General features: G+C 38.4%; 14 protein-coding genes, 2 long non-coding RNA genes and 1 other non-coding gene across 18 annotated transcripts; 7 read left to right on the plus strand and 10 right to left on the minus strand.

Annotated features, from left to right (window-relative positions):
* The first annotated feature begins 6,269 nt into the window (after positions 1-6,269).
* On the plus strand, positions 6,270-6,525 carry MIR156AC (microRNA MIR156ac). The gene has a single exon (NR_120865.1). It is a non-coding gene; the product is annotated as a microRNA MIR156ac (primary transcript).
* An 11,495-nt stretch (positions 6,526-18,020) lies between these two features.
* Positions 18,021-21,650, minus strand: LOC103430739 (uncharacterized). Its single transcript, XM_070812287.1, has 3 exons — positions 21,345-21,650; positions 19,545-20,098; positions 18,021-18,467 (listed from the first exon to the last, which is right to left on the minus strand). The coding sequence occupies exons 1-3, from the start codon at positions 21,510-21,512 to the stop codon at positions 18,392-18,394; spliced, it is 798 nt and encodes a 265-aa protein (XP_070668388.1). The 5' UTR covers positions 21,513-21,650; the 3' UTR covers positions 18,021-18,391.
* A 13,394-nt stretch (positions 21,651-35,044) lies between these two features.
* On the minus strand, positions 35,045-40,648 carry LOC103438038 (nuclear poly(A) polymerase 1). Its single transcript, XM_008376571.4, has 12 exons — positions 39,912-40,648; positions 39,733-39,810; positions 39,447-39,554; positions 38,738-38,800; positions 38,471-38,632; positions 38,229-38,342; positions 38,064-38,126; positions 37,645-37,974; positions 36,985-37,149; positions 35,799-36,836; positions 35,430-35,503; positions 35,045-35,271 (listed from the first exon to the last, which is right to left on the minus strand). The coding sequence occupies exons 1-12, from the start codon at positions 40,026-40,028 to the stop codon at positions 35,226-35,228; spliced, it is 2,358 nt and encodes a 785-aa protein (XP_008374793.2). The 5' UTR covers positions 40,029-40,648; the 3' UTR covers positions 35,045-35,225.
* A 652-nt stretch (positions 40,649-41,300) lies between these two features.
* Positions 41,301-44,783, minus strand: LOC103424876 (2-oxoglutarate and iron-dependent oxygenase domain-containing protein CP2). The gene is made up of 9 exons (XM_029092876.2): positions 44,253-44,783; positions 43,618-43,665; positions 43,347-43,523; positions 43,076-43,226; positions 42,871-42,957; positions 42,549-42,673; positions 42,123-42,241; positions 41,821-41,932; positions 41,301-41,579 (listed from the first exon to the last, which is right to left on the minus strand). The coding sequence occupies exons 1-9, from the start codon at positions 44,532-44,534 to the stop codon at positions 41,544-41,546; spliced, it is 1,137 nt and encodes a 378-aa protein (XP_028948709.1). The 5' UTR covers positions 44,535-44,783; the 3' UTR covers positions 41,301-41,543.
* A 1,382-nt stretch (positions 44,784-46,165) lies between these two features.
* On the minus strand, positions 46,166-48,226 carry LOC103424774 (T-complex protein 1 subunit delta). Its single transcript, NM_001398335.1, has one exon. It carries the CDS (start codon positions 48,049-48,051, stop codon positions 46,447-46,449), a length of 1,605 nt encoding a protein of 534 aa, NP_001385264.1. The 5' UTR covers positions 48,052-48,226; the 3' UTR covers positions 46,166-46,446.
* A 3,988-nt stretch (positions 48,227-52,214) lies between these two features.
* On the plus strand, positions 52,215-60,321 carry LOC103424773 (DExH-box ATP-dependent RNA helicase DExH3-like). Of its 2 annotated transcripts, none has more exons than XM_029092656.2 (19): positions 52,215-52,843; positions 53,185-53,339; positions 53,417-53,504; positions 53,714-53,959; positions 54,199-54,294; positions 54,435-54,578; positions 54,722-54,881; positions 54,962-55,092; positions 55,449-55,622; positions 55,703-55,975; positions 56,314-56,508; positions 56,737-56,940; positions 57,142-57,211; positions 57,296-57,444; positions 57,771-58,079; positions 58,442-58,501; positions 58,622-58,774; positions 58,862-58,972; positions 59,185-60,321. In XM_029092656.2, the coding sequence occupies exons 1-19, from the start codon at positions 52,412-52,414 to the stop codon at positions 59,692-59,694; spliced, it is 3,660 nt and encodes a 1,219-aa protein (XP_028948489.1). In that variant the 5' UTR covers positions 52,215-52,411; the 3' UTR covers positions 59,695-60,321. The 2 variants fall into 2 exon arrangements, with proteins under 2 accessions (XP_028948489.1, XP_017184882.2); XM_017329393.3 differs by having other exon boundaries at positions 52,219-52,843; positions 54,390-54,578.
* A 7,387-nt stretch (positions 60,322-67,708) lies between these two features.
* LOC139191281 (uncharacterized) lies at positions 67,709-68,939 on the plus strand. Its single transcript, XM_070811861.1, has 2 exons — positions 67,709-68,443; positions 68,634-68,939. Exons 1-2 carry the CDS (start codon positions 67,709-67,711, stop codon positions 68,937-68,939), a joined length of 1,041 nt encoding a protein of 346 aa, XP_070667962.1.
* Positions 68,940-70,733: 1,794 nt separating this feature from the next.
* On the plus strand, positions 70,734-71,802 carry LOC114820954 (uncharacterized). Its single transcript, XR_011575666.1, has 3 exons — positions 70,734-71,289; positions 71,396-71,452; positions 71,600-71,802. It is a non-coding gene; the product is annotated as an uncharacterized lncRNA (long non-coding RNA).
* A 115-nt stretch (positions 71,803-71,917) lies between these two features.
* On the plus strand, positions 71,918-75,670 carry LOC103424875 (putative disease resistance protein RGA3). The gene is made up of 2 exons (XM_008362961.3): positions 71,918-72,061; positions 72,178-75,670. The coding sequence occupies exon 2, from the start codon at positions 72,916-72,918 to the stop codon at positions 75,535-75,537; it is 2,622 nt and encodes an 873-aa protein (XP_008361183.2). The 5' UTR covers positions 71,918-72,061; positions 72,178-72,915; the 3' UTR covers positions 75,538-75,670.
* Positions 75,671-76,708: 1,038 nt separating this feature from the next.
* LOC103415531 (cyclin-dependent kinase D-3-like) lies at positions 76,709-81,508 on the minus strand. Its single transcript, XM_008353854.4, has 8 exons — positions 80,367-81,508; positions 79,483-79,781; positions 79,277-79,385; positions 78,644-78,769; positions 77,784-78,019; positions 77,385-77,696; positions 77,096-77,226; positions 76,709-76,989 (listed from the first exon to the last, which is right to left on the minus strand). The coding sequence occupies exons 1-7, from the start codon at positions 80,469-80,471 to the stop codon at positions 77,169-77,171; spliced, it is 1,245 nt and encodes a 414-aa protein (XP_008352076.3). The 5' UTR covers positions 80,472-81,508; the 3' UTR covers positions 76,709-76,989; positions 77,096-77,168.
* Positions 81,509-81,604: 96 nt separating this feature from the next.
* LOC103427104 (glutathione S-transferase U8-like) lies at positions 81,605-82,623 on the plus strand. The gene is made up of 2 exons (XM_008365179.4): positions 81,605-81,954; positions 82,149-82,623. The coding sequence occupies exons 1-2, from the start codon at positions 81,646-81,648 to the stop codon at positions 82,512-82,514; spliced, it is 675 nt and encodes a 224-aa protein (XP_008363401.2). The 5' UTR covers positions 81,605-81,645; the 3' UTR covers positions 82,515-82,623.
* Positions 82,624-83,526: 903 nt separating this feature from the next.
* LOC103428553 (glutathione transferase GST 23-like) lies at positions 83,527-84,714 on the plus strand. Its single transcript, XM_008366668.4, has 2 exons — positions 83,527-84,057; positions 84,200-84,714. Exons 1-2 carry the CDS (start codon positions 83,749-83,751, stop codon positions 84,539-84,541), a joined length of 651 nt encoding a protein of 216 aa, XP_008364890.2. The 5' UTR covers positions 83,527-83,748; the 3' UTR covers positions 84,542-84,714.
* On the minus strand, positions 84,592-86,067 carry LOC103428552 (uncharacterized). The gene is made up of 4 exons (XM_008366667.4): positions 85,733-86,067; positions 85,362-85,544; positions 85,205-85,264; positions 84,592-84,989 (listed from the first exon to the last, which is right to left on the minus strand). Exons 1-4 carry the CDS (start codon positions 85,979-85,981, stop codon positions 84,702-84,704), a joined length of 780 nt encoding a protein of 259 aa, XP_008364889.2. The 5' UTR covers positions 85,982-86,067; the 3' UTR covers positions 84,592-84,701.
* Positions 86,068-89,565: 3,498 nt separating this feature from the next.
* LOC103427148 (loganic acid O-methyltransferase-like) lies at positions 89,566-91,711 on the minus strand. The gene is made up of 3 exons (XM_029092755.2): positions 91,315-91,711; positions 90,084-90,740; positions 89,566-89,994 (listed from the first exon to the last, which is right to left on the minus strand). Exons 1-3 carry the CDS (start codon positions 91,411-91,413, stop codon positions 89,653-89,655), a joined length of 1,098 nt encoding a protein of 365 aa, XP_028948588.1. The 5' UTR covers positions 91,414-91,711; the 3' UTR covers positions 89,566-89,652.
* Positions 91,712-102,252: 10,541 nt separating this feature from the next.
* Positions 102,253-103,936, minus strand: LOC103422675 (loganic acid O-methyltransferase-like). The gene is made up of 3 exons (XM_008360742.4): positions 103,693-103,936; positions 102,899-103,546; positions 102,253-102,810 (listed from the first exon to the last, which is right to left on the minus strand). Exons 1-3 carry the CDS (start codon positions 103,786-103,788, stop codon positions 102,793-102,795), a joined length of 762 nt encoding a protein of 253 aa, XP_008358964.2. The 5' UTR covers positions 103,789-103,936; the 3' UTR covers positions 102,253-102,792.
* A 5,159-nt stretch (positions 103,937-109,095) lies between these two features.
* LOC139191494 (uncharacterized) lies at positions 109,096-111,256 on the minus strand. The gene is made up of 3 exons (XR_011575573.1): positions 110,841-111,256; positions 110,075-110,134; positions 109,096-109,306 (listed from the first exon to the last, which is right to left on the minus strand). It is a non-coding gene; the product is annotated as an uncharacterized lncRNA (long non-coding RNA).
* Positions 111,257-125,504: 14,248 nt separating this feature from the next.
* LOC103408827 (uncharacterized) lies at positions 125,505-126,239 on the minus strand. Its single transcript, XM_008347643.1, has one exon. The coding sequence runs from the start codon at positions 126,237-126,239 to the stop codon at positions 125,505-125,507; it is 735 nt and encodes a 244-aa protein (XP_008345865.1).
* Between the last annotated feature and the right edge of the window lie 15,150 nt (positions 126,240-141,389).

The following is a 141,389-nucleotide window of genomic DNA, read 5'->3' on the forward strand; positions in this document are numbered from 1 at the left end:
GCTGTGTCATAAAGGGCAGAGAATATGGTATATCTCTCAAAGATTTCAGGTCATAATTGATTGCAGAAGAAGCTATAATTGGTCAGTTCTTTGACTCCTCATCCTCTTTGCCATTTGGGACTGCAATGGCTACTGGTACTCAGTCAAGCAAAGGGAAAACATTGGTTCTTGATCAAGAATCATGACAATATAATGAAGTTGGTTTTACTTCTGGAGTCTCTAGCCCACAATTTCCCAATCATGGAGGAATGTCAAATGTTCCAGGATATACCAACTCCTATCAGGGTTTTTATCATTATGGTGGTTACAAAGGGAATAATTTTCATGGCAAAGGACGAGGCAAATCGTTTAACTATGGTCCAAGATCTTACAATCCTCCACCAAATAGTAGTCCTGGAATTCTTGGTGCACCAAAACCCTATCAATATCTGTGCAGAGCATCATTCTGAAATCCTTATCTGTCAAATCTATAACAAGAAAGGACATGTTGCTACTGACTGTTTTCAAAGACACACTTCTAATTCTAGTGTCAATGTCCTAACTCAATGCCAAATTTGCTGGAAATTTGGACATTCAGCTCTGCAGTGCTATCACAAAGGCAACTTTGCATACCAAGACAAATCTCCTGCACCAAATCTGACGGCTATGCATGCTCATTCTCAACCTTCTGCGACTGAGCAACAATTTTGGATTGCAGACACTGGTGCCACTTCTCATATGACCTATGAGTTAACCAATCTGGAATTAGTTACTCCATATCAAGGGAATGACACTATAACTACAACAAGTGGTACAAGTTTGCATATTTCTCATATTGGCACATCAAAGTTATCTGTTTCCAATACCACACTTGCCTTGAAGAATGTTCTCCATGTTCCAAAAATTTCACAACACTTATTATCCATCTATCAATTGTGCAAGGATACTAGGTGTAGATTTATTTGTGATTATACTTTCTTCTGGGTTCAAGACAAATCTACAGGAACAATAATACTCAAGGGGTTGTGTAGAGAGGGCTACTATCCCATTCCTTTCAACATACCTGAGAAGCTGCCACCTGCATTATATCGTAAGCATACATGCTGCCTAGCAAAACATGTTAATACATATTTATGGCATAAAAGACTAGGACATACATCAAATGTGATTACCTTTGCAATTCTACATCAGAATAAAATTCTTGCATCACTTGATACATGTCACTCCATTTGTACACCTTGCTTAGAAAGAAAATTTACAAAGCTACAATTCAATTTTCTTGTCACTAAATCTGTACAACCTCTAGAGGTCTTACACGGTGATGTATGGGAACCTGCCCCCTTGTTATCTCATGAAAGATTTAGGTACTATGTAACCTTCATAGATGAATGTACCATATATACATGAGTTTTCCCTTTAAATAATAAATCAGAGGTTTTTACAACATTTGTGCAATTTTATGCTTATCTATGCTCAATTCTCTGCAAAACCAAAAGTTTTACAAAGTGATAGTGGGGGTGAGTATGTTAGCACAAAGTTTCAGCATTTTTTATCACACCAAGACATGTTACATCAAAGATCTTGTCCTTACACCCCAGAACAAAACGGGTTAGCAGAAAGAAAACATAGGCATGTTGTAGAAACTGCCATTACCTTACTTCAAACTGCACATTTACCATCTAAATTCTGGTTTCATGCATGTACTACAGCAATATAGTTGATTAACAGAATGCCATCAACTGTTTTAAAAATGAAATCCCCTTTTCAATTGTTATTTCATAAAATTCCATATATTAGTCATTTGAAAGTCTTTGGTTGTGCATGTTTTCCCCTAGTTACCCCATACAATAACTCCAAACTGCAACCAAAAACGAAAACTTGTGTCTTTCTGGGATATGTAGATCATTATAAAGGGTTCATTTGTCTAGACATGGTTACTCAAATAACTTACATATCTAAACATGTCTTGTTTCATGAAACCATTTTTCCATACTTTCATGCAGCATCAGTACCTTCTTTACCAGTGTCAACACCTGCAAATTCACATGAGCATTCTCTAAATCCTACACCAGCATCCATATCATTACAAAATTAAGTTGTGTCCTCTGCATCTCATACCTCTTCATCATCATCTACAACCACATATTCATTGAACTTGCATCCATCTAGTGCTTCAGATTCTTTGACTGCATCCAGAGCCTCAGAATCTTTGGATACACCTGCATCTAATGCCTCAGAGTTTATTCCTTCCCCTACATAGATCTTAAATGTTAATTTTGACTCTCTTACATAGTATCCCATTCCTATGGATCCTGATTTTCAACAAGTGAACCTGCAAGTTGTGATAAATATGCCTATGAACATTCACCCTATGCAAACAAGGTCCAAAAATGGTATATTCAAAAGAAAGTCTCTCTTTGCCTCTATAAGCTCCTCACATGCATCCATCACAGAACCAAAATCCTTCAAGGTAGCTTCCAATGTATTGGAATGGCAAGAGGCTATGAAAGAAGAAATTACTGCTTTGCATACACAGAAGACTTGGTCTCTGGTTCCGTTACCACCTGCCAAGAACTTAGTTGGCTGTAAATGGGTATATAGGATTAAAAGGGATGCAAATGGTTGTATTGCCCGATATAAGGCACGACTTGTTGCAAAAGGATATAACCAGGAAGAAGGAATTGACTACGGCCAAACTTTTAGTCCTGTGGTAAAACATACCACTATAAGGTTGATTCTTGCATTAGCTGCACAATTCAATTGGCCTCTCAGACAAATGGATGTAAAAAATGCCTTTTTACATGGCATTCTTCAAGAGGAGGTGTATATGGAACAACCTTCAGGATTTTAAAGTGCAGAACATCCTCTTCATTACGTTTGCAAATTACAAAAGTCTCTATACGATCTTAAACAGGCCCCAGAGTCTGGAATGATAGGTTTACAAATTTTTTACCTGGCTTAGGATTCAAAGCTTCCCAAGCTGATCCCTCTTTGTTTGTTCAACATTCATCCAAAGGCACTGTAGTCTTACTGCTATATGTTGATGATGTGATACTTACTGGTAGTAGTTCTGAGTTAATTTCAAGTGTGATTAAAGGCCTCACAGAAGAATTCGATATCAAAGACTTGGGCCAATTGAATTATTTCTTGGGGTTACAGATCAATTATACACCAGGAGGGCTATTTGTCTCATAAATAAATTATATTATTGAGTTGGTTGCCAAAGTTGACTTGAAGGATTGTAAACCGTGTGCTACACCTTGTTTACCATATCATCGATTACTTAAGAATGATGGCAAACCATATCATAATCCTGAGTAGTACAGAAACATTGTTGGTGCCCTTCAGTATCTCACCTTCACCAGACTAGATATAGCATTCTTAGTGAATCAAGCCTGTCAGTTTATGCACAACCCTATGGAATCTCATGTTATTGCAATTAAATGAATCATACGATATCTCAAAAGAACCTTAAGCATTGGTATTCAGTTCTAGCCATGACCAATACATTTACAGTCCTATAGTGATGCAAATTGGGCCGGGGATCCCAATGATCGTAGGTCTACTTCAGGTTTTGTTATATTTCTTGGTTCAAATCCAATTTCTTGGTCATCCAAGAAGCAGCACACAGTTTCTAGGTCTTCCACAGAGGCTAAGTATAGAGCCTTAGCCATTACAGCTGCAGAGTTGACTTGGATTCAACAGTTGTTCTGTGATTTACATGTTCATATTCAAATTCCACCATTGATCTATTGTGATAACATCTCAACAATTGCCCTTTCAACTAATCCAGTATTTCATGCCAAGTCTAAACACATTGAGATCGACTATTATTTTGTAAGGGAACGGGTCATTCGAGGAGATCTTCTGGTTCAACATGTCTCCTCTACTGAACAATCAGCCGACATACTTACAAAAGGGTTGTTAGCCCCTTTATTTCAACTTTATTTCAACAACACTATGGCAATCTCATGCTCAGTTCCCTTGAGCATCCGATTGAGGGGGGATATAAGGATCCAAGTGAAGAAAACAGCTATCCAAGTGAAGAGAAGATCAAGGTCAAACTAAATGACACTTGTCAATAGATTAAAGAGATGAGCTGTTAAAAGTAGTTAAAAGTTGTTAGAACTATGGCTGAGATAAGGAGGTGGAAGGTTAGCAGCTAAGAAAAGTGAGAATATATAACTGAAATTGTAATCATAACAAAATATAAAGGAATAAAAAAATCTCTCTCTCTTTCGATCTCTCTCTCTCTTCTTCCTCCATATTCTGTGTAGTTTCTCAAGAACATATTCATTGAAGCTTTCTTAATATTCACATATATTACTAGTGTGTGTATATATATATATATACATACACATATGAGAAATGATTTATGCATATTTTTTCATTTATTGTACACTCCTATTTGTTTATGTCTCTTGATTTTTCTTTTATTCAAACTAAAGGTCAAAAATACATAAAGATATGGAGAAAAAAACGAGCATGTGAAAATTACTTCCCATAACATGTAGAGTAAACTGCTGATTTGCCCCTTGAACTATCACCCAACTTTCGATTCCCCCCCCCCTGAACTTTTTAATTGGAAAATTAAGGACTTAAACTGATTTGCCCCCTGCTGTTAATTTTTCATTCATTCCATCCAAATTTCTGTTAAATGGAAGCATGTGCACAACATGCATGGGTAGTTCAGTCGCTTCATTCTTTAAAATAATTGAAAACCTTAGATTTCTATAATATAAACTTATGCAAATATGTGTGATTCTATAACTTTTGTGTCTGAATGTATAGTGAAGTAACGTTTTTGTTCACAAATGAGAGTTACGTGGTTTGCACATGATAAGAGTTAACGTTAATTTGGATGAAATCTATTAAAAACTAACGGTAGGGGGAAATCGGCCAAAAAAATTAGTTTAAGTCCTTAATTTTCCAATAAAAAAGTTCAGGGGAGAAATCGAAAGTTGGGTGATAGTTCAAGGGGTAAATTGGCAGTTTACTCTAACATGTATTATTCATTAATCAGAACCAAGATGTGAAAGATAACAACTAGAGTTAGCATGCATGGAAGAGTCACGATCATGACAACAACCATATGGGTTGTGACTTAACCATGATCTTCAAAGGATTATGGCAAATCCTTAATGCACATGGGAGCGTATCAAATAAATCTCCATGCATATATGCTGTTAGGATATATCAGTAGTACAAAGAGATATATATAGATCCTCTATATTTCTGACTCATTCAACCCTACCCAGTACCCGGTAACAAGACTATCCTTCCAAATATATATATATTTGCAGTATATTCTTCGTTCCTTCAATATTAATGCAGTGGGTTGGTTAAGACATCTGGTCACTATCACTGGCTAAAATGGTAATAATCTACATAGCCAGGGATATGCATGGTTTAGCCGTGTGGGGTTTGAAGTTACAAATATTGAACAATACTGCTGGTTGTCCTTTTGAGAAGATTTTATCTCGTGAGAAACGGTTGCAAGTATACAGTAGATGAGTGACAGTGAAACTGTCATTAATTATAGATGTACTATGAGAGAATTTTATGTGTACTTAAACTCATTGCTAGCACCCTATCCTCTTGGCTTGTACGATTTCTTTCTTATTAATGGATATTGTACTCATTTCAAAAAAAAAAAAAAAAAAAAAAACTTATCATGTGTTGCTACTTGGTATTATGATCTAGTTGTATTGTAAGTGTGAGATCTTAGGTTCGATTCTCGTCAAAAGTGAATTTAAACCACATTATTATTACTAGTCCATTATGAGGCTTATCTCACTTCCCAACGGTTTAGTTATATGTTAGACTTTCAGGATATATAAACAAAAAATAAATATACGTCCTATAAATCAAAGAGAATAATAACTTTGCGTGGTGGTGTTTATTTTCTTTTCTGCCACAAAGAGAAATTTTATTATCCTTTGCAAGGTATTTTTAATTTTTTTTAATACAATAATATATTACACTAAGGTATGAGATCTATAAATTGATATCGACTAATCTTTCACAAATTTCAAATCTAAAATTTTTTAATTTACAAATAAAAAAATATTATTAAATCGTGATACTAATTTGCAAATAACAATATCTTAGACCTATTGGAAAAATCACTCGTAGTACTATAGTAACCGTGTGACTGAGTTGAGAAACCCAGGAGTACTTGCATCTACCTTTTACCATTCTTTTTTCAGTGGGCGGGTGCTACTTTTTCTCCTATAAATAAGGACCATTGGTGGAGGTCTCTTAAAGTATCTGCTATAGCTGCAACTCTCCAATCTCTAATCATATTATAGTATTAAATTTAGGGTAAGGACTAGGGAACTGGGAGAGAGAAAGAGCAGGGAGTGGTGATACGTTGTTGACAGAAGATAGAGAGCACAGATGGATGACTTGCAATGGACTATGCATCTCACTCCTTTGTGCTCTCTATGCTTCTGTCATCACCTAGCTATATCCAGCTTCCCTGCCCCTCCCCCACACCCCTGCACCTCCCATATTAATCTAATTCATAAAATGATTATTTGATTGATTACTAATTAATCGATTATATATGCTTCCCTTGCTTGCATATATATATATGCTTCCTTTGCTTGCATATATATTGTTTTAACTTTGTAATTTCATATTTAGTCTCGAGTGATTTGGGTATATTCATAAATTTACTGATTTCTCATTTTTGGATCTGACTTGTATATATAATTGGATTTCCCTTTTTTCTCCTTTGTAGGATCTTATGTTTTACAGGTTTGATTGAAGTAGTAGTAGTACTGGAAAAGCAGATCTATCAGAGCCGCAGGAGTACTTTGCAATCATAGGTTCTTATAAATATTATAAATAATGTGTCTGTATTTTATGGGGTTTGTTCATGCGTAAGTTTGTTTATTTAGTTTTCAATTGTAGATGTGTAGTTCATGATCACAACAACATTTTCACATTATCTTGGTTGAAAATTTTCAGCGGCTAGCTAGGTCTGAAAACTACATATGGGATCCAATGAAAATTTTCAATGGCTAGCTAGGTTTTCTTTCACCTCTTTTCTTTTCTTAATTTCACATATATTATTTTGTTTTCTCCAAGAAGATCATGTATGACGACATTCTGATGCTATACGTACGTATGCCAGCCGCCTAGAGATATTTGAATCAAGCGTTTATTATATATATAAGAGGAGAAGGGTTTTACTTATTGTTCTGAGGGAGGGGAGTTTAAATTTTGCAATCTGCATATATGGATTTTGTAGATAATTCAAGGAGATTGACTAACTAAAAGAACCACTGCAATAGCTTTAGCTTGAGCTGTTTGAAAAGGGGCGTAATGAACTGTTGGACTGAGTGAGTTAAGTAAGGTGTAGTATGGCTATATGTTAGACCAGAGAGGGAAATCATTTTTTCTTAGTGCAAATATGTGAAGAGTGAGCAGCTTGTTCTTACTTTCATCTTTCATTTCTGGGAATTGATATGGAGTACTTGGAGGAAGACTTTGAAGGAGACTCTAGGAAAAGACATAGAGTACTTGGAGAGCTAATAGAAGACTTGGCCCACAACTGAGCTCAATAGCGTTCTAGGATTCATACTACTGACCACACTGAGTGGACAAGGCTTTGTTATTGTTGTATTTCTGGGATTTGATATCTTTATAGAGCTTGCTTGCTGTAAAAAAGATGGAGATCTGTAAGAAAGTCTGCAGATTCCTTTCATATATACTGGGCATAATATGCATTTTGTCATTGTGGTACTCCGTCACTGCATTCATTTTGCATACTGTATGCTACAGCAGCTTTGCGTTTAGCTCATATTAATTTTCTGAGTTAATGTCGATCCTTTGTTAATTAGGTATTCATTTATTAGTAGCTGATTCCAAGTTGAACATATCCATAGAGGTTATGACCTCTAATACTTTTCTGTTTTGTTTTTGTGGTTAATATGATTGAGTTGTAAGCTTGTAAATAACCAAACTAGTGCATGATTCTTGATATCTCTTGCATCTAGTGTCCGTATTCCTCATGAAACATTTTACATGAGAAATTAAACGCAAGAAATTGAGGAATGAACCTAATTCTAGTTTATGTTTGTGTGTGGTTTTCATGATATTGCATTTGCAAAAGTTTTCTAAGACGAAACTTGTAAGTCTGAGTTGATAGAGACTCTTTTTCAATTATTTCATCATGATTTATTTCTTATTCAGGTAATTAAACACGTTTCTCAGTATCTCACAAAAGAAATTAAATGTGTGTGTCTATATATACGCCTTTTATGTAAAGGGATCCTTATTTTTTTTTCAAAAAATGGGGATTAGGTGTGGGGCTCACTCCACATTGAACTTCAACAATTCGAACTGTTTATTTTGTAAATCTCATTTCATAGATCATCTTTACAAAAATTCAATTCAATCCGAAACCATTTGACTATTTAATTATCAAGATAAAATTTCATTGTTTCTTATATAACAAAGTATTCGTTAATTTCTTCGAACTCAATTAGATGTCTTAAACATTTTTTATTTGACTAATACTTTGCAAGGATGATCTATGAGGTGGAACTTGAAAAACAGACGGTTCGGATCGTTAAAATTTGATATATGGTGTGGACTCCACAATTAATCCTCATTTTTATAAAAAAAAAAATAAGGATCCCTTCCCTTAAAGGTTTCCTATATATATATATACACACACTTAAGTACAATTACTAATTAATTAGTAAGAAATTTCAAATGGTTGAGAGTATCAATCTCACGTCGGCGAAGTGAGAGACTTTGTATATGTGCTTATAAGTAATTGGGCTACTCTCTATATTGCCAATTGGTTTTATGGTGGAACCTCAACTTCTTCATGGCCATATGTACGTCACGTCACCTGATTTGTGTTGTCCACTTACTAGGCTTAAAAATTCATCACACGTGAGAAATCGTATTAAGAGTATCTACCTCACATCGAGAAAATGAGAGACCTTGCATATATATGTTTATAAGTAATTAAGTTACTCTTCATATTGCTAATTAGTTTTATATGGTGAAACCTCAACTTCTTCACAAACGTCCAAGTAGCTAACAATTGTGAGACCATATTTATAATTTACTAACATTTCAATGTACTTATGCTTCTTGTTACTAGTACTCTTTCCTTCTTCTAGAATAAAATCTTAGCAGGGAGATTGGATATCGACATATATATCCAAAATCTTCAGGTGAGAGAAGAGCAGATTTGATTTTATAATTAAGCTAGTAAGTGAGGAAAGGTTTTGATAATAATGATTGTATATATCAGATTCACCTTAAACTTAGTCAGACTGTAGTTAGTATTCTTAGTATTTGCAAACATCAAAACACGGCGGAGGATGAAACGACTTCTCATGATTTTATTTTGTAAGAAATTTATGTATGATGATTTTCATTTAAGAAAGTTGATGACTTGTGGTTGATGTGATTCGATAGTTCCATTTTTAAAATATTAATATGTAAAACATAAAAAAAGGAGTGACAAATTCATAATTCTCATCCACTTGTGTCATATATATAGCTAGCCCTAGCCAGTCAAAAGACAAAACCATCTTCCTTCCCTTCCCACCATGGAATCAAGAGTACTGAAGTGGAAAAAATTGATTACTTTTGTATGGACTAGAAATATATCACACCACCCAGCCTGACAAGAAACATAGCTAAAGTGCTTAGCTTAGGCAAGCATGCATTGGTATTTTCTTGTATAATCTGGAGTATTTTATATTCTTAAGTTTTTAACAGTCAAATTTGTAATTGAAAATATGATGATCAAGAATCTAACGGTAAAAATTTACATGCTATATAGGATTTCTCGAAACATAATTGAAATTTAAAAATTTCATGACTTGATATTGTTATGTCTAGCTAGTGCCTAGTGGGATGATCAATTCTTACATGGCTTGACTGATCATGTGGATGTGGTTAACGAATGACACGCTGTATTTGTGATATCTGAAATGAAAGAAGGAAAAAAGAAGAACACAAACTCCACTACACCAGCGCTATTATCTCTGTATCTATCCTCATTTATTCAATTGCTGTTATGATAGAACTGTACGTCTTCCGACTATGCAGATTAGATTTTGACGTGAGAGAAAAAGGAAAGAGAAAGTTGTGTCGATCGATCATCACAAAATGGAAGTGTCTGCAGTTTGATAGGCCCCAATTGGTCTCTGCGCACGGCTTCACTTTATCCGTGAATAATTATACATATTAATGTCACATTTACTTATATATACGTGTGTGCACCTCTTTTTTTTTTTTTTTACCTTTTATACACTTCTTGTTAATTTTTACCTTTCATGCATTTTTTGTTAATTTTTATTATTTGATATTTTTCAATCCATTCAATCTAAAGGGCCGAAAATGAAAAAGAATGTGTAACAAGGAAAAAAAATGTATGAATGGCACAACCCTATAAAGGACATGGGACTTAGGACTTATCCAAAAACAATCGAACGACCCTCTTGAAATCTTATGATGATCACTATCTCTTGAGAAAACAGAAAAAACTTGTCTGCAACATGCTGTGTAACATTGCATTTTTCTCTTCACACATATAAAGTCACGTGTCATACAACTTTAGCGGGCTATCCAATCTGCCTAAGGGTTTGCAACATGTTATATATATGAATCATTGCCTAGGCATGTGTATATGCACAAGTGTGTCTTCTCTCCCCTCGTGTATCATATACATAAGTGCAGGGCCGTCTCTGAGATTTCAAGGATCCTGTACGAAATTTATTAAAGGGCCATATTTTAAGATAGTTTTTATTTTTTAAAATGTAGGACAATATATGGTACGAGAAAATAATAATTTAAATCAAAACAACATTTAGGACTCACTGATTGTAAGTTTACAAATGTCATTAAATAAATAAAAGGGTTTTTTTTTATCACAAATGGTCCCTGAAATTGACCCATCCCATCAGGATGGTCCCTGAAATTGAAAATCGATCAATGTAGTCCCTGAAATTGGGTGTTGCAAATCTATGTAGTCTTTCCGTCATAACTCCGTTAAAAATTTTGTTATGTGCTGATGTGGCGTATAATTGGGTTTCACAATATAATAAAATATTGCTATGTGGATTAAAAGTAATAAAATAATAATTAAAAATAGTTTTTATAATCTAACCCTTGTTTTCAACAAATGCGAACCCTGGGAACTTCCTGGTACGCATATATATAGTTTTTCTAATCTAACCCTTGTTTTCAGTTCATCCGTCACATGCACAAATTCGATCTATTTCTATATATCCATAGTTTTGTAGTTTTTGCAATTAGCTTGTTAACCGTTAAAAGAACCCCAAATGAAACCTCCCTAATGTTGCTCGACCCGGAGGTGCAGGCCGTAGGGGAGTGCCACTAAGAATTTATTATGACGATTACATGTGCGACGGGGTGGGGTGGGGTGGGGTGGTTGCTCTGGTGAGAGTGGCAGTTGGGAACTGCATGTAAACGGGTGCTGCTGGGTAGGAGGAGAAGAAGAAGATGAACAATCATCTTCTTCTTTTTCTCTTTTTTTTTTTGGTTTTAAATTATATAAAATAGTTTTTAAATTATTATTTTATTACTTTTAATCTACATGGCAATATTTTATTATATTGTGGAACCCAATTATGTGTCACATCAGCACATAACAGAAATTTTAACGGAGTTATAACGGAAGGACTACATTGATTTGCAACACCCAATTTTTTGGACTATATTGATCGATTTTCAATTTCAGGGACCATCTTAATGGGGTGGGTCAATTTCATGGACCATTTGTGATAAAAACCCTAAATAAAAAGAGTTACAAACATAATCTTCACTAAATAATAAAAAACAGTTCAATTTTAAGCAACCAAATAAAGAAAAAAAAACCTTCAAAAACTCTAACTTTAAAGTTTCACTTGAATATATAGCATTATTATATAATAAAATTGAAAAGAAAATCATTTTTTACGGTGTTGTTATTGGCACTCCTACTATCTCATTGTGCACTCCAAATTTTTATGTTTAGAAAGAAAAAAAATTGCTAATAAAAGTATATTTTTAATATATAACATTATTACATATAAATATAAGATATTGGAGGCCCTTCAAATATGGGGGCCATGTGCAATTGCACATTTCGCTCCCCCTCAACGCTGCCTCTGCATAAGTGGTCTAGCTAGTTAGTATGCGCAACATGTTGTATGAAATATTGCTTAGGCGTGTAAAAAGACGTATGTAGGTAATTAGTAGTTGCTCATCTCACGTGTCATACAACATGACTGGGATAACTAGCTAGTCTGTATAGGTTCTTGAGATTTTTGAGGTTTATAGCAACGCTAGAAAATATGCCCTAACTTCATATAAAAAAATTATTTGTTTTCATATGTAAGATTTCGATAAAATTATACTTTAAAAAAAGCACAACCAATGATTTAGAAACATGAAAAAACAAATTTATTTTGTATTGAGAGAATAGAACAAAAAAAACCCAGACTTACAAATAGATAGATGATAAGTTTTGCTTCCCCACTATCTGAACTTTTAAATTATTTTTATATAAATCATGAGGTGTTTTTTCTTATTTACTAACCTTGTCAATATGGGACTAAAAATATAATCATATTTTTTAGTCTTTAATTGATATGTATAAGCAATGAATGAGCACCAAATTAAACCTATTGGTAAAGACATATATACATTAATTTATTAAAGGCTAATGTTAGGGAGACCAAAATTTTGAATCAGATTTTGGAAATCATATGATGTGATTATTGATGATTGAATTATTACTTAACTATTGATTAACGTACTTATTTTATAGGGAAGTTTAACGAAAAACTCTACGTACTGTTCACTTTAAGTAAAAGAATAGACAAACAGTTTTGAACTCGGGACCTCCTTAATTTTAAGGAGGAGAAACCACATATTTTTGTTAAAATTCTTGATTATTTAACCAAACTTTATAAATTTATACTCTTATGAAAACATATATGAATTTACCGTCCTAATATTATTGGTGCTCCCGATTTTTTGAGGCCCCAAAAGATCGGCCAGCTCACAATGGGCCATGGCCGGCCCTAGGCATATGCAATATGCATATGAAAAATTGTCTAGGGAGATACATAGATATATGCAGACAACTAATAGCATCTATCTCATCATGTGTTATATGCATGTTATAGAGTTGTATATTATATCAATGTCACACACGTGTACGGCTTCTATTCACTGGATATAATTAAGGGGTTGGGGTTAAGCTTATCCCAAAACAAGACAATAATCCTTAGCTGAAAACTTGAATGCAACATATTGTATTTGTCTCTCTCTTTTTTTTTCTCATGTATCGGCAAATCACCTACGTATGCGTGAAAATTTACGTATGTGTTTGGATAGATGTATGCATTCAAATCCTCATGTCATGTGTTCTATAGATATATGTGCTTAATCACATCGGAAGTGAGAGAAAATATAAAGTATGAATACGAATCCTGATGTCATATGTTCCATGAATGTTGCAAATTAATCGCATGACGAAAAAAAGAAAAGACAATGTTTCATTCAACATCTTACATAGACCTGTGTACATTAGCTAAGCCACTAATGATATAATGATCATGTTGTATGGTAAATTATTAGTTTGAAGAAGATTCTCTTAAAAGTAAGACTCTTAATGGATTATTTGGCACCTCAAGTTCACAATGTTTTATTATATTGACACGGAAATTGATGTTAAATTATGAGATAGCATAGAGTCCATAGAGAATCTCATTTTGAAAGAGTCTTCTTAACATTTCTCTTGTGTTGGATTGATGTCTCTATTTTAATCATCAGAGTGTACTCATATATATATAGGAGGCCTTCACAGGAAGGATCTCCATTTTTTTTAAATAGGAATTAGTTGTGGGGTTCACACCACATTCAACTTCAACAATTCGAACGGTCTATTTTTTCAAGTTGGACCTCATAGATCATCCTTACAAAATATTAGCCAAATCGAAAATATTTGAGACATCTAATTGAGTTCAAAGAACTTGATGAACATTTTGTTCTACAAGAAACAACGAAATTTCATCGTGATAATTAAATAAGCAAATTGTTTTGGATTAAATTAAATTTTTGCAAGGATGACTATGAATAGAGACTTACAAAATAGACAATTTAGATCGTTAAAGTTCGACGTGGACTAGATCCTACACAAAAACGGAGATCCCTTTATATATATATATATATATATATATATATATATGTGATGTATCAGTTTGGTTACAACCTATAGTCAGTCAAGATGCAAAATTGTAACGTTTTGTTTGGTAGGAAGTGGATGGATGCTTTCTGGAAAGATGATTTCATGGAATTAGCTCTTTCAGGCCAACTTGCCTAGCATATATATTTTTCCGAAAAGATGATTTCATGGAATTAGCTCTTTCAGGCCAACTTGCCTAGCATATATTTCTTTCTGGTCCTGTACCATTTATATTGTCGTTTTCTCAGTACTGTACAGGTTAGGGTGCACGTTGTGGCTACTAGCTTAGTACTGGTCCCTCGCGTCAGATATTATACGATTCATTATTGTAATGAGGAATGCCAAGGCTCCTGAGATTGAGGAGAAGTTTCTCCTCAATTTACTTCATGGACAATTAATATAATTTTGTTTTTATCCTTGAAATCGTTTATATTATCAGCTACTCTGTAAAGATTATCTCTACAAGAAATCAATTGAAACTAAAGTCGTTTAGTCAACCAACTATAGCAAATAAATAGACTATTCATAATGCTTTAACCGAATCCGTCCATATGTTTTTATATAGTTTGATGATAAATGATTTCATATTTCATTGGTCTTTTTACAGAGATGATCATTGCTAAGTGATTTATAATATTAACGGTTCTAATCACAAGTCCGAAGTTCAGTGAATCGGCCACGAAGTGAATTGAAGAAGAACTCCTCCTCATTCATTGATGAGCCAAGTTAATTCCTTTGTAAAGTATCATGGCCCATAGACATCAAGGGTTACTAGCTATTTGGTCCGTATGTATGTATGTAATATACATAAAACCAATTGCAGATTTCATCTCTTATATAACGTGAATAACGTGGACATGGAGCAAGAAGTTCAAATATTATAGGATCCGTGTGACCAGTCAAGTAGCTGAACAATTGTATGTGTACCTTATCCCATTACAGTACTGTGTAGGTTCCTGCTAATCTCACAGCACATTATTCTGAATATGAGATCAGATTCCATATATGACAAGCTATCACGATGTTATTGCAGATAAAGTTGTTGTTTTCTGATCCCATATACCACCTCAAGTCACTCTACTTTTCCACGTTTAAGATTAGACCCCCTTCATATTGCAAGAATTGCCGTTGAATGTGAACTTAAAAGTATAGATGGTTTTGATTATTGAAACTTAAAATACATTATGAAATAATTGTAGGAATGAAAGTTGACAACGTAATATTAATGTAGAAAATCTATATATATATATATATATATATATATATATATATGTATGTATGTATGTATGTATATGTATGTATGTATGTATATATAGAATACCTACTCTGAAGGTTAAAGACATTAGCCAATATTTCTCTTGTAGTGGAGTGCATGCCTGTCAATCATCAATCACGGTGAAGATTGAAGAAAAAGCCAACGCATGTCGGCTTCCCAACATTGTGTAACTGTGCACACATTTCCAAAAGGTCTGAATGTGTGCTTGTGGATATATATTTCTTCCACGGGATGAGGTCACATATTTCTTCCATGGAATATACGCATTATTGCAAATATGGTGGGACGACTAGTGCTCCATCATTCCACAATTATGCTGCTGCTGCTTGCTCCATCATCCTTTATTGTTCCAAAATTGTCCATGTTCAACTTCAAAGTAAAGCCACATCTTTTCACTCATCCTCTTGTATGACACAGTGGAGGAGCATGAGATGCCAAAACAATTCCTCTTACTAATAATTTATTTTAATTTTATTTCATACATCGGGTCTGGTGTAGGGAGTGTGTGAAGCATAGGTAAGCCGGTTTAATTAATTGGGGCTTGATAATCATTTTGTCAGTGTTGAAGTTTTTTAAAATATTGAAACTGAATACTCGTTTGCTAACGCTTTCAGTTTTCAGTTAACAAAAATAAAAGCTGAAACTGAAAATAAAAAGTGTACGCTATCTTTTTGAGTTTCCAAAATTTGGCTTTCATTTTTAGTTTTGGGTTTTCAGTTTTCATTCTCTTAAAAACTGAAAATTGAAGGTAATAACTAAACGAGTTTTGTTGTATAGCTTTCAAAAAGTTGAAAACTAAAAACTAAAAAAAAAGAAATACTGATCAAACATGCCCTAAGTAAAACCATTTTGAAATAAATACTCTGTATAGAAGTTTCATCCATGAGCCATCTTTTTACTTCTTTTACTACTAGGGATGCTTCATAACTTGGCTATAACACTATGAGTAATTACATTATTTTATTTGCATAGCTAAGTCCGCCAGAGTAGCGTGCTTCTTCATCTACAGTCAAATTTGAATCTTCTCCACGCAATTTAGATGAACTTAATGTAAATATCGCCTATATCAAAAAAGAAATTACATTGTTTCATTCTTGTACTCCAATTTTATTACTGTATCCACGTGTGGTAGATGCTAATTAAGCAAAAGCTAGATGTATTCGAATGTAAACAACGACCCCATTTCAAAATCAGCAATCTGAATTGTGTATCCCTCCAAGTTCATGCAGAAGTAAAATCTGTAGTAATACTAAACTCACACACACACACACACACACACATCTATATATATATATATTTTTTTTTTTTTTAAAGCACAAAGCCACTAGCAAAAGAATGAGGGAGCCCGTCCCATTGAAAATTTCTAGCTCGGCCCTTGCTCTAAGTCCATGACAGTTCATGGTCTAATGGCCAATTTCTCACAATTTGAGCAAATACCGCAGTCTTGTTTATGCAAATATCTTAGTATGACAATGTGAATCATGTTTGTGTAGACATCGAAATTTCGGTGAAATAAATGTTGATCAATAATTAAAATTTCAACGCTCACTTGTCACATAAATTTTACATGTAGCGTGTGACTCAATGAAAAATCAAAATAAATCAGAAAAATCATCAAATAAGACACGTGTCAACACCTGACAGAAATGATTTATTTCATTTGATTATTTAAATCCAAAAACCAAGTTTTGGAATTCTATAAATAGGAAGCCAAGACATTCATTTTCAAAGAAACCAATTCACATCACACCAAAACCTTGAAACTTTGAAACTCTAAAAGCTCCCCAAGCAAATCCCGAAAGATCAAGAAAGCTCTCTTCGTTCTTCGTCAAATCCTCTTTCAAGATCAAACCCCAATGGCCCTTGAAGAACTTCCACCAATTCAAGATTAAGCCCCGACGGCCCCTTGAAAAAATTGTTCATCGTTCATCATCCATTCATCCTAAGATCAAGCCCCAACGGCCCTTTGGATCAACAACATCAACAAATCCACACATCCATTCTTCAAGATCAAGCCCAAAAGCCTCTTGAAGATCCGTTCATCCCCGTTCTTCAAGATCAAGCCCAAAAGCCCTTGAAGATCCATTCATCCATCAACTTTCAAGATCAAGCCTCGAAGGCCCTTGAAGAAACTTCCCTCAACCTTCAAGATTAAGCCCCTAAGGCCCTTGAAGAAACTTCCAACCGTTCATCCAAGATCAAGCATCGGCGGCCCTTGGATCAACAAAATATCCACAAGTCTACATCTTACGGAGATCGAATTAGAGGATCAAACTATAAAGAGATTGTAACCCCAAATCATTAATACAAAATATTATTTTGTACATGTGTTTTTGTCTCGTGTTCGAGACTTGGGAGCAGCCTCTCCATAAATGGGGGTAAGACTAGCCGACATTCACCTCTCCCAGACCCTGCGTAAAGCGGGAGCCTTGTGCACTGGGTACGACCTTTTTTTGTTTTTGTCTCGTTTCATAGCAGAAATATTTATGTTTACAGTCTGTTAACTTTTTTCAATTAATTTATACAGTGATATGATCTCAAAACTCAAAAGTAGGAAATGTTTGCTTCCCACAGCCTTTTTTTTATTATTTCTGGCCAATCAGTGAACGATGATTCGCTGAATGAATTACAAGAAAATAAAATTCTCACTTGTTTGGAGTAAGGATGATTCGAGTAAGAAGCATAGTTTAGGATTCTCGACCTGGACGTACCAACTGATGAGTGGTTGAGATTTTGGAAATGAAATATAACCAGGACTCACTGTATTAGGGCAAGAAGATAGCACACTTTAGCCGAGCAAAAACATAAAGGCGAACCTTCAAGCCTACGCAATGCTCGCAGAGACGGGAGAGGGAAACACTTAGAACCAGCAACAGAAACATGTTGCAGACTATCCGGCGATATTAAGAGGCAGAAACTGAATTGGCAGTAAGTAGGGGGCAGCGGAGGTGATTAACGTCCTCAAAACTTGAGTTTTCCCTGAGAATTTGGAACAACATCTATGCAGAGTAAGCATTCTAAGAGTAACATATGTTTACATATGGAAAATCATACAAGGTTACAAACTTGTGCTCAAATGGAACCTACTAATAGCCTATACGGTATGAAACATCATACGATATCTCTACGTAGGCGCTTTCTTTGCTGCAGAATGTATGATCTGATATGAAACTTATTCAACATTTGGGCATTCGTACAAAGGAAATCAAGACTACTGCTTAAGAATTTAACAACAGAATTTGCATATTATAATGAATTCTTCATCCATATTGCTTTTAAGTTTCAACCATGCTCTTCATCCACCGTCTTAGACTAAGATTGTATAAACACCGAACGTAACAATATGCTGTAAAACCATTTTGTGAATGACGATAAATTATGCCGAGAATAATTGAGGGAATATTGACTTGGCAATCAAGTTACAGAAATCTCTAGGACTCTCGGTACCTTAAGGAAATAAACATATTGGAGTCTTAATTACATGCGATCAATTATGGACCTTTATTAAGTAAATACAAGGAATAAGAGTCATGATGGGACTCTAATTGATTAGATATGATTTGGGTTGATATCCTTTCCGATAATAGGGAGGAATTGGTTGAAACCCTAGCTATATTACTAAGGAACAGTCCCTGCTTCCATACCAATTGAAACTCACGAAAACTACAAGCCTATTTCGATAGTAGAGTTCATTGAGAGGTACTGGAAGTAGAAGACTATTTCTACTTTGTTTGCAAGAATCAATGGCTTCATCTTCAAAACCATGTGTTCCATATTTTACAGATAAATTTAATATAATTAGTCGATCTCTATTTTATATTAATTTGATTTATTCGTGATCCTCATGTCGTGTTGTTGTGATTTCAGATTATGTCTTACATAAGATAGAATTTCTACCAAAAAAAAGAAGCAACATATGAACAGACACCCAAACACATGCAGGGTAGGGTAAAGAAGCGCACACTTAATATTCAAAACAAAATAAATGGAACCTGTTATATTCTATATTGACTTAAGAATTACGAATTATAAAGGTTACTATCGAAGAGAACTTACGATGATTGAACAATTGATTCCACATCATTGGTTCTACCCCTTTCTTGTTTGAGTGAAGTGCTGAGAACAAGTTGTGTAAAACTGGTGGTAGTGTCCAAGAAATAGAGGGCACTTGACATAAGGCAGCAACAGACAAACATGGCAATTGGCCCGAAGATCCAAAGAAACATAGGAATGGAGAGGTAAAACGATCGCAACCCGAGGGACCAACAGTAACTCCCTCGATTCAAAGTTATCGAAACATAATTAAGGTAATCTGTTTTGTCCGTCCATACTGGCAGGGTAGCCAAGAAGCTGGTATGAGCAAAGTATCTAGTGGCCAGCACATTGCAGATAAATCCGATGAGAAAATACAGTAAAACGCAGAAGTACTTGATTGAAGAGAGAGGGAGAGAGGAGAGTATTTGTGTTGAAGTGCTTTCGGAGCTCGAACTGGTGCTCACGAATACGCTGATCACAGAAGAAAGAGTGATTGCTGCTGTTGCCAAAAGGGAAGATGCCATTATGTTGTTGCGCAATGTTTGTACCATCAAAACTCCATTCTTGGAGGGGTCCTGAAATTCATGGGCTCAACTTCTTAGCGTTTGGCAATACAAATAAAAGCACAGTTTGGAAATGCACTTCTACACGTAAGCGTTATTACCGGTAAAACATTTACTGAAAGTACATCAAATTTTTTAATATGATCCAAATTCTTCTTGAACTTCCAAGCAGTATTATAAAAATCGGCTTAGGCGGTGTCTAGGTGCTGAGAAGTGGGGTTCTGCGGCGATATTTTGACAAAACAGTCATTAAAATAGGAGAAATTTTTACTTGTGACAGGAACACGGATAGTACACCACGTGTTTTTATGCAAGTGGTGGAAAATTTTAATTTTTAAGTTATTAACCTTTTAACACACATAACCCACTATTTATATAAGGACATGTGATGTACCATCTCGTGTGACGGTCACACTGAAAAATCTCTCCTAAAATAGAGAAGAACTAGGCGGTTCAAAATTTTTTTCCCAATTAACTAATTAAGTTAAAGTGGGGCCTACTCAAAGGGATTTGCTAAATTAATTCAGTTGTGATAATCGTTCTTATATATATTTATTTTATTCCCAATATATACAAGCATAGTTTTTCTTAAGTGTAAATAAGCACTTATTTTAAATCCGTCCTAGTTCATCTAGACGCTAAATCCCAACTCTCTGCCCGATTAGCGCATAACGTCGTTTAGTTACTTGATTCCAAGTGATTTTCTAACCTATAAACACTTTTAACTTTTTCCTACTCAACATTCTGAAAAGCTCCTCTAAAACCACTTTGCTCATTCTAAAAGCATTTATATTTCACTTTTAGCTATTCTAAAAGTGCTTCTAAACAAAAGACATAATAAAGAGAGTAATGTTAGGGAGACTAAAATTATAGATAAAATTTTATAAACTATATAACATGAAAATTGATGATTGGATTATCATTAAGTGTTGATAAACGTGCTCATTGATATTGATGACACGTCATTTAATTTACAAATTTGTCTACAAATCTAGCCTTCCGAGCATTACTATAATAAAGAATAGGAATTAAAAAAATATAGAGAAAAAGTGTTTTATAAAGAAACACATGAACTTCTAAGTGCATTTCCAACCCAGAAGATCTTTAAACTTTTTTCGCCAACCATTGTTAGGAGATCCTGTGAGCTTAATCATTCAAAAAGCACTTTTAATTCTCTTTTAGCCTTTTAGAGCTTTTAAACAGAACATAAATAGAGAGAGAGAGAGAGAGAGAGAGAGAGAGAGAGAGAGAGACTAACAGTCATCATGGAGAAGATCCATTGCTTGCGAACCACAGCATTGAGGCCAATGACAGTTCGTGAGGGATTGCATAACACTGTGATGAGTAGCCAAGCGTGGTATATTCCCAGCACACAGAGACCCGCCGGCACCAGACAGTAGTCCAAGCTTAAGCTACCCAATCCCATATCCCTCCTCTGTCTTCAGTCTTGAGAGACTGAAAACAGTCCAAAAACAACCTGGAAACTAGCTATGTCAACATTGGCCAGCAATAATTTGTCCGGTCGGGATTGGATCTGTTGTCGATATAATTAATGGTGGTGGATTGTTTGCCCTCCCATTTCCATGCTTTTTCCATCTCATTCTGTTTGTATGGTCACGGTTAAACCACGTCAATATTTTATATTCATTTTTTTATAAAAATAATAAAACAAAAAGTAATAGGAATATAAAATGTTGATGTGACTTAACCGTGACCACACAAAACAGAAAGAGATGAAAAGAATATGAAAATAGGAGGGCAGACAATCTACATCCATAATTAATATATCTATTATGCTAGATTCTGACAAAACTAAAGGACAAATGAATCAAAACAAAAGACAAGTGGCACATTGGGTATACTAATTGATAAAAAAATCGGATAATATTAGGAAGACTATATTTAGAGACTAAATTTACAAATTAAATAATATGTTACCAATATGAATTGGCACGTTTATCAACGTTTAAGTAATAAACCAATCATAAACTAAAGGCCAAATATTAAGGGTAAAAATGTAATACAGTTAATAATATAGTTAGGTAGTTAGTATTTGGTTAAAGTGGTTAGGATTTCTATATAAACAGTATGTGTAATCTTCATTTGATTAGTTAATACAAATCCTATTTCTCTCTCTAAACTCTCTCTCTAATATCTCTGTGTTCATCCTTCTCTTCATCCATTGTTCTTGATTTTCTTTTCAATTCCAAAACACTACAATGTAGTTAACATGGTATCAGAGCCACCAGGCTTACGCCATGGATTCTGGTGGTTCCGCTTCTCATTAGTTTGGTCTATTTCTAGTTTTACTTCTTTTCTCCTTAGTTTTTTTTTCAGATTTTCTTGAATTTTCCGTCAAGGTATTCGGTGTTTCCTTCTTATCTCTGATCCCCGAATCGGAGAAGTAGAATCGCTTGGTGATTTAATATGGGTTCATCTTTTTCAAGAGAAATTGCAACCCAGATGATGACATCAACAACTTAGTCCACATAGAGGTCGAACTCTTTAGAATATTAGCAGAATGTGAAAAGCAGAAATTTCCTGGAGAGGCCATTTTGATGAAAGCGAAGGAGTTGTCCTGGTCAATTTTGGCAATGATTGCCTCTTGCTTTTCAGATGTGTCTCCAATATCTTGCCTAACAGAGAGATAGTAGAACTTTCCCAACTGGGTTTCGGAAGTTCTTGCTCGGAATCTGAGACTTTCCCAGAAATTGGTGCTTCAGTCGATGACATCTCCGCCGACGTTGCTTCGCCAGAATCGGTGCTGTCCTCAGAAACGTGTACTGCTTCGCTGGAATCGAGATTTTCCTCAGAATTTGGTGCTTCTTGTTCACCTGAATGAGAGACTTGCCCAGCAATTGGACGTTCTTGTTCACTGGAATTCAACATTTTCCCATAAAAATTTCTCTCTCAAAACTCGATCAAATGAAATGGTTGATTGCGCAATGCAAGAAGCATTAATTTCACAGAGACTTCTATGTGTTTTTCACCACCATCTTCGTTTACTTCTTCGTGTTTTCCGCTCCAAGAACGATGTTCGGGTACAGATTCAAGGGTCGCAGAATTGTCAGGTTCGTTCATATCTTGCACTCTATGTGTTTGATGAAGTGTCGCAGTAAAGTTCTTTGCTTCAAATTGCATAATTGTTAGAGGCCGATAGCCATAAGTGTTGAAATCATGGAATTTGTAAATAAATGAGGTGTTTGTTGAAGGAATACAAAGGCCGATAGCCATTCCTCCACAATTACTTTTGGTTGTCGTTTACAGGGCAATAGCCATTCCTTTCTGTTGCTTGATTAGTTCTTGGGTGTTTGAGTTTGTGCACTCGAAAAAGGCCGATTGCCAAGAGTGTGTTGAATGTAATTGGTTTCCTCCACAAGGCCGATAGTCGGAGTGAAAAGTTCTGTCTCAGATATTGTGTGTTACTCCTTAAAGGCCGATAGCCGGAGTACCTTTCTTGAAAAGTTTTGTTTGTTGTTATTGTGTGCAACTCCATTAAGGCCGATTGCCGGAGTGCAGTTCTTATTCCCTTTTCTTCATTGAAGGCCGATTGCCGAAGAGGGTTGTGTTTCTTGATTTCTATGATTGTAAAGCTTGTTGTTTGATGACTGTGGATGCTGCTGAAGCATAGATTGTGTTGACTGATGAATGGGAAATTGTTGATTCTGTTGAAGACTAGATGGATGTGATTTCACCATAGAAGGTTTGTTAAGATTTAATATGTGCTTAATAGATTTTTGAGAGGACTGCGACTGAGTTGGTTACTGTTGCTGCTATTTTAGTGGAGATTGGACAAGTTTTGGGATATATCCTTGCTGCTGCCACTGCTGTTGTGGAACTATCTGTTGCATTTGGCTTTGAGAATTAGAAATCATATCAAGGGTCTGTGAAGTTCCAGACATATTTTGCATGTTTGAAATAAGAGCCTGGGTTAAATCGGAAGAAGTAGGTAATGCAGATGAAAAGCCAGTAGAACTTTGAACCTGTGTACACTCTTGAAATGTGCATGATTGGTTTGGACAGGGGAATGGCTTATGTATTCTATAAATCTGAATAGAGCTCAGCCACAACAATGAATCTGATCCTATTAGAAGGCAGAGGAAAGATGTCACGATTGACGAATGAAGAAAGATCAACACCTTCACACTATCATACACGGCTCCAAATTGCAAGTGACAAAGCAATGAAGATTTATTTGTCCGTCTCAAGTTGAATGAGTTGATGAAATTGAAGACGGGTTGAATGCATCCTGAAATGAATCTGAGGTGGATGAAGTGGGATTGCAAGGTTGCAGATGATTCAACTCTGTGTTCTGTTTACTGGTTTTGTTCTTCCAATCTCAAACTGGGTTAACCCAGTTGAGATTGAGGGGGAGTATTAAAGGTAAAAATGTAATACAGTTAATAATATAGTTAGGTAGTTAGTATTTGGTTAAAGTGGTTAGGATTTCTATATAAACAGTATGTGTAATCTTCATTTGATTAGTTAATACAAATCCTATTTCTCTCTCTAAACTCTCTCTCTAATATCTCTGTGTTCATCCTTCTCTTCATCCATTGTTCTTGATTTTCTTTTCAATTCCAAAACACTACAATGTAGTTAACACCAAATTGGATTATTCATCCCCGTGGTCATAGGAAACTTGCATGATGACCCCCGTGGTGAAAAAACTAGGAATTAAACCCCTGTAGTCAAGATTGTTAGCAAATTTAGTCCAAAAGTAAGATTTCTGTTAAAAGACTGTTAAAATTATGGATAAAACTATATTTTCAGTTCCAATTGACATTTAAAATAAATAATTTTTTTATAACAATTAACAAAAAAAAAAGCTTAATTTTTTAAATTAAAAAAAACCCCAATTCAATGTCAATTGGAACTGAAAATACAGTTTTACCCCTACTTTTAACAGTCCTTTAACAGAAATCTTACTTTTGGACTAAATTTGCTAACATTCTAGACCACAGAGGTTTAATTCCTAATTTTTTCACCACAAGGGTCATCATGCAAGTGTCGTATGACCACAGGGATGAACAATCCAATTTGGCCTAAACTAAATATCCTTTAATTTCTAAAATTTACTCTCTAGCTTTACCCAAAAAAATAACTCCAATCTGCATATGATTTCGAGGTTCATCAAATGCATTCTACAATTGTTTTATTTAGTTAGTGAATAAAAAAAGCAAGACAATATTCTAAAATACTTTGACGAGATCTGTAATACTGAGAAAATTACAATATTATATATTTGAGGATTTAAATTTGAGTGGAATGACTCAAAGACACGTAAATTATCTGATTAATTGTGTTTTAGAAAGGTGAGATTTCATGCTAAAAAATAAACTACATTCAGATCTGCTGCATCTGCATGCATGACAAATATTTAACTAGCATAAAATATTCCTAAATAAAAAAAAGACATGAAAAATTCATTAATCTGCTGAAATTTTTAAAAATACTTGATAACAGATTAAATCAAATCCCCCAAACAATTTATATAACAAATGATCCCATAACTTCCAATAATTCTTAATAGTTAACTACACACCCAATTACACATAATAACATAATATACAGAGGATCCATCTATTAAGGATATAAACACCCTACAAATATTATACGGTGAAGTGCTGATTTAGTCTCTGAACTATCATCTCAATGAAAATTAGGTCCCTGAATTATTTTTCGGTAAAATAAGTCCCAAAATTCCTTAAAAATTGCTAATTTTATCTCTACTATTATATTCAAAGCTATTTTATCCAAATTTTCGTTAACTTAAGTCACTTGAAATACTTTAGAGTGTAATAGAGTTATTTTTTTGCCTATAAACCTTAACATTTCATATAGATTGCAAATCTAAAGTCTAATTTACCCTATGAAGTTAACTTACACTATTTCTTATGTAAAACTACCAATTTACCCTCCAAATTTGACTTCATACACTATTTCTTTATAATAAAAAAAATTAAAAAAAAACTACCAATCTATCTCTAATGTGTATTACATGCAAGTAACGTAACTTAAATTGACAGAAAATTGAATATAGTAGCTTCGATTATATTATTAGGGATGTAATTGGCAAATTTTTATAATTCAAGAACTGATTTTTCTGGAAAAATAGTTTAGAGACCTAATTTTCACTGAAGTGATAATTCAAGGACTAAATGGGCAGTTCACCCAATATTATAAGAACTCATTTGGAAGTGTTTTAAAATGATTGCAAACACTTTTGGTAAAAATAATTTTAAAACCAATCTTTCATAAAATTCTAAATGGATCTTGGAAAAGCACTTGAAGTGCCTCCTGCAAGAAGTACATATCTGGTGCTTCTTCTAAAAAACATTTGGATCTCAAAATGAATTTCACAAAAGTGCTTTCAGTCATGTTAAAAGCAATTTCCAAACAAACTAAATTTCTAATAAATCATAACAGTGTAAAAACTAAAATGAAGTAATTTTCGACACCTTATCACGACGATTATCCAACTGATTCCTCGGATGGAGTTAGTGTGAAGATGTCTGGTAAAGCTGGTGGTTGTGTCCAAGAAATATAGAACAAATGACATTATGCAACAGCACACGAACATGGGGATGGGACAAATATCCAGAGGAAGAGAGGGAACGAAAGGTAGAATGCTCGCAATCCAAGGGACCAAAAATGGCTTCCGTGATTCAAGCTCCGCGCAACGTGCTCGAGGTAATCCTTGTGGCCCTTCCATGTCGGCACAGTGGCTAAAAAGCTAAAATGTGTGTAGTATTTAATCGACTGCAAGTTCAAGAGAAAGGCAACGAGAAAGCAAAGCAAGATGGAAAAGGAAAAGTACTTGATAGAGGGGAGAAGCTGAGTCAGTGGACTCTTGTTCCCGTAAACTAATCTTGATGTTGTGTTGCCGAAGTTTGTCGTGCTGCTGACGAATACGCCGATGATAGAACTGAGTGATGGATATTGTTGCTAAAAGGGCAAATAGAGTCATAGACTTTTACGGGGTAATTTTTCCCTGTATTACTTTATTGAAATATATACATATACAATCCTTGTTCCATAAGGAAACAAATAAAGGATACAAATAATATCCTACCTAATAAAGGACTCTTAATATTTACAATATTTTACATTCCTTTTTTTTCCTAAATACCGACTCACGTTTTACACTTCCTCTCAAGTTGGTGCATAGATATCACACATGCCCAACTTGACAAGTGAGTCATCAAATTTCCGACTACACACAACATGAGTAAGGATATCTACAAGTTGCTCCTCTGAGTTCACAAACGGTATTGACACAATCTTCTTCTCGAGCTTCTCTTTAATAAAATGTCGATTAACCTCCACATGTTTTGTCCTATCATGTTGCACTGGATTATCAGCTATATCTCTCATGGACTTGTTATCACAATATAATTTCATGGTCTCTTTTGGCTTAAACCCAAGACCCCAAAGAAGTTTTCGAAGCCAAAGAACCTCACAAATGCCGTGAGCCATGCCCCTATACTCGGCCTCAGCTAAGGATCACGATACTACCTTCTGTTTCTTATTTCGCCATGTAACCAAATTTCCTCCTACAAATGTAAAATACCTAGAAGTAGGTCGCCTATCACTTACATTACCTGCCCAATCAGCATCTCTGAATCCCTCAATCTTCAAATGCCCGTGCTTCCCATACAAAACTCATCTTCCTGGCACAGACTTCAAATACGCTAGGATACGCATAACAGTAGCCATATGATCTACACTCGGTGAATGCATAAACTGTCTCACTACACTCACAGCATAGGCTATATCCGGATGTGTATGAGCCAAATAAATTAGTCTTCCTACAAGTCTCTGATATATACCTTTATCAACTGATTTCTTATTTGGATCCAAACATAGATGATGCTTTTCAACAATTGGAGTGTCTACCGGCTTACACCCTAGCATACCAGTTTCTTTTAATAAATGCAGGACATACTTACTTTGAGACAAGAAGATACCTTTAGAAGAGAAAGCAACTTCAACCCCAAGAAAGTACTTCAAATCCCTAGGTTCTTCATTTCAAACTCAGCTGCAAGATTTTCCTACAACTTCAAAATCTCATCAAAATCATCCCCGGTTATAATCATGCCATCTACATGGATGATTAAGGTTGTCACTTTATTTTGTCTCCATTTTACAAACAACGTGTGATCAGAATGACTTTGACAATACCCATTCTTTTTCATAACCTGAGTAAACCTATCAAACCACGCACGAGGCGATTGCTCAAGTCTATAGAGTGACTTACACAACAGACATAGTACTCCGGTATTCCCACCAACACTATACCCGAGAGGAAAATCCATATATACTTCTTCCTCCAAATTCCCATTGAGAAAAGCATTCTTCACATCAAACTATTTTAATGGCTAGTCCATATTTGCAACTAAAGACATCAAAACACGTACCGTATTCATCTTGGCAACTGGAGAGAACGTTTCTTGGTAATCTACACCATATGTCTGGGTGTATCCTTTAGCTACCAACCTTGCTTTGTACCTGTCTATCTATCCATCAACTTTTTATTTAACTGTAAACACCCACCGATCTCCAACTGTCTTTTTGCCTTTGGGTAAAACGATCACCTCCCATGTATTATTTTTCTGCAATGCCAACATTTCCTCATCCATTGCTTTTGCCCACTTTGGATGTTGGAAGTATGCCGACAAAGCCACTCATTTGATGTAATAGCTTTTGGAATACTTATTGTATTAAACCTTTATATGTTTAATGAAGGGCAAAACTTATTGTTAATCACTATTTATTGTATCATGTGTTTAAACAATAAGGGAATCCAAGGAATGTATTTGATCTAAGAGATAAGTGATTTAAGTAAGTTAGATTATCGAGACCTTTCTCTTATGTTCATTCCTAAAACGTTCCTAACCATAGGATTGCCAATTGGGCATTGACAATCCGCTAAGGTTAGTATGTGTTATGTTGACTCAAGCGTGAGTATGACTAGTCTCAAGTCATATAGTGTTGGACACTAAGGCAAACATATAGGTGCTCGAAAGAGTGATCGAGTACACTGAACAACGATTAAAAGAGAGTTCGAACATACATGTCATGTAAGAACTCGAGAGTTGCAATATGCAAAGTAGTCATTTGACCTGAGGCATCATAGATGTCTAATGGTTAGGTCCTTGACCTTTGATCATGTCAAAGGCATTCCATTGGAGTGTCCACGGCATTGTTGGGGTCAAGCTATCTAGTCATGTAGGCATATGAATGCACAACAAGGGATCTCTAACCTTCCATGGTGGAAGGAGAATACTCTAAGATGTGATTCGAGAGTCTTTGGCCAAAGCATATGAATATGACTTAGGAAGTTTGTTCCAAATCTTATTCAAAAGAATCATATGGAGATGTATCACATTGGATAGTAGACATGAAACAAACTATCACTTAAACAATGTGATTAAGAGTATTGTATTAGAGAATGACCGTATTGCATTGTAGTTGTAACTGGATAGGTTCTCCAACCAATTCTACTTAGCTTGGGTAACCATGACATGCTGCTAGGTGTCACTCATGGTTTGTGGAAGCCCTGATGATTAGCAAACACTAATTTTAAGGGAGAATTGAAATGTGGTTTCAATTCACAATCGATCTTTAAGAGTACCAATTGCCCACTACCTCGCTAAATGGAACCTAATGGATCGTACACCGAGTAAGGATGGAAGTGAACAAATTAAATGAAATGGATATGCAATTAAATGGCTTAATTGAAGAATGGTCAAGATTAATTAATTAGTTAATTAATTTTACGAAAGGTTCGTATTGGGCTTTTAAGTTGGTTTTGGGTTTCGGGGCCCAAAAGTGTTTTGGTCCACAAGGCCCATTATGTTTAAGTTGTATGACAACTAAAGCAAAATGGGCAATAAGCCCAATCACAACAAATAGGCCGGCCATGGTGAGGAGAGGGTGAAGGTTTGCTTAATTGCAAGTTTGCCACTCACCTAAGAAAAGTGTTATAAAAGCAACTTTATAGCTATTTTTCTCATTAGGGTTTTTCTTGTAGAAAAGAGGTGAAACCTATTCTCTATTTTTCAACAAGGATGCCAGCCACTTGGAGGAGATTTATCTAGCAATCTTTTCTTCTCTAAGTCATCCATTTCATCTTCACACCTCACCCTTGGTGTGGAGACTTAGAGACACCAAACCTTTGGTGTTTTGGAAATCCTTTCCTCACATCCTCAAGGACCAAAGGAGCACAAAAGGAGAAGGAAATCACAAGCAAGATCCAAGGAGCTTGGAGGTGATTTGAAGGCCCTCCACTTGGGTGAATCCCTTGTGTAAACAATGATGAGCTTCAAGGGTAAAGAATCTTTAAATTCTTCATTCTCTTTAATGTTGTTAAAGAGTCTTTTAGTTCACCATTCACTAGGCTTTGAAAGTCATGGGTTTTATGAATTGTTTTTTAATGCATGCCTACTTTAATGTGTTAATAGTTTGCATATGTATTCAAATGTTCTTACTTGTTCTTAGCTAGGACAAAAATTTTCCTTCATTGGATCCTTTAGAGTTTCCTCCACACAGGTTGGTACTTGAATTGACTCCATATTGTCCACCAAAGTTTGGCGCTTCTGTGCAAGACTATTGCATGAGACATAGTTGGCTATTAGATACTTCACATTCCCATCCGGAGAAAACCTGTCAGGTGGCACACCTCGATTTTGTCTCCGTGGTAACTTATATGCACTTACATTATTATTTAGATTAGTTACATAATCATCCACAATACTTACCTTAGGTATATTAAGAGAAGATGTATTGGGCGGCACTGGGGAACTAGAAAGATGTGGCATATCAACAGGTTTGGCAAGTGTCTACCATGACTATTCAGATGTTACTTCGGCATGCTCAAGCTCCTAAGCCCTATTGTCCTCGGCAGAGACCAACTGAAAACCCTCACTTGCTGCAGCAGAAGCTAGCCGAAGTTCTAAGTTCTTCTTGGCACTTGCTTCTCTATTGGCCAAGTTCGATCTCGGCAATGGTGTCTCCCCCTAGGTCAAACCACTCTAGATCACCAATAGTGCTCTCCCCCTGGTGATCTGAAGATGAATGTACTGGAGCGTAAAAATACTCCGATTCAGAGGTCACACCCATGGTGACATACATTTGCCAGGTCTCAGGGTGATAATATTTATATCCTTTTTGGTGAGATAAGAAACCCACAAACACATACCGTAGGGCACACAGATCCAACTTAGTGCGATGAATTTTCTAAATATGCACATAAGCCACACAACCAAATACTCGAGGAGTGAAAGTATTAGTAGACACCATTAGAGCATGTTGAGTGAGGACTTAGAGAGGTGTTCGAAATTCAACAACCCGAGATGGCATACGGTTAATCACATCTACTGCATAAGTGACACCTTCAGGCCAAAACACCTTAGGAACAGAGGCTCCAAGAAGTAAAGCACACGCCGTTTCTAAGATATAGCGGTTTTTCCTCTCAGTAACCCCATTTTGTTGCGGGTATGAGGACATGTCATTTTATGGAGAATGCCTCAATCACGAAGAAACTCCGACAATGCAAAATTAATATACTCACCACCAATATCGGAACGTAGAACTTTAACCATAGACGAATATTATGCTTGAATCATCTGAGAGAAAGATATAAATACCATACCAACATCACTTTTATTTTTCAACACATATAGCCAAGTCATACGAGTGCAATCATTAACAAACATAACAAACCATTTAATGCCAGAAGAAGTAACAACTGGAGAAGGCCCCCAAACATCAGAATGCATAAGTTCAAATGGCAAAGATCTTTTATTCATACTAGGAGGAAACGAAGCACGATGGCTTTTAGCAAGAATACATACTTCTTAATTTAAGTCTAATTCATTTATTCCACTAAATAGACTAGGCAACATATGCTATAAATACCCAAAAGATGCATGTCTTAATCGACGATGCAATTACCATACTTTTTGTAAATTACTAGAATGAGATGCTCGAATTGCATTAGCTCTACCAAGAACGCCGCCATACACATAGTACAACCCCTCTCTCTTAGTGCCACGCCCAATTATCTCATTAGTTTGAATATCTTGAAGTAGACAAAAGGACGGATACATTAGAGCAACACAATCCAATTGTTCAATAACTTGTTGTATTGATAATAAATGATGGGATAAAGAGGGAACAAGCAAGCAACGGTGTAAAGGGAGAGATGAGGTGAGATGCACGAAGCTCACGCCACACATTTGTGCAAGGGTACCATTGGTAGTTGCTATGCTTTTCATGTGAGATGTTGTCATATATTAAAACATATTTTTATCATATGTCATATGATCCATTGCACCAGAGCCCAGAATCCAACCTGTATGTTGCTCAGTTTCAGAGGCTAAAAGAACACGTCTCATAGTACATGTGTTGGAGGACGAGTCACCTTGAGCAGTATGAGTTAACAAGTTTGCCTAGGATCACTAGAGCTAGACTCGGCCCCCTTGGCTATCGGTGTAGCAGCGGCAAGGAAGGCACAACCTCCACTAGTTCCTGCTGTTCCACGTTCCTTGGCACGCAATCGTTTCTTTAATTCTGGAAACCACTCAAGCACCCCATGCTTGGCAAAACATGTATCTTTAGTATGACGGGTCTGACCATAAAAAGTACACTTCAAATCATCTTTATTTTCTCGGGTAAATGGACAAGAATTTAAAGATTGATTAGAAGAATTATTAAGATGGGGGGGGGAGGGGTTTGCAGGTGGCCGAGAGACCATGGCCACATACGGCAACCCTCCTTGGTTGTTACTCATACCCATCAAAGTGGCATGTCGTTGTGCTTCATGCCTAACAACAGAAAACACCTCATCGACAGATGGTAAGGGTTGAGTACGTAAAATATCACTACGTACTTTATCAAAGATGTCTTCCAAACCCCCCAAAAAAGCATACACACGATTGATTTGAATCTCTTCTCGAAGTGTCTTGAGATTTGTAGCACATTCCATCTTGATTGGCCTCTGCTAATCTAACTCTTGCCAAACGGACATGAGGTCAACATAATACACACTAACCGGGTAGCCCTCTTGACGAAGTCTAAACAATTTGACCTTTAATTCATAAATTAGAGAAATATCTTAACCATCATAATAGGTCCGAGCCACCTCTTCCCAAACTTCTTTAGCTGTATGCAAGTGAATAAAAAATCCCATGATAACAGGTTCCATGGAATTGATCAGCCACCCTTTCACTATTGCATTCCATGTCTCCCACCTCTCATACTCAGCATTATCCTCATCAGGTCCATTGGTACTCCCTGCCACGAAGCCCTTTCTACCATGTCCAACAATGTGCATCTCCAATACCTTGGACCAAAAAGGATAATTTGATCCATTCAGCTTCCCGATGTTCAGTACGGCAGACGCATCGTTCTGAATGACAACGAGATTCAATATCGGATTGTTGGTTGGTGTGTGGGAACCACCTTCCAACATCAAGGTTGAATCGTCCCCCATATTCACCATCTCAACTTACATAGAAGAAGAAAAAACATAGCACCCACAGTTGTGCAATAAAAACCTCACGGCAGCAGCAAGACAATGTGTTGCAATAAAGAAACTCACGGCAGTAGCAAGACAACGTGCTGCAATCCCAAGATACACGGTCTGACTGATTTCTGCAACAAACAGCGTAGGAACAAGTAGACAGAACACAACAGCAGAAGAAAATATTGTTTTACAGTTTCTAGGGTTACGACAACTTGGCTCTGATGCCAAATAGAATTTTACGGGGCAATTTTTCACTGTATTACTTCATTGAAATATATATATATATATATGTATGTATGTATATATTGTTCTATAAGGAAACAAATAAAGGACACAAACAATATCCTACCTAATAAAGGACTCCTAATATTTTCTATATTTTACATTCCTTTTTTTCCCTAAATACCGACTCACGTTTTACAGGGTAGACGCCATTATGTTGTTGCAGATTATTTGAACAGCCAAAACACCATTCTTCAAGGGGTTCTGATCAAATTAGAATTGATGGAGAGGAGTTAAGCTTTTATCCATCAAAGACAACAGGACTAAATTCTGCAAGACATAAATGATACAGAAACCATCTAACTTGAAACACCTTCGGGGGCTCGTTTGGTTTGTTGGATTGGGTTGGATAACTCAATATATTCAAGTTATTATGTTGCAGAAAAAAATGAAGAAAGTTCGTCCACTTGAAGGTAGAAACTAGATTCTCGTTCCGTCGTGTCTAATATTTTCTAATCCCCACATAATGAAAATTCATTCACCTCTATCTCCAGAATACCTTGGAAGTTTATGCTGTTATACAATTCAAGCCAATCTTAGCCACCAAAAGTCCCTAAATATCCGAACTTGAAGGAGAAACTTTCCCTATGGATTGAAGTATGCCATGAGCAAAGCAGACCTCTTTTCTTACAAGTAAAGGAGTCAATGTTAGAATCTCAATCGGCTAGCGATTTTCACTCCCAGTTTCTCCTTTAGCACTCATTTACTAGTTTTCGTCCGTCAATTCAAGAGAGGATCGCAGAAGGAGAAAAATGGTGTGCGAAAATGTAAAATCATATCATGTTATTCTTAATCGTAAAATCCCAAAAACCCAACAAGGGAATTGAATCTTAGAGAGGAGAGAGAGAGAGAGAGAGATATATGGGGAAGTGACAAGATCCATTGGCGGCGAGACCGAGCATTGAGGCCGACGACAGTTCGAATAGGATGGCGGGGTGCATACCACTGGTGGTGTACGGATGACATGATTGAGACACCCTTACACAGTTTTTCTAGCAATTGTGATGAGTAAAAAGTAAAAACTTCTTGACGTTAAACGTTTTTTTTGGTAATCCTAGCCTTATATCCAATCCACCAACCATTGCTGAAAGCCTGAAAGAAAATGAAAAACTCCAAGCGACCCATAAGCCCCCCAACTCAACATATAAAAAACATACTCAAGCTTTTATACATTTCCAACTGTAACTGTTATTACAAAAAGTCGAGGTAAAAAAAGAGAAGGTAGATACCAAAATTTATTGATGGTAACTATCATCACAAAAAGTCGGGGTTAAAAACTCTTATTATACATGAGATTTCGGCATTGAACATCCGTTTTATGAGCTTTTACGAGCTTTTACCAGCAGCTTTGGCCAATGAAGTGAAATTCAACCTGCAAATGAAAGGAAAAGAAAACGAGGTTCGAGAGACACAAACATTACTCAAACGAAGACTAATGCACCAGTTTTTCAGCGTATTTCTAGCATGCTGAATCAATCACTTATAACTGGAATGAAAGGGTATTAGAATTTGATTTGAGTCGTTGAATACCTGATGATCGGCTTTCTCTGAGCCACAGGCGGAGAAGGGGTTCCGTTTGAGAATGGCGCCGTAAGTTCAGCAGGCTTCAAGAATTAAAACATAAAAGAAAAAATAACTGTTAAAAGATTCAATGAATAAGCACATAGATGCGTTGGACAACCGAAAACACCAAGGCAGATAACAACACAGAATAAACTAGAAATGATCAGTTTTACCTTTCGATGTTCCAAAAATAATACCAAACAAAAACCTTAAGAAAAAAATATTTCACATGCAGCAGAATGTAGCACTCCACGAGGGAAGTAGAACTTAATTGAATGAAGAGATGAAAACATTGAAAGTTGAAAAATACGAGCACAAGTAATAGTTGTGTTTAACCTCAAGTTCCTCTGATCCTCCATTATATAAATCGGTGGAAGTGCCAGCTCCATTGCTATAACTTACTGGCGTTGCAACTGACACACTCTCCTCCGAAGCCTCCATTTGACTGACCTTCATATTTCCTGAAAGGTCCTTGACTTGATGTCTATATTCCAAATCATCTTCAAGCTCATCCACTTCTGGCAAAGCTTGGTGGGAAACACATGGACCGACCATAATCTTCTCTAGTACCTCTTCTTTAGAACTTGATGTATTCACAGCAGAAAATAGACTATTGACTGGTGGATTGCACCTTGACGATACTTCAGTCTGACCATTCTGATAAGGAATGTCTGCCGGGTTTTCTATCTTCCCTAAGCTAATTTTCACGTTATTATTGTCATTTTTGTTTGCATCGATACTGTCACATTTTGTGGAAAATGAACTGAAATTGCTGATAGGAGGGGTAGCCTCACAAACTTCATCACTGCAGAGATGTAAAGACTTGGCATGCCTTGAGTCAGTTTCTACATTATCATCCACCCGCTTTCTGTTCTGTCCACTGTCTGATCCATCTAAATCAGTTTTACCTTCCCCACTAAAGAGACGTAAAGACTTGGCATCCCTTGAGTCAGACTCTACATTATCATCCACCCGCTTTCTCTTCTGTCCACTGTCTGATCCATTTCCTTCACATGATTTTTCTGCTTGAGCATCACCAGAAGCCTTCAGTTCTGAACTACGCCTGCTGTCCCAAGTAACTTTTGATGGGCGCAATGGTCGAACACCACCAGGAAACACAAAATTAGGAATGTTTCTGCGTTTTACATGGGATACACGGATCTCCATTCCAGGCTTCAATAACGTGTAATGGTTGACAGCATTCTTAAATTCCTCAACAGTTCCCCTTATGTCAAACTGCTCGCCTTCAGTGACTGGAACTCCTTGTTTTCGTTGTAGGCCCATAAAGAACGAACTATGAAAAGGTCTCGTTCTGTCTGAAAAATCACCTGGATGCGGGTGACACTGCAGCATGTCATATGTGTACCTCTCAATCTGGAGATTTTCCAACGCAAACAGATGAATAAGGATCAGAGAGGCAGAGGTAAAAAGAGAGGGGAGAGGGAGAGAGGGAGAGAGGGAGTGAGGTGAGAAAAAGGGAGGGGGGTGGTTGGTGGAGAGAGAGAATAAGTAAAAGGTTCACCTTCAGGGTTAGTTGACGGAGACGAGACTCAACCCAGCCTTTCCATTTTCTAAAGTCATCAGCATTTTCTGCACTGATGTCTATCTGTAAATAATTCTTATATGCTTCAAAGAAAGCATAAGACTCAAAAAGGGTATCCCAATCAGCCTTATTTGCTTCCATAGCCTGCAAGAACTACCAAATATCAAACTCGGGAACACAGAGAGAGAGTGCATGTGTGTGTGCCAATGCCACAATATTCCCATTATGCAGATTTTTTTAAGGGATACAATTCCACTAAGAAACTCGTCCACAGATATCATTGACAAAGACCAACGTCCAGCCCAATAGGTGTGCAACCCATGGCCATGATGACTTAGGAAGGAACCAAATATAGATTCAAACTCAGGCAACTACAAATAGCGGACCCTCCCGTAGACCTTGAGCAACAAACAAAATTGGAATGACTTTGCTTAACGCGAACAGCAGAACTGGTATAATGCCCATGAAAAATCAACCATTTAAAATGAAAACTAGATATGTTACAGTCATGGCTTAGTTAATAAGAACAAGAATATCACTACTCCGCTTGGCCCAATGATTACAAAATACATGTCAATGAGGAACCTACATGTTTTTTGTTCGGAAAGAAGATATCAAAACTCAAATGGAGCATCATACCTCACAGATTTCATTACCCCTCTGAAACTCCTCTAACATGATACGCAAAGTACTTGCGGACACATTGTAGCTAGAGTTCATACTGGGATAAGCCGGAGTAATTATAGGCATCAAATGATACTTGTCCTTTATATATCTTCTAGGATCCCAAACCTGAAGTCCAAGAGACCCATCTTCAATAGCACAAAGCATGACTGGGTTTGGCCAACGCCACTGAGTATATACCCTGAAGAACCGAGAAACTAGCATATTAGGCAGTGCATTCGGGTAAAGTTGGCATATGCGAGCAACAAGCAATGCCCAGTTTATACCACCAAGAAACCCTGTAACCTGCTCGTGACAGAAACACACATCATAAGTAAAAACAATACAGTGAGAATTATAGAATAATCTAGCACATCAGCAATCCCCCACCATACATTTGAATAAACACCACGACGCTTTGCCCATAACCTCATGCATCTTAATGTTGTGCGGAAACTCTGCAATCCAAAAGCTAGATACATGATGAGAAGCAAAAAGATGCTAAACAGATTAAAAACAGAAATCCCTATGCAAATAAGCTAATCATTGATGGTGAGAACCTGAATGTTAGGGACTAAACGCAGAATTTGGTCTGTAACTCTGCAGCCATTGAGACTACGAACTGTCTGTTCATCTGCATTCTGTAGTATTGAGTCTTGTGATATATCCAAGTCCTGCTCCAAATGGAAAACATTTAAAACAAACGATACCATAGTTTTTATGGGATAATGCATGCAAAATTAAAAGATGAGAAGGTGTTCAATTGTTAATATAAAACTTCAAACATGTAGCCAGCACTTACTTCAGGAACAACCCAAAGTGCCAGTTGTGCATAAAGAAGATCTATTGAAACCCCACTGAACTTAAATTTCATAACTGGGACGTGAGCATCAGGAACGGGATGCAACTCTGTCACTTCAGACATCTCAGACAGCATCCTATGTAACTCGCCAAAGAAATCTCCCTACACCAAAGTTATAAAAGAAATTGAAAGTTGATAAGTGATAGTGATATACTGCAAAAAAATAACTCCAACTTATTGCACAGTAAAAGGTAAGGCTGATCATACTTCTCGAGTTGCATGTCTAGGTCCAACACAGAGTGTGTCTATATCTGCTCCAGGGCCATGAACCTGACAATAAGGGGAAAATGAGAAAAAGAAAGGAATACGTGAAACTTCAAATGGGCAAAAATTAACTTAGAATAACATCACAGATTCCACGTCCAAATAGCATTATTTACAAGAAGACTCGCAACTTATCAACAAAAGGGCACAGACAAGAAGAGACTGACCCATAATAACAATTCAGTCAAGATGTTACCCTCTTTTCCTACAAACTAGTAACAAATCAAGGCACACATAGAGAACACGAAGCAAGAATGGTGAACAACGACAATTCTTTCAAGTTTCAAGATTCCGGCTTATTATTATAATATGACACTGTAGGTTAACAATTTGAGACAAAGAACATATTAAGAATTACAAGAAATTTAATGAGAGAGAAACCAATAAAACATTTTTCTTTCTTTTAAGATAAACAAAGTGTATGTTTCTGGTTAGGGTTCAAGTGTCACTTAATATACGACAATAGCACAACTGAAATCCAGAACAATGCCATACAACAAGAGAAGTTTATGATTTGCATCTACAATCCACAAGCACTGTCAAAGGTCTTTAAGATAAAACTGTCCAACAGTTAAGACAGGCATTAAAGGACAACTGCAAACACCGAAACCCTCCATAGAGTGGGAAGGAAAAGAGGAAAAGAGCTTCATACCCCTAGCCGATATGAACCGAAGGTGAAAATCTTAGCATTTGCTTCATGCACCAATTGCTCGTTCAAACCCTTCGTCCGGCTAATTGTTTTAACCCACGTCTTCACAATCTGACTTGGATTTCAGCACCAATATCATACATTACAATCAGAGAATACAATATCAGACATATATCATTGATATAACTGGAGGAAAAGGAAATAATTGAACATGAACCAACAATGTGCAACTGATCAGCTCAATCACGAACACAACAATAACAACAGGAACATAAAAGATTAGTTCAACCTGGTCTAGCCTGCCAAGAACCTCCTCCCTACCCACAGCCTCTTCCTGACTCTCGTACAATCCAGCATCTTGCAAATACTGAAGAACCCACAAAAAAAGTAAAGCCAAAATTCAGCAAAACCTCAGCTAAACACCCAAAATTCAGCTATGAATCATAAAAACATCAATCAAACCACAACCTTTTCGAGTTCTCGAGTTTTGATCACATCATACTCCGTCGGACCGCCCAGAGAAATGGGCTCTGTAATGCCTAACCGCTGCCCATTATTTCGGTTGCTTAATGCAGGGCTCCCCATTTACAATGTGAATAAAAGTTTGATTTTTTGTATATACTTATATATCAGAATACATGGGAATTGGGGTAGTGCAGTCAAGAACAAATTTTTATTGATGATATTTTTGCACTTTTTATTCTTTTCTTTTTTTTTTTTTCTTCTTCCTTTCCAAAATAATTAAATCGTAACCAAACAAATCAAAAACAGAAAAATAATAATCAAGTAATTCTCAGTTACACATGATACTGGGTATAATCCCCAAAAGCTACAAAGGAGAAAAGACTGATGACAAAATTGAACAAACCCTAACCCTATATTTTCGATATCGCAATACAAAGTGTACAAATTCACCAATTTCCAACCCTGAGCCCTAACCCCAGACAGCGGAGAAGGAGCAACAGCACCGATTGACGCCCAGAAATTGAGTGGACCACGCCAAAAGTCTCCGGCTTTTCAGAACCGACGGTGTGGGCCTTCGGCGGTGGTCACCATCGGAGCCTGAGAATCATCGAGGAGAAGAAAACCTGGAACAATCGCGGGAGGGAGGCAGATAGATAGAGATAGATAGCTTTCATAGAGTGAGTAGAAGGGGAGAGAGAACCCTATTGGCTTTTGGGAGATCGTATTTCGTCATATATAAATATATATTACGTTTAGTTCTGTTTATGCGAAATTACTAAACAATTTTTTTATTTTTTTTTATGCATATTCAAAACAAAGCTGTTTTTTTTATTTGGCTTTTTAGTTAAAATGATCTTTGAGATTTGTATAACACATAACTTTAATCCCTTGAGATTTAAAATAATAAAAATGATAACTGAGATTGTCCACCATTCATTATTTTGATCATTCCGTTTAAAAACTCCTTTAAGTTGAGGGAATAACACATAATTTTGGTTCCTAAGTTTTGCATAACACATAACTTTGGTCCTTAAAATTGTCCACCATCCATCATTTTGTTCATTCCATTAAAAAGCTCAAGGACTACTTAACAAAAAAAATTTAATGGAAGGACCAAAATAATGAATGGTGGACAATCTCAGATACCACTTCTATTTATTTTAAATCTCAGGAACCAAAGTTATATGTTATGAAAATCTCAAAAACTATTTTGACTAAAAAACCTTTTTTATTATTGAAAGACGGCGTTATTCATGCTCCCTTTTAATTCACATTTTTTTTTAAATTTCCAACCATCAGATCAGATGAATTGAAGGAGATCAAATGACAAAATCAAAAAAGTACCCCCCAAATAAATTAGTGTTGGCAAATAAATCTTCACAACCCTCACAATTAAGACATAAAAACATCAAGATGTCCATAGATAGATCTTTTTACAAAAGTTACATGCATAATTCATGAAGTTCCGAACTTCTCAGACACAATTGATGTACATACGCAGGCGCGTCCCAAATCAAAATGATTCACAAAAGCACAACTTTCCTCATCCAGTTCAGTCTTTAGTCTTTGGACCGAGTACACAGAAACTACATGATTTTACAGCAGAAGGGTGTCTCTGCAAGTAGCGAAGCAAGATCAGAGTGCGGATTCACCGTCCCTCCTGAGCAATTCCTGCACAGGAATAACTCGATTAAGTCACCGCTTAATCGAGAATGCAGTTTTACACGTGAATTGAATTGATTTTTCTTCTACCGTTTAAACTAACTTATGTAGAGGCTTGCATAGGCCGCCTCGTATCCTGTTACCGTGTGTGCATGTGCTGTGTGGTTCAAAACGACTTGGCTAGTTAAATACAATCCTTCAATAACCATATGAGTCGCCTCCACATACAAGCATCTAAGGGTACCATTACCTGTTTGGTAGCTGCGATTGACTTGCGTTGCCTTTCTTTCTTCTCAAGCAAGCATTCTCCACACCAGCTGGAGAAATCTTTCTGATATTTCTTCATCTCTCTGAAGACGGAACTGTAAGGAGATAGTTTAATTAGTATTGGCCTAAAAAGGTTCTTAAATCCTGCACGTTCTATATCACAAAAAAGGATTCTACCAAAATGCTAACGCACACCAAACCACGGTAAATTTAGGATTTCGGCCAAATTTTAGATAAACTAAGATGCAGGAAATTTATCAAAATCTATAGCTGCTTAAAGAATACCTTCTGCACCATAGAATTAAATTGATGCGATGACCAGATGTTGTAGCTCTAGCACCGTGCCGGTGACGGCCACGATGAAGCACAGCATATCCTGGAACATGGGCATAATCAAAGATCTCCTGCTTTTAAACAACATACTCCATCAATAAGTTTACAACCACCTATGAAAAAATAGCAGGCATCAACTGTGTATAACTTTTAAGTTGCACGATATAGACAATAAAATTGAAAAAAAAAACAAAAGATAAATAAGTTTTAGATGGGAATGATTGGTTACCAAACACCAATATTTCAAACGACGAGAAGCAAATAAAGTTAGTCAAAACTGCAGCAAAAACATTATTGATAATTAAATTAAAAAAAAAGCTCTAAAAGTGATTACATAAGGAATAATTAGTTCTCTCTCCATTTTTAAGAATAACATACCTCTGACTGGCTTCCACTATTTACATGTTTATCACATCGTGTGCCCCGAAAATACAATTCTCCTCCAGAAAATTGCTTGCCCAAGCACACATTCAAGGTCACTTCAGAGTCATCCACATGAAAACCTACAAGTATGAAATCAATTTTATACATCTGCATTTGACGGAAAAGGAAAGATATGCCAGTGGATCAGAGCCCAGTTTATACTTTTTAAGGGCAACCTATAAATTATCATATCACCGAAAACTATGCAGAATTCACACCATCATATGTAATTGCAAAGTGATAAAGTTTGAAGCAAAATGAATCAAACAAAGCCTACCCAAGTCAACATCCCTATTATCCCCATATTCAACAACAAAACCATGATGAGAATCCAAAGTTGCTCCACCAACTTCAGGATAGAACACTGCAACAAAGAATAAGGAAACAGATTGAAACAACGGATATGCCAATACTGACCATAAACCATAGCGAACTTTACAAATATAAATATTAAACTATAAAGTGAGGATATAATGCACCACCTTTAGATATAGGACGAATAAAAGACTCCACAAGCTTGTCAAGCATGGTTTCAAGGCCAAAATCATCAAGAACGGCGCCATATTTGTTCATTGTATTTGGGCGCATGATTTTAAATTTGGCTTCATTGACCCAATTTTCAAAATGCTCCACCTAGGCAGCAAAGAAACATAAAAGAAATAAAAACAAAAGAACAATGGTAAAGTCAAGTCAAATACAGAATGGCAGATAAGTCATATGCAATTACACGACAAGAAAACTGAAGGAAAATACCTCAGACAACAGAAGTTCACAGAACCGCGGCTGAAACATCTCAAATGTAAAGATCCCTGGTGAGGGTTCAGACATTATCCTTCTGAAGCTTTCCTCAGTATTCTCACTAACTGCCTTCAGAAATGCCGTAACGAAGGTGGCTGCAGGTTGCATACTGTATAACCCTCTATGTAAAGGCTGCACCACATGTCATTCAGTTTTAATATATCCCTAGTCAGTCACCCAACTTCAAAGAACAATTAATCCAGAGTAACCGTGTGTCGTTCTGTACCTGATAATTTGATATAATCTTCTGCCTGTACTCTCTATGTTTCTGAACCTGATACACAACATAACCACGCAACATCAACTATCTCATCTTAGGTGAATGCAAGTCTATCACGAACTACAATGGTGCACTATATACCGTAAATCACATCAAGCTGTTCACTGAACATTTTTTTTTATGCTGTTTACTTCTGATAAACGAGTTCCGTAACCATGTGTATTTTTGTCCATTGATTCTCTTTTGAATTATTCAATCCGAAGGACATAAATTCCGTTTTACTAAAAATATCCTTTTATACAGAGAAACATTTATAAGAAAATAAAGATGCACAGAAATGAGAATGAATATTGACAAAGCACAACCCCTCCTGCACACAAATTTTAAATTTGAAAAAAAAAAATTTTAAAAAGGCTCAAGGGCATTATCGTCATTCCAAATCACTTGCCCGTTAGAATTGGAATCTGCCCCTCAGCGAAACCCTAATTCAACGCCCAAATCGCAACAATCAGATCACAATTATAAAAAATAATGTAAGATAGAAAATTCCAAGCATCTTCAAGTCGCTTCCTTTTCCACCAAATTCCCAGCAACCAAACAGAATTTAACAAAAAAAAGGAGAAAAATTTGATAAAACATACTCTGTTGCGCTCTCCGGGAGGAAAGTACTTGAGCAGAATCTCCCTCATGAACTTGAACTTATCGTACCGGGGCTTCCCGAGCATGCTCGCCGGCAAGTACCGCTCGAGCGAGGTGAAAATCTCGGGGCTGAAATCCAATTGCATGTCGTCGTAGTTATCCGGATTGTGGTCATTGTTCGGGTTCAGCCTCAGCCTGGGTGACGGGGACGCGAACGCCGGACGCTTCGGTTCCTCCGACACGACGCCGTTCGCGGCCGCCGGCGTGCGGGGTTCAAGCGACATTTGGGGAGCGGATGGCGGAGCTGCGGAATCAGCCGGACGTTGGAAGGCGGAGGAGGAGCATTGGTGGTGAGGGGGAGGAGGGTAAAATGGGAATTTAGGGTTTGGATATGTGGGGGAGTGGGGATTTCTTGTGGTGGACGTAAAATTTTTGGGGTGGGTGTTTGGTTGGAATTAGGGTTTGCTGAGAGTTCAGTCTCTCTCTGCACTCCAAAGTTTCCAACTTCAAGCTCAGCGCTTTTATTTTATTTTATTTTATTTTTTTGTCTTAAAAAATTTATAAAATGGTTGGAGGTAGTTGGATCGATCCGGCCCAGCCCAACTTGTATTTCTCAATGGACTGAGACCAGCCCAACTTGTGTTAGGGCTGATTTGGTATTGTTGTGCTTTAAAAAAAACTGTTTCTGCTGTGGTGTAAGAATAAGCTTATTTTTGCTGTTTCACGTTTTTAGTTTTTTTTCACCCAAAACTGTGAAAATAAGCTGTTTTTAAGTGTTTACCAAACACTTTTTTGAGCTCAACTTTTTTTTATATCCACTTTTTATAAAAGCACCTCAGTACCAAACCAGTATTTAATCCTACGTGAACTTTTTTGTTTCTGCGCAAGTGGTTTCTTTGCTTGTAAATCGACCAAAATGTAGAACTCGTTTGAAAGTGTTTAAAATTTACGTGATCTAATGGTATTCATCTTTACTCGTAAGTGAGAGATCTTAAGTTCGATTCTCGCCAATGGTGAATTTGAATCACATTATAAAGGCTCGTTTAATAGTGCTTTTAAAATGGCTAAAAGCGATCTTAGAAAAAAAAATGTCTTCTACTTCTTCCATGAAGCACTGCAAGCGCTTTCCAGAATTCATTTGTGTTTTCCTAAGAATTGGCCACAAAAACATTTTCATCAGAAACGCTTTCTTTTTCTATCATTTTAAACGTACTTTCAAACGAGCCCGTATTCTGAAATCTTAGTCCGGTATAAACCCTTTTCTTTTGACAAAACATTTTTGCAGTTCATGCTTGAGTTTCCAGCTCTCGAAGCCGTTTTCATGACTTGGAATGTAAGGTTCAAAATCTTGCAGGCTCCTGTGTTGAAAATATCCTGCAAAACTCTGGCTTGCTTCATTTACATTCTTGATTCTTCGGATTGATTTAGTTCCTGGTCGCAGAGAGTTTTTGCAAAACTGGAATATCAAATCGGCAGAAGAACTGAATCAATCCGAAGAAGAATGCGAAAGAATAGTCTTGTGCTTAGAACCCAAACAAGTTAACCCACCGCAAGGGTAAAAGTCGGAAGTCGGAAGGGAGGGAGAGCATCCTTCTTCTAAATGCAGTGAGAACAGGTTTAAGATTAAGCTAGCCATCTGAACCTGTAAACGAGAATTTAAGACAGGAAAGCCTACTTCATCGATGGCGATTGAAACATATTATCAGATCCCGCGCACCCTCGGGCAACTGACAGAGGTGTAAAGGATGCAAGACAATCAATCAACTGACTCACACACCTCAATCAAAACTCAACCATCAAGACGCCAAAACGGAGAAACTCAAACTCTTCACGACATTTTGAGTTATGTCCAAGCAAACTCAAATCAAACGCAAGAAATGAACAAAATTTAATGGAGAAGTATTGCACAACGAAATTCAATAGATGTCTAATTTGTGCGATGGAACTCGATATCTAATCCTTTTGACAAAGCAAGAAACGCAAAATAACATCATCTCCATTGGCACGCAAACTTAACACGACAAACTAATTAGATGCATATAAATGGGCAAAGGTAGGTTACATAACATCCGCCTAGCAAGCGCAAAAACAAAGTTCAAATCCAAAGTAAACATCCAGAACCAATACCAAAATTCGGAACAGAAATCTACCTCGAATGAAATAGACTGCAACAGATGAAATACCAAATATCGAAATCTATCTTACAGTGACAATGTCATCAATCTTCAAAATCATTCGCACGCACTCGGTGGCCAGAGTGATGGCACTTGTGCTGACGAGCAATGGCTGCACCACATTCTCCTCCAAGATGTTGGTAATCTGCCCCTTCCTCACATTAATCCCGGTGTTGATCTCTCCCTGCGCGTGGCGATTCCTCAGCTCAGTCACAATCGAAATTGGGTTCAACCCGGCATTCTCTGCCAGTGTATAGGGAACAACCTCGAGCGCCTCAGCAAACGACTTCACACAATAACCCTCCATCCCCTGCAGCACCTTAGCCCACGCCCCCAACTGCCTCGACAGCTCAATCTCTGGTGCACCGCCACCTGCAATCAAAAACCTCTTGCTCACCAAACACCTCACCACACAAAGAGCATCGTGCAGGCTCCGCTCCGCCTCATCTAGCACCAGCTGATTCGAGCCGCGAACCAGTACGGTGGTGGTCCGACCCATGTTCTGAATCCCTGTGATCTTCACAATCTTCCCATCACCAAGCGAAACCTCCTCAACCATATCAGCATACCCCAGTTTCTCGGCCCGGAAATGCTCGATATTCGCAATGGGTAAGCAATTCAGAGTCTTGGTGATGAACTCAATCTCATCTCTCTCCACATCCTTGATCACCAAGATCTTCGCTTTCGCCAAGTAATGCAAGGACAAATCAGTAACTGCATCTCTCAGAATACTCTTCTGAATCAGCAAAACGTTGCATCCAGTAGCCTTGATCTTCTTGATCATACCCAGAATGTAATTCCTCTCTTCCTTCAGAATCCTATCCATCTGAGTATAATCCGAGATGACAATGCTCTGCTCAATATCGGTTTTCGGAGGCGAAATCTGGAACTGAATCACAGCAATCTTGGCATTCTCCATCCTCGTCGGCCCACCGGCGGCGTGACTCGCCTTCTTATCGAAAACAAGTCCCTTCACCATCTCAGTATCGTCGACAGTTCCTCCGAGCTTCTTCACGATCCTGATATCCCTAAGGTCCACTATCTCCGGCTTCGCCGGGTCCACCACGGAGAGCACGGCGTCCACGGCCATCGGTGCGAGCAGAGTCGAGTACTGGCTCACCACCTTGCTGTTGAGCGATGTGCTTGCAGACTTTACCAGCGAATCACGGTCTGTGAGCTCAACGGGGACGGCCATGGCGGTCAAGATGTCTACCGCTTTGGTGGACGCCTTGTGGAGAGAGTCAGAGATCACAGTCGGGTGGATGCCGTGTGACAGAAGGACCTGGCACTGTTTCAGGAGAGCGCCGGCAATGACGACGACGGTGGTGGTTCCATCTCCGGCGGCAGCATCCTGTGACTTAGAAAGCTCGACGAGCATTTTGGCGGCGGGTTGGAGGACCTCCATCTTGTTAAGAATCGTGGCGCCGTCGTTGGTGATGATAACCTCGCCGTTAGCGGTGGAGATCATCTTGTCCATACCCTTGGGTCCCAGGCTGGTTCGAACGGCATCGGCAACGGCTCGAGCGGCGGTGATGTTGGCCTGGCGGATGTCCTCCTTGCGCTTGTTGTCGACATAGGACTCGGTCTTGGAGGAGCGCGGTTGGGAGATCACTGCCGGTGAAGCCATGGATGCTGGGATCGACGGAACCCTAACCCTAACCCTAACGGAAAGTTCAGAGGTCGGTGGGGGGTATCGGGGTGAAAGACGCTAACTTGGTAAGGGAAAAGGGTTTCTGAGTTCCAATTTTGAAATGGTAGAGAGAGAATGGAAACCCTAGAGTGAGTGAGATGCCAGACAGTGGGTTTTAGGTTACGAGGGGGAAAGGGAGAATGGAGGAGGACTCTAGAAATTAGACGAAAATGGCCTTACTGGAAGCAGACTTTTCAATGTGACCAATATATGAAGTGGTAGACCACGTGGTACTAAACAAATAATGAGATATGTGTGCTAAAAGTTAATAACTTAAAAATATAAAATTTCTCACAATTCTTATTAAAATAGGTGGTGTACCACTTATGTTCCCGTCATAACTAAAAATTTCTACTTATTGGGAGGGAGTGTTTGACACGCTCGTAGTTTGGATTGGATGGGTTTTATATAGGGGTGTGATATCTACACATCTTATTTTATTTTTCACACACCTTTTTAATTTTCGACCGTCGGATCAGATGAATCGAAAAAGATCAACGAACAGAAATTATCAAGAGGTGTGTGAGAAGTAAAATGAGATGTATGAATAGCACACCTTTTTATATAAATGGCGGTTCAATCAATTTGATATGATTATATATTAACAGATCACCCGTTAAGAATTTAAGTAGTCAGATCTATTATCAGGAACCTGTTAATAAATTAGGTCATCCAAGTTGGGTTGTTATTTGGTTACTCATTAATAAGTTGGCCATCTTATTGGGAGGAAGTGTTTGACACGCGTGGGGGATGAATGAGATATGTTTTAGGATAAAGTACAAAAAACTACCTCAATTATTTATCTCACGACATTTTAATATCTCATCTTTTTAAAATGACAATGTCATACCTCATCATACGAATTTGTGCCAATGTCATACATCCGTCAGTTTTTCTGTTAGTTTCTCTGTTAAGTGCTGACGTGGTTAGATACAGAGCCACTCACTAATCCAACTGGATTAAAATATAATTAAAAATTTTAAAAACAATTAAATTAAATCACTCTCTCTTGCCTGTCTCTCTTCTCTGCATCCCTAAAACTCATTCCCACCCGACCCCCCCCGGTCCCCTTCCCACCCATCCCCCCCCCCAACCTTCCTCCATCACCCTCTTTCTCCCTTCTCTCTCTTTCGCATCTCCCTCTCCTCTCCACCGTAGTCTCCTTCCTCCCCACTTCTCTCTTTCGCTGTGCCCATAACCCCCCAAACCCACCTGGATTTTTTCATCCGCCCTCATTTCTTAGATCTACCTGCAAGCTCCGACCTGCTTCCCTCTCCCACTCCATTGCCCACCGCCGATCCGCCGTCGTTGCCGTCTCTGAAGCTGTCAAGGAGAAAGGGAGAGATGGAGAGCTGTCAAGGTCGGGGCCGACGAGGTTACCATCTTCCCCTAACCCAAACCCAGATCCCACCCCAAATCAGCCACTCCCATTCCCACCAGGTGCCTCTCTTCTCTTCCTCCGCCGCTCTCTCTATTTCTAACCTACAAGCATGCATAAAAAACAAAGCACCCACCAATCCTGAGAACACATCACTAACAAAAGTTCAAAAATCCATCTCCCAGTTTACCTCACTTTTCTAAGAAAATGGAACCTTTAGAATATCAAAAAAATTCATTTCCTTTCTCCCACATTTTCCGAGCAACCAAACAAAGCAAAACCATTCAATTTTTCCCAGAACAAAAAAAAAAAAAAACCCAAGTTGTATTCACAAGAGACTCGGCAGCGGTGGTGGGCGCTGGATTGCTGCTGCGTTTTGCTGGGCTTAAAGATGGTGCTAGGCTGCAGAAGTAGATGGAGGTGGCAGAGGCGGTCCTCAACTTCTGCAAACCCGACGACGAAGTCGATTACTTGGTAATCATGGGGCAACAAGACTGTCAAGGATTCGCAGAAGTATTCGAACCCATATAGGTAGTTTGGTAAGGAAGGGGATGAGATCAATGGAGGGAGTGGGTACTCGGAGAGGGGTGAGGTTGGTGTGCTAGAGATCGGCGACTTTGATGTCGTCAGTTAGAATGGGGAAGAAGGTGATGGTCATTGGTGGATGGAGTCGACGATGAAGAGGAGAGAATGAAGGGTGAGTGCGAGTTGCAGATGAAAGAAAGGTGGGTGGGGTTACAGATGAAAGAAGGGAGAAATGGGGTCGATGTGGAATAAAGGGGTGGATCGAATTTGGGGAAGATAGGAGGGGGAAAGGTGGTGGATCCCCATGTAAAAAAAATTAAATGATTTTAATTTTTTTAGTTTTTAATATTTAATTAATTTATTTAAGCCACGTCACTATTTAAGCCAAGTCACGTCAACACTTAACAGAGAAACTAACAGAAAAACTGACGGAGGTATGACATTGACACAAATTCGTAAGATAAGGTATGACATTGTCATTTTAAAAAGATGAGGTATGAAAGTATCGTGAGACCAATAGTTGAGGTAGTTTTTTGTACTTTACCCTATGTTTTATGTAAATTGTGGTTCAATCAAATTGATATGATTATGTATTAACAGGTCACCTGTTAAGAATTTAACAAGCAGGGTTTGTCATAAAGAACTTTTTAATAAATCGGGTTGTCCGAGTCGAGTTGTTATTCAATTACCCATTAACGAATTGAATCATTATCTTTTTTTATAGGAGAGTTGAGTAATTATCGAGTCACCTGTTAAAAATACGATAAGATATCATTTGTCAAATTTAGATTTTAGACGTGATAATTCTTTCACAACTCATTAACCTAACACCAAACAACCCGACCCGTTAACGAATTAGACTGCTATCGGGTCATTTGTTAAAATTCGTTAAGATAACGTCTTTTGACACAACACAACCTGTTAAGATAACCAATAGTAGTGAAGTTACTCTCCTCTATTCTATTTAGGGTTTTTATCACAAATAGTCCCTGACATTGATCAAACACATCATTTTGGTCCCTGACATTGAAAATCAATAGAAATGGTCCCTGACATTGATCGAACACATCACAAATGGTCCTTCCGTTAAAAACTTTTTGGGCAATTTTCAAAGCTTCGTAATTCAATCGTTTCTTAACCAAATTCGACCCATGATATATCAAAATGAAGATAGGAAAGTGTAGAACAAGATTATAACTATTTGGAAGCCCAATGGTTTCCAGAGATGGCCTGAAAATAGCCTCAAATGTGACTGGTCCGCAAAAAAACTAGAAAACTCGCCTGAAATGGGGTAAACTTTAAACATTCATAACTTCTTCAATACTTAATGAAATTGAGTGATTCAAAAATGAAAATCATACTTCTCAACGAGACAAAGCGAATGGTACCTTTATTGACTGCTAATTTACCGTGGTTTGACCGGAAAATGGCTCGAACTTGGGTAATCATTTTCGAGTTAGCCAATTTCGAGTCGTTTTCTGGCCAAACTACGACGAGTTAGCCATCAAAAAAGCTACCATTCTCTTAGTCTCATCGAGAAGTATGATTTTCATTTTTGAATCACTCGATTTCGTTGATTATTAAAGAAGTTATGAATGTTTAAAGTTTACCCCATTTCAGGCGAGTTTTCCAGTTTTTTCGGGGACCAGTCACATTTGAGGCTATTTTCCGGCCATCTCCGGCAACCATTGGGTTTCCAAATAGGTATAATCTTGTTTTACACTTTCCTATCTTCATTTTGATATATCATGGGTCGAATATGGTTAAGAAACGATTGAGTTACGAATCTTTGAAAATTGCCCAAAAAGTTTTTAACGGAAGGACCATTTGTGATGTGTTTGATCAATGTCAGGGACCATTTCTATTGATTTTCAATGTCAGGGACCAAAATGATGTGTTTAATCAATGTCAGGGATCATTTGTGATAAAAACCCTTCTATTTATAATTTTTGCCTTTTATTTTTAGGGAACTTTAACGAAAAACTCTTGGTACTATTTATTTTAACAAAAAATCACATTTTTACACTAAAAAGTCAATCATGGTACTATTTACTTTACCCTTTATTTTGTGCTTATAGGTAAAACTAAAAATTTTCAAACCGTTTTCATTAATTTTTCTTTATTTTTATCTTTGAGGGCTGGAGTGTAATTTTATTTATGGGTATTTATTTTCTTTTAATAGATAAAAGAAAAAACAGAGTCCAGCTCCAGAGTCATGACGTAAAGGCTCTCAGCGCCACTTCTCTCCAACCAACACAACCAACAGCCACACCGTCCCCTGTCAAAAACTCTAATCCCTGCAAAAAATGGAGCCCAACCCTCCTTAACTGCTCCAACTGACAAAGCTCACAACCGCCATAACCGCCTTCTTCACACACCCCCAACCCCACAACCATGCCGTACTCCGCCCTCTACCAGGGATATATATTCAGGACCACCACCATGTCCCTCAAACCCTCCACCACTTCCACCACTACCGTTCTCGTCTCTCTCCGCGGGACCCCCCACCGCCGCCACCACGTAGCTTTGGTAAGGCCGTCGATGCTGCTGGGATGCTCCATGAGGAACAGCCGGTACCACCACACGCACTGCCTTGCTCCGCCGCTGAATTGGAATGCGTGCTATTATCTGCCGCGTCATGTGGGGGACGTCGCGTGCCAGGCTTCGTCTCGGGCGGCGGAGCTGGATTGGAAGCAGAGGAAGCAGCTGAGGAGTTCCGCGGTGCCGTTTTACCAGCAGAATTTGAGCTATGGGCGGTTTGCCTACCAGGACGCCTCCGCGAGTGAGGAGTCCGACGCCGAATTGGGGTCGTCTCAGCGCCAAATGGTGAGTTCTGCTCTGCCCGTTCTGTTAAAAATGTTGATTACTTGAATTGGGAACTTTGATTGAGTTGCTTTCCGAATGAAGATTTCATTTTTAACCTTCGCATTTCTTTCCATCATTGTTAAATTCAAATGCAATGTAGCTGCCAATGAACGTAGTGTAGACCGTAGAGCTTAGACATCAGTATATGTTTTTGAAGCATGGAGCTTTTTCGGACTTTCGATTAGCAGCCGACCAAGTTGTTAAGTGTAGCACTTTTTTAAGCACAGCTGAAGCCTGTTATTTTTCTGATCATTCTTCTTAATTGTAAAGGTTGTGACTTTTACTTGTTAATAAATGATTAGGGTGGTTCGACCCTTGATAACATTGACGAATGGAGATGGAAGTTAACCATGCTTCTTCGCAACAAAGATGAGCAAGAATTGGTGTCCAGGGAAAGAAAGGATAGACGCGATTTTGATCATCTTTCAGCACTGGCAAGTAGGATGGGTTTATATAGGTACGTCAGTTTAGCAAGCGTACGGTTATTATGTGTCCAAAATTGTATGTATTCTGATTCTTAATTTTCTTAAGCAGCCGTCAGTATTCTAGAGTTGTAGTATTTAGCAAAATTCCTCAGCCAAATTACAGACCTGATCTGGACGATAAGCGGCCACAAAGAGAGGTACTTTCTTGCATGTTTATGCTCTATTTAGTTTAATTCATGCATGGAAAGAAATGGATGACGTTCTTTCCTTTGAACATTTGTGAAACAATTGCTCTCTAGTCTATGATGTGGGCCCTGAATTATTAGTTAATTTTGGTGCGCATGTTATTGAAGTTACAAAGTCTTTTAGGCAACATATTGTTTTAAACTTTTTGAAGCGTGTGTAGGTTGTCTTACCTTTTGGACTTCATAGAGAAGTAGATGCTCATCTCAAAGCCTACCTATCTGAAAAGCCAATGAGCCAAGGAAATGTATCAGATTCTTCCTTGTCAAGATCAAACAGTAGTAGAAGCATTACTAATGATGGAGGACATTATGAGCAGCAGGAGCCCTTGATACAGAATACTGATGCCATGGAGAAAATTCTTCAGCGGAAAAGCTTGCAACTGCGTAATAGGCAACGACATTGGCAGGTTATTTTTCCTTTCCTTTTGTGACCATTATTCAGGCAGGAAGTTGATCCTTTTTGCTTTTTGTTAGTTCTTCTGTTTAGATGTAGGAAACAGTGCACAGCTTCCTCTGTGAATTTTTTTTTGTCGTGTCTTTCTATAGTTTGACTTTGAGATGCAGTTTTTGTTCATCTTCATGTAGCTTTATAGTGGAATTATAGACTTTTAAAAACATTCATATTGACATGTCAAGCCCTATACAGGAATCTCCAGAAGGTCAAAAGATGCTTGAACTTCGTAAAAGTCTGCCTGCATACAAGAAGAAAGATGCACTGTTAAAAGCTGTGTCAGAAAATCAGGTGAGTTGTGATTTATTACTTCTACAATTGGTTATGGATGATTGCTTTTGCTCACCAGCAGAGTTAAGTTTTTTTCTTCACATTATGTTGAGCAGGTCTTAGTTGTCTCAGGCGAAACTGGTTGTGGTAAAACTACGCAGCTTCCTCAGTACATTTTAGAATCTGAGATTGAAGCTGATCGCGGAGCTTCCTGCAGTATTATTTGTACCCAGCCTAGACGGATATCTGCCATGGCTGTTTCTGAAAGAGTTGCTGCAGAACGAGGGGAGAATCTGGGGGAATCTGTAAGTTACTGTTTTGATGACATAGATTTATCATCAAAGTGTTAGGCTTCATTTATTTCTTTTCTTTTTTTATTTCACTTGGTTGTTGATCATTTATCCTTTTTCAAGCTGATTTGAACTTAAATCTCTCCCTATGGTAATAGGTTGGTTACAAAGTTAGGCTTGAAGGGATGAAAGGGCGGGACACCCGGCTTCTTTTTTGCACCACGGGTATATTATTGAGGAGATTACTTGTTGACAGAAAGTTGAGAGGTGTTACACATGTCGTTGTTGATGAGATTCATGAACGCGGAATGAATGAAGGTAATTTTCAATTTTGGAAAGTAAATTTGTTGATTGGTATTTCTAATGTGGTGTTAAGCAAAGCCTTGCATTTGTTTCAGATTTTCTTCTTATTGTTCTGAAAGAACTTCTCCCTCGCCGGCCAGAGTTGAGGTTGATTTTGATGAGTGCCACGCTAAATGCTGAGCTTTTCTCCTCCTACTTTGGTGGTGCTCCAATGATCCATATTCCCGTAAGTTCATGGAACTAGGCTTTTTTTTTTTTTGGTCTTTTTAATCAACTCTTGTTTCTCTTAATTATCTGTGCCATGTACCCAAACTGTCATGTAGCAATCTATGATCATCATTGTGTATTCATGTCAATATAGGATGATCTTAGGTGATTCCAGGTGCCATTTGTATTGCAAGTACAAAGTATTTCCTGATTCCTTCAGTGAATCCACTTTTGATTCAATTACATTTGTACACAACCTGTGGCATGTCGGTGCTGCATCGTTTATTTTCTTGATTACGTTTTGATAGGGATGTTCTCAGCATAAGGTATACTGGACTCATTTGATTTTGGTGTTGGGCATTGCTCTATTTACAGGGGTTTACATACCCAGTCCGAGCACATTTTCTGGAGAATATTCTAGAAATGACTGGGTATCAGTTGAATCAATATAATCAGATTGATGATTATGGTCATGAAAAGTCGTGGAAAATGCAGAAACAAGCTCAAGGTTTCAAAAAGAGGAAGAGCCAAATTGCTTCTAGTGTTGAGGTATAGAAAATTTGTGTCTTATTTAGTTTGCGTTGCAAACCCCTAGGTTGTATTTAATTTTTTTGACCCCTTTTGAACAGGATGTACTTGAAGCTGCTGACTTTAGGGAGTACAGTCCAAGGACTCAGGAGTCTTTGTCCTATTGGAATCCTGACTCCATTGGTTTTAACCTCATTGGGAATCTTCTTTTACACATAGTCAAGAAAGAACGGCCTGGTGCAATTTTGGTTTTTATGACGGGTTGGGATGACATAAATTCCTTGAAGGATCAACTCCAAGCTCATCCCCTATTAGGAGATCCTAGCAGGGTCCTACTGCTAGCATGTCATGGTTCCATGCCTAGCTCTGAGCAGGTGATGTCACTGTTCTTTTGTGTTAATTCTCATTGCATAGTGCATACAAATACCACCGTGGTCTAGTGATGGAAAAACACTGGATAATGAGCTTTTTGACTATGTGTAAAAGAAGATTCCCAATGACTCCATTGGTTTTAACCTCATTGGGAATCTTCTTGTACTGTGGAGCTAATCAATATTACAGCTTCATATTTGTTCAATGAATCTTTTGATGCTATCACTGAAAAAATTTAAATGGGACTCTTATCATTTTTGGGTTGTTATTCTTCTTCTTGTAATTCAAGGAATGGATTTATATTTTATTAAAGTTCATTTGTTGTTGTCTTTGTAAACAGAAATTGATATTTGATAAGCCAGAAGATGGTGTTCGGAAAATAGTTCTAGCTACAAACATGGCTGAGACTAGTATCACTATCAATGATGTAGTTTTTGTTGTTGATTGTGGAAAGGCGAAAGAGACATCATATGATGCACTAAATAACACTCCCTGTTTGCTTCCATCCTGGATTTCAAAGGCTGCTTCTCGGCAAGTAAGACAGTCTGGCAGTTTCCATATCAATTTGATTATTTTTCTAGTTTATGGTTGGATATTATGATATGATGCAAAGCATGAGTTTGTACTGACTGTAATGCTTCTTAGTTAAACCGTGCACTTATTTTTGTTTTGTGGTACTCAAACTTTCACTGAAAGTTGCTCTCTTACAAGGAGATTTAATACACATGGGTTGACAATATTAATTGACGCCTTTAATCTGTAGAGGAGAGGTAGAGCTGGTCGTGTTCAACCTGGTGAGTGTTACCATCTCTACCCCAGATGTGTATATAATGCCTTTGCTGATTATCAGTTGCCTGAACTTTTGAGGACTCCCTTGCAATCTTTATGTTTACAAATCAAAAGTCTACAACTTGGAAGTATTTCAGAGTTCCTATCTAAGGCCTTGCAGCCACCTGAACCTCTGTCGGTAAATTTCTGTCCGAGTACTCTCAGATTATTTTTTATAAAACTTGCATGGGAGGTGATAGTCTTGTATTGCTTTTGAACTAAATCTAAAATTAACATGTGAATTATCATAGTTTGACAAAAATGTGTAATTATTCTTAACAGTGTGATCTATGCATATCTTCATATCAGTCCTCACAATTTTTTTTGTTTTGTTTTGTAGGTTCAAAATGCTGTTGAGTATTTGAAGATCATTGGGGCTTTAGATGATAGTGAAGATCTGACAGTGTTAGGTAATGGATGATTACCAAAGCTGTTTTAAATTGTGTGTTGATTTGTTTGCAAGTCAGAAAGATTAACGATTTTATGCTCTGCAGGACATCACCTGTCAGTGCTTCCCGTTGAGCCTAAACTTGGAAAAATGCTCATATTAGGGTGTATTTTCAACTGTCTGGATCCAGTAATGACTGTTGTCGCAGGCCTCAGTATGAGAGATCCATTCCTTATGCCGCATGACAAGAAGGATGTAAGTATGATATAGTGTTCCTTTTTACAGTTTGCTGTTGCGTATATTATAATGGTGTCTCCCATCCCCTGGCACGCCATCATATTTCTGTCTCGTTCGAAAACTGATCTTTTCCCCGACTTAATAATTGTAGTTGAGTGTCGACTTTTATCCTTTTCACTAACCTTCAAAGTAAAGAGACATGCAAAGAAGTTAACAGTAGTCAGTTATTGTATGTCTTTTTATATATTAAAAAATATCCCTAAACACAGTTCGCTTCCTGTTTTCTCCTGGGTAACCAACAAGCATAGGTTCAATAGTAACCATGTCATTTTCAACTTGTGTAGCTTGCAGAGTCGGCAAAAGCACAGTTCTCTGCTCGTGAAAACAGCGATCATCTTGCTCTCGTCCGAGCTTATGATGGTTGGAGAAGTGCTGAAAGAACAGAGTCTGGCTATGAGTACTGCTGGAGAAACTTCCTTTCTGTGCAAACTCTGAAAGCCATTGACTCTCTTCGGAAGCAGTTCTTCTTTTTGCTCAAGGATGCGGGTCTGGTTGACCATAATACAGAAAACTGCAATACATGGAGCCATGATGAGCATCTTGTCCGAGCAGTCATCTGTGCTGGATTATTTCCGGGAATATGCTCTGTCGTGGTAAGTTGTTATTCATTTCTTATAATGTTAGTGTATTTTTCATCTTCTAATTTTTTTTATTCGCATGAAAAGAAACTATTTGTCGTAATAGCCTCTTTTACTCTGTGTACAATATACAAAGAAAGGAGTGATATGCTCAAGTGAGCAAAACAGAGTGATAAGAGGGTGTTGTGATCTTCACATGTAGTTGAATCGATAGCCCAATAGATATGTCCAAGTTTACAAAAACTGTGATAAAGGGGACATGATTCTTCAGATTAAGTTGAATTTCTGAATGGCCACTGATTTTGTTTGCGTCTGTTTTGCTTGTGGGTGGCTTGCCTTTTCTCATTAATTGTATATGTTGTGCACACGTTTCACAGAACAAAGAGAAGTCAATTATGCTGAAAACACAGGAAGATGGACAAGTGATGCTATACTCGGTTAGTTTCTTGTCTGTGGTTGAATTCATGTTTCCATGTTGTATTGCTTGAAGTTTTCTGTTCTAATTGTGTATGATGACACATTTTCTGTTCTGTTGTTTTTTATTATCGATCTATCAGAGTTCTGTCAATGGAAACATACCCAAAATTCCATATCCATGGCTTGTCTTCAACGAAAAGGTGAAAGTGAATTCAGTTTTTCTCCGGGATTCAACTGGTATATCTGATTCTGTGCTCCTTTTGTTCGGAGGCAACATTTCCAGGGGTGGCGTGGTACGTATATTGATCTTGGACATAAGTGTTACTTTTTTGTGTTTTCTTCATGAAAAAATAGTAAATACTCCTCCTTGCTTTTGGTAGGATGGGCACTTGAAGATGCTGGGAGGATACTTAGAGTTTTTCATGAATCCCGCATTAGCAGAAACATATCTTTGCTTAAAGAGGGAGCTTGATGAACTGATACATAATAAGGTTTGTATTTGTCTTCAGCATTTGTCACTGTTCTTGACTTTATCGCTTGAATCTAGACCTGTTCTTTCTCGATGTCTCTCCTCTCGTCTCTCTCTCTCTCTTTCTCTCTCTCTCTCTCTCTCTCACATCCACGCACGCACGCACGCACACACATGAACAGTCACTCCATTTATTGCTAAATGCTAACATGGGGATGCGTTCTTTGTAAGCAGCTCCTGAATCCCAAATTGGATATGCAATCACACACGAGCCTCCTATCAGCGCTAAGATTACTGGTCTCAGAGGATCAATGTGAGGGTAGATTTGTATTTGGCCGCAAGGTGCCAGTGCCCTCAAAGAAGGCAACACAAGAGAAGGTACCAAAGTTAAAAGGCACCATGAAGAAAGTTGCGGAGAACAATAATTACAAAAATCACCTCCAAACATTGCTCACCAGAGCCGGGCATGATGCACCCACCTACAAAACAAAACCATCGAAAAACAACCAGTTCCGTTCCACAGTGATCTTCAATGGGTTGAACTTTGTAGGCAAACCTTGCAATAGTAAGAAAGAAGCAGAGAAGGACGCAGCTGCTGAAGCTGTACTCTGGTTAAAGGGAGAGAATCATTCATCGTCCACAGGTATTGACCATATGTCGATGCTGCTTAAGAAAAGTAGAAAGAAAAGCCAGAAAAGGACCTCATTTGATAGTGCCAATGGGGTTAAGGGTTGCTCGTCATAGAGTGGAGTAAGCATACAATCAAAAGCACAATCAGCGGCAAAGAGCTGCCCGAGGCTGGTCCAACTTGAAAGATTAGGGTGACTAAAAATTGAACATCAATCTTCAAGATCGTTGAGCTACATTCAGAATAGAAGCTACATTGTATAGAATCTATGATCAGTTTCGGCATTTGCAGATCCATATTTGGAAAGGGGGTGATATAGGACATTCTTTATCGGCAGATGCGCCCATATTTTGGAAACGGGTGATTTGGCACATTCTTCATAGGGTATGGAGAATGTACCTTGTTCTGTCGAAGTAGCGGATTATTCTACAAGTCTTTTTTCACGGCAGCTTATGGATCTCACTGACCCATGGCTACTGCTGGGCATGGGTCAAAGAGCTGCATATTGTATATATTCGTATCGGTGGAGCAGTCTTAGGGTTGTATCTGTAAAGCAGCAGCATATTCTTTAATTTTAGACAGGGAAAGCATGGCGGAGGTTGCCTCATGCCTGCGGTAGAACTTGTAGCTCGGCACACGCCGGTCAGTTTCAGCCCCCCGTGGCTGGTAATACCATTGAACTTATTGAACGCTGTCCTTATGATGTTATAAATAACATAGAAATTTTCTTTTCCGATTCAAAATTTTGTGCGAATCATGATAGGTTGTGTTTGTTTGATCACCAACATCTGCTGCATGAACTCTGTTCGAACTAAACGGCATCGAATACTGTGATCGGCATATCCCCCGATCGAGCTGCTCACCTTCGATTACTTGCTGAGAGCTGTTTGTTTGCTGGACTTGCAGCACCTCCCAGCCAAGACCCGCTGACAGTTGCAACTTCACTGCGAGTAAACGAAAGTTAAGACATCAAACACATCATGTTAGTGTGGTCACATAACTTTCTTGCAACACAAGTTAAAAAAACGGTAGGTTTATCCACATACAAGCTGATAGATTCAAACTAGGTGTGAAAACTGCGCAAAAATATAATGCTACGAGCAAGCAGGAAGCAAATGCTCCATATTGGAACCTCTTCTGCTGAAGGCGAAAGAGGTTTCTGGCAAGTATCGAACCGTTCTTCATTTTTTACTCGACTTTTATATAACTCAACACTCTCTACCCAAAATACCAAGATCACATCTGCATAAACATGCTTTAATCTTTGTTAAGAAATGTAATCTGGTGTAGGAGGAGATTGAAGATCAAAGATCGAATACGAAGTAGGAGGCTAAATTACGATGTTATGGTCAATTCAAATGTAAGCAGTTTTGTTAGAAACCTGAATAAATAGGCATGTTCATGAAAGCTAATTAATCGACGTTAAGTGTTTATCCCTCGAAGGCTCTCCGAAGTAGTTCGTTGTAATCCATTCGAACCCTCCGAGCGGAAGTATTTGGACAAGAGCTGCATTTTCAGGGAGGAACATAATGTTTGTGAGGGCAGCTCCATGAACCCCCCATTTAGCACATCACAAAAGTTCACAACTTCTGCAATCCTTGACATGTTCCTACCAGCGTTCGTATCAGTTACCTTGTTGCCCAATCTTCTAGCCATCTTGGTAATTTGTCTCGGATTGGTGAAACACCTCGTGCTCCTTCTCGATATGACGAGAAGCTGGGGCTTTTTACGCCGGCCACCACCTCTCATTCTGATTGCATTGGCCCTCCTAAGAAACCCTCATTAGGCCAGAACAGTGACGAAATTCGGTGATGCCTTAGGCGGTCTAGGCGGCGCTAGCGGAGCTAGGCGGTTTGAATTTTTGTTTAATTAAAACCAAGGAAGAAAATATCGGTAATATCGGAAATATCGGTAGTTCGAAAACACGGAAATATCGATGGAAATATCGGGATAATATCGATATCGATAAAAATTACATGGAAACCACGGAAATTGTAAGAAAAACTTGAAAATTTTTATTGAAACTTTGCAGGATGTTTATTTAGTCAATTATCTATTAGTTTATCACAAAAAATTGGAATGAAATGCATTGCATGATGGATTTAACTGATTTAAGTTGATTATATAGCGAGCTGGCAAACATTGTGAGTGTAGAAAATATGTAGTAATTAATGAAAGAAGTTTAAACACACCATAATCATTTATATATAATGAATTAGTACAATATTTTACACTTTATACATTGCATGGTAAGATACATGAGTGACTAAGTACCACATAGAGTTCCTATGATGTTCAAAATTTTCACTATCTTCATCATCTCTATGTGTAGAGTAAGCCCCAGTTTGGGGTTGAGGTGATTTTAAAAAAAGCTCCTATGAAAAAAAGCTGGGAGTGTTTTTGATGTTTGGTAAACTAAAAAAAAGGGCTTATTTTGGAAGCTGCTGTGAGAATAAGCTGAAATCAAAGGAAAAAGCTGAAGCTGCCATTTGTAGCTTTGGAAAACTGGCTTTTTTTCAAAGCACACAGAACTATAGTGCTCCTTTAATGAAAAGACCCACTATCAGACTGCTTTTTTTTCCAAAAGCACTTTTACAAAAAAGTTTACCAAACACTCTGTTGATTTATTTCACAGTCGCTTATTCTCACAGCACAGCCGCTTATTCTCACAGCAGCTTTTTTTCAAAGCACAGCAATACCAAACCATGACAATGGCTTTCAAGAACCGAAACCCAAAAGTCAATAGGAAACCGAATACTTCGTTATTTTTCGGGATTTCGGGATTACCAAACAAATGGGATTTGGAAACCAATCCCATATCGAAAATTTCGGTATTTTTCGGGATGGTTTTGGTTTGGGACTTTTTCGGTTTGGTTTGGGATTTTTGGGAATTTTTTCCAACCATACATGTAAGTGACCAAATAAAAAATAGAAAAATTAAAAACCACATGCCATTGACTAAGTAATTAATTGACACAATTTAAAATATAATACCACAAAAAATTTGGAATATGTGCAAATTTGTTTCTTGCAAAAAGAATTCAAAACAAAACCATATATACAAATAGTTTAGCATGTTTTCATAAAAACATAAGTGGTATAGTGGTCAAGGTGCTGAAGGAGTTAGATGGGAGGAGTTCGAATCCCTTTATGTGCATGTTTGAGACTTTTCAGAAATTTTCAAATATTTTTATGTTCATATCGCGATATTAGCTATAATATCGCGTGGTCAAGGTGCTGAAGGAGTTAGATGGGAGGAGTTCGAATCCCTTTATGTGCATGTTTGAGACTTTTCAGAAATTTTCAAATATTTTTATGTTCATATTGCGATATTATCGATAATATCGATATTATCGATATTATCGCGATATTATAGCGATAATTAAATGAATACTCACGAAATATCGTTACATGAAAAAAACGATAATATCGACGATATTTCGCCGATATTATCGATATTTTCATCAGTGATTAAAACTTAACTAATTTGATTGGGTGTATTTTTCGCGTCGGTTCTCTTTCTCGCTGAGCACAGACTCACAAATACATTGACAACCCTAATTTCTTCCCTGAGTTCTCTCTCGCGGCTCGCCGTCGCTTTGCTTTGCCCAGCGCACCGCCTAATTCGTCGCGGCTCGCCGTCGCTCGTGCTCTGTTCTGCTACTTCATCGCTGGCCGTCTCTTCATCTCTGGTTAGTCACAATCTGGTACGCGGTAACCTTAGCATCTGCATCACCGATTCATAGAAACCCATGTTCCATTTGGTAGATATTTTACTTGAACCATTTGGTTAATGGTAACCTTAGCTTCTGTATCACTTTGCAGAACAAAAGCTAATCCAATTGCACCAATCCACGGTTCACCATCATCTCGCATCTAATCCGAGGCTCCGGCTCTGCGCACTGCAATTTCGTTCAGTCTCCTCTCCTCTCCACTTTCATATTCTCCGAGTTTCTGACTCTATCTGTAAGTCTCTCCCCTTCTCTGTCAAATTGTCAATGAGCACTGCATTACAGACTTACAATAGTGCTGCCTGCAATAATACAATTTCATGGACGACTTGATCACTGCAAATTCCAATGTCTAGTGTAACATCCACATCGTCTAGAGAAGTGATTCTTAGGGGGGTGTATTCAATTGAGAATGTGAGAGATTTTAATGGATTTATAAATCCATAGATTTTTATGGAGTTTAATTGATTTGTAGAGATTCCATATAAAATTTTGATTCAATTCCCTCGAAATCTCATGGGAAGAGGTGAGATTTGTGGATGTTTAAAATACACTACGAAATCTTTCCAATTCCCTCTAATTCCTCAACTTTCTCAAATTCTTTAAAATAAATTTCTAATTGAATACACCTGGAATGTTATAAACTTCTTTAAAATCTTAATTGAATACACCTGGACTTCTAAGGATTTTAATAAACTATTTTAAAATTCTAATTGAATACACCTAGAATTTCAGAGAATCACTTAAAATCCTGATTGAATACCCCTAGATTCATTAAAAGAATTAAAATCCCTTAGAATCCCAATTGAATACACCCCCCTTAAATGTATATTCCTATCCCTACCTAGCATGAGGCTTTTTGGGAGCTCACTGGTTTCGGGTTCCATCGGAACTCCGAAGTTAAGCGAGAAAGAGGTCAGAGCACTCTCAGGATGGGTGATCCACTGAGAAGTTGCTCGTGAGTTCCAAAAAACAAAATCATAAGGGAATGGTAAGTCCATAGCGGACAATATCGTGCTACGGTAGTAGAACGGACCCGAAATGTGGTGGATCCGGGCCGGGATGTGACATCTAGTGTGTTGATCGAGGAGCCGAGCATTTTGTTAATGTCGAATATGATTTCAAGATTAGAGATGGAGCCTTGATAGTTATGCAGTTAGTCTAGTATGGTGTAAATTTGTTCGAATTTTTTTGATGTTGGAACTGGTACTGTGTTTGGACCGTACAATGTGTATATAAATGCTCCAAGTAGAACGGTCTTTTTCTTAGTGTTGATATTAGAATTGACGCAAAACTTAGCGCAGCGAAATTTTAGGATTCATACAGTTGATCTTACTTAGTGGGATTAAGTTTTGTTGTTGTCGTTTATTGTTCTTGAAAGTTTTCGGTCTCGGGTATTTTGTTTCCATAAGTTAACTTATCTCGTTTTTGTTTCGTGATGTATCTGTTTGTTAATTTGTGTTTCTGTATGTATCAGCATCAGCAATTATACAATTGCATAATTGCATGACTGCATGACTGCAAGTCTGCTAGTCCTATCCTTCTATAATTTTAATTTGGAGTATATTAGGGATGTGATGAGTGCAAGATAAATTATATAAGAATTTTGAGCATAAGTTAATGTGATGTGGTTTTATTTGTAGATGACGGGCAATGTATCTTCTGGAGCATCTAATACAATGTCGTCCTCTCAATCAAATAGTCTGTTAAAGCATGCTTCAGACGATGTGGGATGGGTGTTGGAAATGTGCCATAAAACCAATCATATGATGATACTTTACGGACATTTCACATGTTAAACTAATCTAGTTTAACTATAAAAGGCAAAGATTATTGTTTGAGCCGTCTCATATAAATGTTATATGCTTAAACGATAAAGTCCAAGGAATATGTGATTGGGAGAATATGATCTAAAGAAGTTAGATTCATGAGACCATTCTTTCGTAGACACATTCTAAATGTTCCTGATCATAGGATTGCCAATTAGGCATTGACAGTCCGTTAAGATCAGTACGTACTGTGTCTTCTCTCAGGGAGAGTGACTAGTCTCGAGTCATTGGTGTGTGTGACATCAAGACAAGTACGTAGGTGCTCAATAGAGAATGAGTTCACTGAACACGATCAACGAAGAGTTCTCATATTCATGTCACATGAGAACTCATGGTTGGGATAATGCAAAGTAGTCCTTTGACCTGAGGCATCGTCGTTGTCTTGTGGTTAAGTCCTTGATCTTTGATTATGTCAAACGTCATTCCATTGGAGTGTCCACGGCATCGTTGGGGTTAAGCCACTTAGCCATGGAGGCAAGTGAATGCGCAACAAGGGATCTCTAACCTTCAAACTGTTTGAGGGAGAATACTCTATAATATGATTTAGAATCTCTGGCCAGAGTATGAATGAGATTTAGGAAAGCGTTCCAAATCACATTCAAGGTAATCATATAAGCACACGAATCACATTGGATAGTAGACATGAATAAATAAACTATCAAACCAAACAATGTGGTCAAGAGTATTGTATTAGAGAAAGACCGTATTGCATTTGTAATCCTAAACTGAATAGGTTCTCCACCTCTTCTGATTAGCTTGGGTAACCATGATATGCTGCTAAGTGTCACTCTTGGTTTGTGGAAGCCCTAAACGTGTATAATCACTAAAGGGAGAATTGAAAGTAAGTTTCAATTCACAATCGATTTGAAAGAGTTTGAATCGCCCACTGCCTCGCTAAAAGGAACCTAATGGATCGTACACCGTGTAAGGTGGAGATTGAAGAAACAATGGAGATGAGTAAGAATAATTAAATGGTTTAATTATTTATGGCAAGGATTAATTAATATGTTAATTAATCAAACGAATAAGTTCGTTAAAGACCTCGGGATAGTTTTGGACATTTAGGCCCAATGGGCTTCGAACGTCAAGCCCATTGACTTAAGTTGTATGACAACTTAATTCACAAAAGCCCAAAAGCCCAAACAACACCCTAAGGCCGGCCATATGGTTAAGGGTAGTGAACTTGGACTTATTTACAAGTTTGCCACTCAAATGAATAAAGGTATAAATATAACTTTATAGCCAAAATTCATTAAGGGTTTGTTTTGGAGAAAATTGGAGAGAACATGTCTCTCCATTTCTCTCTAAAGAGGCCGGCCCCTTGGAGGGTGCATCTAGCAATCTCACTACTCCAAGGTCACTCATTTCTTCTCCAATCTAACCTTGGTGAAGATACTTAGAGGTTCTTTATTTTGGGAACTTGGAGAATCCTATTCTTCCATCCAAATCCATAGATTTAATATGCAAGGAATGAAGGCCCTCTCTTTGGGTGATTAGCCTTTGCTTATGCAAAGAGGAATCTACAAAGGTATATTTCTCAACTCACTTTGATTTGAGTTGAGTCTTGGTTCACCAATCTACTAGGCTTTGAATTTCATGGTTAATGTTTTGTTTTTAAGTGCCTGCAAGCATGATTCCGCCTTTAATTGTTAATTGCATGCTTATTGATGTTGCTTAAATGAACATGTTTTCACAAAATATTCCTTCAATGGGAGTATGGGGTCTTCGTGAATCCTACCGACTCAGATAAGGTGCAATGTAAGTTGTGTAAGAAAACAATTAGTGGTGGAGTATATAGAATGAAACAACACATTGCCAACATCAAGGGAAATGTAGCCGGGTTTGCAAAGTCTTTGGACAAGGATAAAGCAAAATGTAGAGCCGCATTAGAAGAGGCAAAAGATAAAAAGAATAAAAGAAGTAAGCATAATAAGAAAGTGAGGGGAAATGTTCAACTTCAACATATTGAAGAAGAAGAAGACATTAAAGTTGTTGGGTCAAAGAAAATGTCATGCACTCTTGGGCTTATGGATAGGTTTGCATCCACCATCAATCCCGGTTCTTCAAATGACGGAAGCAAAGGGACGCGACAACAAAATATCAATGATGCAATTTGGAAGAATAGAACACATCAAGTGGATCAATATTTAGCTCAATGGGTGTATGAAGCCGGTATCCCTTTTCATGTTATTGATAATGATAACTTTAAACTTTTTTTGGAAGCAGTTGGTCAATTTGGTATGGGTTATCAACCTCCAACCCAATATGATGTAAGGGAACCATTGTTGAAAGAACAGGTGGAGAGAGTCAAAAATTCACTTAAGAAGCATGAAAAAGAGTGAGCTTTGAATGGTTGCTCAATTATGACCGATGCTTGGAGCGAAAAAAATGGAAGAAGCATAATGAATTTGTGTGTTAATTGCAAGAAAGGTACGGTATTTCTTTCTTCCAAGGAATGCTCGACCGAGATACACACCGGGGAGTACATCTTTGAATATGTTGACAAGTGTATTGAAGAAGTTGGGTCATTAAACGTAGTTCAAGTGGTGACAGACAATGCTTATAACAACATGGCGGCGGCTAACATGATGAAGTTGAAGAGGCCAAACATGTTTTGGACATCATGTGCCACTCACACTTTGAACCTCATGATTCAAGGAATTGGGTGTCTACCTAAGTTCAAAAGAGTGATCGACAAGGCAAAATCTTTTACTATCTTCATTTATGCACATCATAAAACATTGGCATTGATGAGGAAGTATATGAAGAAAAGAGACATAGTGAGGCCTGAGATTACTAGATTTGCAACTTCTTTCCTAACTTTGCAAAGCTTGAATGATAAGAGAAAGGACTTAAGGATTATGGTTTTTAGCGATGAATGGGAACAATGCAAACATTCCAAGAGTACAAAGGGAAAAATGGCATATGCTACCATGATGAGTGCACATTTTTGGGAAAGGGTCTCACTTTGCTTGAAAGTGTTTGAACCTTTATTTAAGGTGCTTCGACTTGTGGATGGTGGCAGAAAGTCCTCAATGGGGTTTTTGTACGGAAAGCTACAAAAAGCAAGGAATGAGATTAAAGAGACATTAAAAAATAATGAGGCCAACTATAGACAAATTCTGCAAATTATTGATGAAAAAGCCCGTGATCGACTTGATGGTCCATTACATTTGGCGGCTTACTTCTTGAACCCTTATTACTTTTTCAAAGATCAAAGCATTCAACATGATCCACTTGTCATGGACGCCATGTTTACTTGTGTTGAGAATTTCCTCCCTGACAACTATGAAGTCCAAAATCAAGTAATAAATATAGAGATGTCGAAGTATAAGAAAAGATAGGGTGGATTTGGAAGACATTTGGCCGAGATTGGATGCATAGAGAATGATGACAACTATGATCTAGGTATGAATATTCATATACTCTTACTTATTAATAACTTTCCAAAACTAATTATTTTTCTTTACTAATCTAACTATTTTTATTTACTAGTCTTATTCTAATTGTGTACTTTATGCTTCTTTAGTTTCATGGTGGTCTACTTATGGTAATCGTGTACCTAATTTGCAAAGAATTGCTATAAAGATTCTCTCATTGACTACAAGTTCATCCGGGTGTGAGAGAAATTGGAGCACTTTTGAAGGGATACATACAAAGAAAAGGAATAGACTAGATACAACAATGTTAAATAATTTAGTCTATGTCCAATCCAATGCAAAGATCATGACCAAGAAGGAAAAAGAAAATGGGAAGAAAATGGATATACTACTTGCTAGTGAAGCTAGTATGGCGCAATGATGGATTGTGGAGAGTGGTGATGAAGAAGTTGAGCTTGATTTGGGAATGGATGGAGAGGCATTCGAGGTGGATTCTTCCTTAGACCCTAGGAGGAGTTCTAGAAATGTTGAAGTAAGAGAACTTCATGAAGAAGATTTTGTATCAGATGAGGACATGGAAGAAGAAGGAGACGATGAGGAGTTGAGTTTGAGTTGGAGAGAGTCTTCAAGGGACATGGAGAGGAAGAGATTGAGGCCTAACTTTGCAACTTTACAAGTATCTTATATTATTATACATTTTTTATTCCTTTCATTTTGCATTTTATGTGTTTTTGAATTGTAAACTTATTGGATACATGTAACATCCAAGAACACTTATTATGATTATATGCTTAACTTTTTCACCTTATTTTATTTTCAATAAATTGTAGTACTTTATGTATTATTTTACTTCTATTTTGTAATTTATTAATATTTTATTTCTAATACAAGTATATTATTTTTTTAAGTATAGATAGACACACACACACACATATATATATTGATATACATAAATTTACTTAAATCCGTCACAAGTTTTCATCGTTGTCTTCAACAAGTTCTTCTTCCTCTTCAAGAACTCGACATCCACTATGTAATTATATTTCTTATCATCGTATAAAACTTTTGGTAGTTGGCCTTATTTGTTTCTACAGACCATCAACATTTAGAACCCAAGTCCATTTTTATGGGCCAAGTAGAACCCAAAGTCCATGGTTTGGGGACATTTGCATCAGTTAAACTAAGTCTAACCATTTAATCCCAAGTGAAAACCCAACAATCAGGCCCTGTGAAAGAAAACAAAATGAAGCTGCACATTTGTTGTCTTGAGCCTTTATAACTTGATTCTACTTCAAGGAGGAGGATGGGATATTAGGAGGAGTTCTTGTGTGCGGCAATCGTATAGGCCACCACTCTCAAAGACGTAACGTTAAAAAACAAACAAAATGTGCAAATGTGAGTTAGGTCATTAACCAATTTTAATTACTTGCCTGCTTAAGTATACTGAGTTAGGTCGTTGACCAATATTGTATTCGTCTATTTGTTTCATCCATCTTCTTCTTTCTTTTTCATTTACAGTTATGAAACATTTGTGGTTCACAGGGTTGCCTACAAGAGCTGTGTGGTTCTTGTCGACTGTGAGTTTTGGTTCTTCTTGTTGGTGTTTATGTTTCGGTGTGGACGAGATCGATAATCTTTTTGTTCTGGACGGTGACAAATTCAGACATACAATTTTTTTTGTTCGTGATTTTGTCGAGACTTCGACCAAAGTACAATGATACACCGATTGAAGCTATTGAACCCCAAGACGTCGTAGAAATTTTGACAACTTCTACTCAAATGTTCAAATAATAATTATACATCAAGATCAATTGAAGATTAGCTTTTTATGGTTCCGAATAACTTATTTGATGGTACAAATTCATAATCGGGACTTTTTAGTGTTTTAATCTTCATTTGAAGATAATATATACTAAAAATCATTTCAATCAAATATCATTTAGTCATTCAAATATATAAAACAAATCGATATTGTAGTACTAAGTAATATATTCGATTCGTCTATTTATTTGATATATACGGATGGTTAAACGATCTTCAATTCGAATGATTTTTTGTATCTAAATAGATAAAGACTATAATTCTGATTGTAGATTTTTTTCAATCAAGATACATTATTTGCAGACGAGAGAATAAAATAACAAGACAAGACAATTTATAGTCTAGTAGGAGTTCTTTCACTTGCTTGTATACCTCTTGCCATCATTTCCGCAAACACAAAAACAATCCTAATAGCTCTAGGCCAAAATGCTGCCATTGCAGCAGAAGCTGAGGAATTTGAACGATTCACGATCGCTTCCCTTTTCACATACGGACTCCTCCAGTGCCTCGTGAGATTCTTACAAACTCAAAACATCGTGTTCCCGATGATGCTGAGCTCTGCGGTTTCAGCTTTACTTCACATCCCACTCTGTTGGGTTCTCGTGTTTAAATCCGGACTTGGAGGCAGGGGAGCTGCCCTTGCATATTCAATCTCCTTTTGGATCAATGTGTTATTATTGGCTCTTTATGTCAAGTTCTCTTCGTCATGTGCGAAAACTTGGACAGGCTTTTCGAAGGAGGCCTTTCACAACGTTACTACATTCATTAGGCTCGCTGTTCCTTGAGCCGTCATTTTGTGTACTACTAAGATCTGTTATATGAGAGGCTAAGATGCTAATGCAGTTGACCATGAGTTTTAACAGCTTGGAAATGTAATCATTTGAAATGATCGTTCTTCCATCCGGTCTTCTTCCAAACCCAGAGTTGGAAACCTCAGTGCTTTCTATCAGGTTAGTTCCTGACTGTGATGATCATTCTTCCATAGCTTACGTGTTCTAGATTATGATATATCCTGCACTTTTAATGTTGTTACTTATCAAATACATCAATTACCAGTTTGAATACAGCGGCAATGGTTTGGATGATCCCTTTCGGACTCAGTTCTGCTGTGAGGTGAGCTATGTTATGACGCTTCTAAAACTATAAAGTCAATAAGCTCTTAAATTTTTCATGGCAATACTTTCTGACACTTGAAAGTTAAGACCGGCTTTGAGATTAAAGTGTGGGTTTACTTCTCTGTCCTGTTTCTATGATTTGCAGCACTCGTGTCTCCAATGAATTAGGAGCAGGGCGTCCAGAAACAGCGTGCTTAGCGGTGTGTGTTGTATAGCAACGAAACAGAAGTTGTTGATTATCTTGCAACCATGATGCCTATACTTGCAACATCCCACTTTATAGACGCCCTCCAGTGTGTTCTTTCGGGTACTGCCAGAGGATGTGGGTGGCAGAAGATTGGAGCATATGTTAATCTCGGGGCGTACTACTTAGTTGGAATTCCTTTGGCTATTTTGATGGCTTTCGTCTTTCATGCTGGTGGAAAGGTAAAGAGAAAAAAATGACCGAGAGAAAAGGGTTTTTCGGTTGTCTTTTCTTCCTTCCCTTCTATATAACTGTCTGTCAAACTGTTTTGCATAGGGGCTTTGGCTGGGGATCATCTGTGCACTGATTGTGCAAGTGTTGTTGCTTCTTATCGTAACCATACGCACAAACTGGGAGAAACAGGTTGCATTCTCTCTTTCTCTATCAGTCAATCAATCAATCTATCGATCGGAACACAAATTATACTTTTCCTCTTCATAATGTGTGATTATTTCTAATCTATTTTTGGTTTTGGTTAGGCAAATAAAGCTACAGAAAGAGTGTCCGACTCAACAGTTCATGTGGACATAGTGTCATGAAGCTGAACTACGATTGACAATAGATTCCACATATACTAGGTGCTAACGTGTAACGAATACACCTTGGAAAATTCTTGGCAGTGTCAAAGGTGGTGCAACTCGATATGCTTGACAATCGTACTTCTCAGTTTTACGGTCTTTATTACCATTACTGGCAGTGGATACTGAGGCTTGAAGATGCAGCTGATTAATATATGGCTCAATTTGGTACAGTATCATGAAGTTAGTTAAAATTGTAAACTGCAATTAGGCTGAATAAAATCTTTCTTGCTTACGAAGAAATTCAAGAATATATTCCTATCCTACAAGGAATTCATTTTTGCTAAAACGATTCAAAATATGCGTTTTCTTTTCGGTTTATGAACAAGAATAGCATCTCCCAAATTCGATCAAAACTACGATTGCTTGCGGTTTTTACCAAAGAATGAGGATGGAATTAGCAAAGAACAAGAAATGAACATCAATTGTACTATTTTCCCACTCAAAGCATTGCATTTTTGGTATTAAGAATATATACTTTGAGTGCTTTAATCCTTATGCTGCAAACTTGAAAGAAATTCTAGATGCAAACCCAAGTTGCTATAAAATCCCAAGTAAATCCGTACATTTCCATTCATCAAAACTTATATATTGATACATACTAAAACTCTCTTTCCTCCTTCGGAAATCGGAATCATCATGGCGGAATTCGTGTCTACCATTGCCGAAAGTGTCATGGCAGGGCTGGCTTCCTTTGCTTACCAAGAAGTTTGCTTGGCATGGGGTGTCGAAGAGGAGCTAAAAAGGCTTCGGAATACCTTTTCCCACATCAAACTGTTGATCGTGGACGCTGAGGAAAGGCAGAGGAAGGAACCCCTTCTAACCCAATGGTTAGGAAGGCTCAAAGATGCTTGCTACGACATAGATGACGTGCTCGATGAGTTTGCATTCCAAGAAATGCAGATGAAAATGCTGGTCCCTGGCGGGAGTATCAAAGGAAAGGTATGCATATTCTTTTCGCGCTGGAATCCTATCATGTTTAACTTCATTATGGGGCATAAGATCAAAGAAATTAGAGAAAGGTTAGATGACATGGGAGATGAAAAATCTCGCTTTCATCTTGTGGAACGAGTTGGAGATTGGCAGGTTGTGCACATAAAGAGGGAGACTCACTCTTTTGTGCAGCCATATGATGTTATTGGAAGAGAGGATGATAAGAAACAGGTTATCATCCATCTCTTGAACTTGAACCTGAAGGAAGCAAGTGGCGGTGCCCCCGAGCATGTTTCTGTTATATCCATTATCGGATTAGGAGGCATAGGCAAGACCACTCTTGCTAAATTGGTGTATAATGATCATCGGGTTGTCAGAAACTTCGACATGAGAATGTGGGTGTGTGTTTCGGACCACTTTGATCACAAAAGATTGGTTCATGACATTCTTACTTCAGCAACTAACCAAAACTGTGGTGATCATGAAAGCTTAGACCAAATGCAGAAAAAGTTGCAAGACGCTCTGAGGGATAAGCAGTTTCTGTTGGTGTTGGACGATGTTTGGGACAAGGCTCATGTCGGAGTAACATCCGCAAAGTGGTTTGATATGAAAGCTCTATTAAATGTTGGAGCCGAGGGGAGTAAAGTCATCGTAACAACTCGCAGTGAATCAGTTGCTTCGTTGATGAGCTCCGCGAGAGTGCATCAACTAAAAGGTCTTCCTCTCAAGGTTTGCAAGTCTTTGCTTATAAGACGGGCATTTGGTCAAAAAGGTGAGGAGCAACGCTATCAACACTTGATGGAGATTGCGGAAAGTATTGCAGATAAATGCGGTGGGGTTCCTCTAGCGGTAACCACACTAGGGAGCCTACTGCATTCAAAAAGGGAGAAACAGGTTTGGTCCAAAGTCAGAGACAGTGACATATGGACATTGGACCAGGGAAACGAAGACATTCTACCTGCACTGAAGTTAAGCTACGATGCATTGCCGCCCTACTTGAAGCCTTGTTTCGCCATTTGTTCACTGTTCCCGAAAGACTATGTGTTCCAAAGTACAGATTTGGTTTCGCTATGGATGGCACAAGGCTTCCTGCAATCCTCTAATCCAACAAGATCTAAAGGAGACCAAGAGTTGGAAGAGATTGGCCTAGACTACATCAGGCAATTAGGTTCGAGATTCTTATTTGAAATAGAGGAAGATTCGATTGATTTCATAGTATTTAAAATGCATAATCTTGTCCATGATTTAGCTATTTCAGTGTCAAAACTAGAGTGCTCTTCCATAAATTTCCGTCCTAACCCCGATACTTGTAAAAGGGTTCGGCATGTGTCAATGTCAAGGGATGACTTACCCACCAAGAAAGGGGAACGAGTTCCTGAGTTCTTTCTTCAGTTGCAGAAAGTTTGGACCATTCTATTTCCAATTCCAGGACATGAAGGATTCTCCAACAAATCTGTGTTGAAATCTTGCATCCTGAAATTCAAGTACCTACGGGTGCTCGATCTTAGAGGTTCAACTTTTGAGGAGTTGCCGGGTTCTGTTGGCAACTTGAGTGGCCTGAGATATCTCAACTTGTCCAAAAATCCTAGCATGCAAAAGCTTCCGGGTTCCATTTGCAGGCTGCTAAACTTGCAGACCCTACTACTTACTAATTGTGAGAAACTCAAGAAGCTGCCGAGAGACATAGGGAACCTGATCAACCTCAGAACATTGGTGCTGACAACAAATCAGACGGTTATGCCAGAAGGAATTGAACGCCTCACCTCTCTTCGATTTTTACAGGTCGACAGCTGCAGTCATCTTGTATCTTTCGGCGAAATGATGCAGCGCCTCACAAACCTCCGAGTGCTGGTTATAAGCAACTGTCAAAGTCTAGAGTCATTGCCAGGTGACTTGGAAAACCTGACAGCGTTAAAGGCTTTAGCCATCTCCGACTGCGTAAATCTTGACTTGATGAGGTCGGGAGAAGGCATTCGCGATCTTCGATCGGTTTCAGTCTCGCATTTAGAGGCTCTTCCCCCTTGGCTTAAAGAGTCTACAGACACTCTACAGAGCTTAAGTATCAAGAACTGCGAGGGCCTCAAGGAACTGCCGGAGTGGCTGCAAACCTTCAAGTTGCTGGAACATCTAGTGATCGAATACTGCCCTCAGCTGTCGAGCTTGCCGGAGGGGATGCATCTCCTCGGTGCATTGAGAGAGCTGAAGGTCGACGGGTGCTCGAAGTTGAGTGAAAGATGCAAAGGAAAAGAAGGTGCAGATTGGTTGAAGATCGTTCATGTCAGCAAGGTTACAGTTGATGGAGAGATTGTCGCGTCAAATGTTGATTAGATAACACTTGTTCATTTGCCTTGTATTGTTGTTGTAATACTAAATGTAGCTCTCATTCGAAGTCCAAATATTGGTTTGTCACTTTAATAAGTAATTGATTAAATTTTATTCGATTAATGGAGACTTGTAGCAACTCTCTATTTTTTTTTTAATTATTAGCAATTATTATTGGTTAGAATTTGGTTAGCATTATATTTGGTTGGATAGTGATTCTTATAGTGTTACTGTTCTCCAATCCGCTGATTTTAATCATTTTTAGCCTCTTCGTACGCAATTGCCTATTTGTTTGGACCATGTTTGGAAGATAATTTTTCCATGTCTCTCACATATTTCGCGAAGTAAATGTTGTTCTAGGACAATTTTGCTAACAAGGGTTTGCCTTCTTCAACTTTAGTATGGCATGATTCCTCTCTGTTGGTGGTTCATCCTGGTTTGTTCTTAGACTATGTTGGCTTTCTTAATTTAGACCTTTTAGTTTGCCTTTAAAGGGGGTTAGGTTTTATATCACCCCTCCCCATCCCCTCCCAAAAGAAAAAAAAAAAAAAAAACCAAAAACTTCCTCCCTTCCTCTACCCTGTATTTTTATTGTTTTCGATCCTAAAGGAGTAGTTTATGTCCCATTTTTGTCATGTATTTTTTATCTTTTTTTGTTTGTATTATGATGGGTTATATTTATGTCCACTAGCTGTAACTTTTTTTTCTTCGTTATCAATAAAATTTCTCTCGTACTGTCAAGGTTTTCTTATATATATATATATATATATATATATATATATATATATAATAAAAAATTAAAAGAAGGTGAGACCCTAATTCATTGCTTACTTTTTCTTATATCAACTATCATCTATGAGATTTAAACTTAGTTCCTCTTTCAACAAAATGGTCCCCAGTGTCGCTAGACCATCTTGCATAAAAGTGTCATTAAAATAACTAATAGCATTTTTAGATCTCCAAAAGCGTTTTTGGACATGTTTGGCAAGGGAAAAGATAAAAGTGCTTCTAAGTTTATGCGCTTCTGGTGACTTGAAAGTGCTTCCAGTGCTTTTTGAAAGAGATTCTACTATGTGCTTCTAATATAAGCATTTTTTAGCATAAGTGTCATTATCCATTTTTGTCTTGGTGCAATTCTTCCTGAAATGTTCAATCACACCACACCCATCATCAAGAATAAAAAAGGCAACATGAATCCATTACATTGTCTTTCATCTTAAAAAATACAACGTATGTAAGTTCGATAACAGTATGAATGTTGGCACCCAATCAGTAATTACCCACAACAATTCGACACCGAAAATAATGTAGCAACACAACACAAAAAGCTCTCAAAATTTAGCCTTACATGGGCTAGGTACAAATTTTCGGTTTAATATCATCAAATTATTTGTATGCCTCCAAACATAATTATCTGCATCATGATTATCTTCGACTTCACCGAATGTTATCTCACCCCTGTAATCTCAACATACGAAAGCCATTGAAAACCTTGAAAGCAGATGTATAAAATGAAACGAATACTACTGCGTATCAAGACATACTTCGAACATTAGCAACATACCTCATTAATGTGAGACCCGCAATCTTACATCTTTCAAACAAATACGGTATATGATTCTGTGCATAGAATGTTCTTATTCAGGCAGTTGAAATTCAAGATCTAGTTTCCTCTTTAGATGTGTTCTGTCAGCACTGCAGAAGAGGAAACAAAACAATAAAAAATCCACACTCTACTCGGTCACACAGCAAACACAAACTGGCATACACATGGAACGTGTGATTCCATCATTCCAAGAGAGACCATGCTAAATTCAGAATCCAAAGAAAAAAAGAAAAAAAAAGTGGATTACCTATTAATTGTAGGTCTATTTGGAGGTTTTGCTCCAAAGATAGAAAAATCAACTGACATTGGCACCGGTTCATTCCTGCTTGTATTTTCACCAGCAGCATGTCTGGCTTCACCAAAACGATCATCAATCTTATCAACGTGTGAATTTCCTTCAAAACCATCACGCTCTGGCATCACTCTCCTTGATTTTCGTGGAGGTGATAACACAGTAGGACCATCATTTGGATTAAAATCTGAACCCTTAGACTCCCGCTTTGGAGCAGGTCTAGGAAGCTTATCTGGATATGTAGGAAGAGGCGCAGATGTAAAGTACCTAAAGAGTACCACAGAGATCACACACAGAATGGAAAGAGAAAACCATAAAGTGTAGATACCCAATTGAATAGCTAGAGTCTGATACCTGTGCTCTAATGCCTGCTGTACGGATATTCTAGCTTTGGGGTCATAGGTAAACATCTTCGCTAACAAATCTAGGGCATCATCACTAGCCACTGGAAACAATGAACGCAAAGGGGGTGCTGGAACATATTGGTATTCCACATAATCCGGGAGGTATACCATATCAGGCCACTGAGAAGGTGTTGGAGTCCCAAAAGCCGCAAAAATCTTTCCTAGTTGATCAATATCACTTGATCCCTATTAAATACTCAAATGAAACCAATATATTATTAGAAAAAGGTGCACCCAGTATAAACTTTATTTATGCACAGCCCATGGAGAGCAATAACAGAATTACACATGACAAACCATTGCAATATATCACCTGACGAGTTAGAACTTGATATACAGATAAAAAGTGAGCAGATTCATGCTATTCAGCAAAGGTGCTCAAAATTGATTTATTAAAGAAGTCAGTAAAATATTAGCTAGTGAGAACCATACTTAATTTTAACTGGACAAGCATTCAGAAGAAATGACAGAAATGTGTAGTAAAGTAAAATCTCAAGAGTGAGACGCAATTAAAGGTGGCTATTAAAATGAGCACACGAAGATATAACCCAATACAGGATTTTTCTCTTGGTGTAAATAATATCAAACAAAGTCATTTTGTTTTTTGCCCACTCCTAGAAACGAGTACTTGTAATAAGAATTTGAAAACATGAACACGTAAGCCACACAGAAAACGAAAACCACAACAGTAAGAGTCACAGGGAAGTAAAGGACAAACTAGCATTTTGTAAATGTTAAAAAACATATTGGCTAATGGAAAGGTGTACCACATAAAAAGAGTTTCATTACGATTATGAAATATGGATTTACCTGCAAAAAGGGTCTGCGTAGGAGAAGTTCAGCGAATATACAAGCTGCAGCCCAAACATCTACCCCAGGTCCATATTGCTTGGTGCCAAATAACAACTCAGGTGCTCTATACCAACGGGCAAAAACCTATTCATATGTGTTAAGATGTTATAAAGAGCCTGAACCTAAAAGCATGCAAATCATTGAAAGAAATGCACTTTTTAGTGGTATATAAATTAAACACCATCTTTGTAGACTTTGAAGGAATTCGCCAAATTGTCAGATATTTGAACATAATTTCCAAAGCAGATACACAGTCTATTAATAATTTAAGGTAAAAAGGGTCATATACACTCATGGTTGTACAATATATTGGAAAATTATTAAGATAGGAGTCTTAATTTCTTAAGGCCATTTCAAAAGTGTTTCATTCTAATACCCACCAGACTTGTTTTATCTCTCACATGGAGAAGTATAACAACCAATACCACCATGGAGAGAAGGTTTCTAAGACAAGTGAATGCTGGCATTAAACCAAACTCACAGTGCAAAGGACAAGCAGTGGAACTTCAGTAGGTTTGCTTTCAGTAAAAAGCATAGAATTATACGTTAAGAGATCTAACTCAAATACCATCAAGTCAAGGGGAAACATACCTGATGAGTGAACCTGCGATCTGGGCTCCCAAATATTCGTGCTAAACCAAAATCTGCCAGTTTAAGCTGCCCGTTAGATCCTATCAACAAGTTGTTAGGCTTCATATCCCTGCAAAGCACAATTAGCAGTTTAGCACACATCTCAGACAAATAATAACAACCAAATAAGGATCTATAAAGAAAGCTTCTAGACGCAAAACGACTACCTGTGTAAAACCCATTTCTTGTGGCAAACAGCAAGTCCTTTTAAAGTCATCTGAAGATATGACTTTATGTCAGCTGGTGATAAAAATATATTCCGGTCACGTATAACAGCTTCAAGGTCCGTCTCCATGAACTCAAATACAAGATGCAAGTTTCCTTTATGCGGGAATGCTTCAATCAACTCAATAATGTTCGGATCCTTCAGCTCTTTAAGCAGTTTAATTTCTCTAAGTGCTGTGAAATTCACCCCTTCCTTTTGCTTCCCAAGACGAATTTTTTTAATAGCAACCGTCTGTCCCGTCTGCACAAGGAATGTATTGGAACCAAAATCAGAATCGATAGAGATCACTCATCAAACTTATTATGGTACATTCGGTCATAAGCAAAAGAAAAGAAAACTTTAAACCACTTCAAAATATCACCGATTCGTTAGTTGCTCATTTGGTAGCTTAGAAAGTGAAAAACCATTCTCATATTATGGGTTACAACAACAATTTCCTTTTTTTCTTACAACATAAGTATATGCAATATTGTGTTAAAGAACTCCATTTCAAAGGCGATTAAGTATTCAACGTCTGCACCAAAACCAATTGCAACCCATTTACGTATAGCGAAAAGTTAGAAAAAAAAAAAAAAACTTGAAGCTATAATGTCCCAGGACTTCGCCCTCACACGTAAAAACATTCATATTCCATCCAAAAAGGGGAAGTTATTTTCAGATTCAGAGCTCAATTTTCTCAGCAAACAAACAAGTCCTAAAACCAATTCCACAGACACACACACACACAAACACGAAAAATTCACAACCCAGAAACTCGAAAGACTACACAAAGCAAAAGAAATCCTCAAAAATTGACAAAAATTCCACGAATGATAGGGCTTTTACCTTCGTATCGATGGCTTTGTAGACGACTCCATAGGTACCTTCACCAAGAACCTCGCGCTTCAGATACCTATCCGCCACTTTCTTCGTCAGATCGACCTCTGCCATTGTCGCTCTCCGACTTATCACCTCACTGAAATTTTTGTTCAATTTACGTTTTTCAAGTGAGGTTTATCGGTGAATCTTCCATTCACAATTTGGAATTTTCCGGGAAAATCATTTTCTCGGGAAAATTCTTTAGGGTTTTAAAAATTTGCGCAGACGAGAAAGCCGTTGAAGCCCAAAGAGAGAGAGAGAGAGAGAGACAGAGAGCGTGTAGAAGCAAACGCCAATTTAACTTTTTTATTTTTATTTTTTTATTTCTGCTTTTAATTGGAGTGGTTCACTTTTTAATTTTGAAGATTATTTGGGGGTGTTTTAGACTTTTGACTCGCTCTATATTACAATTTGGTCTTGGGCCGAGGGAAGCCCACGATTATATCCAAACCTTTTCGGGTCACTGATATGTAACCCTTTAGACCCGACTACCCGCTCGACGTGCCCGTATGTGCGTAAGTGATGATGTCATGATGGAGTGGTTGATACCTTTATATTGGTCTCGCTAACCATTTTTTTTGTTTGGTCAACTTAGGGGTGCTCACTCCTTGTAGCTTTAATATATGTTAATATATGTTAGGTAATGTTGTAGACACATCTAGTTTTTTATTTTTAAAACGTCTTTTTAATTTTTGATCGTTGGATTGAATAAATTAAAGAAGATCAATGACTAAAATTAACAAATATTTAGAAAGTAAAAGTGAGTTGTGAACAATACGTTGCAATCTTTTATTATGTTTCACGTGTAAATGAATAATATGTTGATAAACGATAATATCCAATCGATATTTTGACAAAAAAAAAAATTGAGGGAAAATGATTTTCTCCGGATTCTTTCCACCAAATCCACCAAGTTCGGAGATCCAAACCGTTGAAATTTGATCTAACTGCTACAGTTATTATAACTTTTAAAGAAACTCCATGTTTGCAGTTGTTTGATCAAATTTCAAAAGTCTGGATTCCAGGACTTGGTAGATTTGGTGGCAGGATAAGGAGATGATTCCTTTCCAAGTGATTACGAGTGTATTTACGTCTGCATGCACGTCTGAGTTTGATTTTTCTCTCTCCATTGTCAAAACAATAATATTATATGTGCACAAGAAGCTGACGAGTCGAAGAGTGTTTTCCTCTCCCTCTATAAAGAAAAGTTGCCAAGGCACAAATTTGAAAGCTGTGGAGGTAGAAAATGGGGGTCGTGAAGCTGTTTGCAACAGAAGGAAGCGTTTTCTGTGCTAGGATTCAGTGGGCATTGAAGCTCAAGGGTGTGGAGTATGAGTTCATATTAGAAGATTTAGCAAACAAGAGTCCCCTGCTCCTCAAGTACAACCCCATCTACAAGAAGGTGCCGGTGCTCGTGCACGGTGAAAACGTCATCGTCGAGTCACTTGTGATCCTCGAGTACATCGAGGATACATGGAAGGAGCACCCGTTGCTGCCTCGCGACCCATATGACCGAGCCACAGCTCGTTTTTGGGCTAAATTCAACGATGAAAAGGTACCCCTTTTGTGCAAAACATGTATGCAAGTGACACAACTATGCTTTTTGTGTGCGGCTAGTGAATTTAACACTCCGTTAACATATTCAGTTTTGAGTGCAGACGGCCTGTGTTTGATCCTATATGGTTGATTGAGAATCTCTTAAGCTTTCCCGGCTCGATACTAATTTTCTTGTACATGCTCATGTTCCAGCTTGTGCTTTCGGTGTGGACAGCTTGCACGGGAGAAGGCGAAGCGCAGGAGAAGGCGAAAGAATCTGCATTAGAATCACTAGCGCTTGTTGAGAAGCAGATCGAAGGGAAGAAGTTTTTCGGCGGCGAACAAATAGGGTATCTAGATTTGGTATTGGGATGGATACCTCACTGGATAAGTGCTATGGAAGAAGCTGGAGGCAACAAGGTACCTGAAGCAGAGATGTTTCCGTCTCTCCACCAATGGGGTCAGAATTTCATCCACACTCCACTCATTGAAGAATGCATTCCGGCTAAAGAAGCATTGGTCACCTACCTCCGATTTATGATCGGTTACATGCGTTCCTTATCCGCCAACAAACCATGATTTCGCACTCCATCTCTTCACCTCCGAATCTGATTACTGTTTGATTGAGTCTTGTTGTCGTCTCTGTATTTGCTACAATAAATGAAATAACGAAGAGAAATTCAGTTAATTTTATCGCGTGACAGGACAACTATTATGTACTAAATCGAAACAGTCATTACGTTGCAGCACCACATTGTATTGAAACAACTCCGAATTTCTGATGTGGAGGGAACAATTTAGATGATCTTCCAAACTCGCTGCTCGGTTCTAAGGCAAGTTTAATGAACCGCAGAGAGCAGGTACAAAATGCATATCATAGCAAAATTGCTATTCAAGAAGAAGCTGATAGTAATGCAAATTAGTACAAGAAGCTGTAAACAACTAACCTTATATTGATTTGACAAAAAAAAAAAAAAACTAACCTTATATTGAAACTCATTGTTCTAAAAATCACCGCCTAGGTGCTAGGCGGCTGGCCACTGCCCCGATTAATGTCTAGACGTTTGAAAATTAAGAAAGGGCACCTAGACTTGATGAGGCATCCGTGTAGCCCACCCAAACCTGCCTAGGCACCCGCTTAGGTTGCGACTCGCTTAGATAGAAAATAGATAACTTTCATTTTGTATTTTATTTTTTTCAATAAATTGTAAGAAACTTGCTAAATAGTTAAATGAACACACATTATATGCTTATTCCCTATGTTTTCATTATGTTTCAATACTTCATAATATATATGTCATTTTATTTTGTAGTTTATAATGAAAATATATATATTTTCAATATAAACAAACACTTATTTACACGAAATATAATAATTTACTTAAATCCGACTAGTCTGCCTAGGCACCTGCCTAGACCCCGCCTAGCCGTTTAGGCACTAGACCTCAACTTACCGCCCGACTAGAACCTAGCATCTTTTAGAACCTTGTCAAAACTTAGCGTAATCGTGCGCGTGCGCTTAATTTTCTTCGACACGAACCTCACATACATCACTACATTTCTAGAAGAGGGGATCAAATGGTCATGATGCAAGAAACAAATTCTATCCTTAGTTTGAAAGTTCAACACATCAGGTGAGATTAAAGTTCATCCAAGACTAAACAATACTTTTGACTAATAAACAAGAGAGTTGACTGACTTGCAACTTTCTCTGCAAGAAATGTGACGCTTTGCGAAATCCCGCCTCTATAAAGCTCAGGCCAATGCTTCAAGAGATTGAAAACTTTCGATTTCAGAATTCGCAGACTTCAAAATGGGAGATGTTAAGGTGATCGGAGCCTCTCTGAGTCTTTTTTGCTGCAGAATTGAATGGGCGCTGAAGCACAAGGGGATAGCGTACGAGTACATTGAAGAAGATTTGAGAAACAAGAGTCACCTGCTCCTTCGGTATAATCCTGTCCATAAGAAAGTCCCCGTTCTTGTGCACGGCGAAAAACCAGTTGCAGAGTCCCTTGTCATCCTTGAGTACATAGATGAAACATGGAGAGAGAACCCACTGTTGCCAGAAGATCCATTCGAAAAAGCAAAGGCGCGATTTTGGGCAAAGTATGTTGACGAGAAGGTAAACAACAACATTCACACTGCACTCTCTCTCTCTCTCTCTCTATATATATATATATATATATGAATGCTTGTACATGTAATTATACATACATGTATTGAAAAAAGAAGCTAATGAGCTTTTCAAACACTACGGAATGCAGTGTGTGATCAGTGCATGGACTGCTAGCCGTACAAAGGGGCATGAACAAGAGAAATCCTTGGAGGCAGCACGAGAATCACTCGAAGTTCTGAACAAGCTCATCGAAGGCAAGAAATTCTTCGGAGGAGAAATCATTGGTTTCCTGGACTTAGTGGTGGGTACTTTACCTAACTGGCTCAAGTTCTTAGAAGAATCTGAAGGCATAAAGCTGTTTGACACGAAGGAGTTGCCATTTCTTCATGAATGGGCACAGAGATTCACTGAAATTCCAATAATCAAAGGGAGTATTCCGACGGCAGAAGATCTAATCAATTACAACCGGGATCGCCAGAAAGCCGAATGATGCCAAAGAAGAAACACCTAAAATAAAATGGTCCCAGATTCGGCTTAAAATAATGTAAACGAAGCATCACATAGCCTTGATATTTCCCGATATAGGTATGTGTATGTATAATATGATCCGTAAAACTGAATCCAACATCTGTATTTGACTGAAATAGAAATTAAGTTATAACACGGCGACAACGGCACCAGAAAGCAGTCCCCCCACTTTTGCCTCGGCCAACTGCTAGTTCCTCATCAATGTAAAACCATATAAAGAATGGATCCTTCGTGCTAGGCTCTCTGTCGTCTTTCTGGCCTAGACCGATCTCTAGGGTTTTCAAAGGTCCAATTTTTATCCGGATGGACTCAAAGATGAAGGCTAGTATTCTCTTCTTCCAGGAAAATCTTCCTTCAAATGTTAAGCATCCAAATGACCCAAAATACACTCCGTTCTCAATTCTCTTTCCCTGATAACCCCGACAGACATTTGTTAGTCTCAAAAGTTGAAATGCAACGAGGAAAATGCTACTCATGCCTACGTTTCGATAATTATCAACGATGAGAGCTTCTAAGAGCTCCTATTTAGTTTTGAACAACAATAATATCCAGGCAACTTCAGCAAAGAAATGGCTCACTACAAAATTTAGGCACCAGTGATCGAAACACAGATAAAAAGACTTACAGCAGCATCAAATCGCTGAACTGCGGTAATAGGGAAGTAGCGACCGCCCTTCAATTCCTTCTGCAAATACAACAAAAACCAAATAATGCTCTCATTTCTCAGATTAAAGGTGAAAAATTGAACATGGTTATGGAAAAGGTGAAAGCTTTATACTAACCTCAGCAGTAAATATGAGCATCCATGTTCTCCCCGGGGATTCTGTTCCGCCCAGCGTATTAAGAAACCCGGAAGGCTCGAGCTTTCCCTTCTCAATGACCGATAGAGCTGACAGGACCTTCTCCTTCGCAACCCGTCTTGTTTTAGCGGCATTCTTGAGCAATTTCACACTCTCCTCCACTTCCTTAACCAAACAATAACACCATAACTTAATCAAATTATCAAAATATAACTTCTTTCACTAGTATGTGCTTCCCCAAGAAGTGCTTCTTCAATCAAGAAGCACTTCTTAAGTTTTTCTACTAGATGCAATCCATCAAAAACGATTTTAGCTAATTTTTCCAAAGGAAAAAACAATGAGAAAAAGCATACTTTGGTGGGCTGCGGCGGTTCCTGGACAAGCACAGGTGCGGCGGTGGCGCTTTGTTCGCCGCCGTCAACGGTTGCTCTGGTTCTAGTGGTGGGAAATTTGAGGATGGGATTGCGATGTGTGGGGTTGGATTGAGGTGGGCTTTGGAGGGGGAGATTTGAGGGTCTGAGAAATGATTGAGAAGAATTGAGAGGCATAATCAAGGAGGAGGAGACTGCTGTGACTGTGTGTGAGGCCATTGCTGCTGTCATTCTCTATGCGCCTGTGGGCTACCGTGCAACTCCTTCCTCTTTTGGGTCCTGCTAATCCATTCATTCACTTTTTATATTTTAAATCAATTATTTAAAATTAACAATTATATTCAAATTTTAAGAATGAAAAATTGTATGAATGACACGTACACACTTTCACTCTTGTGACTACGGTTAGGGATGTTTCTTTTTAGAGTAATACTAAAAAGATTAAATTTTAGAAACTAAATGTCATGAAAGTTGATAATTTGTTTATTACTTAAGCGTTGATAAATGTACTTATTTCTATTCGTGACACATTACTTACTTTACAAATTTAATCTCTCTAACATTACTCTTTTTTTTTATTTGTAAATGAAAAGTAATAAATTCAATTCTCGTAAAAACGAATTCGAATTAAATTCCAGTCCAATTTAAAACTTAATAAATCCCCTTTATATATTTTAAATAAAAATTAAATACATAATCTCAAAAGGTTGAATTGATGAGTCACGTGGTTTTCTTTTCTTTAATAGGGGATTAGTCTGTGATTTCGTTGCAACAGTCCACCTTTTTGTAAGTTTGGAAGACTTATAGAGAGATTTCAACATTTTCTAACCATTATTCTGTGATTCACAAATACCAAGAATCGAATTTAAGACATGTTGTGTGAATTATGAATCTAAAAGTAGTCCCCAGCTGAACCACCGTGATGGTCGATAAGCCACGTGGTTAAATTCAACGAAATTGTGGACGCATATTGTTAAAAAAGTAAAACGAACACCAAAATTCCAGGTAAGGAGTGACGTTAAAAATCCACATACTTCTCACTTTCACTCTCTCACACTCTGTTACTCTGCCTCTCCGTTTCTTCCGCGTCCTCCGCCCAACCACACCACCACAGGTGGCGATCACCCAATGAGCGACGCTCCTGCCAACTGACCCTTCACAAAAACAAAAGAAAACAACCTTCATTTCGGATCAAAATTACCAAAACACCATAATGTCCTCCTCCCGCAAGCTCCTTTCCACTCTCCTCCGCACCTCTCTCTGCCGCACTGCCTCCGCCACTAGACCCACAGCCCCCATATCCCCCCTCACGCGGCCCGCGGGGTACCTCATTTTGCGCGCCGCCTACTACTCGACGTCACCAGCCGCAGCAGCCACCGCGCCTCCTACGCCTGCTATGCCGTAGGTGAGTGGAAAAATCACAGATGATTTCACCGGAAAGGACGCCGTAGGCAAGGTCTGCCAGGTGATCGGAGCCGTCGTCGATGTTAGGTTCGACGAGGGGTTGCTGCCGATCATCAGGGCTCTCGAGGACCTGGATAACTCGATCCGATTGGTGCTCGAGGTGGCTCAGCACCTTGGTGAGAACATGGTGAGAACCATTGCCATGGATGGAATCGAAGGGCTCGTTAGATGTCAGAGGGTCCTTAACACGGGCTCTCCCATCACTGTAAGGTCATCTTAAACTGAAGGGTCTAGAGGTCCAAATAGCCGAAAATAGTCCGAAAACCGTTTCCAACCGAAGGCTAGGCCAAAGGGCTCGTGGACTCCACAAAATCTGAAAGGGCCAAAAGGCCAACCGGCTGGTCCAATTCAGCCAGCCAGCTAGCTCCGGGCTGGGCCAGAAATTCTAGCATTCATGTCGGTTATATCCGACATGAATTCTAGGCCAAATTTCAAATGAAACGTCAAATTTCAAATCCAAAGGTTTTCTTCATCCTGTGTCGGTCCACAGCTTCAGCTGCTTCTAGGGTTTCTTTCTCGAAAGGCTGAAGGTCGATCCTTCATCCTCGGCTCTCAACAAAGTAGGTAGGTTACTACCTTTACTCATTAAGTTGGTTTGTATTCAGCTCTGAAATTCTGTTTGGCTAGTGAGAAAATTGTGGGAAAAGTACTTAATCACGATCTTCCTTATTCAAACTACAAATTAAAATTCTTTCGGAGGAGCTTCAAATGTTCAAACGACAAACACGCTAGCAGATTTCTTTGATTCGAGAACGGAAGAGGATTCCACGAGTTTCTTGAGAAACAAGAAAATACCAAGGTCAATTAGTCACCAGCTTAAAATAACAAGACAAATACCTTAAGACTTGTTTGGGATCGCTTCTCTAAAAAGCACTTGCGCTCGTAAGTTAGAATACTTTTATAATAAGCATGTTAACATATTTATTACAAATCTAAGTACTTCCTAGAAAAGCACTTGGAAGTGCTTTTTGAAGCGCCTGATAGATGTTTCTCTAAAAAACGGGAGTCAATTATATGAATTCTAAAACGCCACTAGGCTCGGTTTTGTATTAAGAACACTATCGAAACTAACTCAAGAAAAAGCCTTACCTCTTGAGAACATAAGGAAAAAAAAAAAAAAAAGTTTAAGAAATCAAGCACAATCTCCGCCACGAGCTTTGAATTTTGCCGTCCGCGGCCGCTATGGTCAGGATCTGGAGGTGGCTCACAGTGGACTAGTTTCCATTTCAAACTTTGCAAGTCCAATTTTTTAAACAAAATACCAAACAGGCTCTGAATCACCCTTTAATTTTAGTAAGGAAACAACAATTTTAGACTGTTGGATTACAGCAGTCAGATCTTATTTAATGTGTAACAAGTTCTTATAAACTAGTAGAGCAACTCCAGCCTTGCTGGTTGCTCGGGCGTCAGGCGAGGAGAAAGGGCCCTCGGGCCGGTGGGAGCAAATCCAGCGGGGAAGGGCCCGAGTGAGGGTGGGAGGTCGAGCGAAGGGGGAGTGGGGAGTCGACGGGCCTGTGGCCCGAGGGTTTTGTAATTTTTTATTTTTTTTGTGTCAGAGAGAGAGAGAGAGATAGCTTTTGTAATTTTTTATTATTTAAACAAACATAAAAAACTATTATTTTTATTGCTTATTGCCAAGGGGGAGGGTTCCAAGGGTGGAGATGTAAATGACAATTACTGTTCATTAATGATAATTACTATTTATTTAAAGCAGTTACTGTTCAATAGGGTGGATTGAATAGTGGATTGCTAGGGGGGAGGGCTCAATGGGTGGAGTTGCTCGTATATAAAAACCTGGTAAGTAGAGTTGTTTGCATAGCTGTTGGGACCGTCTCCGCCTTTCATCGGATAGGCTTCGACGGAGTTACTGGTTTCCTCCTCGGCTGCAGCCATCTCTCAATTTCTCTCTTTAGGAGTGTGAGGGGTTGTAAGTCATTTACAGTATCATGAGTAGGCCTGCTGACTGAAGGCCTCTCTCTCTCTCTCTCTCTCTCTCTCTCTCTCTCTCTCTCTCTCTCTCTCTCTCGGTGTTTTCTTGGAGGAGGGGGATTTTATATTGGTATATTTGTATTGCAGTCAATCAGTACTAGTTGACACCAATCAAAGACAAAGTAAAATCAATTAAGAAATACTGTAGAAGTACAACCGAAAAAGACCAAGATGTTGTACGTCATAGTGGCTGTATCCCAAATCAATAACACGCTTTCATGTGCGAAAGTAATGTATGTGAGATTACCTTATTTGATTCAGTACGTTTTTGCTAAAGCATCTGTTTTGTTCGAAAACAGCTTCCAGTTCCTCCAGACACATGAAGTACATAGGGTTGTTAAACGAAAAACACATAACAAGAATAATAAGGAACTAGCTCGATCGATCGAGTAGGACAAGATCAAGTATGTGACACATGAAGTGATTATCAATTTTACACGTCACTCAAATCAAATTTCCAGGCGTTTAAGCACAACAAGAAAGTTAATCGCCTTCCCAGACTCAAAGATCGATGGTTGCTCTTCAAGTCTCTTGCGATACAAGTCATAGAGCTCGTCTAATATATTGTCTCCAAATTGTTGCTTCACGAGTCCCTCCGTGGCAGCTCTGACATGAGATGCAAATACCTGGCTATTTTTAGTAACAATGTCAAGTGCCGAGACACGAGGCAAGTTTTCAATTCTCTGTGCGCTAAAACAACCATTTTTCTCCACAGCAGCTTCGAGTTCTTGGGGAGACATGTAATACAGAGGTATATTAAAAGAATCTACTTTTTCTTCCTGAACTACTCCCTGCATAAAGGAAAAACACATAGCAGTCATTTCGTCTGATACTTTGCGTGTTCTATAATTAAACTTAGAGCAGGGGGTCATTTTCTTACCTTCATAGCCAGGTCCATGAGGCAAGACCCGAGAAGTTGATGAGCCTGGTTTACCGAAGAAAGCGAATGAGGGGTACCATTCGGGCGTCCTGGAATGATGAGCACCATCAATCCTCCATTCGCAATCTCTTGTGCCCTGGCATGCAGGAAACATTCCATGTCCTCAGCATGTTGAGCTTCATAAGCCCTTATGACTTCATCAGTGGAATTTGAATAAACGATTCGTCCTTTGTTCCACGCAGGGCTGTTTCTGTCCACTACCTCTTTCGGCACTCTAGAAAGCCATTGAAGGGCACAAGAAGAGTGAAAAAAGTGAATGGAAGCATTAGGAAATACACGAACGTAGAAAGAACCGGGTACGCCTGCAGCATAGTATCGCCTGCTCGTAGGGAGGGATTGGAAGAGCGTGTTAAAATCGTTTAGAGTGTGATCATTAAAGAAAACATGAAATTCCGGGATATGCGAATTCAAGCCTTGGCCTTGATACTTGATTTCTACAGCTTCAAGTATGTTTTGAACCGCAATAAACGTATTTGGCCCGATAGAACAACCCAAATCTGCAATGCAAAAGGTGTTCGAAGAAGGTAACATCTCGACGTCAAGATTTTCTGCAATTGCCCTGCTTATAAGTTGTTGGGCAGCATCCACTACTCCTCTCTGAACAAGGAAAGATTGTGCATGTTCTTTTGATTAGTAGAGAAGATCCAACACCTTGAATTTCATTTGCTTACAGTAATAATTCTTGTTAGGTAGATTTATTCTGAAGAACACAACTAAAAACTACAGCAACAACAAAGCTTTATTCCATTTATTCTACTAGGTGGGATCAGATGTATGAATCCTAGAACGCCTACACAAAGAACACAACTACAAACTAACTCAAGAAAAAGCCTCACTTCTTGAAAGCAGAAAAAAAAAGTGAGAATTTTTTAAGGTCCACAGTGTCAAGAGTTTTTAAGATCTCTCTGTCATATCCCAAACAAATTTGAGAAACCCCAAGAAATCGACGTCAATCTCCGCCACCAGCGCCTTTGGATTTCGCCGTCCAAACTTCACAAGTCCATTTTTTTTTTTTAACAAAATACCAAACAGCTCTAAATTACCCTTTAGTTTTAGTAAGGAAACAACAATTTTAGAGTTGGCAGTGATGGATTACAGCCGTCAGATCTTATTTAAATATGTAATAAATTATTATAAACTAGTAAAGCTTAAGTTTTAAGCATATAAGAACCTGGTAAGCAGAGTTTTTAGCATAGCTGTTGGGGCCGTCTCCGCCTTTCATCGGATATGCTTCGGCGGACATACTGGTTTCCGCCTCAGCTGCAGCCATTTCTCAGTTTCTCTCTTTAGGAGTGTGAATAGTTGTAAGTCATTTATAGTGTCATGAGTAGACCTGCTGACTGAAGGCGGCTCACTCCTCTTTCTCTCTCATGACAAATTTTTCATTGTGACTGGAACACGAATGGTAACCACGTGTCTGCTTGCACACGGTTTGCTGACTGAAGGCTGTTGAATTGTAATCTTGTCTTGATCCAAGACAAGTGGTCGTCCAAAGCCAATGTGTGCAAATGCTAAATTCTAGTAAGTTATGTCGATAGTAGTAGTTGGAAAATTCCAGCATTATAAGTTTGGTTAGCCACCTAAAATATTTAAGCTAAAGAAAGATCAAGAAGCTGCAAATTATGTGGTCTTTGTTGCAATGCAAAAAATCTTTGCGTAATGTTTTGAGCGTTCCTTTTTCTTTTACCTATCAATTTTTACTACGTTATATTTTTCTTTGTAAGATAAATATCTCTAAAATAATAAGTCCCTTTGAGCTTCAACAAAGGCGGCCCACTGGTGTACATAGCGTTTGGTGCTTGTATACCAGTCAATAGTCAATGAATGGAAAGAAGACTTTGTCAATAGTACTGTTCAAGTCCACACAAATCTGATCAATTAAATTTAGAAAGAAAAAAATCTTTGGAAGTTATGATTATGCTGACGTTACCATATCAATCAGATGTCAACAATCATAGAATTGAAGTATGGTCATATTAATAATGAACTGCATTGCAAGGGAGTTAGGATTTTTTTTTTTTTTTTTTGGGCTAGCTGAAATTAGTACTGTACAATTATATTTTTATTTTTTTACTCATATAAAATTATATAATTATCAATATAAAAGAATAATAATAGAATATAAATTATTCTCAAAATCATAACCTAACCGATAAATTCAAGGATCATATAAATATTTAACCTACTAATTAAATCAAGAATAAGTAAATAAAGAGATTAAGAACATACCAAAAGTGACTTCATTGAAAAATCGCAACGGAAAGTAAGGAAATGCGGATATAGGAATTTCATTGTGGATTTAAAAAAATTAATTTTCTTTTCTTGAATAAGAAGCACAAAGGCTAAATCGCATAAGGTAAATGATCTTTTTCTTTTACAAATAGGCTAAAGTGGGATGGGAGATAGAATTAATTTTTAATTTTTTTGCATAAAACTTATTATTTATTACCTATCCTCGACTAATATACATTAAATAACAACCTGTATTGAAATTGAGTGAGCTATAAGCATGAGTTTACAAAAGAATAATGTTATTCACACATTCATTTTTATCTCCAACACACCCTTATTAATTTTTTTATTATTGATCATCATCGATTCATTCTATCCGACAACCAAAAATTGAGAAAACTGTGTAAAAAGTAAAAATGACTGCATGAATTACACTACCTTTACATAAAACTTCCCTGGATTATAGCCCACCTTAATCTTGTGGGTGGCTCCACCATTGCTGCATTGTACAGAAATTCGTTACGACATCAAGGATTCCAACTCCCAATTCCACCTCCAACATCAGAGAACTTACAACAAAATAAGAAGAAAAAAAAAAGACTCAATGTTGAAAAACAATTATTTTCATAACTTGTGTAGGATATGACTAGTATTTGCAACAATTCCAAATCCAACTAATTAGAAGTCAATTCCACACAGGAAGGAAAAGTTAATTAGAAACAAAACTTTGATATTCTTTAAATAAATATGTATAAAGAAATGTTGTAGTTAATATTGTTTAGGAATGTGATTGTGTAATTTAAGAGTATAATTCAAATAAGATTTTGGAACAATTCCCTTTATAACTTGTATTACTTGTTGTAGGGCAAGAAAAGTCCATGTTTTAGTATAAAATAATAAAAGCTAAGGTCACATGGGAGAAAAAGCAATTCAGACATCCGAGACATTTCTTCTCTGACCTAGTTTGGGAGTGAGGTGTTTAAAAAAAAAACACCTATGAAAAAAAGCTGTGAGGGTTTTAGGTGTTTGGTAAACTGAAAAAAAGGGCTTATTTTGGAAGCTGCTGTGAGAATAAGCTGAAATCAAAGGAAAAAGCTGAAGCTGCTATTTGTAGCTTTGGAAAACTGGTTTTTTTTCAAAGCACATGGAGTTACAGTGCTCCTTTAATGAAATGACCCACTATCAGACTACTTTTTTTTCCAAAAGCTTTTTTACAAAAAAGTTTACCAAACACTCTGCTGATTTATTTCACAGCCGCTTATTCTCACAGCACAGCCGCTTATTCTCACAGCAGCTTTTTTTCAAAGCACAGCAATACCAAACCAGCCCTCTCTCTTGTCGTCCCTCTCCTACCCTCACACCCTAAATTTTTTTCTTCAACAAGAAAGACTCGTTGTTGGAAAAATAAAAATTTTAAATAACATTTTGAAAAAGACAAATAATTACTATGATTTAGTTGTATTTTTCAAGAACCTGGAACGTAGAGTTTTTCGCGTAGCCGTCGGGCCATCTTCTCCTTTCATTGAAAATGCTTCTGAGAATGTACTGAATTCCGGTGCTGCCATCTCTCTCTCTCTGTTTTCTTGGAGGGAAGGTTTTATTATAGTATATGTTTGTATTGCAATTCATCGCTGCTACTTGACACCAATCAAAGACAAACATCATATTCGACCTTAGGCCATTTTATTAGGGATTCATAACTCATCATGTTCAGCTATGTCTATCTCACATTGACATAACAAACAATTGACTAAACTCAAATCTGTTTTAATTAGTCACAAGCTACTTTGTTTTTTTTTGGAACACTGTCACAAGCTACTTTTTGAATTGTTAAATATACCAATACCATAGATAAAGATATTTCAACTTTATGCATAAAAGTCTTTAACAAGAAAAGAAAGCATAGAAAAAGTTGAATAATTGGTTTGAAATTGCATCATCACCACAGGCTCTTTCAATTCTACTCTCTCTTCTAAGCCATCAAACGGCCCAGAAGAAAGTAGAATTGAAAGAGCCCCGTGGTGGTGATGCAATTTCAAACCAATTATTCAACTTTTTCTATGTTTTCTTTTCTTGTTAAAGACTTTTATAGATAAAGTTGAAATATCTTTATCTATGGTATTGGTATATTTAACAATTGAAAAAGTCCTGAATGGAATAGCATCTGACTGCCTTTTCCATACTCACGCAATGAGGACTTACCTACGGCAGGTAGGTCACGGCGGTTGTATTCTAAATCATTAACACGCTGACGCTTTCATATAGGGCTAGAAAAAAATCCCAAAAATTTCAAACCGAATTGAAAAATTCCCGAAACCGAACCGAAAAAATTCCAAACTGAAATTCCCGAAATTTTGGTATAGGAATCAGCCTCAAGTTTTTGGGATTTCGGTAATCCAAAACGGAATCGAAAAATATATATATATATTATTTAATTTTTAAATATATATATATATATATATATTTAGAATTTTAATAGCCGTTGGATTTTGTTGAGATTTAATCTCAACCATATAAATCAAAGTTATCAAACCCATTGTCTGACTCTCTCTCTCTTGGTCTCTCGACATTCACCTCACCTCAGTATCCTTCCTGGTGTGAAATCATGATTTCTTTTACTATTTAGAACAAGAAAAGAAACCTTGATTTGAACAGTTCGTTATGTTTACAAGGTAAAAGAAATTTTGCTCATAACGTAATGCTGCTGGAATGGTCATCAAAGCATGACATTATATGTGCTTTTAAACTGTTTACACATGCATAGATCCTCACTCACGGGAACACTTGCACACATGTAAACTATAAGTTCATATCCCGCTTCTTTGACTCAAATTATGTCAGTCGTAGAAGAAATTCTGAAGGAACCTAGTAAACTCTGGTTTTGGATTTGTTAATTTATTTTTGTTGCATGCATTTGTAGTAGAATAGGCAGTAGATTGTTAATTTATTTTGATGATCACTTCACTGCACAGCCAAGATATGATATGCAATGCAGATTTGCTATTCTGCACACTGCACATGCACAGCCAAGTTATAGCCTAGCCAAATTTTGATCACTGCACTGCCAAGATATGTAGTGCAGATTTGCTATTCTGCACACTGCACAGCCACAACCAAGTTATTATAGCCGAAAAGCCCAACAATATTTTGGGATTCCCACTGTCCTAAAAATACCGAAATTATTTCAGGATTCCCAAAAATTTGGTTTGAAATCAGTCTTGAAATTGGAAATCCCGAAAATTTCGGTTTGAGAATCGGGACTAAGGTTTCGCAGCCCTACTTTCATATACAAAAGTCAATATACTTGATATTACTTCATTAATTTGGCATTTTGAAAGCACTATTTGTCCTTAGCGTATGAGCCTGGCAAGCCTTTAGAGCATTCTAGTGTAGGAGGGCCTCATTAGGCAATATGCAAGCAATTATCTCTTTATACCATTTTCAAATGACATGTCAAATTTTAAATATAAAATATAAATTTTGATAGCTTATGTGACATTTTGACATTTTTTAAAGTTTTGTTCTCTAACCGATATGTCAAATTAAATTATTATTTTATTATTTTATAAAATAAAATATTAAACTAATTAAAATTTAATAAAGGACATTTAAATTTTAATCAGTAATTTGTTCACCTTCCTTGATTGAAAAGAAGAAAAAAGTAGGATAATTGTATCGGTCAACTCAACATTAATTATAATAAATGATTAAACTAATTAAAATTTAATAAAATACATTTAATAATTAATAAAAAAACATTTGAAGCTGCTATCAAATTTGACAGCACCCTCTTTTGCTGCCAATCCATGTCATCGCCACATAGGATTTGGCACTTCGGTTAGAGAATATTAGTGTGGTTTTTTTTACTGTTATAGCTGATGTGTACATTTTGACATCTCATTTGGAGATGCTCTTAAATGAACAATAATTACCTGCAATAAATAATAAATGTTCAAATGTATTTCCACACCTAAATTGAATAATCCAAACAATTTGTATTAAATTATTAGTATTTTTATTTTATAAAATAATAAAAGATAGTTTTATTTTTAATTTCGGATAATAATAAAAGATTAGTTGAAAGTATTCGAAAATATTGAAATATAGTGTAAAGTCGAAGAACTTCCACCAATTCAAGATCAAGCCCCAAAGGCCCTTGAAGAACTTCCACCAATTCAAGATCAAGCCCCGACGGCTCTTGAAGAAAGTGTTCATCGTTCATCATCCGTTCATCCTAAGATCAAACCCTAACGACCATTTGGATCAACAACGTCGACAAATCCATACATCCAACCGTTCTTCAAGATCAAGCCCAAAAGCCCTTGAAGATTCGTTCATCACTGTTCTTCAAGATCAAGCCCAAAAGCCTTTGAAGATCCGTTCATCACCATTATTCAAGATCAAGCCTCAACGGCCCTTGAAGAAACACTAATCCTCAAGATCAAGCCCCAACGGCTCCTTAAAGATCCGCTCAAATCCACCTTCAAAGATCAAGCCCACGGCCCTTAAAGAATGTTCATCCTTAGATCAAGCCCAACGGCCCTTTGGATCAATCGCACATCCACAAATACGTACCTTACGGAGATCGAATCAGAGGATCAAGTTATAGAGAGATTGTAACCCAAAATCATCAAATGCAAATATTATTTTGTGCACGTGTTCTTGTCTTGCTTGTTTCAGGAAAATTTCATGTTTACAAATTTGGCACGCCCAGTGGGACAATCTCTACCTCTCATCTCTTTCTCCATTCAAGAAATTCAAGCACACTTCCAAAATCAATGGCATCAAGCAAAGGACAAGCCGTTCTCACAAAGGGAAGAAGCCTGAGCACTTCCGCCAAGAATAGAGCATCCATTGGCGCCACAACCGCTCATCAACATGCCACTTCAAAGTTGATGCCGCTAAATAAACAAGGGGAGCATCAAAGGCGCGAGTCCGTCATCAACCTGACCTCGCTGGAGGCACCGAAGCATGATGCTGAGGCACACAAGATGACATCCTAAAGCAGCCAACGACGTTCTTCATCAGCATCCTGGATGTCTAAAGGAAAGTCACGTCTATTGGTTGCACAAGTCACGACCATCGGCGTTACCTCCATCGAAGAACAACTGGCTCAAATGAATGAAGCGATTGCAAGGCTAACACAAATTATGGAAGAAAAAGACTTGCAAGTCGCTGCACTCGTCAGCCGACTGGAGCCACAGGACGGCGAGAACCCTAACCCAGAAGATGATCCACTAAAAAGAGGAGCTGGCGAAGAAGATGAGCTTTCGGTGGAGAGAATCGATGTGAAGCCGGAGCCAAACCAAGCAGCGGCACTCATGTGATCTCTTTCTATCCAGCAGCTGCAGGAGATGATCACCAACACCATCAAGGCACAGTACGAAGGGAGCTCAAATACCTCCGGGTTGTACTCGAAGCCGTATTCAAAGAAGATTGACGCCTTAAAGATGCCGAGGGGTTATCAACCGCCAAAGTTCATGCAATTTGATGGAAAGGGAAACCCGAAACAGCACGTTACCCACTTTGTTGAAACTTGCAACAACGCAAGGACCGAAGGGGACTACCTCACCAAGCAGTTTGTGCGCTCGCTGAAAGGAAACGCCTTTGAAAGGAAACGCAGGTGCGGTCCTTGTTTCATAACCACTAATGGAAGACAATTATACAATGTGGGTGCAGTCAATGAACATGGCGTTCACCATAAAAAACAAGAAGGGTTTTATTGATGGAACCCTAAAAAGGCCGACTCACAATCCTGATGAATAACTGCAATGGGACCGATGCAACGTCCTTGTCAAAACCTGGTTGCTAGGAGCCATGTCAAAAGACATCTCGAGCAGTGTTATCCATTGCAAGGATGGTAGAGGTATGTGGTTAGAGTTGCAAGAGAGATTCTTTCACACTAATACGGTTTCGTTGTTCCATATAGAGAACGCCAGACATGAATGTGAGCAGGGCACAAACTCAGTGACTTCCTTCTTCACAAAACTCAAAAGCCTATGGGATGAAAAGGATGCTCTCTGTTCTTTTCCTACTTGTACCTGTGAAGCAGCAGCTGAAGTTAAGAAGTTTATGGAGACGCAAAAGATCATGAAATTCCTTATGGGACTTAATGAGAATTTTGCAGAGACTCGCAGCAACATCATAGGGTTAGATCCACTTCTGAACCTGAACAAAGCCTATGCGATGGTACTACACCAAGAGAAGCAGGCAGAAACTACTGTTGGCAAGTCCACGACACCATAAGAATCTTCTGCTTCTGTAGTAAAGAAAATGACTCGTGATTTCAAGTCTATAGAAGGAGAAGCAAAATTCTGTGAAAAATGCAACATGACCAACCACAACACAAAGAACTGCAGAGCTCATCTCAAATGCACATATTGCAATGGGAAGGGACATACATATGACTACTGTTGAAGAAGGAAAAATGCTACTGAAAGTGGCCAAGCAAGATCAAAAGCAAATCAATTAGCTCCTCAAAATGATCAAAAGGAAGCTGTGAGTGAGTTCCCTTTTTCACCAGAAGAGTGTCATCAACTTCTCAATCAGCTCCTAACCAAAACGAAGGCTGCTTCAGCCAATTTGGTCGGTAACATTCCCAATTATGAAGAGCTTTCAGGTAAACTTTGTTCAGGTGCACAAAATAGTAAATAGCCAATATGGATATTAGATAGTGGTGCAAGCGATCACATTGCTTGTAATCCCAGCTTGCTTACCTCATTTAAGATAGTCTCTAATCGTTGGGTCAAACTTCCCGACGGTACCACAGCACGTGTTACTCATGTTGGCACCATAGCCTTCTCTCCACATTTTGTTCTTCATAACGTTCTATGTGTACCCTTGTTTTACCTTAACTTGATTTCTGTGAGCAAACTAGCATTCGACTCTTTCCATATTACTATATTTCTAAGACAAATTTGTGTCATACATGACCTACAATTGGGGAAGATGATTGGGACAGGAACTGAGAAGGAAAGACTCTACCGACTCAATCTACCAAAGAAAGGAACATGCAATGTGGTACACACCAACTCGGACAGTTTATGGCACGAACGACTTGGGCATCCTTCAAATAAAGCATCTTCATTATTTTCATTTCTTGCAAATAAAGCTTGTGATTCAAGCTCTTGTTTTGTTTGTCCTTTAGCCAAACTCACTAGACAACCGTTTCCATTAAGTACTACTCGTAGTGCATCTTGCTTTGATTTAATTCACATTGATATTTGGGGAGGTTATCATGTTCCAACTTTTTCTGGTGCACAATATTTCCTAACAATTTTTTATGACCATTCACGAAGCACTTGGATGTATTTGATGAAACACAAGTCTGAAGCACACACTCTCCTCACCCATTTTATTCATTTGGCTGCAACTCAGTTTGGTAAAAATGTTAAGGTCGTTAGGAGTGACAACGGTCTGGAGTTTAAGATTCCCCAATTTTATTCTTCTCAAGGCATTATCCACCAAACTAGCTGCGTCAACACACCACAACAAAATGGTGTTGCTGAACGCAAACATCGCCACTTGCTCAACATGGCCAGGGCCCTTCTTTTCCAAGCCAATTTGCCAAAACCTTTTTGGGGGGATGCCATACTTACAGCGGCTTACTTGATTAATTGAACACCAACTCCAATCCTTCAAGGAAAAACACCTTTTGAAAAACTTTTCCATAAGGAACCCAGTTATTCTCATTTAAGAGTTTTTGGTTGTCAATCTTCCTCCAGAACAATCTCTCTCCTTCTCTATGTTGCTCTGCTGTGTGTATCATGTGTTGTATCATGAGGTTCATCATTCTTATATCTGCATTGTCGTTCCTACTCTACTACCTGACACTATCAAAAGACAATGTAAAACAATTAATTAGGAAACTTGAAAAGCATTGGAATGTAAGACAAACTGGTGGTCTTTTTCTGATTGTTAAGAAAGACTTTGTTTGTCCTTCTCCCTTGTCTCACTCCTTCGCCCCCTTCCTATTCGCTTGATTCCTTCCGTCTTTGATCGTCCTTCTCCATATGTCTGACTTCTACATTCAAAGGTGCTGGCTGCACTCCCATATACAAAATGCTGCTGCTAAACTTATCCTTGTCGAAACTAAAAGATTGCCCAGCGTGGGGCTGTCTATGTTACATAGTTGCCTGCCTATAGTTCTTGGATTATAAGATATATGTATATTTGGGAATGTTTCATTAATTGTTGGTAAAGTAAAAGGTCTCTACTTTTTCCAAACCAATGATGCAGAAAACTTTGGTAGGTCAAAGATTAGCAAATATGAACAACCATGGGGTGTCCCACTGATTGGGAACAAATTTCAAGTCCGTATTCCACATAGCACATTCTGGATTTGATTCATAGTATTGGTGAATCAAATGATGGTGATCAGAAGAGGCTGAAATATCTATGTGAGTCTTCCTGACCCCCGAAAAGGTGGATTGCCGCGACAAAACCACCCGTTGGTCCACGAGGGTAGAGGTGTCGCATTAATAATGTAGAGTTTACATTCTACAAAGATTCAAGCATAGTCATTACTAATAAGTTCTAATAATGGTCTCCTTTTATAGTTGATGACGCTTTTTCATCGACCAATATAAGACTCTAGAAAGTTTCTGAAGTTGACACATGTAGCATTGTGATTGATTTCCTGGTTGGAAAGAAACTCTTGTGCCTCGGCAGGAAGTTTCTGATGTTGACACATATAGCGTTGTGATTGATCTCCTGATTAGAAAGAAACTCTTGTGCCTTGGCAGAGGGCCTTAACACGAATCTTTCTGAAAGTATAAAGTTGATTGGTGCTGGATAATTTCGGAATTAGTAAAGTATGGTACAAACACAATTAAAAGCAAAATTAATAGACAATTGTTATGATGCAGTTTGAGACAAATTGGAAGGCTAGCTTAATATGATACAATGCATTATATGTGAATTAAGGTTTTCAAACAGATTATATGTAACATCCCACATCGCCCAATGGAATGATCCTTAAATGTATATTCTCATCTCTACCTAGCACGAGGTCTTTTGAGAGCTCACTGACTTCGGGTTCCGTCGGAACTCCGAAGTTAAGCGAGAAGGTGGCCAGAGCACTCCCATGATAGGTGACCCACTGGGAAGTTGCTCGTGAGTTCCCAGAAACAAAATCGTGAGGGCGTGGTCGGGGCCCAAAGCGAACAATATCATGCTACGGTGGTGGAACGGGCTCGGGATATGGTCCGCCCCGAGCCGGGATGTGACAAATATTGTAACATCTCACATCGCCCAAGGGAGTGATCCTTAAATGTATATTCCCATCCCTACCTAGCACAAGGCTTTTTGGGAGCTCACTCGCTTCGGGTTCCATCGGAACTCCGAAGTTAAGCGAGATAGCAGCGAGAGCAATCCTAGGATGGGTGATCCACTGGGCAGTTCTCGTGTGAGTTCCCAGAAACAAAATCGTGAAGGCGTGGTCGAGGCCAAAAGCGGACAATATCGTGCTACGGTGGAGTCGAGCCCAAGATGTGGTGGGGGCTTGATTTGGTATCAGAGCCAATCCATGCTAGAAGTGTGCCGACGAGGACGTCGGACCCCTAAGGGGGGTGGATTGTAACATCCCACATCGCCCAGGGGAGTGATCCTTAAATGTATTTTCTCATCTCTACCTAGCACGAGGCTTTTTGGGAGCTTACTGGTTTCGGGTTTCGTCGGAACTCCGAAGTTAAGCGAGAAGGTGGCCAGAGCACTCCCATGATGGATGACCCACTGGGAAGTTGCTCGTGAGTTCCCAGAAACAAAACCGTGAGGGTGTAGTTGGGGCCCAAAACGAACAATATCGTGTTATGGTGGTGGAGCGGACCCGGGAAGTGGTTCGCCCCGGGCCGGGATGTGACATTATAATAATAACACATTCGGCAGGCTAGAAAGTATCTCTCTCCTGCAGTGAATTTTCGGTTACAAGGGGAAACCAACATTTCCATCTCGTCTTCCCAAGCCACTTGAGCTAAGACTCGTACAGAGGTTTTATTCCACTTAATCGTATAAAAAAGAAAACTAACATAACAATGAAGCAAATGAAATTTGACAACATCTTCATGAGTACTGAGACATCATGTTCGCATCATTTTACTTGCGCTTAAGCACGGCAAGAAAGATGATTGCAGTTTCAGTCGCTGACGCAATGATGGAGGGTTGCTCTTCAAGTTTCTTGAGATACGAGTCAAAGAGCTCATCTAAGATTTCTTCTCCGAATTGCTGCTTGATGACTTCCTCAAAGGCAGCTCTCGCGAGAGATACAAAGAGTTGGCTTGGAGAGACAGTGGGAGGAATCGGAATGTGAGGTACTGTTTCCAACTTCTTTAAACTAAAATATTCATTTCTTTCTACAGCAGCTTCCAGTTCTTGGGGAGTCATGTAATACACAGGAAAGTTAAATGTATCTACTTTATCTTCACTTACTTACTACTCCCTGCGCAAAGGAAAAACACATGGAAGCCATAAATAAAATTTCTTGTGTAATTAAACGCAAAACAAGAAACAGAAATACCATTGCTCACCTTCCTAGCCATGTCCATGAGGCAAGACCCTATAAGTTGAAAGCTCACATTTACCACAGAGTCAGAATGAAGAACAGTATTGGGCCGGCCTAAAATGACGAGTACCATGATTCCTCCGTCTGCAATCTCTTGTGCCCTGGCATTCAGAAAGCACTCCATGTCCTCAGCATGTTGAGCTTCGTAAGCCCTTACAACTTCATCAGGGGAGTTTGAGTAATGAATTCGTCCTTTGTTCCATGCTGGACTGTTTTTGTCCACCACCTCTTTTGGTACTCTAGAAAGCCAATGAAGGGCAAAAGTTGAATGAAAAAAATGAATAGACGTACTAGGAAATAGACGACCATAGAAAGAACCCGGCACGCCCGCAGCGTAGTATCGCCTGGTCTGCGGGAGGGATTTGAAGAGCCTGTTAAAATCATTCAGAGTATGATCATTAAAGAAGACCTGAAATTCAGGGATCTGCGAATTCAGCCCTTGGCTCTGAAACTTGAATTCCACAGCTTCGATTATGTTTTCAACTGAGATAAATGTGTTTGGCCCGACAGAGCAACCCAAATCAGCAATGTAAAAGGTGTTAGAAGATAACAAATCGAGCTTTTCTGCAACTGCCTTGCTTAAAAGTTCTTTGGCACCATCCACCGTTCCTTTCTGCAAGGATTTACAAAATACAAAATCATTGTTCGAGTTACCGGTTGTGCCTTAGTTCGTCCTGAATTTCGTATACAAAGAGATCAAGGACTTCGATAAAAGTGAGCACTACAAAATAAGAGACTTTGAAATGAATTCATATAAACCTGAAAAGTTGAGTTGTTGGCATAGCTGTTGGGGCCATCTCCACCTTTCATTGGATACTCTTCGGAGAACTTACTTGTTTCCTCGACTGCAGCCATCTCTCTCTTTCTCTATGTTTCGCTGTTGTGTATGTCATGTATTGTATCATGGGGGGTCATTATTCTTATATCTGCATTTCGGCCGTTCCTACTCTGCTACTTGACGCTATGAAAAGACAAAGTAAAACAATTAAAATTTAGGAAACGTGAAAAGCATTGGAAAGTAAGACAAACTGGTTGTCTTTTTCTGATTGTTGAGAAAGTCTTTGTTTGTCCTTTCTCCCTTGTCTCCCTCCTTCGCCCCCTTCCTATTCGCCTGATTCCTTCCATCTTTGATCGTCCTTCTGCGTATGTCTGACTTTTACATTCAAAGATGTTGTCTGCACTAGGGATGGGCAATGGTTATGCGGGCAGGTAACCGCGGTTAATTTACCCATAACCATTTATACTCATACCTGCATAGCCGTTTACCCGTTGGGTAATTGCCTAAACGGTTATACTCATACCCATAACCGTTTATAAACGATTAAACATATTCATAACCGTATACTCATTTAACCGTAACCGTTTAATACCCGTTTACCCATTTATCCTTTTTAACCCCCTTATCTTTTTTTGTTTTATCATTACCCTTTTTTCACATGTCTACATGTTTTTTAACAACTTGAAAATTAAAAAAAAAATTGTCATAATTTTTTTTTTGACAATTAAACACCAGTATAGGTACATTCATCATACATTTCCATATTTTAATTTTTTTAAGTCCTTATACCATTCCAATAATTGAAATAATAGTTTATGGACGATATTTTTAATTGTTACCAATGAAGGTAAATATAATATTTGCTAAGTATTATTGGGTTACAAAAATTGTTTAGAAGACATTTCTGTCAAAGCATTTTTGTCAATTTCACGGTTACCCGCAAGAAATTTAAATTAATTTAGCCAATTCCTTGATGATGAGAATCATCATTCTTGTAGTAGTGTTATTAAGAGAATGACCGATGAATGCCTTGCTAATTTATTAGATGCTAAGTATTATTGGATAGAGAACATGGTTTGTGTTAGTTTTACATATATAAAATAAATGGATAAACGGTTATCCGTTTATAACCGTGGTTAATACCCATAACCGCCTATTTAAATTTCACGGGTAACTGGTTATACCCATAACCGTTTATTTAACTAAACGGTTACCTATAACCGTAACCGTTTAATTTAAATGGGCAGGTAACCGCGGTTACCTATAACCAATGGGTATTTGTCCATCCCTAGTCTGCACCACCATATCCAAAATGTTGCTGCTAAACTTGTCCATGTCGAAACTAAAATATTGCCCAGCGTGGGGCATTCTATGTTATATGCTGCCTATAGTTCTTGGAATATAAGATATATGCATATTTGGGAACGTTACATTAATTGTTGGTAGATTAAAAGGTCTCTACTTTTTTCAAACCAATGATGCATAATAAAACTTTGCTAGGTCAAAGATTAGCAAGATATGAACAGGGGTTGTCCAATAGTTGAGAACGAATTCGAGGTCTATATTTCACATGGCACGTTCTAGGTTTGATTCTTAATGTTGTTGAATCACACGGTGATGGCCAGACAAAGTTGAAATGTCTTTATGGGTCTTCCTGAAAAGATGGATTACCGTGACGAAACAACCTACTGGTCCGCAAGGGTAGATGAGTTCTTATTAATAATGTCAAGTTTACATTATGTCAAAGATTAGCAAGATATGTGTAACACCCACCCCCTAGTTATAAAAATATATGTATGTAATTACCCCAAAATGTTTTAAATATATCATTTTGGTCCTATTTTGACTACCAATCAGAAATTAGAGCTTTGGATTCCTTTTCTTTTTCAACTGCCACGTGGCAGCTCCCCCTTCACGTCTCTCTCCTTCTTGGCTCTCTCTTATCTCTCTTCTCTCCCTCTCTTCACTAAATCGCACAAACACCCACACACTGAGACGCACGCGTACGCGAGGAAGAACCATCACCCATCATCATCTCGTCCTGTTCTCTCTCCCTCTCGTTTCCGCGAACCCAGAAAACCGGAAAGGAACTTCGGCGAGATTTTTGTATTTTCCGGTTAGGTAAGCCTCAAATCCCTCTGTTTCGTCCTTGAATCTTGTGAGAATGGGTTCTAATTGAGTTTCTATGTGTGATTGTGGAGGTTTTAGGACGAAATCGAACGCGGGTGTAAGCACACCCATTTCCGGCTAACCGGAAATGGGTGTTAGAAGATAACAATACGTCTATGTCGAGCTTTTCTGCAACTGCCTTGCTTAAACGTTCCTTAGCAGCATCCACATATCCTTTCTGCAAGGATATACGAAATACAAAATCATTGTTCCTTAGTTTATTCTGAATTTCGTATGCAAAGAGATCAAGGACTTCGATACAAGTGCGCATCACAAAATAAGAAATTTTGAAATGAATTCATATAAACCTGCAAAGTTGAGTTGTTGGCATAGTTGTTGGGGCCATGTCCACCTTTCATTGGATACGCTTCGGAGAACTTACTGGTTTCCTCGACTGCAGCCATCTCTCTCTTTCTCTATGTTGCTCTGTTGTGTGTATCATGTGTTGTATCATGAGGTTCATCATTCTTATATCTGCATTTCGGTCGTTCCTACTCTACTACCTGACACTATCAAAAGACAATGTAAAACAATTAATTAGGAAACTTGAAAAGCATTGGAATGTAAGACAAACTGGTGGTCTTTTTCTGATTGTTAAGAAAGACTTTGTTTGTCCTTCTCCCTTGTCTCACTCCTTCGCCCCCTTCCTATTCGCTTGATTCCTTCCGTCTTTGATCGTCCTTCTCCATATGTCTGACTTTTACATTCAAAGGTGCTGGCTGCACTCCCATATACAAAATGCTGCTGCTAAACTTGTCCTTGTCGAAACTAAAAGATTGCCCAGCGCGGGGCTGTCTATGTTATATAGCTGCAGCCTGCCTATAGTTCTTGGATTATAAGATATATATGTATATTTGGGAACGTTTCAATAATTGTTGGTAAAGTAAAAGGTCTCTACTTTTTCCAAACCAATGATGCAGAAAACTTTGGTAGGTCAAAGATTAGCAAATATGAACAACAATGGGGTGGCCCACTGATTGGGAACAAATTTCAAGTCCGTATTTCGAATAGCAAATTTTGGATTTGATTCATGGTATTGGTGAATCATATGATGGTGGTCAGGAAATATCTCTGTGAGTCTTTCTGGCCCCCAAAAAGGTGGATTGCCGTGACGAAACCACCCGTTGGTCCACGAGGGTAGAGGTGTCGCATTAATAATGTAGAGTTTACATTCTACAAAGGTTCGAGCATGTTGAGGAAAAACTTAGAGTACACAAGAGACAACACAAGTAAACAAATTACTTGTATTACACACACAAAGTATTACAACACAAACTCTTAAGGACACACTTGAGAAGCTATTACACTCACTCACTTTCTAGAGACAAACTCTAGACCACTCACACTCCTCACAAGACTATTCTTGCTTCTCACTCTCACTTGGTTGCCTTCTTCTTCTTGGCTACAAACTTACAACACCACACCCATATTTATAGGGCATGTTTGTCGACTTATACATTCACTAGAATTTTCTAGTGTATTGATCATGCACACTTTTCCATCTCTTTTGCTAAACCGACTTACCTAGTCGGTGAGATTGAGTTCTTCCAATTTCAGCCAATATGTTTCTAGATTCTACCACAAACAAAAACAGTTTATATGTTCTTAAGCATAAGGCGGTGGACTTGACTATACCACTAATTGCTGCACTTTGATAGAGTTTTCTAGCATATCACTTTGTTGATGCACAAAACCGGAGGTCTTGGAACAACATAAATCTGACCGTGAATCTGCAAGAAAGTAAATAACACAAGATGTATCATGGTTCACCCCAATGTTTGGGCTACGTCCACACTGATATTGTATTTCTCTGAGAGGATTGTAAGGGAGAGAGCCTTTGTAATGAGAGGATGAGAGTTTGAGGGTGAGGGGGCTTCAGGCCTAAGGATTAGCCTCTCCTAATGAGGAGAGTGAATAGTCATTTTATAGAATAAGGGCTCATCACTTATTACATATTTGCCCATTCCTTTATTACATAATTACATTTAAATCCCCCGAGTATTTATACGAGATCTAAATACGGAGACCCTAAGTATGGTACAAATAGTAGTCCCCCAAGTCTTCAATTAAGAGAGTCTTTTGGCTGGAGACTTGAAATTCAGTCCATGTGTGGGCCGAAGTAACTAGATGTCGTCTAGGACTGATACTCGATATGAGGCGGTGCTCAATCTGAAATGATGTTCAACTAGAAGTAGCACATGTTGCGAGGCTGCTCTGCTTGTGGCTTATGTTGCCTTGGTTGGCTCGGCTTGTGGCATTGAAGGTGAGGGAGTCCCTTTTATAGAATAAGGACTCGTTCCTCAATACATAAGTGATGGGTTAGGAGTGATGCATGCGACGAGGCGGTTGCTCAGCTGGTGACGATTCTCTCTAATGAAAGTGAGGGAGTCCCTTTTATAAAATAAGGGCTCGCTCCTCAATACATAAACGATGGGTTGGAGTTGATGCTTTCTAATGATGGTGAGGGAGTCCCTTTTATAAAATGAGGGCTCGCTCCTCAATACATAAGTGATGGGTGCTTTCTAATGAAAGTGAGGGAGTCCCTTTTATAGAATAAGGGCTCGCTCCTCAGTACATAAATAATGGGCTAAGTCCCCCAAGTATTTTTCATGAGGCCTAGTTAAGGCCCAATATATGGTACTTAATGTAGTCCCCCAAGTCTTCGGTCAATAGAGTATGTGGGCTAGAGACTTCAAATTAAATCCATGTATGGGCCGAAGTGGCGGTTGTTCGGAGGCGGTATTTGTATACCTTGCACTGAAGCTTTGTAGGTGAAGCTTTTGCAAGTGAAGCTTTTGAAGTTGGAGCTCTGTAAATGAAGCTTTTGAAGCTGGAGCTCTGTAAATGAAGCTTTTGAAGCTAAAGCTCTATAAATGAAGCTTTTGAAGCTGATTGATATGAGTGATGCTCATGAATGTTTATGTTGATTGACGTGAGTGATGCTCATGGATGTTGATATGAGTAATGCTCATGAATGTTGACATGAATGATGCTCATGAATGTTTATGTATGATTGTCATGAGTGATGCTCATGAATGTTTATGTATAAATGACATGAGTGATGCTCATGTATAATTTTGGAGTACTGGACGTACTTTTGATCACCTAGTAGGTGATAATTGACACGCCCCGACCCTGATATTCCCCGAATACCAGGATAGACACGTGCTGGCCGACACCCGAGGGTGACGAAAGCCATTAATTGATACAAAAGCTAAGAATAAGAAATAAATAAGGGTTAGAAATTTGAAATACAATGAGTTAAAAGTTTTAGGAACGTGCTCAGAGCATACAACTAAACCTAATCATTAAAAAGAATTAAGATAAAATTTAATAAATAAAGGAATGGGTCCTACATCGAGATGATCCGAAGATGCTGCTGCGGAAGTGCCTTCATGCCAGGATTAGGTGCCTTGATTCTAAGTCCTGAATGGGGCCGCAAAACAACGGTGAGTGGACCAAGTTTATATATATCATAATAATAAAACAATTATCAAGATACTAACCCACACAGTTTATATAATGAAAACTACTAGCATAATAAATGATGGATTTAATAAAAATCCTAGCATGCCAAAAATATCTCAAAAGCCATATCGCGGAATATCATCGCGTAAAACCAAAGCATGAATCGTCTCACAGATCGTCTCGTAAATGCGGTGTGCTGCTAGTAAGATCATCGAATAAACATAACTCCCGGCCCAATGCCTGCACCTAAGTCTCTGTGCCCGTAGCCAGAGATAACTCCCTCCTGGCCCAATGCCTGTCACCGTGTCCCTCAGCCTTTCACTAGGGATTATTTCTCCCGGCCTAACTGCCAACACCAGATCCTTGCCCCAGGCGGCATGGTGTCTACTAGGTACGCACAAATAGTTACGCATCTCATAAATAACCACTTCATAGCATAGATACCGATCATCGTCTACACTATAAAGAGGGGTTCAAAAACATGTTCTAGCATCCTATCGTCATCTGTCAGATAGTCTACCAGTTCATGATTTTTATAGAAAATACGATATATTAAAATATAGCTCAAAATAGGCTAACAATTTATTTCCTCGTCAAAACACAAGACGAAAATCAATATATTAAATCAACAAGCTTCACATAAATCAAATCATAAATCCATAGGCATGCTAATCATTTATGCAATTAAATTATCAAATCATGTAATTTTAGAAGGGGTCAACTCACAGTACTTAGTTGCCAAAAGCTGCGCCACTAGCGAAGACGGAAACGTCACAATAATTGCCCCTAAGCACATAAAGAGTCCAATAAATAAAACTATATAATAGCAATTGAATTTGGGAAAACGGACATTGGAAACGGATTCAGAACGTCGAATTACCCTAAGAAGAGTCCCGGACGAAAACCCGAAAAGTCAACCCTAAAGTCAACATTGACCGGAGGTCAACGGTCAATTTAGGTCTAACGGGTTTTAGGCTTGAAATCCGGATTAGGGTTTAGGTTAAATAGGATTAGGATTTATTGGGTTTTGGATTTTCTAAGGTTTTTGGGTTAAAAGGGTTTTAGGGTGAAAAGGCTTTAGGGTGAAGAAATGGGGTTTGGGCCTAAACCCAAACACACACACACACACACACACACCACAAACACACACACACACACACCCACACACGGGCTGCACATGCAGTGCACAGCCCACACAACACACACACACACACACACACAAGCCGGCCCTAAGGCCTTTGGGTTTTTAAAAACAAATAAACAAAAACAAAAAGGATGCGGGCTGGGGTTTTGGGCTATAAGATATAACCGGCTTAAGGCCCGTGGGGTTTTCTAAAGGGCCTGAGAGGCCTGGTTTTGCCGAAGAAGAAGGCCGGAGATTCGGCCGGAAAACCACCCAACTTTAAACGACTATAACTTTGTCACTATGCAACGAAATCAAGCGAGACAAAAATGAAAGTTCTATCCCTTGAAGAGACGAAGAGAATGATACCTCACACGACGTCTAACTCGCCGTGGTTTGGCCGGAAAATGCCTCGAAAGCCTCGGAGGTCGTCGGAAACGGGGTAAAATTCAAATGAGTATAACTTCTTCAATACTCAACGAAATTGAGTGAAACAAAAAGGAAAGTTGTAGTACTCAGGGAGACGAAGAGATTGATACCTTGCACGCCAGCCAAATCGCTGTGTTTTGGCCGGAAATGACCTCGAAAGGGGCGGTGCTCGCTGGAGGTTCCTTTTCTCTGCTTTCACCAATCTCGCTGCGATGGAAGAGAGACTAGAGCAATGCTTGATGATGATGATGTTCTCGAGTAGAGTAGCTGCAGGTGGTTATGGTGGTGGGTGTTCACGGTGATAGAGAGGGAGAGAGAGGTGAGAGAGGTATACGGAAAAGGGAAGAAGAAGAGGAAGAAAGAGAACTGGGATAGGAGAAAGGGAGATCGGGAAACAAAAAATAAATAAAACAAGGTGAGCCCCACGGGCTCACCAATTAAGGCTTTAAAACAATTTTTAAATAAAATGGGGTTGGGGTGTTTCAATAATAGCGGCAAACTGCCGAATAATTTTGGAGTACTGGCCGTACTTTTAATCATCTGGTTGGTGATAATAGCGGTAGGGTGCTGAATAATTTTGGAGTATTGGGCGTACTTTTGATCACCTGGTTGGTTGTAATAGTGGCAAGCTACCGAATAATTTTTTGTAGTACTAGACGTACTTTTGATCACCTGGTTGGTGATAATAGAGAGTCTAGCTCTTTTGGGCATATGAGCATTCGCCATCCACATAATGTTCCAGCCCATTACTTTGGGCTTGTTTTTTTTTTATTTTTTTTTTATTATTTTATTTTTTATTACCCTTTGATGGGGTTTATACAGATGTCTCCGAAAGATAAGAAAAGTAAATTACATCATTAAAAAATAAATCTGATCATCTACTCAATGGGTCATATGCCATCACCATCACAATTATGTCTGCTTTTTTTTTATCTTCTTTTGCTTTTTTTTTTTTTTTTTTTTTTTTGCTTTTGTTTTCCACCGCACTCTCTCTGTCTCTTCACCTGGCAAACATAAGGAATCGTAATAATAGGAAACTTATCTTTTGCTTTTCTTCTTCTCTTTCCTTTATTCCCCTTTTGCTTTCTCAGAAAATGATTTGCTACCACCATGTAAATGTTGGAAATGTGCCCTAAAGCCAATCATGTGATGATACTTTACGGACATTTCACATGTTAAACTAATCTAGTTTTACATATAAAGGGCATACATTATTGTTTGAGCCGTCTCATATAAATGTTATATGCTTAAACAATAAAGTCCAAGGAATTTGTGATTGGGAGAATGTAATCTAATGAAGTTAGATTCTTGAGACCATTCTTTCGTAGACACATCCTAAACGTTCCTGATCATAGGATTGCCAATTGGGCATTGACAGTCCGTCAAGATCGGTACGTACTATGTCTTCTCTCAGGGAGAGTGATTAGTCTCTAGTCATTGGTGTGTGTGACATCAAAACAAGTACGGTAGGTGCTCAATAGAGAATGAGTTCACTGAACGCGATCAACGAAGAGTTCTCATATTCCATGTCACATGAGAACTCATGGTTGGGATAATGCAAAGTAGTCCTTTGACCTGAGGCATCATAGTTGTCTTGTGGTTAAGACCTTGATCTTTGATTATGTCAAAGTCATCCCACCAGGAGGGTGTCCACGGCATCGTTGGGGTCAAGCCGCTTAGCTATGGAGACAAGTGAATGCGCAACAAGGGATCTCTAACCTTCAAACCGTTTGAAGGAGAATACTCTCTGATATGATTTGAATCTCTGGCCAGAGTATGAATGAGATTTGGGAATGCGTTCCTAATCACATTCAAGGTAATCATATAAGCACAAGACACACATTGGATAGTAGACATGAGAAAATAAACTATCAAACCAAACAATGTGGTCAAGAGTATTAGATTAGAGAAGGACCGTATTGCATTTGTAATCCCAGACTGAATAGGTTCTCCACCTCTTCTGATTAGCTTGGGTAACCATGACATACGGCTAGGTGTCACTCATGGTTTGTGGAAGCCCTAAACGTGTGTAATCACTAAAGGGAGAATTGAAAATAGTTTCAATTCACAATCGATGTAAAATGGTTTTAATCGCCCACTACCTCGCTAAAAGGAACCTAATGGATCGTACACCGTGTAAGGTAGAGATGGACGAAATAAATGAAATGAGTAAGATTAATTGAATGGTTTAATTATTTATGGCAAGGATTAATTAATATGTTAATTAATCAAACGAATAAGTTCGTTAAAGACCACGGGATAGTTTTGGACCTTAAGGCCCAATGGGCTTCGAACGTCAAGCCCATTAACTTAAGTTGTATGACAATTTAATGAATAAAGATTCATTAAAGCCCAAAAATCCCTAAATGGCCGGCCATAAGGAATGAATTAGGGTTTTGGTTATTTAGGTCACTTAAAGAAGTGACTATATAAATGACTTTATAGCCAAATATTCATTAAGTGAAATAAGGGTTTATTTTTGGGGAAAATGGGTGAGAATTGTCTCTCCATTTTCTCTCTAAAGAGGCCAACACCTTGGAGGTGATTAGCTAGTCATCTAATCCTCCAAGGTCACTCATTCATCATCCAATCTCTCCTTGGTGTAGAGACTTAGAGGTTCTCAATTTTGGGAACTTGGAGAACCTATTCTTCCATCCAAATCCATGGATCTAAGAAGCAAGGAATGAAGGCCCTATCTCTTTGGGTGATTAGCCTTTGCTTATGCAAAGAGGAATCTACAAAGGTAAATTTCAACTCACTTTGTTTTTGAGTTGATTATTGGTTCACCAATCTACTAGGCTTTGAATTTCATGGTAATGTTTTGTTTTTGAGTGCATACAAGCATGATTCCGCCTTTAATTGTTAATTGCATGCTATATGATGTTGCTCAAATGAACATGTTTTCCCAAAAGATTTCCTTCAAGTGGTATCAGAGCCTAGGTCTAGTAGTTGGTGAATCCTTTTGTGTTTTGTAGTTCATAAGTTTGTGATCTAAAAGTTGTAATTGTTACAAGCTTTATTCTTGCTTCTTTGAAAGTAAATTTTGTTGGAAAATTTGCTATCTCAAATGTTGTAGATGTTGTTCATATGAGCATGAATATTGGAGCTAAAATTTGGTGCCATGCTTTTGGGAAAATTAGGGCCAAATCCAAAGGGTGGATTTTTGGGTTCTTGTTTGACTTGTTAAAAGTGTTTTAATGTGTTCTTTGGAACCCCTAAGTACCCTAGTTTGGTTAGATGTTATTTCCCTTAAGTAAGAATGGTTTTGGAATGTTTTTGGGTGAAAAAAGCTCATGGAAAAATTTGGGTTTTTCATGGATGTTCTTCATTGTTCTTGATGTTCTTGCCAAGAACAAAAAGGTTTGGTGTTTTGATTCAAAGTTTTGAATTATTTCATAAAGTTTATGTGATATGTTTTTAAATGATTTATTATGTATTTAAAGTGTTAAATATTTGTATAAATGATGATTGAAATAATTGTGATTGAATTATTTCAAAACTTATCTTACATACACTTGCATGCTTTTGACAAAACTCACAAATCAACACACACACCAACCTTATCCCTCCCTAAAACCGGCCACTCCCTCAAAGGGAGTACTTTTGGGGCTTTTATGCAATTACATAAAGTTTTGATACTTTTGTGTATTTGCACTTTGGCCCAAAAGTTTACGTTTTTACGTTTAGGTCCAAAAACGCTAAAGGACAAATTGTTTTGATCCTTTAATGATGTTTTTGCATTATTAAAAGTTTGGGTTCTAGTTGTATTTACATGAAGTTGTGACTTTTGTGTATTATACAAAGTGACCCCAAAAGTTTTTTGTATTTGCAATATGGCCCAAAAGTTGAGGTTAATTGCAAGATGGCCCAAATAGGATGAGAACAAAATTGTTTTGTCTCTTTAAATGAGAATTGGATTTTCATTTTGTTTAGCTCCATTTAAATCAATTTTATGGATACAAAAACCAAATGAAAATGTTGCATTCATTAATTAGTTAAAGTGTTAATTAATTAAAGGGTGATTATGAACCTAAGCCTAATATAATTGAGCTATGTGAAAGGCGTTTCAAATTTGTTTGAACCATGGGAATGTGTAGATTAGATTTTGGTTGTAATTTGATTTGATCAAATGTTGTAAAAGGGCTTAAGCTCTTCTTTACTTTAAAGTAATTTGTTATATGCAAATGTTGTAATGAGCATAAGCTCACCTTTACTTTGAAGTACTTCTTTCTTGCTTTATACGATATGCATGAAAATGAAGTAGTTGGGTCCAACGCCCCTAAGACAACACGCCTTAATGTGATTAAACGCGTAACTAAAATCAATCACCATTCCTAGACCGAGATTCAACACAAGGCTCGTGTTGAATCTAAACAAAGGTTCATAATCATCCTTAGGCCCTAAGGCAACTATGTAGTCCATCAAATGAATGCAAAGTTTATGTTAGTAGTATCATATACTCTTGCTTTAAAAATCGTTTTATAAGCATAGTGGGAGTATTATGTACAACTAAAACAAAGGGATGGACCAATAGTTGTAATAGGACCAAAATTGTTTTAATAGAGATTAAAATGTATGTTAATATGTGATGAGACACAAAACCCTCAACCAAACCAATATTAAGTTGATAAGCGAGAGATGTTTAGAATATCTCTTCGTGGCCTTCCACCGTGGTGGGATCCAATCGTTTATGACTTGTACACCGGCTTCACCCTATCATGGGGGAGTACAAAGTGCATGCTTATACTCAGGAGGAATCCATATACATATGATGAGGTGAGTGTAGGCAACGAGGATAGCTATACATCGTATCATCGTGAGGCTATTCTTGAACCCCTTCACACACTAAGCATGGTGGGAAGAACTTAACTAAGTGAAATGGAGCCAACATCATATCATTGTGAGGTGACATTCTCTAGAGGCCAAATAAGATGGGTACTTGCATTAGTTGCAAATGAGTAAGCGTACTCTCTCATTATTATTGTTGCTAGCCATACATCGTATCATCGTGAGGTGGGCTTGGTAATAGTGAGCCTCCCATAACCTACTAGGAGTTTCATCCAAAACTCTCGAATTCCTATGAGGGATATGGAATTTGCCAAAAATAGTGGGTGGTGCTATTTTGATTTAAAGACCCGAATCAAATGGCTTAAAATCAATCAATTTATATTCGTTATGTATTTGTTTACCAATATATTTGCAAACACTATCCAACACTTGACAAAACCGAACGTTTAGTTTACGGCCTTGGTACTACAAAACCATAGATTGTCTTTAATGGCTTGTAAAAGTACCAAAGTAGTCTCATCCTCACAATCTTACTATTGATAATGTATCATTAGAAGAATATGTTAGAAAAGGTCTATCATAAAGAGGACAACACTTTTAATGTCATAATTCTTCAATTACAATTTGTTGTATGAAGAAATAGGAGTTGCTTTGAACAACTCTTAGTCAATGCAAACACTTAGTGCTTGTTTCTTTGTTAAATGAACAAAGAACTTGAGAAGAAAGCACAAAGGCATGAACACTTAAATGTGCCATGATTCTTCATTTACAATTGTTGTATGAAGAAATGAGAGTTGCCTTGTACAACTCTTGAAGGTTTGTAATTATGTTTAGAACATAATGGTTGGTTGACAAAAATAGTCCATTAACATGGACTTATGATGATTTTGAATCATTAAGTGTTGAAGTGATAAACCACTTAACGAGACGGAAACTAGGCAAGGACTTCACCTTTGTTTCCCTATCCTAATCGTTCACTAAGTTTATTGTAAACTATGTAGTGAACAAAAACCACATGCTCTCCAAAATTGTTTGATGTGTATAACACAATTGAAAAAGGTTTCAAGAGAGATAGTGGGAGTTTAGGGACAATGACTAATGTAGTCAAAGGTGAAAGTCAAATAAAGAAGATAAATAACTCCAAGGGAACAAACTTTCTTTATGAAAGGATGGACATTGGAAGGGGTATTTGCAAGAAATGTCTTGCAAGTGTCAAGGACACACCTTTCGAAGGTGTTGTAAATTGTTCTTGAATAGTTCAAAACAGTTGGTTCTTCTACTTGAATGCATGATTCCGTATTAGTAACTATGTTTTACAAATCGTTGTAAAAGTGTGACTAATAAGAAGTAGAAGATATATGAGTGAAGAAAAGGTGCTTCACATTCGGAAACGTGAATCAAATATAGATCTCTGCGAAAGCAGATGGTACTTACTTCCTCATATGAACTACCAAAGAAATTGGAAAAACATAGATTGTCTTTGTATTCCAATTTTAAGGAACTAAATTCCGTCACTATGTGAAATGGATAAATGTTTTGTTTGACAAAACAATGTTCTTTATTAATCAATGATTGGATTATGGTAATCTAATTAATTATCTCTATAATAGAGATAATATGGTAGTGTTAACTGTTTAGAAAATAATGATGCTTAAAACCCAAAAGGTTGCAAGGAAGTGACTAATCTCAACTAAAGTTGTGATACCTCTAAAACATAAATTACGAGTTGGTCATAGATGGACGATTTGGATCGTTAGATCTGGATCCAATACCTTCTTGTTAAAATTGTATGGAGGCGAAATGTTCGAATCTTTATTCTTTTGGAAAGAAGAAAGAATCACAAAGTTGTTGAGGTTAATTCACTTAGATGTTAGTGGCACTTGTCCACAAACATAATACTACTCATGTTGGATAACATTCACCGAAGATCACTCTCGGTTGGACTATAGTTTATTTTGAATAAACACAAGTCCGAATACTTTGCAAAATGTTTCAAAGAATTCAAGTAATGTAAGTTGATGAGTAAGACATCTAAAGTATTTACCTCCTTAGATTTGATCCAAGGAAAGATAACACTTTAGATAAGTTTCCTTGAAAGATATCAAGGAAAATAGCATCATAAGATAATGTATTTCTCCATTAGGAGAAGAACGAACTTAAATAAGATTTAGTTCGTTAGATGTTATCTATTACCCATATATAGGATATATACTTCTAAAACAATATGATTGTCAATGAGAAGATCTTCCAATATTTTCATGACTCCATAAGATGTAGTTGGAAAAGAAAGACAAATCTTAAGCATGTTAAAGATTTGGGGTTGTGTGCTAACAAGCAATATTTGTTTGATAACAATCTTGTAGGATATCCTTAAAATAACTTTTGGATATCGCTTCTATAAGCCAACTAACAAATGTTGTTTTGTTGGGTAGTTCATTGTAATTCTACAATGTGATTTGCCTAAAAGCAAATGAACGAGAGATAGAACTCAAAGAATGGGTTCTTTGAGAGACAAGAAAGTAATCAACAAATATAACAACCTAGTTCCTATACCACAAGCTCCAAGGTAGTCGATAAGGATTTATAAACCGTCTCAGTTGAATGGTTTTGAACTTTATGACTATATCATAGAGTTGCACCTCTTAATTCGAAAGAAATAAGAATGAAAATCCTTATGACTACATTGAGTGCATATACGATATATACTCAAGGAAATGGTAAAGTACCATTTGACTCGAAATAATGAAACCTTCATAGCTAATTGGTAGCTTAAGGTGACTACAATCAAAGAGAATGGTTGACTTTGAAGAAACCATCTTTGAGATAGTCTTAGTTTCAATAAATTCGAAGATTGCTAGCTACAACTAAATGGTGATTCAATGTTTGGACATAATATGGGTTTCTGAAACCATTATTAAGATAGTCTTGATAATATATGTCTAAAACTATAAATCACAAGACATGTAAGTTGTAGAGATCCATCCATCATGGATCTTAGCAAGATAGTGGGAGCTATTTGCATTTTATGAGAAAAAGGATCAAATCGTTTGATTTCTCATAAAGATGTAAATGAATCTTTTGTTTACTAGTTTTACAAAAGATTAGTGGGAGTTAATCATGTTCCTAAAAATTTAAATATATATGATATATTAATTTTGGAAATGAAAAGAATACTTCTTCGTTAAAGTTATGACTTTAAGCATTCTATAAACGATAGAATGTATATGGGAGATATAGTCTATATACATGGGATGGAAATCTATAATGATATATTTCATGATATAATTGGATTCTATCAATCCCTAATAATAGACAATGGATGCTAGGAAGTTTCTCATATGATGATAAACTTCAATAGAAGGACGATTCTAGTGAGACTAGTAAGTTGCCCTTCTCAAAGGGAACGTGCCCCTTTGACTCCCAAAGAAATAATGCGTAAATAGAATCCTTTATGCATATGCAGAAAGGTGATTTATGTATTTCATATTGTATGAAAAATATTGATATGAGTTGTACCTAGAACGGTACAAGATGATATCAGTGCAAGCCCAGGATCAGAACCATGGCAACTGTCAAGTGAGTCCTTAAGTATTTAAGAAATACTAAAGGATAAATTCCTCAAAGATCGAGGAAGAATCAAAGTAACGTAATGGAAGCGTAAATGTATTAGATTATGAATCTAATCCATCATTTGATGTTTCTTCATTATGAATGAAGAGATAAACAGATATCTCTTTATTATGACTAAAGAGATATTTGGATGGAAACATTAAAGTAATGACTTTAGTGTGTTCTATTATGAATGCAAGATATATTGCCATAAAGAAGTTTACAACAATGTTGTTTGGATGGGAAAGTTCATTTATGAACTCTCTATTCGGTTCCAACCAGAAAGTGTATGACACTAATGGGGCGATAGCTCAAGCCTAGGAATCAAGGTCTCATCAAGATCCGAACACAAATGAGAGACTGAACCACATGATTGAGAATCATGTATAAAGGTGACGTCGTTATTCTCAAGGTTGCTTCTGTGGATAATACATATAGATATCCACTGTCTAGGCCTACTATTCAGCCATTTATGAAATGACTACAGAAGAGATATCATCATTAATGATCAAGCTGATTGGCTCTAGTGCAAGTGGGAGATTGTTGGAAATGTGCCCTAAAGCCAATCATGTGATGATACTTTACGGACATTTCACATGTTAAACTAATCTAGTTTTACATATAAAGGGCATACATTATTGTTTGAGCCGTCTCATATAAATGTTATATGCTTAAACAATAAAGTCCAAGGAATTTGTGATTGGGAGAATGTAATCTAATGAAGTTAGATTCTTGAGACCATTCTTTCGTAGACACATCCTAAACGTTCCTGATCATAGGATTGCCAATTGGGCATTGACAGTCCGTCAAGATCGGTACGTACTATGTCTTCTCTCAGGGAGAGTGATTAGTCTCTAGTCATTGGTGTGTGTGACATCAAGACAAGTACGGTAGGTGCTCAATAGAGAATGAGTTCACTGAACGCGATCAACGAAGAGTTCTCATATTCCATGTCACATGAGAACTCATGGTTGGGATAATGCAAAGTAGTCCTTTGACCTGAGGCATCATAGTTGTCTTGTGGTTAAGACCTTGATCTTTGATTATGTCAAAGTCATCCCACCAGGAGGGTGTCCACGGCATCGTTGGGGTCAAGCCGCTTAGCTATGGAGACAAGTGAATGCGCAACAAGGGATCTCTAACCTTCAAACCGTTTGAAGGAGAATACTCTCTGATATGATTTGAATCTCTGGCCAGAGTATGAATGAGATTTGGGAATGCGTTCCTAATCACATTCAAGGTAATCATATAAGCACAAGACACACATTGGATAGTAGACATGAGAAAATAAACTATCAAACCAAACAATGTGGTCAAGAGTATTAGATTAGAGAAGGACCGTATTGCATTTGTAATCCCAGACTGAATAGGTTCTCCACCTCTTCTGATTAGCTTGGGTAACCATGACATACGGCTAGGTGTCACTCATGGTTTGTGGAAGCCCTAAACGTGTGTAATCACTAAAGGGAGAATTGAAAATAGTTTCAATTCACAATCGATGTAAAATGGTTTTAATCGCCCACTACCTCGCTAAAAGGAACCTAATGGATCGTACACCGTGTAAGGTAGAGATGGACGAAATAAATGAAATGAGTAAGATTAATTGAATGGTTTAATTATTTATGGCAAGGATTAATTAATATGTTAATTAATCAAACGAATAAGTTCGTTAAAGACCACGGGATAGTTTTGGACCTTAAGGCCCAATGGGCTTCGAACGTCAAGCCCATTAACTTAAGTTGTATGACAATTTAATGAATAAAGATTCATTAAAGCCCAAAAGCCCAAAAATCCCTAAATGGCCGGCCATAAGGAATGAATTAGGGTTTTGGTTATTTAGGTCACTTAAAGAAGTGACTATATAAATGACTTTATAGCCAAATATTCATTAAGTGAAATAAGGGTTTATTTTTGGGGAAAATGGGTGAGAATTGTCTCTCCATTTTCTCTCTAAAGAGGCCAACACCTTGGAGGTGATTAGCTAGTCATCTAATCCTCCAAGGTCACTCATTCATCATCCAATCTCTCCTTGGTGTAGAGACTTAGAGGTTCTCAATTTTGGGAACTTGGAGAACCTATTCTTCCATCCAAATCCATGGATCTAAGAAGCAAGGAATGAAGGCCCTATCTCTTTGGGTGATTAGCCTTTGCTTATGCAAAGAGGAATCTACAAAGGTAAATTTCAACTCACTTTGTTTTTGAGTTGATTATTGGTTCACCAATCTACTAGGCTTTGAATTTCATGGTAATGTTTTGTTTTTGAGTGCATACAAGCATGATTCCGCCTTTAATTGTTAATTGCATGCTATATGATGTTGCTCAAATGAACATGTTTTCCCAAAAGATTTCCTTCAGTAAAGAAGATGCAGGGGATGGGTCATTGAGCTCATCCAGCAGGTCATCTGCAGCATACAGAGCATCTTTGATCTGCACTAGCTTCCCTGCAATTTGTCAAGGTACTGAGACTAGCCATGGCCTCTCTTAATAGTCCCGGTGAGCTCCAAAAGCATGTCGGTAAGAGTAGACTTTGTTGTGATCGACATGTGCGATTATCAAAAAGTTTCGAATCCTCTCTACCGAATACTGGCTCAAATCTTCGCCGTTCTCTTTGTTGTTTTGGCGAGAGTGGGAGCAGAATCCATGGTTCAGTCCGAAACGGCAGTAACCGAAGTCGTTTCGAATTGGGTTGCTTCTGTAAATTCTGGAGAGCAAGTTGTTCTTGTACTTGCCAACCTCTTCGTTGACTTCCTTCAAATCGCCCTTCGTGAAAATTAGACTGACTTTGCCAACAAGAAGGGGGACGAGGTTGAGGTAGGCACTGTTGCTCATCTTCTCCGCATGAATCCTGACAGACCTTTTCATCATCGTGTTCTTTCCCATCAAAATGACAGAGTCTCCGCGCAGCCCCTTGCGGATGTTCTAGAGCTGTTTGGAGCCGACGTTGTTGGCTGCGACAATGAGAACCTGGCCATACTAGTCAAGGAGTGAGCAGAGCTTGGAATCGTAAGCGATCTTCTTGTTGGCCTTGGAGGGTTTAGGGGCCATTGCGATTTAAAGAGATTAGGACTTGTGAGATTAGTGGAAATTGGAAGTTTGGGAAAGAGAGCAAGACCAAAACCAAGGGCCAAGACAAAGCGGCAGCTTTGTCAAGGCGAACAGCGACGGTGCCGTCCTTTAACCTCTCTTTTTACTAAGAGACTAGGGTTTTGGAGGAACTAAGAAAACCTAGAAAGCTTGGAGGTGGGAGGTGAGCTCGGCATGCTCTTGGGCTTCCTCAACCAACCTCAGCAAAGTCCCGCAGTCGCCGTACTTGAGCGATACACCCGCCATTGATGATTGCCTTCGTTTTCACACCCACTCTACGAGTCGATGGAACTCAGGAGTTTTTACTCTCTTGGCACTTGCCGCTCCCCCCCTCAACGAGTTTTCCTTTTTTTTTTTTTTTGGTTTGCCTGAGGTGGTGTTCTCAGTGTTGCAAAGAGAGCAGAGAGAACGGACAAGAGGGAAAGCAAAAAGATGACTTTAGTATGGGTCAGTGAGAGAAGAGAGACGGGACTGGTTTCTTGGGTTTTTATGATTTTGCAGAGTCAAGGTGGAGTGTGGTGAGGTCTCACGGTGGTGAGATGAAAATTTGAGAGAGAACCGACATAGCTTTTCGTGTCGTTTCCCATAGACGGCGCCAAATGTTGATGCACAAAACATGAGGTCTTGGAACAACGTAAACCCGACCGTGAATCTGCAAGAAAGTAAATAACACAAGATGTATCGTGGTTCACCCCAATGTTTAGGCTACGTCCACACTGATATTGTATTTCTCTGAAAAGATTGTGAGAGAGAGCCTCTGTAATGAGAGGATGAGAGCTTGAGGATGAGGGGGCTTCAGGCCTAAGGATTGGCATCTCCTAATGAGGAGAGTGAGGAGTCCTTTTATAGAATAAGGGCTCCTCACTTATTACATATTTGCCCCTTCCTTTATTACATAATTACATTTAAGTCTCCCGAGTATTTATACGAGATCTAAATACGGAGGCCCTAAGTATGGTACAAACACACTTCACCGACAATAGCTTGCTAGAATTGTCTAGCATATTCAAGCATGCACCGGCCACCTTAATATTACTTGCTAGAATATTCTAGAATCCAAACACCAATTGGGCTGGTGTTGATCTTCAACACTCCCCCTCAACACCAGCTCATTCTTTCCTCATTGCCGAATTGACGACGAAGCTTTTTCTTGCACACCCATTTGCATGATATGGGTTTCATATCTCTTCGCTTTGGTGCTAGATTCCAAGCTTGATTTAGCTCCGTTGTAGTGACCTCTTCTCCCAACTTTGAACCACTCAGGTTCAGCTGCTTCTTCTTCTATGGCTGCGTTGACATATTTAGGATTTTGCTTCCGGATTCTTATTGACCTCCTTAGTTGTGATTGTGGAGTTAATACTTCCACTTCACTAGGTCTATCTTCTTCAAGTTGTTGATATATGTCAGCTTGCTAAGTATTTTGGGGCACTGCTTGCTCAACACCATCACCATCAAGTGAATCTTCAGACTCATCTGGTCTCGACTGGATTCGAACAATTTGCTCCCTCATCTTCTGTTGCAGCTTATTTTCAATCTCTCTCGAATCAGGCAATGCCTCTTTATCTGAAAACCACCAAGAAGATGCTTCATCAAACACCACATCTCGTGATGTGTAACACATTCCAATCGTAGGATCACAACATTTCCACCCTTTTCTTTGGTTGTCGTATCCCACAAAGATACATCGAACTGCCTTTTTGTCAAACTTGCTACGTAGGTGACTTGGAACAAATACATAGCACACACCGCCAAATACTCGAAAATAACTAACTGTAGGATTCATATCCCATAGTTTTTCAAATGGTGAGACAAATTATAACCTTGGTTAAGAAAGCATGTTGATCACTTGGGCTGCAGCTTTCATAGCTTCTGCCCAAAACCTTCCTGGTACATTCTTGGCATGGAGCATACTTCGACATATTTCTGCAAGACGCCGGTTCTTTCTTTCTGATATGCCGTTCTGTTGTGGCGTGTTAGCACATATGAACTGGTGACGTATTCTGCAATCTCTTGGATACTGGGAAAACTCATTCGAGGTATATTCTCCTCTATTATCCGTGCGTATGCAACGGATCTTCTTTCCCACTTCTCCTTCAACTATCTCCTTAAACTCTTTAAATTTTAAAAATGTTTCAGATTTTTCTTTCATAAAGAAAACCCACACATACATGAAGAAGTCATCAATGAACGTCACCATGTATCGCATCCCACTTATCGATGGTTGCTTGACGGGCCCGAACACATCGGAATGAACCAACTTCAACGGCTCTTTCGCTTTAAACTTCGACTCTTCGTATGGTAGTTGATATGCTTTACCATACTGGCATCCTGCACAAACCGTGTCTATTCTCACATCAAGCTGAGGTAGCCCCTTAAGCATTGACTTCTTCATCATCATATTTAGCTTGTGATAGCTAACGTGACCTAATCTCATGTGCCATAAATTAGCTGTCTCATTCTTCCTTGTCTTGTCTACGTATACAGTTTCTACTGACATTACATAGACTGACTGCAGTCGCTGTCCCTCCATTGTTGGCGTCCCTAAGATCTTGAAGTGTCGATACACCTTCACATCTCATGGACCAAACAAGACATAATTGCCCAATGACGTCAGTTGCGGCACTGAAAGCAGATTTTTCTTCATACCTGGAACATGGTAGACATCTTGAAGCGGCACATGGTTAGTGTTGTATCGGGGCTCAATTACTATCTTACCGATATGAGCAATCGGTAACTTCGAGTCGTCAGTCGTCACCACCAAGCGGCCTCTTTTGTACTCAGTCAGACTTTGTAACTTTTTCTCATCACCTATCATATGGTTTGAGCAGCCTGAATCCACGATCCAATCATTATGGTAGTCAATAGACTCCGAACTCGCTGCTGTGAGAGCTGACTCTTGCTTCTCCATAGCAATGGATGCTTCAGTGTCCCATTCTTCATCCAGGGCTAAAGACGCAACGACGTCCCAATCATCTTCACTTTTCTTTTCTGAGTTGACGACGTTACTTTTTGCAGGCCTTTTGAACCAGCAATTATTCGCCATATGACCCTTCTTTCCACAATTGTAGCACTTGCCCTTAAACCTTTTATTGCTCTAGGATTGACCACGGTTGCCGTGATACTTCAGAGCTCCCATAGCCGAGAACTCCCTCCTCCTTGATAACCTTTTTCCTTGTCATCATTTCTTTTAGATCCACCACCAGCACGCTGCTTAAAGCTGCATTTACTTTTGGTGTAGAGCGCTTCCTCCTCACCTCTTGACGAGACCCTTCCCATTTGCTTTGTCAAAGCTTCTTGATCGGCAAACAAATTCTCAAACTTAACAAGTGATGGTTGGGTCGGCCATCCTTGTATAGCGGCAACGAAACCTCGATATTCGAGTCTCAATCCATGGATAATTATTCTTTTTATCCTGGATTCTACAATGGCAGCACTAGGATCTAACTCAGAAATTTCACGGCAAATAGACTTTACCTTATGAAAATATTCGGCAATCGTCATGTCTCGTTGGGCCACCGATAATAGCTCATTCTCGAGAAGTTGCAATCTTGTATCGTTCCTCTTTGAAAAAAGTGTGGCGAAGGTGTCCCAAGCTTCTTTTGGTGTCTTGGCCTTCCGTATGTGCTCCAACATGTCATCTTCAACTGTGGTTTTTAAGGCAAACATGGCCTTACCTTCCTTGATCTTCCACTTCCTCAAAATGCCACTGATGTCTTCTTCCGGCTGCGTAACTTCATTACCGCTAACGACATCCCAAAGATCTTGGCCTTGTAGGTAAGACTCCATACATGTTGCCCATGTGTTGTAATTTTTGTTGTTTAACTTCTTGATTCCTCCAACAACTTGAAAATCTCCCATCGTGTCGGATAAACTTTGATAAGCCGAACAAGATTAATGAATAATCTTGCGAAGTACTAAACTTCTCACGATTCTTAAAAACTTCACTAGAGACGTCCCTGATCGTACCGCTCTAATACCAATTGTTGAGGAAAAACTTAGAGTACACAACTCTAACAAAAGTGTTGGAGAGACAACACAAGTAAACAAATTACTTGTATTACACACACAAAGTATTACAACACAAACTCTTAAGGACACACTTGAGAAGCTATGACACTCACTCACTTTCTAGAGACAAACTCTAGACCACTCACACTCCTCACAAGACTATTCTTGCTTCTCACTCTCACTTGGTTGCCTTCTTCTTGGCTACAAACTTACAACACCACACCCATATTTATAGGGCATGTTTGCCGACTTATACATTCACTAGAATTTTCTAGTGCATTGATCATGCACACTCTTCCATCTCTTTTGCTAAACTGACTTACCTAGTCGGTGAGATTGAGTTCTTCCAATTTCAGCCAATATGTTTCTAGATTCTACCACAAACAAAAACATTTTATATTTTCTTAAGCAAAAGGCGGTGGACTTGACTATACCACCAATTGCTGCACTTTGCTAGAGTTTTCTAGCATATCACTTCACCAATAATAGCTTGCTAGAATTGTCTAGCATATTCAAGCATGCACCGGCCACCTTAATATTACTTGCTAGAATCTTCTAGAATCCAAACACCAATTGGGCTGGTGTTGATCTTCAACAAAGCATAGTCATTACTAATAAGTTCTAATAATGGTCTCCTTTTATAGTTGAGGACGCTTTTGTCATCGACCAATATGGGACTCTAGGAGGTTTCTGATGTTGACACGTGTAACATTGTGATTAATCTCCTGGTTGGAAAGAAATTCTTGTGCCTTGGCAAGAGGTTTCTGATGTTGACACGTGTAGCGTTGTGATGATCTCCTGGTTGGAAAGAAACTATTGTGCCTCGGCAGGGGGCCTCAACACGAATCTTTCAATGCGACTCTGAAAGTATAAAGTTGGTTGGTGCTAGATAATTTCGGAATTAGTGAAGGATGGTACAAACACAATTAAAAGCAAAATTAATAGACAATTGTTATGATGCAGTATAAGACAAATTGGAAGGCTAGCTTAATATGATACAATGCATTATATGTGAATTAAGGTTTTCAAACAGATTATAATAATAACACATTCTGCAGGCTAGAGAGTATCTCTCTCCTGCAGTGAATTTTCGGTTACAAGGGGAATCCAACATTTACTTCTCGTCTTCCCAAGCCACTTGAGCTAAGACTCGTACAGAGGTTTTATTCCACTTAGTCGTATAAAAAAGGGAAAATTAGGTTTATATTCTTATTTTTATTACTCTATTGATTAAAATTCTATTTATTTTCAATTTTTGATCAAGGTCCTTAGGTATTAATAATATCATTAATTATTTGAATTATAATTTTTTTTATTTTTAAATATATTCCTTTAATGTTAAAAATATTACAATTAGTATATTTATATTTATAGCTAAATTTTTTATCATATATTTTTATTTTAGTTTGTACCTATTTTTAATTTGCAAATATTTTTTAATTTCTACCAATTTTCTTTTCATTTTTAATTTGTACCCATTTATTATTTTCTTTTTGTGCCCATATTTTTTAAAGTTTTATTTGTGTTTGTACCCATGTGTATACCGTCACGTGACATTGTATATTTAATCAATGATAGAAAAATTACATATGGTATATTTATGTTTTATGCCTAAACTTTGTATCATATATTTATATTTTTAGTTTGTACCCACTTTTAATTTGCAACATTTTTTTTTAATTTGTAGTATTTTCTTTTTAGTTTTATTTTATACCCATGTATTAATTTCTTTTAGCGCCTATATTTTTAAAAATTCATTTGAATTCATAATTTTTAATCTTTTATCTGTACCCTAATTTATTTCTAATGTATCCATTCTTCTTTATTAATGTACCACTTTTTTATATGTGAAATGTACCAATTTTTTTGTAACATGTACCACTTTTTTTTTAACACTATGGATACATTCTTTTGCCATTTATTATTTCTTATTTTTACATAGTTTTTATCCATTTATTCAATCAAAATGTTTGAATTTTTTTTATTATAACCGTTTCTAATAGTATTAGAATGAGGGATTTTAAATTTATAGGATTATAAATCTCATAAAATATTAAACAATTAATGTCAAAACTATAAAAATATAAATATTAATAGTAATATAATGAGGTGTACAAAGTCAAGGGACTTTGATCAAACTTTGTATACTATTAAGGTTTTAATCAAAGAATGTTAAGGATTAGGGACCGCATCCAAAATATCCCTATAAAAAATGAAACTAACATAACAATGAAGCAAATGAAATTTGACAACATCTTCATGAGTACTGAGACATCATGTTCGCATCATTTTACTTGCGCTTAAGCACGGCAAGAAAGATGATTGCAGTTTCAGTCGCTGACGCAATGATGGAGGGTTGCACTTCAAGTTTCTTGAGATACGAGTCAAAGAGCTCATCTAAGATTTCTTCTCCGAATTGCTGCTTGATGACTTCCTCAAGGGCAGCTCTCGCGTGAGATACAAAGAGTTGGCTTGGAGAGACAGTGGGAGGAATCCGAATGTGAGGTACCGTTTCCAACTTCTTTAAACTAAAATATTCATTTCGTTCTACAGCAGCTTCCAGTTCTTGGGGAGTCATGTAATACACAGGAAAGTTAAATGTATCTACTTTATCTTCACTTACTACTCCCAGCGCAAAGGAAAAACACATGGAAGCCATAAATAAAATTTCTTGTGTAATTAAACGCAAAACGAGAAATAGAAATACCATTGCTCACCTTCCTAGCCATGTCCATGAGGCAAGACCCTATAAGTTGAAAGCTCACATTTCCCACAGAGTCAGAATGAGGAACAGTATTGGGCCGGCCTGGAATGACGAGTACCATGATTCCTCCGTCTGCAATCTCTTGTGCCCTGGCATTCAGAAAGCACTCCATGTCCTCAGCATGTTGAGCTTCGTAAGCCCTTACGACTTCATCAGGGGAGTTTGAGTAATGAATTCGTCCTTTGTTCCATGCTGGACTTTTTTGTCCACCACCACTTTTGGTACTCTAGAAAGCCAATGAAGGGCAAAAGTTGAATGAAAAAAAATGAATAGACGTACTAGGAAATAGACGACCATAGAAAGAATCCGGCATGCCGCAGCGTAGTATCGCCTGGTCTGCGGGAGGGATTTGAAGAGCCTGTTAAAATCATTCAGAGTATGATCATTAAAGAAGACCTGAAATTCAGGGATCTGCGAATTCAGCCCTTGGCTGTGAAACTTGAATTCCACAGCTTCGATTATGTTTTCAACTGAGATAAATGTGTTTGGCCCGACAGAGCAACCCAAATCAGCAATGTAAAAGGTGTTAGAAGATAACAAATCGAGCTTTTCTGCAACTGCCTTGCTTAAAAGTTCTTTGGCACCATCCACCGTTCCTTTCTGCAAGGATTTACAAAATACAAAATCATTGTTCGAGTTACCGGTTGTGCCTTAGTTCGTCCTGAATTTCGTGTACAAAGAGATCAAGGACTTCGATAAAAGTGAGCAGTACAAAATAAGAATTGAAATGAATTCATATAAACCTGAAAAGTTGAGTTGTTGGCATAGCTGTTGGGGCCATCTCCACCTTTCATTGGATACTCTTCGGAGAACTTACTTGTTTCCTCGACTGCAGCCATCTCTTTCTTTCTCTATGTTTCTCTGTTGTGTATGTCATGTATTGTATCATGGGGGGTCATTATTCTTGTATCTGCATTTCGGCCGTTCCTACTCTACTACCTGACGCTATCAAAAGAAGAAGTACAACAACAACAACAACAACAACAAAGCATTTTCCCACTAAGTGGGGTCGGCTATATGAATCCTAGAACGCCATTGCGCTCGGTTTTGTGTCATATCCTCCGTTAGATCCAAGTACTCTAAGTCTTTTCTTAGGGTCTCTTCCAAAGTTTTCCTAGGTCTTCCTCCACCCCTTCGGCCCCGAACCTCTGTTCCGTAGTCACATCTTCGAACCGGAGCGTCAGTAGGCCTTCTTTGCACATGTCCAAACCACCGTAACCGATTTTCTCTCATCTTTCCTTCAACTTCGGCTACTCCTACTTTACCTCGGATATCCTCATTCACAATCTTCTCCTTTCTCGTGTGCCCACACATCCCACGAAGCATCCTTATCTCCGCTACACCCATTTTGTGTACGTGTTGATGCTTCACCGCCCAACATTCTGTGCCATACAACATCGCTGGCCTTATTGCCGTCCTATAAAATTTTCCCTTGAGCTTCAGTGACCTACGACGATCACACAACACGCCGGATGCACTCTTACACTTCATCCATCCAGCTTGTATTCTATGGTTGAGATCTCCATCTAATTCTCCGTTCTCTTGCAAGATAGATCCTAGGTAGCGAAAACGGTCGCTTTTTGTGATCGTCGCTAGATTGCTCCGGTCATTAGTGTGGATAAGTATATAAATGGATAGAGATAGGAAAGCAAACACCAGATGTACGTGGTTCACCCATATTGGCTACGTCCACGAAATAGAGGAGTTCTCATTAATTGTGAAGGGTTTACACAAGTACATAGGTTCAAGCTCTCTTTTAGTGAGTACAAGTGAATGATTTAGTACAAATGACATTAGGAAATATTGTGGGAGAATGATCACGTAATCACGAAACTTCTAAGTTCCGGAGTGTGGTATTGTCTTGACTTGCCTTATCTGTCTCGTAGGTAGATGTGGCATCTTCTCTGGAAGTACTCTTCCTCCATCCAGGGGTGGTATCTTTAACTGGTGGAGATGCACAAGGTAATGTATCAATTCGCGATACAAACCATGTAGTAGGAGTCCTCCAAGTCGCTGAGCTAGGGGATCTGCTGAAAGAGGTGACAGACAAGGTAAGCAATCAGAGCTCCAAGCAATCAGTCCCAGATCAGAACTTTGATTTCGAGTTCCGGCTGATTGTTCACATTCTCCCTATCTTGCAGGCAGCATGAATGATAAAGAGAAGAAAAATGAGAATAGATGATATGGGATACTTTTGCTTTTGAAGAAATAACTTTCCACAGGCTTATTCTTGAACTGGGCTGGAGGGTTTTCTAGTTTCCTCCAGAGTATAAGGCCGACTGAAGAATTTGAGGGTCAAAACAAGTCCATCAAATCTATAGTACGTTCGACCCTGCTGATATGTGATACTTTTGCTTTTGACAGAGTAGTGGATGTATCGGCACGTGTGCTGTTACGCTTGTCTCCACATGCTTCCTTGTATCCTTCTCACTTGCCCTATATGTTCCTCAGGCAGATGCAGTATCTTCCCTGGAAGCATAAGATGTTAAAGATGAGTACTCGAGAGCAATGTCAGGTAAGTAATCAAGTAAGGGGTTCCAGGCAGTCAGTTCCTGACTGTAAGCTTGATTCCAAGTGCTGACTGATTGCTCTCTTTCTCCTTGTCTTGCAGGTAAGAACAATGCCAAAGGAAAAGACAGGGAAAAAACATGATATGGGATACTCTTGCTTTTAACCCTGATGATATGAGATATTCTTGCTCTAGTATAGCTTGTTTGCAGAGGTATTATCGGGGGGGAAGAAAGCTGAATATTTCGAAAGGCTTCTTTAGGAGTGCCCTCTCAGACATGAGGAAGGGTTGAGCATTTTTGCAGATCTGCCTGTCTGTTGGGGATGGAGGTCAACATATATAGGAGTCTCCCTAACAACAAGTAGTAATGCTATTCCTTTACCCTGCTTGGTCATAACACGGTAGTGGGAGCTGCCAACTTCACATGTTTTAACTTTGTCAAAGCACTTTGAAAAAGTGGTCTGTGGTATCTGGAAAGCTGATGTTGCGTGTAAAGATTACAGACAAGCTTTATCCAAGGAGATCCGGCTCTTGAAGTTGGGAAAGTGGTGCCTCTTCGGTTTTCGAACAAGCAATCCTGTCGGAGATCTGGCTCTCGAGATTCGGATAACGATGCCTTTTCGATTTTTGAGAAAGCAATCCTGCTAGGGGTCTGGCTCTCGAGATTCGGAGAGCGGTGTCTCTTCGATTTTTTAGAAAGTAATCATGTTGGGAGTCTGGCTCTCGAGATTCGGAGGGCGGTGCCTCTTCGATTTTGGAGCAAGCAATCTTGTTGGGAGTGTTTTCTCGAATGTGAGAAAAGGTTGGGCATGTTTGCTAGTCTATCTTGCCACGAAGTACAGAGGTTGACACACAGGGACTTTCCAATTATCCAGCAGTGGTACTGTTCCTTTACCCTTATGGGTAATAATATGGTAGCTAGACCTTCAAAATTTATGTGTCTAAACTTTGTTAGTGCTGTTTCTTTGCTATTCTTTTACCCTTCTTGGTCAGAGCAGTGTAGTGGGAGCTGCAAGCTTCACGTGTCTCAACTTTGTCAGAGAACTTTGGCAAAGTTATCTGTGGTACCCATGAGCTAATGTTGCGTGTAGGAAGTAGGTGATTGAACAGTAAGATTCATGTGCTTTCTACTTCACCAGAAATCTTGGACATAATGCCCATAATTTTCGCAAAGCTGACAGGTGCTGACAAGGCTGGAAAAGTAGGTGCCTCTTCGATTTCTAAGATCGGCCCTCGTGGTCTCTGAGCAGCCCAGCTTTTGAGAAAGCAAGCGCCTCTTCGATTTCTGAGATCGGCCTTCGTGGTCTTTGAGCAGCCCAACTTTTGAGAAAGCAAACGTCTCGTGATCTCTGAGCAGCCCAGCTTTTGAGAAAGCAAACGCCTCTTCGATTTCTGAAGCTCCGTCTAGTGCAGATTTTTATAGAGGCTGGCATTAAGTTCCAAAGCACACTTGAATCTCCACCAGTAGAAGCTCCATTCTTGCACTTCTAAGATCTTGATTTGTCCGACCTCTTCTCTCTTCAACACCTTTGAAAATGTATGGCCCATCCGACCGTCGTTTTAACTTGAACCTTGTTGAAGAGGCAGCCACGCCTTCTCCAGACAACATATGGCGCCCATCCTTCGTCTCCCCTACTGGTCCTCTTACTGTTGGGGATTCCGTGATAAAGAATGATATGACCGCTGCGGTAGTGGCCAAGAACCTTCTCACTCCCAAAGATAACAGACTACTTTCCAAACGGTCTGATGAGTTGGCTGTTAAGGATTCTCTGGCTCTCAGTGTTCAGTGTGCAGGTTCTGTGTCTAACATGGCCCAACGCCTATTTGCTCGAACCCGCCAAGTTGAATCATTGGCGGCTGAAGTGATGAGTCTCAAACAGGAGATTAGAAGGCTCAAGCATGAGAATAAACAGTTGCACCGGCTCGCACATGACTATGCTACAAACATGAAGAGGAAGCTTGACCAGATGAAGGAATCTGATGGTCAGGTTTTACTTGATCATCAGAGATTTGTGGGTTTGTTCCAAAGGCATTTATTGCCTTCGTCTTCTGAGGTTGTACCGCGTAATGAAGCTCCAAATGATCAACCTCTGCTGCCTCCTCCGTCTAGGGTTCTGTCCAGTACTGAGGCTCCAAATGATCCCCCTTCAGTGCCTGCTCTTTCTGGGGCTCTACCGACTGCTGAGACTTCTCCTAAGCAACCTTTGTGAAGGCTCCCTCTTGTTTGTTTATTTTGACTCATGTATATGTACATATTTGTGACTTATCGGGGATATCAATAAATAGCTTTCCTTCATTTCAACGTATTGTGTTGAATACACCAAAGCCTTCTTCGCTAAGTTCTCTGAATTTTCTTTTGTTGAAGCTTGTATGTTGAAGCTTTGTGAGTGGAGCATGTAGGTTGAGGTAGTATTCCCTTAATTTCCCGAGTGAGGAAAACTTCTCGGTTGGAGACTTGGAAAATCCAAGTCACTGAATGGGATCAGCTATATGAATCTTTGAACGCCATTGTGCTCGGTCCTGTGTCATGTCCTCCGTTAGATCCAAGTACTCTAAGTCTTTTCTTAGAGTCTCTTCCAAAGTTTTCCTATGTCTTCCTCTACCCCTTTGGCCCTGAACCTCTGTCCCATAGTCGCATCTTCTAATCGAAGCGTCAGTAGGCCTTCTTTGCACATGTCCAAACCACCGTAACCGATTTTCTCTCATCTTTCCTTCAATTTCGGCTACTCCTACTTTACCCCGGATATCCTCATTCCTAATCTTATCATTTCTTGTGTGCCCACACATCCAACGAAGCATCCTCATCTCCGCTACACCCATTTTGTGTACGTGTTGATGCTTCACCGCCCAACATTCTATGCCATACAGCATCGCCGACCTTATTGCCGTCCTATAGAATTTTCCCTTAAGCTTCAGTGGCATACGGCGGTCACACAACACGCCGGATGCACTCTTCCACTTCATCCATCCGGCTTGTATTTTATGGCTGAGATCTCCATCTAATTCTCCGTTCTTTTGCAAGATAGATCCTAGGTAACGAAAACGATCGCTCTTTGGTATTTCTTGATCTCCGATCCTCACCCCTAACTCGTTTTGGCCTCCATTTGCACTGAACTTGCACTCCATATATTCTGTCTTTGATCGGCTTAGGCGAAGACCTTTAGATTCCAACACTTCTCTCCAAAGGTTAAGCTTTGCATTTACCCCTTCCTGAGTTTCATCTATCAACACTATATCGTCTGCGAAAAGCATACACCAAGGAATATCATCTTGAATATGTCCTGTTAACTCATCCATTACCAACGCAAAAGGGTAAGGACTTAAGGATGAGCCTTGATGTAATCCTACAGTTATGGGAAAGCTTTCGGTTTGTCCTTCATGAGTTCTTACGGCAGTCTTTGCTCCTTCATACATATCCTTTATAGCTTGGATATATGCTACTCGTACTCCTTTCTTCTCTAAAATCCTCCAAAGAATGTCTCTTGGGACCCTATCATACGCTTTTTCCAAATCTATAAAGACCATGTGTAAATCCTTTTTCCCATCTCTATATCTTTCCATCAATCTTCGTAAGAGATAGATTGCCTCCATGGTTGAGCGCCCTGGCATGAACCCGAATTGGTTGTCCGAAACCCGTGTCTCTTGCCTTAATCTATGCTCAATGACTCTCTCCCAGAGCTTCATTGTATGACTCATTAGCTTAATACCCCTATAGTTCATGCAATTTTGTACGTCGCCCTTATTCTTGTAGATAGGCACCAAAGTGCTCGTTCGCCACTCATTTGGCATCTTCTTCGTTTTCAAAATCCTATTGAAAAGGTCAGTGAGCCATGTTATACCTGTCTCTCCCAAAACTTTCCACACTTCAATTGGTATATCGTCTGGGCCTACTGTTTTTCTATGCTTCATCTTCTTCAAAGCTACAACCACTTCTTCCTTCCGGATTCGACGATAAAAAGAGTAGTTTCTACACTCTTCTGAGTTACTCAACTCCCCTAAAGAAGCACTCCTTTCATGTCCTTCATTGAAAAGATTATGAAAATAACCTCTCCATCTATCTTTAACCGCGTTCTCTGTAGCAAGAACATTTCCATCCTCATCCTTGATGCACCTCACTTGGTTTAGGTCCCTTGTCTTCTTTTCCCTTGCTCTAGCTAGTTTATAGATATCCAACTCTCTTTCTTTGGTATCTAGTCGCTTATACATATCGTTATAAGCCGCTAACTTAGCTTCTCTCACAGCTTTCTTCGCCTCTTGCTTCGCTTTTCTATACCTTTCACCATTTTCATCGGTCCTATCCTTGTATAAGGCTTTACAACATTCCTTCTTAGCCTTCACCTTTGTTTGTACCTCCTCATTCCACCACCAAGATTCCTTTTGGTGTGGGGCAAAGCCCTTGGACTCTCCTAACACCTCTTTTGCTACTTTTCGGATACAACTAGCCATGAAATCCCACATTTGGCTAGCTTCCCCCTCTCTATCCCACACACACTGGGTGATTACTTTCTCTTTGAAAATGACTTGTTTTTCTTCTTTTAGATTCCACCATCTAGTCCTTGGGCACTTCCAAGTCTTGTTCTTTTTTCTCACTCTTTTGATATGTACATCCATCACCAACAAGCGATGTTGATTAGCCACGCTCTCTCCTGGTATAACTTTGCAATCCTTACAAGTTATACGATCCCCTTTCCTCATTAGAAGAAAATCTATTTGTGTTTTTGACGACCCACTCTTGTAGGTGATCACATGTTCTTCTCTCTTCTTAAAGAAGGTGTTGGCTAATAAGAGATCATATGCCATTGCAAAATCCAAGATAGCTTCCCCATCCTCGTTTCTCTCCCCAAAACCATGGCCACCATGAAAACCTCCATAGTTGCCTGTCTCCCTGCCCACGTGTCCATTTAAATCTCCTCCTATAAATAACTTCTCCGTCTGAGCAATTCCTTGCACCAAGTCTCCAAGGTCTTCCCAAAATTTCTCCTTCGAACTCATATCCAACCCTACTTGAGGTGCGTACGCACTAATCACATTGATAAGTTCTTTTCCTATTACAATCTTGATTGCCAGGATTCTATCTCCTACCCTCTTGACATCTACAACATCTTGTGTCAAGGTCTTGTCCACGATGATGCCAACACCGTTTCTCATTCTATTTGTGCCCGAGTACCAAAGTTTAAACCCTGAGTTTTCTAGATCCTTTGCCTTAAGACCAACCCACTTAGTTTCTTGTAGGCACATAATATTTATCCTTCTCCTCACCATAACTTCCACTACTTCCATAGATTTTCCCGTTAAGGTTCCTATATTCCACGTTCCTAAAAGCATTCTACTCTCCTGAACTCTACCCTTCTGTCCTAGCTTCTTCACCCTCCCCCGTCCAATGGAATCAAAGTACTTCTTTTGTGTGTCCCGTGTAAAGTTGATAGGTGCATATGCTCCCAAACAACTTTGAGTGGAGTCGTTCGAAAAGAAGTTTCTATGGCCCCCTTGCTCATTTAACACTACATCCGGGTGCCTATAGAGATACAGCGACCTTTGCTCACTTATCATTGTGCTCGGGCCACACAGCGCGCCACTTACAGGTGACGTCCTAGCTTTAGCGCGATTTCGTTCTGAATTCATTTTCATAAGGATTCGACGTAACTGTGAAGTGCCGGCTGTCGACTACCTGACGCCCTCCCCCTCCTCCTTTACCCGGGCTTGGGACCGGCCATGTAAGATAAACTTACATAGGCGGAGTTTATCAAAAGAAGAAGTAAAACAATTAAAATTTAGGAAACGTGAAAAGGATTGGAAAGTATGACAAACTGGTTGTCTTTTTCTGATTGTTGAGAAAGTCTTTGTTTGTCATTCTCCCTTGTCTCCTTCCTTCGCCCCCTTCATATTCGCTTGATTCCTTCCATCTTTGATCATCCTTCTACGTATGTCTGACTTTTACATTCAAAGATGCTGGCTGCACTCCCATATACAAAATGCTGCTACTAAACTTGTCCTTGTCGAAACTAAAAGATTGCCCAGCGCGGGGCTGTCTATGTTATATAGCTGCAGCCTGCCTATAGTTCTTGGATTATAAGATATATGTATATTTGGGAACGTTTCATTGATTGTTGGTAAAGTAAAAGGTCTCTACTTTTTCCAAACCAATGATGCAGAAAACTTTGGTAGGTCAAAGATTAGCAAATATGAACAACCATGGGGTGGCCCATTGATTGGGAACAAATTTCAAGCCCGTATTCGACATAGCACATTCTGGATTTGATTCATGGTATTGGTGAATCACATGATGGTGGTCAGGAGAGTTTGAAATATCTCTGTGAGTCTTCTTAGCCCCCGAAAAAGTAGATTGCTGCGACGAAACCACCTGTTGGTCCACGAGGGTAGAGGTGTCGCATTAATAATGTAGAGTTTACATTCTACAAAGGTTCAATTATAGTCATTACTAATAAGTTCTAATAATGGTCTCCTTTTATAGTTGAGGTCGCTTTTGTCATCGGCCAATATAGGACTTTAAGAGGTTTCTAATGTTGACACGTGTAGCGTTGTGATTGATCTCCTGGTTGAAAAGAAACTCTTGTGTCTCGGCAAGAGGTTTCTAATGTTGACACGTGTAGTGTTGTGATTGATCTCCTGGTTGGAAAGAAACTCTTGTGCCTTGGCAGGGGGCCTTAACACGAATCTTTCAATGCGCCTCTGAAAGTATAAAGTTGGTTGGTGCTGGATAATTTCAGAATTAGTGAAGTATGGTACAAACACAATTAAAAGAAAAATTAATAGACAATTTGCGAATTAGGGCTTATTTTGGGGTTTAATTTACTGATATCATTCTTCTCACCAAGGAGGAAAATATATAATATACAAGAGTGATTTACAAGGAAAGAAACATCAAATAACCTAATTACAATATGATTACAAGGACTCAAATAGGTAACTAAACTAATTACAGAAGGTCAACTCTCCAACATTCCCCCTCAAGTTGGTGCATAAATGTCGTTCATGCCCAACTTGACAAGAGAGTTGTAGAACGCTTGACTTGCAACAGCTTTAGTTAAGATATCCGCCAATTGATCCTCTGACTTTACGAACGGGAATTGAATAATATTCCCATCCAACTTCTCCTTAATGAAGTGTATGTCAACTTCCACGTGTTTTGTGCGATCATGTTGAATTGGGTTGTGTGAGATATCGATAGCTGCTTTATTATCACAAAATAAATCTGAAGCTGAATTCGAAGGATATCCGAGTTCACCAAGTAGCCTCCGAAGCCATAATAGTTCACATACTCCTTTTGCCATACCCCTATATTCCGCCTCTGCACTTGATAAAGCAATCACTTTCTGTTTCTTACTCCGCCAAGTCACTAAGTTTCCTCCCACAAATGTAAAGTAACCAGATGTGGACCGACGATCAATAACGTTGTCTGCCCAATCTACATCGGTGTAACCCTCTATTCAGCAATGATCATTCTTGGAAAACATGATGCCTTTACCCGATGAGGACTTCAGGTATCGTAAGATGCGTTCAACTGCACCCATATGTGCCTCACTCAAATAATGCATAAATTGACTAACAGCACTTACTGCGTCTGCAATATCAAGCTTGGTGTGAGATAAATAAATTAACCTCCCAACTAACCTTTGATAACGATCTCTGTTAGTGGGAACTTGATCAGGGTGCACGGCAAGATGGTGATTTTGAACTATGGGGGTGTCAGCCGGTTTATAATCAAGCATTCTGGTTTCAGCTAATAAGTCTAGAACATATTTTCTTTGAGATAGAAATATACCCTGTTTAGATCGAGCTACTTTTATCCCCAAGAAATATTTCAAACCACCAAGATCTTTCTGTGAACACGGAATTTTTATTTACCAAAATTTCGATGTCTACACTTTCATCTTGAACTCAGTTGCTAGGTAATCTTTGAGCCTTGAGATTTCCTCTTTGTCGTCACCCGTAACAATCATATCGTCCACATAGACGATAAGTGCCGTCAATTTCCCCATTCGACATTTCAAGAAAAGTGTATGATCGGAATTACTCTGCCTAAACCCATATTTCCTCATAGCCATCCGGAACCTACCAAACCATGCTCGAAGTGATTGTTTCAACCCATACAATGCTTTATTCAACTTGCACACTACTCCGGGTTGTAAAACCGATGCATAACCAGTTGGAATATCCATATACACTTCTTCTTTAAGATTACCATGTAAGAAAGCATTTTTCACATCAAATTGCTGTAATGGCCAATCTAAGTTGGCTGCCAATGAAAGCAATACTTTTACCGTATTAATCTTTGCTACCGGGGCAAATGTCTCTGTATAATCAACATCATACGTCTGAGTGTATCCCTTGGCCACCAATCGTGCTTTGTATCATTCAACAGACCCATCAGCTTTGTACTTGATGGTGTACACCCATCAACACCCAACTCTCTTCTGTCCTTGGGGAAGTGGAACTAAATCCCACGTTTGATTTTTCTAGAGTGCAGCCATTTCTTCCTCCATTGCCTTGGTCCATCGATCGTCAGATAGTGCCTCATTCAATGAACTTGATGTGTTATCATTGGATATTTGTTGTACAAAATTTTTGCCGGGTTCTGATAACTTCTATGATGACACATAGTTGGCAATGGGGTATTTAGAGCCTTTCGTTGTGTCCGATGAATATTGATTGGGTGGCTTTCCCGGTTGTACCTGAAAGGTAATTGATAATTCGGAACAAAGGTATCATTAGCATGGATAGTAAAGCTTACCTCAGGAATATTCTTAGGAGTATGGTCATCTGGTGGTACTATATTTGGAGACGAGGGGGAGTAGTATCAGTAGAAGTCTCAAAGTTAACAAGTGGCAGCACTAGTGTCGTGGGTGAGGACAGCATTGTCGTGCCTGTCGTTGATTCTGTAGGCAGCACTACGGCTGTTATTGGCTGGGCTGGCAGCGCAGCCGTTAAAGGCTCGGCTAGTGGCAGCGAAAGATCAACAATATCACTCATGGTCCAATCCTTCTTGTTATGCCGTGTCGCCCTCTGAAGAGGAGGATTGGAAGAATCTGAAGGGTAATACATCTCAGACTTGGAAAAAGTGACATCCATAGTAACATACATTCGACGGAAATGAGGGTGGTAACAACAGTACCCTTTCTGATGGAGTCCGTACCCCATAAAAATACAACGGCAAGCACACGGTTCAAGTTTTGTCCATTGATTTTTATGAATATGAACAAATGCAACACATCCAAACACCCGAGATGGAAGTACCAAAACTGACGGTAGATGCACAAAGGTAGCAAGGACTTGTAAAAGAGTAAGAAAATCCAGGACTTTGGATGGCAGACGGTTGATAAGATAAGTGGCGGTCTGAAGAGCAACATCCCAAGAAGAGCAGGGAACAGACGCCCCAATCAAGAGTGAGCGAGCCGTTTCTAAGAGATGACGATTTTTGCGCTCAACCACCCCATTCTGTTGAGGAGTCTGAGGACAAGTAGTTTCGTGAAAAATTCCATGATTAGTTAAATAATGGGAAAAATCATTATTAACATATTCACCACCATTATCAGAACATAAAATCCATATTTTAGTAGAAAAATGTGTCTAAACCATGGCTTGGAAGGTCTTAAAAGCCAAAAAAACATCATTTTTATGCTTAATAAGATATAATCATGTCATTCGTGTGCAATCATCTATGAACGTTACAAACCATCAAATACCAGATGAAGTAGTAATCAGAGAT

The sequence above is a fragment of the Malus domestica genome, chromosome 14 (genome assembly GCF_042453785.1).
Source record: "Malus domestica chromosome 14, GDT2T_hap1".
Taxonomy (NCBI): Eukaryota; Viridiplantae; Streptophyta; class Magnoliopsida; order Rosales; family Rosaceae; genus Malus; species Malus domestica.

Excerpts from the sequence above, each read along its gene's own strand:
- LOC103430739 (XM_070812287.1), bottom strand. The coding sequence starts at position 21,512 with ATGGGATTGGGTAGCTTAAGCTTGGACTACTGTCTGGTGCCGGCGGGT. Across the intron at positions 20,099-21,344 it reads GGATCTTCTCCATGATGACT|GACCCCTCCAAGAATGGAGT; the intron begins GTTAGTCTCTCT and ends CATGAATTTCAG. Across the intron at positions 18,468-19,544 it reads GAATCAATTGTTCAATCATC|GGAAAACTCAAGTTTTGAGG; the intron begins GTAAGTTCTCTT and ends CCAAATTCTCAG.
- LOC103438038 (XM_008376571.4), bottom strand. The coding sequence starts at position 40,028 with ATGGGGAGCCCTGCATTAAGCAACCGAAATAATGGGCAGCGGTTAGGC. Across the intron at positions 37,975-38,063 it reads GTCGTGGTGTTTATTCAAAT|GTTACAGGGTTTCTTGGTGG; the intron begins GTATGGTGGGGG and ends TGTCACGAGCAG. Across the intron at positions 36,837-36,984 it reads TCCGTCAACTAACCCTGAAG|ATTGAGAGGTACACATATGA; the intron begins GTGAACCTTTTA and ends GAAAATCTCCAG.
- LOC103424876 (XM_029092876.2), bottom strand. The coding sequence starts at position 44,534 with ATGTCGCTTGAACCCCGCACGCCGGCGGCCGCGAACGGCGTCGTGTCG. Across the intron at positions 42,242-42,548 it reads ATAGTGGAAGCCAGTCAGAG|GAGATCTTTGATTATGCCCA; the intron begins GTATGTTATTCT and ends GTTTAAAAGCAG. Across the intron at positions 41,933-42,122 it reads TTAATTCTATGGTGCAGAAG|TTCCGTCTTCAGAGAGATGA; the intron begins GTATTCTTTAAG and ends ATCTCCTTACAG.
- LOC103424774 (NM_001398335.1), bottom strand. The coding sequence starts at position 48,051 with ATGGCTTCACCGGCAGTGATCTCCCAACCGCGCTCCTCCAAGACCGAG.
- LOC103424773 (XM_017329393.3), top strand. The coding sequence starts at position 52,412 with ATGCCGTACTCCGCCCTCTACCAGGGATATATATTCAGGACCACCACC. Across the intron at positions 54,882-54,961 it reads TGAACGCGGAATGAATGAAG|ATTTTCTTCTTATTGTTCTG; the intron begins GTAATTTTCAAT and ends CATTTGTTTCAG. Across the intron at positions 58,973-59,184 it reads ATGAACTGATACATAATAAG|CTCCTGAATCCCAAATTGGA; the intron begins GTTTGTATTTGT and ends CTTTGTAAGCAG.
- LOC139191281 (XM_070811861.1), top strand. The coding sequence starts at position 67,709 with ATGGCGGCGGCTAACATGATGAAGTTGAAGAGGCCAAACATGTTTTGG. Across the intron at positions 68,444-68,633 it reads ACTATGAAGTCCAAAATCAA|TCTTATTCTAATTGTGTACT; the intron begins GTAATAAATATA and ends TTTATTTACTAG.
- LOC103424875 (XM_008362961.3), top strand. The coding sequence starts at position 72,916 with ATGGCGGAATTCGTGTCTACCATTGCCGAAAGTGTCATGGCAGGGCTG.
- LOC103415531 (XM_008353854.4), bottom strand. The coding sequence starts at position 80,471 with ATGGCAGAGGTCGATCTGACGAAGAAAGTGGCGGATAGGTATCTGAAG. Across the intron at positions 78,020-78,643 it reads TACGCAGACCCTTTTTGCAG|GGATCAAGTGATATTGATCA; the intron begins GTAAATCCATAT and ends AGTATTTAATAG. Across the intron at positions 77,697-77,783 it reads CAGCAGGCATTAGAGCACAG|GTACTTTACATCTGCGCCTC; the intron begins GTATCAGACTCT and ends GGTACTCTTTAG.
- LOC103427104 (XM_008365179.4), top strand. The coding sequence starts at position 81,646 with ATGGGGGTCGTGAAGCTGTTTGCAACAGAAGGAAGCGTTTTCTGTGCT. Across the intron at positions 81,955-82,148 it reads CTAAATTCAACGATGAAAAG|CTTGTGCTTTCGGTGTGGAC; the intron begins GTACCCCTTTTG and ends CTCATGTTCCAG.
- LOC103428553 (XM_008366668.4), top strand. The coding sequence starts at position 83,749 with ATGGGAGATGTTAAGGTGATCGGAGCCTCTCTGAGTCTTTTTTGCTGC. Across the intron at positions 84,058-84,199 it reads CAAAGTATGTTGACGAGAAG|TGTGTGATCAGTGCATGGAC; the intron begins GTAAACAACAAC and ends TACGGAATGCAG.
- LOC103428552 (XM_008366667.4), bottom strand. The coding sequence starts at position 85,981 with ATGACAGCAGCAATGGCCTCACACACAGTCACAGCAGTCTCCTCCTCC. Across the intron at positions 85,545-85,732 it reads AACCGCCGCAGCCCACCAAA|GAAGTGGAGGAGAGTGTGAA; the intron begins GTATGCTTTTTC and ends TGTTTGGTTAAG. Across the intron at positions 84,990-85,204 it reads TTCAGCGATTTGATGCTGCT|GGAAAGAGAATTGAGAACGG; the intron begins GTAAGTCTTTTT and ends CGGGGTTATCAG.
- LOC103427148 (XM_029092755.2), bottom strand. The coding sequence starts at position 91,413 with ATGGCTGCAGCTGAGGCGGAAACCAGTATGTCCGCCGAAGCATATCCG. Across the intron at positions 90,741-91,314 it reads CTAAAAACTCTGCTTACCAG|AGAGGAGTAGTGGATGCTGC; the intron begins GTTCTTATATGC and ends TTCCTTGTTCAG. Across the intron at positions 89,995-90,083 it reads TCATGGACCTGGCTATGAAG|GGAGTAGTTCAGGAAGAAAA; the intron begins GTAAGAAAATGA and ends TCCTTTATGCAG.
- LOC103422675 (XM_008360742.4), bottom strand. The coding sequence starts at position 103,788 with ATGGCTGCAGTCGAGGAAACAAGTAAGTTCTCCGAAGAGTATCCAATG. Across the intron at positions 103,547-103,692 it reads CCAACAACTCAACTTTTCAG|AAAGGAACGGTGGATGGTGC; the intron begins GTTTATATGAAT and ends AAATCCTTGCAG.
- LOC103408827 (XM_008347643.1), bottom strand. The coding sequence starts at position 126,239 with ATGGGAGATTTTCAAGTTGTTGGAGGAATCAAGAAGTTAAACAACAAA.